This window comes from Phoenix dactylifera, chromosome 2 (genome assembly GCF_009389715.1).
Source record: "Phoenix dactylifera cultivar Barhee BC4 chromosome 2, palm_55x_up_171113_PBpolish2nd_filt_p, whole genome shotgun sequence".
Classification (NCBI taxonomy): Eukaryota; Viridiplantae; Streptophyta; class Magnoliopsida; order Arecales; family Arecaceae; genus Phoenix; species Phoenix dactylifera.
Window position 1 is genome coordinate 18881232 of NC_052393.1, and position 144179 is coordinate 19025410.

The 144179-nt window shown below is 41.3% G+C and overlaps 6 protein-coding genes and 1 pseudogene across 11 annotated transcripts; 3 read left to right on the forward strand and 4 right to left on the reverse strand.

Moving 5' to 3' along the window:
* Positions 1-3900: 3900 nt before the first annotated feature.
* Positions 3901-7772, reverse strand: LOC103715482 (pentatricopeptide repeat-containing protein At2g46050, mitochondrial). Of its 5 annotated transcripts, XM_026807835.2 has the most exons (4): positions 5560-7772; positions 5033-5177; positions 4853-4898; positions 3901-4256 (listed from the first exon to the last, which is right to left on the reverse strand). In XM_026807835.2, exon 1 carries the CDS (start codon positions 7546-7548, stop codon positions 5752-5754), a length of 1797 nt encoding a protein of 598 aa, XP_026663636.2. In that variant the 5' UTR covers positions 7549-7772; the 3' UTR covers positions 3901-4256; positions 4853-4898; positions 5033-5177; positions 5560-5751. The 5 variants fall into 5 exon arrangements, with proteins under 5 accessions (XP_026663636.2, XP_008801337.2, XP_038979531.1 ...); XM_008803115.4 differs by lacking the exon at positions 4853-4898; XM_039123603.1 differs by having other exon boundaries at positions 3901-4898.
* Positions 7773-13696: 5924 nt separating this feature from the next.
* LOC103715481 (plant UBX domain-containing protein 7-like) lies at positions 13697-14833 on the forward strand. Its single transcript, XM_026807839.2, has one exon. It carries the CDS (start codon positions 13697-13699, stop codon positions 14831-14833), a length of 1137 nt encoding a protein of 378 aa, XP_026663640.2.
* A 14471-nt stretch (positions 14834-29304) lies between these two features.
* Positions 29305-35190, forward strand: LOC103715467 (calmodulin-binding receptor-like cytoplasmic kinase 2). 2 transcript variants are annotated; one of them, XM_026807833.2, is made up of 6 exons: positions 29305-29738; positions 30437-30699; positions 30903-31071; positions 31275-31364; positions 34010-34308; positions 34576-34723. In XM_026807833.2, the coding sequence occupies exons 1-6, from the start codon at positions 29471-29473 to the stop codon at positions 34585-34587; spliced, it is 1101 nt and encodes a 366-aa protein (XP_026663634.2). In that variant the 5' UTR covers positions 29305-29470; the 3' UTR covers positions 34588-34723. The 2 variants fall into 2 exon arrangements, with proteins under 2 accessions (XP_026663634.2, XP_008801312.2); XM_008803090.4 differs by having other exon boundaries at positions 29310-29738; positions 34581-35190.
* Positions 35191-37563: 2373 nt separating this feature from the next.
* LOC103715466 lies at positions 37564-70081 on the reverse strand (annotated as a pseudogene).
* A 6550-nt stretch (positions 70082-76631) lies between these two features.
* LOC103715464 lies at positions 76632-78619 on the reverse strand. The gene is made up of 3 exons (XM_008803089.4): positions 78265-78619; positions 77588-77679; positions 76632-77413 (listed from the first exon to the last, which is right to left on the reverse strand). Exons 1-3 carry the CDS (start codon positions 78457-78459, stop codon positions 76765-76767), a joined length of 936 nt encoding a protein of 311 aa, XP_008801311.2. The 5' UTR covers positions 78460-78619; the 3' UTR covers positions 76632-76764.
* Positions 78620-83581: 4962 nt separating this feature from the next.
* LOC103715480 lies at positions 83582-86176 on the forward strand. The gene is made up of 3 exons (XM_008803113.4): positions 83582-83953; positions 84510-84613; positions 84795-86176. The coding sequence occupies exons 1-3, from the start codon at positions 83768-83770 to the stop codon at positions 85438-85440; spliced, it is 936 nt and encodes a 311-aa protein (XP_008801335.2). The 5' UTR covers positions 83582-83767; the 3' UTR covers positions 85441-86176.
* A 15259-nt stretch (positions 86177-101435) lies between these two features.
* On the reverse strand, positions 101436-115523 carry LOC103715479 (probable protein phosphatase 2C 68). Its single transcript, XM_039123605.1, has 4 exons — positions 114829-115523; positions 113843-114175; positions 113390-113495; positions 101436-101997 (listed from the first exon to the last, which is right to left on the reverse strand). The coding sequence occupies exons 1-4, from the start codon at positions 115348-115350 to the stop codon at positions 101666-101668; spliced, it is 1293 nt and encodes a 430-aa protein (XP_038979533.1). The 5' UTR covers positions 115351-115523; the 3' UTR covers positions 101436-101665.
* Positions 115524-144179: the final 28656 nt, after the last annotated feature.

The following is a 144179-nucleotide window of genomic DNA, read 5'->3' on the forward strand; positions in this document are numbered from 1 at the left end:
AGGTTGATTGCGGCGGGTGGCCGGGGCTCGACAGGGCTCTCGGTTGTGGGAGCAGAGCTATGGGCAGCATGGGCCGGTGTTTCCTACGTGAGGCGGGTGCTCGGGGCCGGGCGGGTGTTTCTTGAGGGGGACTCTTCTATTGTTATAGATTGGATCCGGGGGGCGGATAGATATGGAGATGGCCACCCACTTATTCGGGAGACCCGCAGGCTGGCTATGGCGATGGAGGAGTTTCAGGCAGTACATGTTTTCCGGGAGGCGAACAGGGCAGCAGACTGGGTCGCCTCCTATGCTGCACGGCATTCTGGGGAGTTATGTTGGTCATCCACGGCAGAACTCCCGCCTGATCTGTATCTTTTGCTTTTTTCTGATTTGGCAGGATGTACTCAAGTTAGAGCTATATGAATTGCCGTTTTAACCAAAAAAAAAAAAAAAAAAAAGAAAAGAAAAAAAGAGAAGAAGAAGATTACCCAGGGACCAGACTGGTTTCTTAAGTAGGAGGGCTATGTCCGCTTTGTATGTCATTGTTCTATGAAAGCAATGATTTATGACATGCTTTAAACAATTAAAAGATTTCCAAATTGATTGGCAACCCTCCAAAAGAAGCATTCCTTAGATAAGACAAGTTCTTAAGTGAACTAATCGTGATCCAAGGAAATTTGTACTCTAGACAAATTAACAATCACCTATTTTGCCCGAGGCAACCATTATTGTGATGGTGGTGATGTTTCCGAGCACTTCTATTATTGGACTCTACTTGTCTCATCTACAAGAGTAGGTGCTGAGAGTAGTCCGCCAAGATATATTGCTGTCTTCTCACTTCAGGATGCAAGATTCTTCTCCTTTCTTGATTTGTACGGTGAGACTTCAATTATCAGCAATCACGTGGCAAAATAGCAAGGCTCAAGTTGGATTAGATATAAATATATTTGTTGTAGTTGAAATTTAGCCTGGGAGTGGCCACATCGGAGGAATCTGAGAAGCTGCTGGCCGGGATGGAGAAAGAGAGCCACCTCCTGCGCACCGGTGTACCCACACAAAGTTTCGGCGGAGATTCCGGCAAAGACCCTCCGATGGCTAAGTTAGAGATGATCCAGAATTTTGGAAAAAGTTTCTGAGTGCTTTTCTCATGGCCTCTTATGGCTTGCCGAGGGCCTTTTTCTATCCTTTTTATAGGGTGATGATGTCGACCGTTACCTGAATCTTTGGACCGAGCTATGATCAGCTAGCCATTAGCTGGAGACGGTGTGAATCACGGAGATTAATCTCGCGGGCAGAGGATTGGGAAGATATCTTTCCGAATTTGTCCTGAGGATCTGTGAAATCTTCGACGGGATTAAGATTAACAGGGCCGAGGTCGGCTCGGCCTTTAGCAGGATCCGAGGTCGGCCTGGCTCTTAGCGGGACCGAGGTCTGGCCTGTTCGGCTCTGAGGTCTGCTCGACCGAAATTGGGTGGCTCTACGCTAGAGTAGGACGATTCATTTTGTCTCTCATCAATATTTATATTTATATTTATTTTATTTGATAAATATAAATATAGATACGAATGTAAGTGAGATGAAAAAAAATGCATATCCATATTTATTTTAGATGGATACAGATACAAATCATATACCGAGAGTATGGATATAAAACGTATTATTAAATTTTATGACCGCAAAAATAAAAATATTACTAAGCCGATGATAAATTAAGTTAATAGCATATTAGTATAATCATTTATTTTACTTAAAAGTTCACGAGTGCTTGGCAAAATTAAATAGAGTTACAAATAAAATCAGATATTTAGATACAAAGTGTATAGTTGTCTATTCATATCCAGATATTTAGATACAAAGTGTATAGTTAGTCAGATGTTTAAATTTCTGGCCCCATAGTTTTGGATACTAAAACGGAACCAGATATATAATATCCTTTCCACTTTCACCTCTAGCCGCCCAGTATTCCATACGTAAATGAATGCAAATCCCAGTTTTATTCCCAAGCAAGCCGTCTAAGCAGCATTAAATAAGCGATTTCATTAACAGAACAGAATTACAGCGAGGCATTTGATACATCATTATCGGCTATTTCCATCTCCCACCCGTAGCTCTGCAGTTCCCATCACAACGATTTTATATTATATATGAATACAACCATTCTCCAACTAGTTAATTAACCTCTCCGATGATGAAATCTGCTATATTATCAACACATAACAAACTACACATCCATGAAATTTTGATAATCTTAAACCACACAATTGTTTGGCATTATTATTGTTTTTGTGTTCTTGTTTCTCTATAAATTAGTGAAATATTACATAGAGAAGTATTTCGAAGATAAGATTTGAACAAAAATTCTGCTACTCCTTGCTTTCATTTTCACTCTTTTTGGAAGAAAAAAACAAATCCTTCCTACCAAACGCTCTGAAGATGTCTCAAACAATTTTAGAGAGGAAAAGGTTTCATGATACAAGTTCAGCCTCTTATAAAGTGCACTAGCACCTTAAAGAGACCCTGCTGCTACTCCATAATTCTTATAAACTTAAGTCAATTCTAGGCATCTTGATGGGTTGGTGATTCTCACAGAAAGCTCATAGCTTATGGGAAAACAATCGGAAGTAACACAATTAGCTTAGAAAGCGAGTGACAGTTGAGTAGTGAATCAGATTTGCTGGAGAAAAAGAGTAGTAGGAGCAAGGATTCACATCCCACTAGTACTGTCATGTCCTGCCGATTCCAGCACATTTCGCCATTACTATATGATTTTAATGAGAGAACAGTACTAAGGACGGCCCCTGGATGGTGGTACGCTCATAAACCAAGAGCCTAGCCGAGTTACCTAGCACCAACTTGGACAATTGGAACTCGCTCAAAACAGAAATGAAAAAGGAGCAATTGGGGCTCTCTTTTGTCTCCTTTTGTTTAGGCATGGGAGAGTGGAAAACAAAGGTTGCATTCGCAATCGGTTCTAGTTTTCAGTTTTCATAAAAACTAAAACTAGTTTCTATTTTTTTGAATATTAAAATTAGCAATCATTTGGATTGTATTTGGCAGCAATGGAGGTGGTGATGGTGAAAGCGATGGTGGCGACCGGCAATGTCAGGTGGCGGCGGCAGAAGGGACGGTTGGTAGCAGGTGGCGGCTGAGGGCAAGATAGTGCTGACGATTATAGCAGTTTTGGTTTTAAGAAAAAATGAAAACCATATGTTTTTAGTTTCTACAATTTTTAGAAATTGAGAAAGGATTTTCAAAAACTAAAAATAGAAAATTAGGTTGCCAAACACTATTCCTGTCTCGGTTTCTTTGTGTTTGAAATTGAAAGTTGAAAACTAGAAATTGGCAGCGATGCCAAAATAGGGATTAACAGAGAAAGAGAGGAGAGAAGGGTAGAGAAGAGAGAAAAGGGAGGAAGAATTTAAACTTTATAAAACATCATTGACTCAAAGATCCTACTAAGGACCTTAAAACATGGAAAAATTCATCAAAATTTCATTAACAATGATAAAAGTTAAAAATGAACAAAAGAAAAAAATAAAAAAATGGGGAAAAGTGGTGTCCTGATGCCGGCTTGCATCGATGGTGAGCGCATCCCATTCCTATACTGACCTGAGACTAGACTGGAATGGCACCGATATTAGGACTTGAATCCTCGAGGAGGAACGAAAAAAAGTAGCACATTTCGACAACTAATTGGTACAGAGATATATGCATAATCTTCCCCCTGCTAAACATAAATAATGAAGGGCAAAAAAATAATAAAGTGATAACACTAGTCTACTCTCGGGCAGAGGACTAGGAGGATTAAAAGCAAAAACATCTAGAAATACCCTCAACAAGAGGCGGAATAGATTTAGAAATAGAAAACTATCAACGAGTTTGGCTAGATGGGAAGCTTGCATATTAGGAGAGGTGTAATATGGAAAATGTTCGATTAAAATGCAATCAAGCGCCATGAACAAGTGTGACATGGTAGTCTGATACCATCATTTCCTTTCTGGTCATGCAGAAAGCTTTAGCTGCTCATGGAATGGAACAAGAACAAAACAACTACATACAAAAATAGATTGATAGTCTGGAAGAACAATCATCATATCAAGACAGCTAATGAGGTACATGGATGCGAGAACAGTGTAGACCTACAATTCACTTAGGGCATAGATTAAAAAGAGAATGAATTAGCATTTAGCAATCAAAAGAACAGGTTGATGCTTCTTCTAGGGAACACCATATTGCTCACGTGCTTCTGGTAGGAGGAGCTAACAAATGGTGTTCTGAGCAAAGAGAGAGACAAAAAATTTGTGAGGCAAATAGGGTTATTAAAGTCAAAACCAAAAATCTTGATAGTCTTCAAAAGCCAAGTGGGGATCATGATGATAAAATGTTGATAAATCAGGTAGAAATCATATAAAAACATATAATCTAAAGCTTCGTAAAGAAATACTTCCCATCTAGAATTAAGATAATAATCAGCATTTATTCCAACTGAAACTAGACCTTACGCGGTGAATTCTGCAGATGCATAACACCAATAATTCAAACAGATCTCAAAGAAACTAAAGTCTTTACAACAAAATATGTTGGTATATAAAATAGAACCTGAGAAGATTCATTTGAATGCATTATCCAAATAAACCAAAAATTTTCGAAGACTGTTGGTTAGATGTATAAGAAATACTTTAAATGAAAAATGTTTGGGTTAATTACATTATTTCAAAAGAACTAAAACATTCTGGGGCTTATGACAATTAAAAGTATAAAACAGTATTTAAAATGAAAAAGAAAAAATATGGACCTGACTGCAAAAGCCTCTTGAATTTCAAATGAAATTTTAATATGGATTCACCACAGTTTTGATGTTCAAACTAACCTGAACCCTATGATAGGCTCCAATGGATAAAGAAAGCGCCTAAGACCTGTACTAGTCATTGAAGAGACCTCAAAACTTCATGTCTTTTTAAAACAGGAAAAGAAAAGAGATCTTGCAATAATTCTTATTTGATTCAAAAAAGACTAGAAAATTTAATTATACAAGTTTCAAATGATTCACCTGATTTCTGGAGATATATCCAGACCAAGAGCTTTTATGTTCAAGGCTTTGAACAATTGCAAGAAAATCTGTGCAGAAGCCATGGAGTATAACATTCTTTGGCCAACTTGGTGTGCTTATGGATGGAAAACTTGTGAAACATAACCTGAAATCAAAATTAAAATATGATAAATTCTTAGTAGGGCCTTTTATTAGAAGCCATGTACTTTTAAAGAAGATGACAAAAATCTCATGCCAGCTATTTTTTTTTGAACTTTGGGTCTACAAAGTTACAGAGAAAGACTTAATATCCTGATATGAAAAAGCCAGCAAATGGTGCTGTAGCCCAGCCATTGCAGCTGTCCTCCAGGTGGAGGAGGTTTTGCCCTCAAATCCTTGAAGGTCTTTTCCCAAGTACTTGACATGAGTAATTCTTGCACCATTTCACGATTGGTGGCACTCTCACCAATATTCTCAAAAATATAACATATCAAAAAACAGTCAAATTTTATCAACACATAGAACCCCAGCCACCACCTATTTCTTACCTCAGAGAGGAGCACCGAACCAGTCTCCAATAGACGGCAATACTGAAAGTCTCAATGGATAAGGCTTAAAGACACTCCTTGAAAATTCAGGAGCAACAAGCGATGCAACCAGAAATATCCACAAAGGCATCAAACGTTGTGCTCATTATAACAATACCAACCAAGATAATTTTTATGAAAATGAAGCAATACTTAATCTCTTAACCAATCATCCATATTTATATCATATGGCATATTTCCTTCCTCCTTAATGAACTTAATGAGTCCTTCCAACATGATATAAATCTCTCGAGCTTGCGGATGTGACTTATCATTAGAGACAAATCTATGGACTCTACCACCAAACTCAGTCCAACTGCATCCTGGCACCTTGTTACCACACCAATTCCTCATCATCTTTCTCATCCTTGCTACCTCCTCCCAACATCCTACAGCAGCATAGACGTTAGACATAAGCATATAATGAACAGATTCCTCTGGCTCAATGTCAAAGAGCATCTCCGCAGCCCATTTTGCCAATGCAATGTTTCCATGGACCTTGCATGCACCAATGAAAGCTCCAAGAATATCTGCATCAGGTTCAAAGGGGATATTAAGCAAAACATCATAAGCCTCGTTTATATGACCAGCTCTCCCAAGTAGATCCACCAAACAAGTATAATGCTCTGAGCTTGGCTGAATTTGATAGTCCTTTCTCATGGAATCAAAATAGTGTAGCCCTTCTTCCACAAGTCCAGCATGACTACAAGCAGAAAGAACCCCTAGAAAGGCAATCCCATCTGGTCTTATGCCTTCATGCAACATCTTTCCAAACATATCTATAGACTCCCTAGCAAGGCCATGAAAGGCATACGAATATATTATTGAAGACCATGTAACCAAATCAGGCTTAGAGATCGAACAAAAAGATTGAAATGCATTATGGATGCAGCCACTCTTTGCATATGCCATTATAAGAGCATTTCCGATTGACAGAAAATCTTCAAACCCATCTTTCACCACGTAATCATGTATCTGGATAGCCTCATTGATTGCTGACATGTCAGCGCAAGAGCTAAGAACACTGGCAAGTGTTAGCTCGTCAGGTTTCAAGCCTCCTTGAAGCATTTGGACAAGAAGCTTCACAGCTTCTTTTCCCTCACCACATTGCCCATAACCCACAATCATGGTATTCCAGGAGACAATATTCCGATTCTCCATGACATTAAAAGCCCATCGAGCATCCTCAATGTCACCACATTTCGCATACATATCAACAAGTCCACTACCGACAACTATATCAACATCAAGAGCTAACCTTATAACAAGACCATGAACTTGTCTTCCTAAGTCAACACTATTCAAAGATCTACAAGAACTAAGCAAACTACTGAAAGTAAATTCATCACCAGCAGACCCTTCAGACCGCATCAAATCCCAGATTTCGAAAGCTTCTTCACCAAGACCATTCAAAACATAGCAAGACACCATGACATTCCACAGCACCAAATCTCTTATACGAATATCGTCAAACACCAAACGAGCTTCCGTAACAAATCCACATTTTGAGTACATATCAATGAGAGCGCTACCAACGAAAGCATCTGAACAGAATCCAAACTTTGTAATCAGACAATGCCATCGTCTTCCAATCAGGACATCGTTTAATCCGATGCAAGTGCTAAGAAGATGTACGAAAGTTCTACTATTAGGCTCTGTCGTTTCTAAGAGCTTGCAGCCAGAGAAGAATGATATATCTATCTTTTTCATCAGCTGGTCCCGGAAAACTGCACTATGACTTCCAGGACTGGTATCGACAGGTGGGGGCGCGGAACGGTAGCCCGCGAATCTTGGTACCGATCTTTTGGAAGAATTTATATGTCTCTGGGGCATTTCATCGAACAGCACGGCTGAAGAGCTGAGAGAACGAGCGGCACGGAGTTGGCCCCATAGGGTTAGGCGAGGACGGTTGGCTAGTTTTAGTTTCAGCATGAGAGTGCGCAAGGACATATGGTTCCTGTTCAGGTCCAATTTCCAAAGCCAGACCTGTCTGGCCCAGTCAAAGCGAAAGCGTTCGCGCCAGTTCCTTCCTTCGCGCCAAAGGTACAACCGCTGTCCGATAACTTCCGGTGCATCTTCCTTTCCTCGTAATTGCTTATACTCTCCGATGTACTCTCTTTAGGCATTAATAATATTTGAAACTTGCCTCTCATTCGCCTCCCCACACAAAAAGAAGAACTACAAAGGGAAAAGAAAAGAAAAAATTAGACAATGTCTGAGCGAAAAAGGGGGTTAATGTCATTTTATTATGCCTGAGTGGGTTCTGAGGATTAAAACCATAGTCCAAGATCACCTTTGACCTGCTTTTCCATTGGATGATGAATTCCAATTTCCATCCATAAACCCCCCAGCCATTAAGGGCACCTCATTTGAGTACTATATGCAGCACTATGATTTGCACCCCAAGCAATTTGGCTAAGACTATCATGAACAAATTTTTAAATTTTTGCATAGAGAATATGTCACCTAAGTACACTGTTAGTTATGAGGTGGATTCTAAGCGAAGAAAAAAACATACCTGCATTTCTGTAGCTCTAAAGACATGAAGTTAAAAGTAAGATGAGCTCGAATGTTTACTTTCGTGGCAGCAAAGATAATCCATCGTCCACCATTGAATCCTCGAAACAAGAAAAAGAGCTTAAAGAATATCATGCCCCAAACCTAGAGCGTAATAGACGTCGCACACTTGTATGGCGGACCACACAAGTATGCAAGTCTACTGATCATATCAAAGCTAAAATAAATTCTAAAAATTTATTTAATCAATAATTTATTTATTTGCCCCTTTCTACTGGCACTATATTTTCAAATGTTGTAATTTGATTTGTATTACTGTTGGTCATAAATTAATGTTGTTTAATATTGGTGTCTAACTTGTGCCCGGCCACTGCAAGAAACTTTCAGGTCGAGAGCGTCGGTAGGTTTTTGGGAGCACATGTATATATCCATGATAAACTGCAGATTTTTCAGGGCAGAGCAGAAGGCTGTGCTTGCCATTACTGAGTAAGAAACTGATATTTCCTCTTATTATACTTACTCAATCTTTGAAAAATGTTACTTTCTAATCATATTATGTCCTCTTTTATCAGATTACCTGAAGAGTCATCAAAAACTTGGAGATGGGCCTTTTTAACATTAAAGATTTGGTTAATATTGGAAGAATTGTGGGGCTGTAGGTTTAAATTTATTAATCATGTTTTACAAAGCTTGCCGTGCATTTCCTGTAAGACTACACTTTCATTTCTGTAGTTTATATGGGTCTTGCATGCATATACAAGCTTGTAATTAACTGTGCAGATGCCCTTATTGTAAGGGCTTCGCAAGGCAGTTGATGTTCTCCTTGTTCCTTACAACTATCTGTATTGATTGTAAAAAGTGCTCCTCTTTCAGGTTTCCAGTGGAGCAATGCTGTACTCATATTTGATGAAGTTCACATCCTGGGAACAAAAAGAGAAACTTATTTGGATTTAGGCTCTATCAATCATAATTTGGAGGATTTTATTTGACTTTTCAGATATTTGGCAGAAGTTCGAAAGCATTGTTCCTTGTGCAATTATAACTTGATCTTACACTTTCTGTCATCCTTTGCCTAACTTCTAGTGTTTATAATTCCCTCTGCGGTTTCATCGATTCTTGGATGCTTTGAGCTTTTAGGTCTTGAATTCTTTTTTTATGTCTTGATCATATTCTTTTTCTGATGGGTTTTCATTGAAGAAAACTGAAAGAAATGGAAGTGATGTATGGTTGGTACCTTTAACCTGGTTGATGGTGAAGAAGGGATCTTGTGCATTGCTGGTTAATGTGACGGTAGCCCCAAGGCTTGAACCAATATTTTTTTTTTTCTTTTTCTTTTTCATTCTTTTTTCATGTCATCTGCTTGCTTAGTTAGGTGAGAACTAGTCAAGAAAAAGGAAGGCAAATTTTCCAGCATAACTTCTATCCTGCTTGTGGGAGTATGGCGCAATGTCGGTAACTTTAACCATGAATGGAGGGAGGTTTCTAACCAACTAGTAGGCATAGGTTGAAGGCTGTATGGACCTTGTTCTGATGGTGGCTTGGATGTGTGACTTTGACAGCAGTGATTATCAGAAAATCTTATCAGTAGATCTTGGAGGTGGTGGTGGGAAAGGGTCAATGGATAGGAAGTAAAGATTAGGAGATTGGTAAGAAGATGTACAACAAAAATTTCAAGTTGTACAACAGGTAAAAAGCATCTCAATTGTTTATATACTGGTTATTTTAGCATCACTCCTTCCATGCTTGGTTATTTTGTTGATAAATTCATATAATCAGTTTTTGATTTACTTATCATTCTTGTTTGAATAGGAAGTGTATCATGAGTAGTACAAACTTTTTTTTTTATCTGGAAGCACTGTTTTTTCTTTGTTTAACTTGAATCTCTTAATCTTTTACATGTGAAACAGAGGATAATTTGTTATTTGAACAATTTTTATTCAGTTTTCTTGTACATCTATCTTGATTTTAATTGATTTTCTTCTCTTCTTGGGGGAAAACTCATATTGCTAAGATATAGCTTTGTTATTAATTTCTTGAAGTCTGTTCCTTATACACTCACTGCTGAAGTCATATATTAGCCTGCTTTTTTCTTCATTAACGTTTTCTTTTTTGACATAGTCTCAATGGTTGCACATAATTATTTCTTTAAGACCACTATTTGCTACATAATTTACACTGGGGAAGTGTTTCTTGAGCTGCCAAAACTATAGTTACTATCTGGTAGCATTATGCAATTTTATTGGCACTTATGATTTTTTCTCTTTTTTTTGCCTTTTACAAGGTTTCATTACAAAATTCTATTCATAATGTGGTAGAACTATGTCTAAGTTTCTTTGCTGTTGGTGTTGTAATATATCATTGGAGAGTCCCAATGGAACATGGATCATGCTTGCTCTATGCCACACCTTAGAGGCAGAGTCTTTGTAAATTTTCAACTAGTTGGAACCAAGTGGCGAGTTGGAGTAGTGGAACTAAAGAAAACACTAGTATTCCATAGAAAAATGTTGTCTACGAATCCTATCATTATTTATATAATGCACTCACAGTCGCTGAAGCTACTAATTCGCAATCTGTAGATTAGCCGCTACAGATTATATGGAATATAATTAGTTTCGGAATTTGCTTCTGAACCTTTTTTGTTTGTGGTAGTTATTATGACTATTGAATTATAGCCATTGGTTTCAAAGAAGGTGAATGTATCACCTATTCAGCCGGTTACAAGATTAACACAAGCAAGGTAAACCGAGCATCAGATTAGTGTCACTGATTTATCATCACTCTAAGGTAAAATCCATATTACAGAAAAATATCATGGAGCACCATTGCACCCACCATTTCTATTCTTTGTTAATGCCTTTTTTTTCTAAAACCCCCAAGCATGCTTTACCTCCTCCAATCTACTCCCAATCTCTGGTCTCAAAGCCTCCTTTGTTGTAGTCCTATATCAACTAATAAAAAAAGTGTCACATGGGTTTATTAGCCTAGACCAGTTTTTAACCTAAAAGCTTAAGCTTGTCGGGTCATGTAGGACCCAAACATCGGACAACGGGCTCATGGGTGGCCCCTTTCATGAGGTTGGGTGGACAACATTGTCATAGTCTCACATCGACTCTTAACTCTGACAGTGGACATTTCCTACTCTCCCTTTCTTCTTCCCCAATATCTTTATTTCTAATACATTCGAGCATAACCCACCTGAAGAGGAGTCTGATATGGGATAATGGAAATGCTACCTTAGAGGCCAGGTGGAGCAATGGGCTTACGCTACAAAACATGTCACAACTCACATAAAGAGAGGGAGCGCATGGCTTCAAGAACAATGATGTAGAGGGGAGAGACTGCAAAAAGAATATAGAGGATAATTCTAAAAAGAATTACATGGAGATGAGGAAGGTTCACAGAATCCTTGGGGCTCTTCTTCCTGATAAGCTTGTTCATCATACCGCACGGTTTCTATAAATCTTGTACATCTCACCATAGATCAGATTGTATGGGCCTACTTTTTCAACATGTCGTTCTCATTGTGCATCATAGTTCTTGCAACTTATAGTGTGTGTTGCCGCAGACAGGCCCTAGGCACCACGGCGAGAAGCGCGACGATGCTAAAGAGTTCGGTGGTCGGCTGCTAGTCTGAATTATCAAGACAGGCCTCTATAGCACAGGCTTAAAATGCTTACACTAGGACTAAAGCACCAATACCCATGACAGAGAGCGTTAAGAACCTTCAGCATGCATCATGTTGGGTTCTTATCCATATCCCAATACTTATAACTGCTATTGTTAATATCTGTCTGACCGCATTAAGAGAACCAGAATTATTCTTAATGATAGATCGACATAAGATCTTATAACAAATTTAAGAAAAATAAAAAAAAATCACATATTCTTTCTTCCTAAACTGTGAAATAATTGCAAGCAAAAATCAAGGTAAAACCACGTGCACTTTGCAATGATGTGAAAAAGCAGCCTGAGCCCTCAATCCGTCTTTCCCATCAACCATTTTTTTTGTTATTATTTTTTTAATATATTACAACAAGTATTGAATTAGGATGATCCGAACGATCGAGGAAGGTAGGATCGTAAAGTCTTCGTTCTGATCATTAAAATAGGAGAGAGAAAAATTTTGGAACCAAGGGGTTTTATTGGGAATCGTACATCTATGTGACTGTCTCTATTATAAGGTCTACTCCTTGCTACAAAGGCTATCTCTTTCCTTGAACTCCCAAACTCTTCTCCCAAGCTTTCTCTCTCTCTCTCTGAAGCTCAGGCTAACACTCTTTACATCACTTTTTCCACCGCTCCCCTCCTCACTAGTCTCCTCAGAGGCTCAGACTACTTAAAGGCTGGGGCTTAACGAAACTTTCCCACAATCCCACGAACCCGATAGGGACAACTTCTTCCGGAGTGGGCAAGATGTGGAGGGGTTATGCGGTGCAACCGCATGGGACGAAGAGACGGGCTCCCCATACTACCCCCCACATCCCACGTTCTCCCTATGAGCCATGCATGACTTAGAGGTACTTCAAAGTCTCCCGGGTCCCACGTTGCATGAGACTATGCATGGCTTGGAAACACTTCAAAGTCTCCTGTGTCCCACATTGCATGAGACCCACGCCATGCAACAAAACTCGTGCCTGACGCGGGATGGTTCGGAAAACTTCTCCGGTACGTTGTGCATAGTTCTTGAGGTGGGACCCAGGCGCGGACGCGTGATGGCTCGGAGTAGGCTTGGCAAACGCGTCCCACGCTCCTCACGTCCCACGTCCGTGCAACGATTCCCATGCGTGATGCAGGATGGCTCGAAAAAGGCTCGTCATGCATGAAACGAGCTTCCTCCTGCTTGGCGAATGCATGGGACTCGCCATCATCTTCATGTCGGGTATGGTTCTCCTCGCATGGAACTCGGAACGCGCTTCCTCCCGCTCGTCGTGTGTCGTCCTCGTGTCGTGTGGTTCCTCTCGCGTGAGACTGAGACAACCGAGACGCTCCTAAGTGCCAGAGATCGTCCTGAATCTTAGGAGGACTTCAAGAATAACAGATTTTTTTTCTAAATATACGGTACATCAATGAAGACGTATCTTGTGCAAAATCTGGGTTATTTGTTAACCCAAAACACAGAAAAAACCACGGTTGAAAGGACTTGCCAAATGAAGATAGGAATTGCTATTACTAGAAGTCGAGTTATATTAGGATATCAGAAAGGTCACCTCCCATATACAAACTAAATATAAAAGCTGAATCGAAGTAGGAATATCGATCCAATTCAAACACGGATTAAGCCCGATTCTGTCCAATCTAAAGAGGAATCAATTAGACTTCTTCCTTTTGACCCAATGCAGATACCTATTAATTTGAAGTGGGGTAGCCAATCCCGATCCAACCCTACTCGCTGCAGGTCCAATTTCGAATCCCCTTAGAATTAGGAATTGACTTAAAGTAGGAACACTGGGGAAGTTCGTCTCCTATAACATATAAAAGTTGAATCGAATAAGGAATAGCTGTTTCTAAAATAGTTATATATATGTACCCGTACCCAGCATCCTGTGGAGTTAGAATCAGAAAAACGAAACTTGATCATCCCATGGAAGACTTTCCGAGTTCCAGCGAGAAGGAAGTTTTAATTTCTTCTTTCCTGGAGATCGCCACGGGCTTCTCCTCTGACGCCGCCATCAACTATCTGCAGGCGACCAACTGGAGGCTGGAGGATGCTTTCGAGCTATTTTTCGCCGGCGGCGAGCCTGGTACTGCCTTCTCCGACGATAGAGCAAGAGATGACGGAGTTCGGCCTCCAATACCATTGAAGAGAGAGGTTTTGTATGGTCCTGCCCCTTCTCTCCTCTCTCAATGTTTTGATGCGGAATCGAGTGTCTGGAAATCGGAGGGTGGCGAATCAAACTGCAGTATTCTCGCTTCATTGTTCCGTCCACCATCTTGTCTCATATATCATGGTTCCTTCCACGACGCCAAGGTGGCGGCCAGTAGTGAAAATAGGTGGCTGCTTGTAAACCTGCAAAACATGGAGGAATTCAGTTCCCACATGCTCAACCGGGATACATGGTCGAACGAAACGATGGTGCACATGATTCAGGCGAATTTTGTCTTCTGGCAAGCGAACCACGACACTGATGGGGGGAAGAAGGTCTGCACCTACTACAAGTTGATCTCGTCACCTGCAATTCTCGTCATCGATCCCATCACCGGACAGAAGATGAGGTCATGGAGCGGCATGAGAACAGCGGATGCATTGTTAGAGGATCTGCTCCCGTTTGTGGATGGCGGTCCAAAGGAGCATCATGATGTTCTCTCTCGTAAGCAATCAGTTCACGCTACTGAGCTTGGTCTAAGAGAGGCAGCTTCCACGGAAGGTACATCCGCAGGTGATAGAATCGGTGCTGATAAAGATATTATGGAGGCTAGCATGAATGCAAAGTTGGAGTATCTCCATCTTCCCGAAGAACCCAAAGGTGAGAAGGGGGTTACTTGTAGAGTGGCCATTCGTCTCCCTGATGGACGGAGATTGCAGAGAAATTTTCTACGTAGCGATCCGATAAAGTTGCTTTGGTCATTCTGCTCCTCTGGGTTGGAGGAAGGCAACATGCGTCGGTTTCGGTTCGTGCAAACTACTTCTGGTGGATCGAATAGCCTGGAATATGAAAGTAACCTCACCTTTGAAGAAGCAGGCTTCTCAAATTCCATGATTTCAATGGTTTGGAAATGAAAAGAGATTACTTGGTTTCGGTTTTTAGGAGTGCAAAGTTCACGGTGTCTTGTTATTGTTAGTTTTGTAGGTGTGGTCTTAGTTAGAGTTATATACTACGTGGTACAAAGTGTTTTTTGAGCTGGTAATGTAGTAAAAAGTTCATGTTTTCTTTTGTTTGTTTGTTCAGTAGTTGTGGTCTTAGGACGCTACTGCTACCTAAGTACTGCTAGTTCTAGTTATTAGTGGAAGAAAAAGGTGTGTGAAAAAAGGATCCTATTGTAAAGATTACTATTATAAGCTTTTAATTTAAAAAAAAAGCTGGAATTCCCATCTTTCGATATGAAGTTATTCGGAGGTTATGATTCTTTTCGGAGGACTTGTTGATTTTTTTAATTTCTTTCTTTTTTCTGAAAAGGAAAGACTTTTGGTTGATCAAAAGGTAATAATTATCTTTTGTTTTTATTAAAAGAGCAACAATTCCTTGAAGAGGTTAGGAGGCCGCATTGTCAACATTACAGGAACATGGGAATCCTGGAGTGAGTACGCAGTGTTCGATATTTGCCCCGGTATTCATCTTTCTATTAGCTTAGCCTTTTGATCTTCATCTAGTTATTGATCTGTTATTAGTTCACTAGAGAACTAAACCCTTTATTAATGAAGCCATCAAGCTGTGGTTAGCATTTACTTAATACAATGAAGCTCGAAGAACTTTTCCAAACAATTAACATCACGTCCCCGACCTAAAATCGTGAGCTGAGGTCGCAACAACTATCCCATATTTCTAAAAAACTCTCTTCCCAAACATGTAAATCATCATCATATTATAAATCAAGCAGCGGATTAATTAATTAATTAACGAAGTCTAAAATTTAAATAATGAATAATTTGGATAGTAGATATATATTAAATTTGGAATATTGTATATAATGTTTCCTATTTTCTGAATTGTATAAATTTTTATTAATCATTTTTTTCGTTCTTTTTTCTCATATCGTTTCTTAAACTCCTTCCTCTACTCGATCACCATGCAAGCTGACCGGACTGTCTTGCAGCAAATTACACATGGCAGGGCTAGCCGGGTGTATAAAATTCGGCCGAGTTGTATACCAGTTTAGATTTGGTTCATCAGGGCCTATACCTTATGCCATGCATGGTGGTCGTTTTTGACACTTTTTTCCAAACACAAAAACTAAAAATTAAAAAAATTGACTTCCTTACTAGCTTGCTCCTTAGCCCAAAATTAGAGTTAAGTTCTTGAAATCATGCAAAAAAAGAGCATATAAATATTCGGAGGTCTGCTCAGTTTAATGCTTTCAGAAATTGGTGTTCAACCTGCAATCCACCCATGATATACCATTACCAAGCTGCTAAACTTACTATCGGTGTCTCATCTCCTTTCTTTGCCCTATTCTAAAGCCCAAGCATTGTTAACTATAATGTCAAAGGTCTGAGGCTTTTCTCTAGCATTGACAATTTATTCTGATAAAACTCATCATTCTTAAAAAAAAGGAAAATGCATTCATTGCAAGTGTGACATTCTAGTTTTATCAAATTCATTGTGCTTCATAGTGCATGAAAGCTGTTCAAAGTTGAAATCACAGATAGACAAGAGCAGTTGACAAATATTGAATGCATAAAGGTGTACCCAATCAAGGAAGTAGTCTCTGGTAGTTGTACTAAGAGACTTTGAACTAATCTCACCTTCACTAGAATATGGGGAGTTATAGAACAGAGCTAGCCCATCTGCTTATGTAGCCTACTGCTCTTCCACCCCATAGGCAAAAGAATCCACATTTTACCAATATACATCCACTGTCAATTTTAGGCTCTGATAATGGCGAACGAGCAACATTATAAGTTCTGCTTTTGTTCTTGCAGGAGAGCAATATGGTAAATAACTTAAATACAATAAGTTTCATTTCATGCCATACCAAATTTGACCCACCAAGCTAAAACACTAATGAAGCAAAGAAAAAGAAACTGAACAGGCACATGCAAAACCAAAATATTAGTAATATCTCCTTCAAATAGTTTGGTGAATACTTGGTCTTCTGCTTGCATTTGTTAGGCCTCTTCAATCTTTTTTGTTCGGTTAAGCATCTTTACTCAACATCAAAACCCTTCTCTTGGAGCTCTGATATGACCTCATTCCATAAGTGGAACCATAGCTTCTGAGCTTCCTGTTCAAATAAATTTGACTGCAATTGTTTCTGCATGTTAACAGAATCCTTGTTAGAATCTATAAATCCTTTGGGTCCAATGGTGGTGCCAATAGTGCCTGCACTTTTAATGAATTCCTCAATCGCCTCCTTGTTACCTGGGTAGGGAAACCTCCTACGCTCATACAGATGAGCCATCTCTTTCTCTTCCTGGATATAATGGGTAATTGCCTTCATAATTTGCTATATAATGAACAACGAGATCACTTCTTTTTGAAAGACACGCTATCATACTGAAACAAAAACTGGAGGCACCTGCTGTTCATAAACTCTTCTAAATATACCAATGGATCTCAGTTTTTTTTTTTTTTTTTTTGAAGAAAGCTACTCTCACAAGGAATCATAATATGATGCTCATACAAACAGGCAAAGGTTCACCTTGTATGAAAAAAGAGAGAAAGGATTATCATACTGAGTCTTCTGCATGTTCATCATAATCACATTAATGTACCAAGCTGATCATGTGCTAAAATGAACTCACAAATCAAGATGAAAGTAGTGCAACTTTTTTGTAAGATGAAACATGCATGCATCACATGCGTACATGGACATGCAGGAAAGAACATGCATCTGTGCGCGCGCGCCCACACACATATAAACTAGAAGCTGAAGGGTCAAATACAGAGAAATGTAATTAGGTATTGACAAAAGATTAAACTTTAACTCTAAATTTCTTAAAAAAAGAAAATTCAACAGATAAGCCAAGTGTTATATTTTGAGAAATTCAAAATGTGTGATATTTGATGGAGCTTAATGAAGGATAATTGAGAAATGAATGAGATCATAGATTTTCAATAGATCTCTTTTTCACTTATCCATGCCTCACTCTTACTTAAAAAGATGTCAAAAAATGAAGACCACGGATGTGGAGGTGCAGCAAGACAAGCTGAAAAGTTATTAAGAACGAAGAGTTTTTTCATTCTACGGTAGACTAGACTTAACCAAAATAGTCCTAAAGAAGCTCCCTATTTTATTATCTGTCACATCGTCCTGTTTGCCAAGGCTGAAAGCTGAAACTATTGGGACCTATCTAGAATAATAATATTATAAGGTTGACATAACCATCTGATAAACTATGATTAGTTTGAAAAAGTGGGGATCAACATGGGAATAAATTAAGAACATCAACACGTATAAATTTGATATTATTGTAAAAATAGTTAATAGAGTAGCTGTTGAAAGGAAGGTCTAATAGAGTTATCAACACTTTAGAGAAACATGTATATCAAATTATACACAATTGCAGCGTAGCATATTTAAATGCTTGGAAAAACATTTTAGGACTGGAACCAGGTTCTAGGTGCAAAAAAAAAAAAAATTGGAGAGATGCAGCAGACATACACACTGAAAGGGAGTATGTGTTCTTAAAAAATTAAAGTTATACATATAATTTCTTCTTAAAATATGTATACAAAGGAGAATGTTGCCATGTTTTGATTGGAATCTAGAGGGATGAAATTATAGCACAAGTTACTTAAATAATGTGTAATAGAACTTAGGTTTCTTTCTTTTGATTTTCCTGTGTTTCTCTTGTTGGCCTATCAGGTATAAAAAATGGTTGAAAAAAGAATAAAAAACAGCCAGATCTAATAAATTTGTGTTGGCTCTCCTTTGAAAGGATGTGGATTTCATCAGAAATGAGGATCCACAAAATTAGATGGAGAAGGCCTTCGCCTAAATAGATATTCTTTGTCAAATGATCTAAGTTGTGAAGGGAAAGATGATCCCTGCAGAAGTTCTTGATTATGACTTACATTTATCTCTTCTTCCATGTGGCTCATATGACTTACAACATTATAAGTTAGCTATTTTCATGTTGTTGATGAATGAAATCTGGACCTTGTATGAAAAGTTATTCTACCATCCTTGTATCTGTCTGAGATTAATAATTTTAACTGTTTGTTTTTTAAAATCTCATGCCATGTTCAATAAAAGATTTATGTAGGCATTTATGTGATCGTTGGTTCTCTCATACTTTCAAATCCATATGCGGCTCACTATATAATAAACTAGTTTAATTTACACATCGCCATAGAACTTTTACCATTGGTATACGGTTATGTCCAGGTTTGAGTTCAGTAATTATGCCATATATTAGTAAAAATTTCATAAAAAATTCAAAATAAATGAGGTTTGTGCTAATTTGGTTAATTCTATATTTAATTGAGATCCAAATTTTGTTCTTTTAACACATCATCATGCTTAGCTATAATTTTATCAGATGTCTCTAGAGAGACCATGATGTTTTATTCTAATATCGCCGTGTTCTGGAAATGCTCAAGCAACCACCTAATTGCCCAACATATCCTAATAATGTTCAGTGGACACCTTTCTTAGGACTTGGGCAACCTAGTGGCCACCAACTCCCCCGGCTCGGGTTCAACTGTCTTGGTTGTTTTTTTTTTTTTTTGGAAAAAAAAGGGAAGAGGGGGGGGGGGGTGAGGAGAACCTCACCAGCGTAGCAACCTCCACTGGGCCACCTCCCGACTGGAGAATGTTTGATACGGACAGACAAGTTTTACTCATATCATCTTCATCCGTGGAAAGCCCCACGTGTGAGTACGTCACACCAATACCACCTAAGCAACCGGCAAACCGGATAGCGATTCCACCAAACAAATTAGGCGGAGGGCATCCGGTCCCCACATTTAATCAACACCCGTGCATTTTGAATCTAGCCACTCCGGTGGAATCAAATCCCCGTTCCCACCGTGTTACAACCTCGGTGGTACTATCTTGGTTGCTTTAACCAGGTGTTTGAAGTGGCACATTAAGAAGGCATGCTAAACAGAGTAGCTGAAGAACCATGACGAGTGCAAATCCACAGACGATAGATGAAACCTACTAGTGGAATCCAGCAAAAAGGCAAAAACTGAAAGATAACATGTTAGATTTTTTTCCTGTCTTCTCCCCTTTCCATTCCATTCTTTTCTCCCATATGTTCCCCCCTCTTCCTGTTTCTTTTCTTTCCTCCCAAAGCCAGCAACAGTTGTGACCCCTGATACCAGTTGTAGCAAGTATCCACAACTACTGCAGGCAATGATAAGCTAATGGAGATTAGCAAGTAAAAGTAGTTGCTGCTGTAGACAGTGGTGGTGGTGGTGATGGGCAGTAGCAATGGCAGATGATATTGCTCCACCAAAAAATGAAGAACAATTATAATTTTTCAATTTTTCCTATTTCTGGAACCCTTAAAAAATCATTAGTTTTCATACTTTTGACTCTTTTTTAGGTGCCTCAATCTATAGGCACCCATCAGAACTTATATATGCCCTTCTGGCACCTATAATCTTCCTAAAAAATTAACTTTGGACATAAAATTCGCTATAATGCTAGTTATACAGTTTGCTAATTAAATTCCAAACTAAAAAAGACCCTTCTTTTTGTTTTGAAAGTAAGGGAGGTAGAGCCATCAATCGTCATGTTTTAAGATAATGGACTTATGAGAGAGACAAGAGAAAGAAGAGCAAATGGGAAGAGATGGAAGAAGCACAGAGGGAGGTAAAATAAGAATAGACTTGAGAAACAGAAGCAAAAGAAAATGAGGGAGAAAGAGGTGGGAAAGACGACAAGGTGGATCAGGGGGTTAAGCGTGGATGGCAACAGTAAAGGTAAGTTCCTGTTTGCCGCAAGCCATATGTATCCACCTCAAAGAAGTGGCTCAGGCTCTTGATCTTGGAAAGAAGATAATTAATTTGATAATTTTTAAAAGAAGGATTTAGTGTTTGATTTTTCCTTTTTCACCAAATACGCTAATTAATGAATTGAGCATATTGCCAAAGGTCCAAACTTGTCTACTTCACGATGAACCGATAACTTTTTGCCCTTGAATCTTTAGGTATCAAACAAAAAAATGGATATAGTTACAGTATAGGTACATTACGATAAGCAATAAAATGATACTCCAACATCTCATACTGAGAAAAAGAAAGTTTGTCAGACATCAATACTTTAGAAAACTATTCCATTGGCCCTTTTCTTCAAATATTAACTATATCAGATAATGATGAAAGTAAAGTCGGCGGAACCGTCCAGAACCGAACAGTTCCGATCGCTCTGAGCCCCTCATTCCGGCCAAAATCCTAATCCAAAAGAAAAAGAAATTCCTAATTTTCAAAGCCAAAACAAAAAATTTGAGAGGCAGGGATCTCAAAATCCTATCGGTTCTTTAAGAAGCCACAGAAACAACACACCAGAAGAGCCAAATCATAGTAAAGAAATACAAGAAAGCTTAAAACTATGAAATCTTGGACAAACTAGAGGCTCAGATTCACCGTTTAATCCATCAGGTTCCCATATGGCCAAAATTTTAGACTCAATCGGTTGTTTGGGTCGAGTCAAGTTCGTGCATGACCTGGCCCCAACCTGAAAAATTTTGGTCCAAGGCTGGTCTGGGTAAAAAGAAAAAAAAACTCAACCAACTTTTAGCACAAGTGTTTGGGCGAAGAGATTTTCAAAATAGTTGATCTATTGTGCCAAAGGGAAATGATTGTGGAAGCATATATTCACTCAAACATCTTAAAGTAAATGCAAAATTCAAACAGAAAATGCATAAGGTTTAAAATTTCAATGGTCTTGCACCCGCATATCCAGCAGAACAGAAGATATCTACAGTTGAACAACATTTTCTACAATTAGTCAATAGTCATGAGGTTGGCGAAGATATCCATCTGAGCGTATCAATTAAATTCAAGCCTTGTTAGATCGAGACTTTTCATAATGTGAGCACAGAAATTGCATGAACAGAAATTTGGGTAACAACGTACCGTTTCTTACAAGCTTTTCTCATAATGTGAGCACAGAAACCATTAGAAAAGTTCTAAACTAAAACCATTGTGAGAAGAACCATTTAAAAAAAAAAAAAAATCTAGCTAGAGAATGTAAGTAAATATTTTGACCACTCATGCTCTTTGACCACTCACTTGAAATATAGCTAATGATATTCTCTAGCAACAAAAAAACCTATACAAATTACATGGAGCCAACATCATGACAAAACATTCAAATTAGCCAATGCATAAAGTCTCTTATTTTTAATTCACACTGTAACCAGATCAGTTTCTGCAGGATTGACTAATAAAATAAAGCAACAATATAACTATAAGAGTTAAAAATTTCCGCACAGCTAACTCAAGTATGAGTAATGAAAATAAAATCATCAAAAACATGATACTTTAGCATAATCAGAGACACAGTCAGTTGAAATAGAAATTAAGTACTTGTGAACACCACAGATAAAGATGATCATAATATTGGTAGCTTGATGTTCTGCCATGATATGTTTATGAAGATGAGGTCAACAGTATAATACTATAGTTAATTGACCAAACCAAATAAAATCTCAAGTTGTATGTATAATAGGGTCAACGGGTCGAGTCGGGTCCAAATTCAAAAAACCCATACCTGATTCAGAATATAGAACATGTCCAAGATTTCGACCCAACATGGCCCTATTAGTCCTTAAAAACAGGCCAGATTGGGTCTAAATAGATCGGAGCATGGATCAACCCAACCCACTTGTAGCCCTACATATAGGTGTGTCTTTTATCATATTTCTCCATATGTATTTTTATTGTTTATTATTTGTTCTTTTACATTTTCAAATCCTTCAATATATTTAGGCTCACTGTATTTTGACTAAAGGGTGTAAGGCAATGCTTTGATACACTTATGCTTTGTAGCATAGTATGAGACACTTTATATTTTCTATGTATTTCTATATATTCTTTTAAATTTTTGAATCTTTAGCTAATTTATTCTCAAATAACGAGCTTTCAACTATCCTTAAAGAATTCATATCTGATATTACTAATTATAGTTGAATCTCACTAGATTTTCACTGAATATTTGTGCTTCAAGGAGAATCCAAGTAGGAATATAGGTAACAAAATTCTAAACTTACCTTACACACACATCCGTACGCTGCTTATTAAAATCTACAAGCCACTCTCAGCAACACAACAAGTCGACATCTGAATTGCACAATCTTAATTAAAATCCAATAATTCAATAAAATAATGGAACAAAGAAAATCTATAAAGCCACATAATTCTAGGAAAATCAAACCTTAGAGAAATCAAGTAGTTGTTTTTGATTGCACAAAATAGACCAGTCCTTGTAAAGTTCAAGGTTGGAACCTAGAATGCTCTAGTTGCTTTGTTTAAAAAGATTCTTTCATCTCTCTTTCTAGCAAGTTTGTTAACTGATTGAAAGTTGCATGAATATTCTTAGAACCTTTTTGGTTGGTTATCTCCAATCAACTCACATGTTAGTTTTGTCTTTTATAACTTTATATTACCTTTATCACACCAACCACAAACTTTCCTACAAGAACTTGTGCTTCCATACACAATACCCCATAATCATGATGTTTACACCAAACCGTCATTATAAGTTTCTCACGTGCAACAACATGTATGCACACACAAGCAAACGTAAATCTCATCAAATCCAATAACAAACATGGCGAATGTTTTCTTTTTGTTTGGGATACAAGTGGGGAAAATGATCCCAAAAAAAAAACTGAGCTACATTAAGCTAAACATAATCTACGTTGTATAAACTGGACTTCATAAGCGCATGCTTCTAACAAAGCCTTTAGCTTTTGGCAGGTTATGGTATTGGTTCTGATTAGGGGTGGCAAAGTATGATTCGATCCACCAACTTGACCCGTGTTCGACCTGCCATAAACAGGTTTGAGTTTGGCCTAAACAAGTTCGGGTCGTAAACAAGTTGACCTGTTTAACCTGTTTATTAATTGGGTCGGATACAGATTTTAGATGTCTGACCCGTTTAACCCGTATAACCTGATTAAGTGTTGGGCTGATAGATAAGGGCCACAACCCACAAGATAAAGCCCAGAGCCGGCCCAACTCCCCGCCTAGGCCCGATTTCACCGCCTCGGCCCAACTCCCCTCCTCAGCCCGATTTCTGCCCGATTTTCGGATTAGAGTTTGTAAAATGACGCCACCAAGCTCTATTCCTCTATTCCCTCAGTGTTCAGTGTCCCTCTCCCTCTGCTGAGTCTCCTCTCCTCCAGACCTCAAGTCCACCTCCCCATGGCTACTCTCTTCTCCTCTTCTCGCCCTTCTCCTCCTCCTCCTCCTCCTCCTCCACCCTTCCTCCTCCTCCTCCTCCAAATTGACGGCTCCGAAGAAGTCTTCTTCTAGATCCAACGACGCCAAGGTTGCCGGAGACGACCTCTCGGTGTCCTGCACCAACTGTCGGCCCTCCACCTGGGAGAAGATCTTTGTCGTCCAGCTCGACATCAACGGTCTCAAGCAACATGTCTCCTCCCTCAGCCCCTCCCCAGCCCGCCTTCTTCGCTTCCTCTTCCCCTCCCTCGCTCGCCGCAGCCCCCACTCCTCCTCCTCTGCGGCCGTCCACTCCTCCTCCTCTGCCGCCATCGACGAGTGGCGCCTCGTCGCGGCGGAGCTATCCCAAAAGCTAGTCTACGCCACCCAGAAACGCGACGAAGCCCTCCTCGGGTCCTCTCGTCTCAAGCACTCCCTTCCTGAGCTAGAGCGCAAGCTCGGCCGGCTCGAGTCCCACTGCCACGACCTGTAGGCCGCCCTCGACCGCCGCTCCTTGCCAACCCCACTCCAGACCGCCTCCCCTTTCCCGGTCAAGACCTTCCTCCGGGCCATTTCCGATGCCTGCACCGCGGTCCGCCACCTGAGCCACTCCCTCGCCGCCTAACTCCGTCCGGACCGGATGGCGGCCCTTCTCCAGCACCACGATGCTAGGGCTGCCAGCCAGTGCCGAAGAACACTAGGCGGCCTGCTCTTCTGAGGCCCTATTTCCGATTATTTTTTTGAAATTTTCTATGATTCATTTTTTCTTCTATTTGTACCCTTTTTTTTTCTTTTTTGAACACTGAAACTTGTATTAATTCTGAATATTAATAGTTTTGAACACAGATTAAATGGGTCGGGTTAGGCAAATAAGTTAAATAGATTGGGTCAGAATAAATAGGGCTAAACAGGTTAAACAGGTCGGATCGGGTTGGCCAAACAGGTTACCTGTTTATTAAATAGGTTAAACGGATCGGATCGGGTTATCTGTTTATTAAACATGGCAGATTCATATTGTAATTTCTGACCTGTTTAATATACAAGTCGAGATCAAATTTATAATTTTATGATCTGACTTGCATGTGACCCGATCCGTTTATGATCCGGCACGACCCGATTGCCATCTCTAGCTCTAATACCATTTGTAATATCCCAAGAACTCACCCAAAAAGGCTAGCCAGAAGGTATTATTTGAGTTCCTTGATCCTATATAAGTACCCAAGATCTACTCAGCGAATAATCGATGTGGAACTAAACACATACCCTCACGGATCCTCACATATTCCTCTCGTTCAAGCCCTCACGTCCTCATCAGGCTAAAGGTTCAAATCCATTCAAATCTAATCACAAACACCACGATCGGCCTATAGTCAGCCCCAATGGATCCGTGATGCAGTGCCTTTTAGTCCAGATAGGTTATAGGCTGGGTTCGATTTAATATCATTTTTCAATTTATGCATGTCGTTCTTGCGCAGGGCCATGCTAAAAATATAATGTGTTTCTTTGACTCCACGGTGCATTCAGAGAATTATTCCCTTCTTTTTATTGAAAAAAAAAAAGGATGTTCAAACAGACAACTCGTGAATTCCAATCCACATGAGCATAGTCTGAAAATGTTGCGTGAGGGTGCGCAGATGCCACATCGAAATTTCCTCGCCATGTCTTTGCTCGTGCAATTGCAGCCATTGAGATGAGTGAAAAGGCCAGCTCCATCCACCTGCTTGAATATGATTGACGTAAAAATTGGTCAAGTCTCGTGGTCTCTCCATGTTCACACCAGCTTCCCCTCCAAGGTCCATGTACACACCAGCTTCCCTCCAAGGTACGTAAACCAAAGATACTTCCAGCGAAAACAGACAACGGAGATCCATGTCCCAGAAGTCCTTGCTTGACGGTCTTCCCTTTTCTTTTTCTTTTCTATTTTTTTGTTGAAGAAAAATGTAAAAGCCATTCAAACTTCTGTTATCAAAGTCGTTCCCTGGAAACATTACCTTGCGGCCTCAAGAAACTTCACGAAGTACGACTGACTTCAAACGAGTTCTAAATTTCTGCATCACGTGCTTGTGGTTACGAGAGAGAGGGAAACAGGTGTCAGCGTCGGCCCGTTATCTGACAAACGCCAGGTAAATTCCTAGAGGGGACGTCATTGCTGGATACTGTCACGCTTTGAGATTGCATCTGCGGTGCAAAAGAATGATCTGAGACCTGTACATATAGATGATTTGAGAGATTCGGAGTATGGAAGGAGTGACATGTTTGAATTTTCTTAAAAAAATTAAATTCTATTGATCTATTGTGTTTTGTAGAAACTCTTATCAATTTACTTCAGTTGAAAGCATTTGTGTTTAAATAAACTGCTTGATCCTCATCTCAAACTTAAGAATAACCTTGCAGCATTGATGCCGCACGTAAATAGACATTGATCTATCTTTTAGTAAAAAGCTAACTCACATCAGGATGCAGAGCTTATATAGCTGTACATTGAAGATATAAAAATCCTTCAAAGTATTTATGAGATTGTTAAGTTTGTTAAATAGTTTAATAGGTCATTTACATACCACTACATGTTGTAAAAGTTTTTTATTATTTTTTAATATTTTTCTTTCTTGTAAATATTTTATAAATAATTTCTGTAAACTTTTTTTTTTTACTAAAGGCCGGGAGGCTCCCTTCTTATCAAATAATAAAAAAAAAAAAAGGTGCAGAATATGATCGAATTACCCATGTCGTGAAGAAAATTGATAACTCTTCCCACTGAACAAATTTGAAATAAAATGATAGCTGTTGCAACAAAAGGACGATGCTGTTTGATTAAGTTCACACAATAAAATAACCCTTTCAATTGGCATGCAATTCGATTCTGGTACGCATCGTTACTATTATAATGGTGATGGTTTTGTGGTTAGACCTACCTAACAGATTAGATTTCTGTTTAAATTCTTAAGATACTTGTTCTTTTTCTCCTATTGATGTGTGTGACAGAGAAATTCCTCTACTCATGATAAGGACTCATTAATTGCTACGCAATAGATCAACTACCATCAGGACTCTTCTGCAAGCAACATTCCCATCCCCATTAATATCAGTTAGTGCAGAACCTCCAGCTCTTTTATGCCAGCTCATCCTACAGAGGCGAATCATTAAATTCAAATGAACACTAGTTGGCTGGAAGGGCTTCAAATGAACACTAGCCTTCTCATATTCGTCTCCACTTGTTTCTCATATTTCAGTTTAATTTTTCTATCGTTTCAAGAAGACTTCAAAAAAGAAAACAAACTAGATCCCATTTGCCATGCACTGATCTAACATCTTCTTCTCCTCTTCGAGGTCAGCCAGAGAATGGCGAAAGAGGACTGGAATTCAGCAGACGGGCAGGAATGTTGAAGCCTCCGACGAAAGTATAAAGATAGATCGATTACACCAGCCCCCAAAAAGAAAAAAAAGGCATGGAAATGGAGAACCAAATTGGACTGACCGGTTCGTCTGGTTCTCCTGAGTTTGATTAGATTTGGACCAAATTTAAAATATCCTTTGAACCAGATTGGGTAGGCGAATGGTTCTCAGTTCAACCGGTCGAACTAGCCGGTCTGATTCAGTTTTAAAAACATTGCATCCTAAATATTAATATTATAACTTATTCTCTTATGAGGTTCCGTTGCCTACAAGGTTTTGATGTCTTGAGGTGTATCCTCCCACTTGCCAATAAAAGGACCGCACATTGCCTTTTTGACATTTCAATTTAGTCCTAATTCTTAAATAATTTATCACCAAAAGTAACCAATTTATCAAATGATAATGGAAAGCTCCAAAATAAGGGCACATATACTTTGCTTGTATTCCACAAAAGTATTACTGAAAAATATTTTTATAAAAATATATATTTTTTTTTGGTCAAAAAAAAGGAGGGGGAGGAAACCTCACCCGCATAGCAGCCTCCACTGGGGCTCCCTTTCCACCAGAAAATGTTCGATGTGGGTAGAAATTTGCTCATACCTTCTCCGACCCGTGGGTCACCCAGTAAACAATGCGAAGGCCTTAGTTCAAACCCTTACGCATAGAATAATATGCTAGCTCCCTAGAGTAATATGCTATTTAGCATGTGATTGAAGCGAATGTTTTAAGTGCTTGTTCTATACAAATAAAAAGTTTCTTGATGCTGGCTTAGAAATTTTGTAATAACCGATCTCCTTTGTGCCAAATCCTATGAGTCATAACAAGCCCCAGTGCTATGTGGTCAAAAAATTTCTCTTGGCATTACTCAATAAATATATGGAAACTATTAACAGAAGCCATAGAAACATCTGTCAAAGTAATTGCTTCATTAATTGATGACAATGCAATTTTATTCTAATTAGTTAATTAACTATTTATATGCTACTTTAGCTATCAATTGCTTCTCAATTTTTTTCTCAAAAATTTCTAAAATCTCTCTATCTCCACCACAAAATCACCCACACGTCACATTTATCATCCGATGAGTGTGTAATATTTATTTTATGAACTATAAATGATTTGTTAAACTGAAAAATCAACTGTAGAAAATGAAATTGTGAATAATTAGGTTGCCATCCAATCAAATTTTGACATGCTATTCAAGATAATTAAATTTTGAAAATGAAATTCCATTTGTTACCTGGGACCCTGGTTATGGAAGTCAACCGTTCGAATGTCAGTTTCAACAGCAACCACTGCAGCTAAACGCTCTAGAAAGTCGAACAACATTCGTGTATATCATGTTTCAGTAAGTAATAGTTAGACACATGACCGTAATTGAAGTCTCTTGGCTTAAATACCGTACAAGGCAACACTAGGATTGGAGAAGATAGGAAGTTAGGAACCTTATGACTGAAAATAACTCAATCTAGAAGCTACAATATATTTTTTGCTTTGTCATTTGAGCAGAATTTTGTTCTTTTATTATATTTTAGTTGCAAAAGATGATCTCTATGATTGATAAATAGACAGTAAAGAATAATTTGGAAATTAAAAAGTGGAGTGGAAGTTTATTGTAGAGACACCTCTAAGTATTTGCATTGTACACGAAAAATAACCTGTTGGATCTATTTACTAGAAAATAAGATAGATTCAAATCTAACGGCTAACCCACATTCAACGAAAAAGGTTGACTTCAACACATGGTTTGCTGAAGTTTCGTGGGAGTTGACATTGACTTTAGCCTCCAGCTTAAAGTCTACCGGACATGCCCGACCAGGTTAGCACAACCAATTGGCGCCGGAGCGCCCGTTAGCACCGACCGGAGCTCAGAAAGCTTCTGAGCGGCGGACGTTGAGTAGCCCCAGATATTCCCCGGCCGCCAAGCCTGACCGCCAACGGAGCCACGTCGTCTTTCCCGCGGCTCCCCGATGAGGCGTAGCCCCACGGCGGCGACCGGAGGCGGCCGGGACGCTAAAACCACCAGGAGGAGGTCCCAGGACAGCTGGGACGTCTCCCGGAGCCCTGTCTCCTTGGTATCCTCCAGCGGCTGCAAGTCGTCGTCATCGCCGTCGCGGTCAGCGACGACGTCGGGCCGGAACCCGGTCATGATTGCCGCCCGGGCGATCGGGTCGTGCTTCGTCCCACAGGCTGTGAGGTCAGAGCAAGGGGACTTCTCGGAGGACTTCACGCCTCCTTGTAAGCTTCTTTGCTCCCTTGAAGGAAATTTTGGTTTCGGGTTCGGATCGGGATGAAAGTTGTTGGTTTTTTCAGAAATTGGCTCTCCCGTTTTGCCTGCATTCTTGTTTTTATTTGGAAATACATGAGACTGTTGGGGAAAAGTAGTTGTTTTTACGTGAATAATTTTAGAAAATTGATTTTTTTAAAAAAAATTAAATGCTTATGGTTGTTGGTGTAAGCAAATAACTGCTTGTTTAGCTGAAATTTTGTTGCCGTACAATTGAAAATTTTAATTTTATAGTTTGATGTTGTGATCATGCTATAATGGCAACAGAACTGGTGCTCAAAAGAGGATTCTCGTAGGTCTAGAAGATATTAAAGGAAATAGAGTTATTGGTTCAAATCCGGGGAAAATAGGTTCTTTTGATTTTTTTCCCCCAACTTTTTTTTTTGTTTTTCTACCAAGAATATTTCAGAAAATTTGTTTTGAAATTGGAGTATTTTTCTTGTTTTGGCAGCTTGGTTCTATTGTTGTTTCTGTTATGATCTTGGAATATATGTAAAGCATATGAAGGTGATGAATTAATTGTTTTGATGCATCTAATCATTCTACTTCTGATTTTGGTGAAATTATGAGTTTGATCTGTGGGTCCGAGAGATTGGCAATAGGACTGGAAGCTTTGCATTACTTGACTTTTTTGATCGATTCTTGTTAGTCACCCCATCACGTAGTAGTTATGGAAGCTCCCATGGAAGCTCTTATACTACCGAGAGGAGGCGATCAGGCAGCAGCGTACGTAGTATGCCAAGCGATACTTCCCAGAGAAAGCCTGGAAGTATGATATTCACCATGGCGGAGATCCACAAAGTGACGAAGAATTTCTCCCCACTCCTGAAAATTGGACAAGGTGGCTCAGGGACAGTCTACAAAGGCCAACTAGATGATGGTGCACTTGTTGCAGTTAAACGTGCCAAAAAGGTTAAATGCAGTTGTTTTGGGATTCCATGGCTCTTCTTTCTTTTCGAGCAAATCTGATTATGGATTTTTGTTCTACTTTTTTCATTATCTTTATGAAATCCTGCAATAGGTTCTACCCCTCCCTTGTTGCAACTTGTGGTTATTCTTAAAATCTGTTAACTAGAAATCGAGACAGGACAGTATTGAGATTTGATTCTTTGCAGAATGTGTATGATAAGCATCTGAGCATCGAATTCCAGAATGAGATCCGGATTTTGGCACGTGTCGAGCATTTGAATCTGGTCAGGTTCTACGGGTTTTTGGAATATGAGGATGAGAGGATTATTATTGTTGAATTTGTCCCTAATGGAACTCTTCGAGAACATCTTGACTGTAAGTTTTTATTGCACAGTTTGTCTTTGTTGTTATGGTCATATTATAGGTTCCCTTCTTGCTGTTCTGATTGTCACTCAACTTTGTTGATGTTTAAAAGATTAGTATCATTGCATGAGCGTATTTCGATCAGTCTGCTGCTATTTCTTTCGATTATTTCACATTGGCCTGCTGAATGCTGACATGTGTTTCACAAATTTCAGGTGGACGTGGAAAACCTCTGGACCTCTCTGCACGGCTGGATATTGCAATTGATGTTGCTCATGCTGTCACATATCTTCATATGTATTCAGGTTTGTTTAAAGTGTTAAGATTTTTTGTTGCTCATATGAGTCTATAGTCATGAGTGAAAATGTCAGTTGGATGATAGAGAATAGTTATGCATGGTTTGAGCATGAGGAAGTGGGCCTTTTAATGATTCTCTTTTTCCTTTTGCTCTTGCTCTGCTAGAAATGCTGTGATTTACATCGAAACTTGCCTTTTGCTTCCTAAGTTGGTGTAGGAATTCCAAGTGTTCGTCATTCTCATCTCTTGTGGTTTTTATGAAGCACATTCATACTTCTTCATTTAGCCAACCTACTCTGGTTGCTACTGCAATAAACAGGGCAACCACTTTGCTTTCTTCCCCAATGCAACCACGGATAGGGGTTTCGGGTAGCAGTTCCTCCCTGTCCCCCTTCTCTGCGGTACATAATAGGCTTACACTCTAACCACTTAATAAATTTATGGATTTTTTGCATGGATACCCTTCTAAATATCAAATTTTGCATGAATATTCTTTCAAAATTAATATTTGTATGTATATCCTTGTAAAACTCTGTTATTATACAGATACTCCTAATATAACGGTTGTTTTAACAGTGTTAAAAAAATCATATTTATATTAATTAAAAATAAAATAAAAAAATTTGAAATAACGTTATTATCCTTACCCCCCCCCCGCGCCGGTTCCTTACTCTCCCCTCCCCTCCCCTAGCTTCCCTCCCCACCCCCTTCCCCCGGTGCCCGGCTTTCACCCCGCCCCCCACGTATCGGGATCCCGATCGCGGGCGTTCTCCCTGTTCTTGTGCCAGAAGAAGAAGAAGAAGAAGAAAAAGACAGGAGCTCCACACAGCTGTGCTCTGCTTCAGAATCTCTTGGGCCCAGAAGAGAGAGAGAGAGAGAGAGAGAGGACTGCTGGTTTGAGTTGGAAAGAAGGTGGCTTGTCTAAGGACCAGAAATGATGCTAAGTCGGTGGCTTTAACAGCACTGAGTTGGTGGTAATGGAAACAGAAAAAGAGAAACAAAATCAGGATAAAGGCTGCACAAAGCCACCTAAAATCCAGCAAAAGCTCAGAGAAATGAGTTTGCTTTGTGATAACAAGCAAGAGAGTCTCTTCTTTTTTTGTGTGTGTGGGTGGTGGTACTATTGGTCGTTTTTAAGTGAATTTATGGCGGGTTTTCAAGGCAGACAGGAACGAGATATGGGTTTCTTAGGAGCTTGTTAGCTTGCTCCCATGGCCTTATTATTCTCTAAAGGGATGGGAAATGCCAGCCAATGAGGAGGAAAAGCCCTAGGGGGAGTAGGGTTCAAGTGTGGAAGGATAGCAACAAGCATAGGTTCACAGAATCCAAAGGAACCTCAGCACGTCAGGATTCTCTCTCGATCTATTACACTGTGATACCTCTGGTGTCTCGGTAGCTGGCTTTTTCTTTTTCTTCCTTCTGTTTTTTGGTTTTTGTTTCTTTTAACTTTTGAAGGGAGAAAGTGAGGGAACACTCAATTAAATATGGGTCATATGACAGTTTTCTGCAATGGAATTGGATTTTGGAAGAAGGTCTGGGATTTTTTATGTCCTTCTTAGAGGGAAGCAGCGAGACACCAAGTTCCGTCCAATCAATCATCTCCACAAAAAATAGTGTGATATGAAATTTGGCTTGTAGACGGACTTAGTAGGTCATGGGTCACCTATTCTGACCGAACTTAGTTAGTAGGCCATGGGTCGCCCGGCACCTCATAATTATGATATAACTAATTAGATTTGTCTAAATTTTTATTCAAAAGCGTGGTAAAGTTTCTATTTACTTGTATATCCTTATAAAAATTTATATTTACGCGCTTATCCATTAAGAATATTTTAGTTATTTTAATTTAAAACTATTAATTTTTTAACGGCGTTCGATGGCATGGGTACATATGCAAAAATAAGAATAAAAAAGGGTAGAATAGCAAAATAAATATTTTATGAAGGTATACATGCAAATATCAATTTTGGAAGGGTATTCACGCAAAATCCTATATTTAGAAGGGTATCCATGCAAAAACCCCTAAATTTATACTTAAATGGTTTATGACAGTCCACATTTGCATACATGATTCATGCTAACATGTTATGTATTCCCAGATAAAACTTTTCTTAGTTTCCTTTTCTGGTTGACCTAGCCTAGAACCCATAAGCAAGATTTGCCATACCTGTCAGTACCATACCATACTGATATGCTGTATCGTACCGTACCAATACTTGATACACCGAGCTATACCATACCGAACCGTATACCAATAATGTAATAGGATGATACCAGTGTTGGGTCCGATACCGCGATGGCAACCTCGCCCATCAAAATGTGGTTAGCAATTACCAGGGCATCTTTTATGGGATCATGGAAGTACATGCAGGTAGGACTATATGTTGATGTGCTGCTGAAAAATCTAGGGTATTCAAGGAAGATATATGAGAAACTATCATAGTAATGAACCCTACATTTAGATGAATTCCTAGAATCATTAGATTTCCCAAAATGTTTGTTTTTGTTACTGTGGGAATCCATACTTGAATCACGAACATCCAGTTGTTTTTTTTTTTTTTTGGTTCATAGAATTTGAGAGCTTCTTTTAGATCCTTTTTTTTTAAATTAAAAAAAAATCCTGGCCTGATTTATAAAATTTGCTTGTGTGCAGATCATCCTATCATTCACAGAGATATTAAATCCTCGAACATCCTTTTAACGGATAATCTTCGTGCTAAGGTTGCTGACTTCGGGTTTTCTCGATTTGGTGCGACCGAGTCTGATGCTACCCATGTTTCAACACAAGTTAAAGGGACTGCAGGTTATCTAGATCCAGAATATCTGAGAACCTATCAACTCACTGAGAAGAGTGATGTCTTCTCATTTGGTGTATTGCTGGTGGAATTATTATCTGGGAGGCGCCCTATAGAACCAAAAAGGGAACTCAAAGAACGGATTACAGCAAAATGGGTAGATATCTGCTTCTTTCATGCAGATCTTTAACTTTCTAGTCAATGCTGAGTCCTCTGGATTAAGCTGAAAGCATACTCTGACTGAAAAAAAAGAAGGTTGAAACCAAGTTTGTTAGAACTTGCATGACAACAGCGTAGATGCTCATAAGATCTTGCATATGTGCAATGAGTTAATTTTTTCTGTTTGATTGGTATAAAATGGCTTGCTGCGGTTATGCTAACTATATTGTGAATTCTTTTTCGCCCCTACTTGTCTTTGGGAAAGTGCAGGCGATGAAGAAATTTGCAGAAGGCAATGCGATCCAGATATTGGATCCAAATCTATCACCAAACCCACCGACCAATCTCGCAGTAGAACGGATCCTTGAGCTTGTACTCCAATGCTTGGCTCCGACCAGACAGAGCAGGCCCAGCATGAGGAGGTGTGCAGAAATCTTATGGAGCATACGTAAGGACTACAGAAAGCTCTTGTTTTCAGACTCCTTCTCCCAACCATCCTATCAAAGGAATGCTTATCTAAACCAGAACAAGGAAGAGAAGAGCTGATGGGGTGAAAATTTTCATCTTGGAAGGTCTATTTACTTTGGAGAAGCTCGATTAAATTTGGGATTGCTCAGATGTGACACTGGATCGGATGTTCCTGCTATTTACTTTTGACTGGTTTCAAAATAATTTTTTTTGAGGGATTGTCATTGTACTTGTGGTACATAGGTTAGGCAATTGCATATCCTTTCTTTGTAGGAAGTTTCTGTTTGCTTTCATCGACATGGGAGGTACCATAATTCCAAAATGCTGGTTGATATGTTTTGCTTTGTGCTGTGTTACTGTAATGAGGGGCCATATGATGAAATGATAAAGCTGTATATTATTTGCACATCCAGCCTCACGTTTCTTCTTCCAATGAGGCTCCAATATGTCTTTGAAGTTCATATGAGTCTATTACAAAGGATACTCCTTCAAATAGAGAAACAAATGATCTATGACCAAATGTCTTCTGCTTTAGCTGGAAGTTACCTGGGGCTGGGTTTGAGTTGGTTTCGGCCTGATTGAGTCCGTTTCTAGCAGAATTGGATTGAAAATTTAAGTCAATTTAAAAAGATTGTGTTCGTATAAATAGTTTTCATGTGGTTGATAGACCACATATATTGTTGATATCAATTTACATGAGATGTGATTGTTAAACAATCTCACCCATAATGGCTTGTTAGTTATGTCAACTTTTGATGACAATTTATACGTGGATTGAGGAAAAAAACATAAGCTAAACACAAACCATATAAAATAGGCATTTAATGATGTCAAAATGTGGCTAATTCTTAAAAGAGTTTTTTTGCATGGATATCCTTCTAAATATTGAATTTTATATAAATATCCTTCCAAAATTGGTATTTGTATATATACCCTCGTAAAACTTTATTATTGTACAAATGTCCCTAATATAACGATTGTTCTAATGGTATTAAGAAAAATCATATTTATATTAATTAAAAATAAAATAAAATTTTAAAATTAGGTTAGTATCCCTGTCTTCTTTTTCTGCTGCTATTAGGATCGCGATCTATTTGCATGTCTATTCATTAAGGATATTTTAGTCATTTTAATTTGAAACTGTTAATTTTTTAACGTCGTTAGATAGCATGGGTACATATGCAAGAAGAAAAATAAAAATAAAAAGATAAAATAGTAAAACAAGTGTTTTACGAAGGTATTCATGCAAATATCAATTTTGAAAGGGTATTCATGTAAAATCTAATATTTAAGAGGGTATTCATGTAAAAAATTCTTCTTAGAATATATGGACAATTCATAACCTTGCGCTTCCAAGCTGCAAGGCGGACGTCGTTGGATGGTGTTTTGTTATTGTCATAAAAGATTTTGAAAGTGCCAATGTGGGACTAAAACTGCAGCAACAGCTTACCAGGAAAGGATCAAAATGGAGAATAAAATGCGGTATACTTAACATGCTTTCTCTCTATTTCTTTTTATTATTATTATTTTTAGTATTTCTTATTCTTTCTCTTAACTACTATGATTGTTATGGAGAGATCCAGAGCTTGTCCAATCCATGATAACCCTGGAGGTCGAGGATGACATTTGAGGTCAGATTGGTTTCATCTTAATTCACCTCAATTATAAAATTTCCCATCTAAATACATTTACGCCAGATAAATTCAAGCAGATTAGCAAGTCTCCCACAAAAACTGCTTCTCCCATCGCCAACTAGCACGAAGGAGCCCATACACGGTCATTGGAAGAAAATCTCGAGCTTGAATTTTGTTATTTTAGGGATTAATGAAGCATTTTACTGAGGAAATTAGCGATAAAAGTGGAGTCTCAAAAATGCAAGAAAAAGACCAGTTGTTTTTGTAGATTAGATTAGCACTTTTCTCCTTTTTATTCTTTTTGGTTGGTTTTTCACCTGCTTTGCAGGTGATGCCCCTGTTCTTGTGGCATAAGATTCTCAAATGGAAAGATTCAGGTGAGGTATCAAATAGTCCAATGAGGAATCTCCCAGTGGGAGTGATGATCTTTGTATTAAGGCCTGGCATCAAAGCCAAATGTCATGGCTTTCGATCGTCATTCAAGTCAATTTTTCATATACGGCCAATTTGTTATTTTGAGCCCTTGTTTCCTGACTCATTCCCAATCGACTCATTCTTGACTCGCTCTTATCTTAGGGTGTTAAGTCCTAATATATGTTATTGACCTTTTTTTTATTTAGCAGCTTAGGATTTTAGGGTATAAGGATAAGTTAACACTCTAGATTGCTGAAGGCTCGTAGTGGTTGCAATATAATAGCTTTACTCATCTTCTCCTCATTTGGGTGCTTGTTCTGGAGTTCTTCACTATTGAAATGAGCTGGTGGATTGCCACCTTTCCAAGATAAAAAGAAAAAAAAAACTATTATACAACGTTTAAGTATCCAGTGGTTCTTGTTTCAGGTGGCTCATCATGTAACTCTACAAGAATCCAAGTACACGCGTCGCATGCCTGCCCATAAATTCACCCAGGCCACACGCACACAACAGTCATACCTGATCACACCTAAGGCAAGTAGAACATGAACTCAAAATCTAACCTTCTACATGCATCGACGCACAGTCACATGCATATAAAATCAATGCTTTACATCCATAAACATGTGCATACGTGTGCGTGCAAGCTTGCATGCAATGTGCATAAGTAGATATATTAAATCAAGATTGCTCTGGTTTGAAAGAGGAACCATCAAATCCAGCATGACGAAGAAAAATGAGTATAAAAAAATAGGTTGAATTCAATCATTTCAAATAACTACGAACAAATTCCTACATTTACAACCAATGCTAACATTATCATGAAACCTGTATGATCTTTATATTAATCTGATTACTGCTGCATATTTTATAGGAATGACAAAGAAAACTTCCCTTTCAGACCTTTTCCACAATCACTAAAAATAGTAAGCTAAAGCAAGCAATCCCCACAAAATTTTGCTCAGATTACCCCTTCCACGCAAACTGTACATTAGTAAAAATTAAATGCTACTCCTGGTTTTTGTTCCCTTGGCACCCTGAAATGTACAATTGTTGGATGTCATGGCTTTAGATGGGATTAAACTGATCAGCTGGCTTCCTTTTACACTTGGTCTTGCCTCGTCATCATAAAATCCCCAGAAGCTGGACTACTGACAAGTTTGCAAACAAATATATTTGGCTCCACCAATATCTCTCACACCTTTCTTGACACTATATATTATTATAAATGGACAAGGCTACCAGCTCCCTTGTAAATTTCCTCATCTAGTTTTCTGTTTCCTCTGCTATGTTCTTGATGATGAGTCCTGCCGCGTAAGCTGATATCCAGGCTCTTGCTGCTCATTGCATCTCTTTGCACAAGATGAACACAAGAAGAAGAAGGAAGATGTGTATATGGTAATATGCCATAAGCTGCAGTCAAAGTATCTTTAGCAAGTAAGAACTATCTCAAGTAATCATGTTTGTATGCTAGAACATTCATCTAAATTCTGAGCTTTTCTTGGTTCTCCATCAGCATATAAGCTACATGGAAGTACCGCTGTAATAATAAGATTTCAATTGAACTGAACAGGAGTCCTATTTGACAGTTATGATATATTGAGCTGATCCAATATAACTGAACACTCAAAAGCAAGGAATAATATGACTCAAAGATTTCATACCTATGCCATATCCAGTAACTTTCATTAGTCTCCATTTTCCAGCTTGTTGCTGTCAAAGCTAAAGCAATAAAACCCAATAATACAAATCGCCAATAATATATTTTCTGCAGTTTTTTCATAAGATTCCGGAACCAACTTTTAATGTTTTGCCATCTGCAAGAAAGTCAGACTGAGTGATTCAAAAACTTCAATAGATTTAGTGTCGGCTGCTGAGATGTTAGTGTAGAATTTGTAACCAATCCTAGACCTCATACAATTACAGGGTACTGAAAGAGAAGGGCAAATACCAATGGTACCACTGGACCAGATGCTACATCAAATCACCCATCAACATAAATTATGAATTAGTTTTACTGATTTATTATTATGCAAAACTATATTCTTAACATGCAAAAAATGTAATATGTTCAGCAGTTTTATGGAAGCACACCTTTTAGGCATATTTAAATCAAATCTTGGTAGACAGTATATGGATCTGCATGCTGTCAAAAACTCTAAAGCCCATCCGAAAAATAGACCAAGAATTCCTATTGCTATAACAATGACAACATTTGCTGACCTGAAATTATGATTATAACCTTGTGTCTGAGAACCTGCAAATGGAGATGGAACCTAAATGCAAAATAATTTGTCCAGCATACAAACCAGGATGCACCCATCACAGCTAACAGAGCAGTGAGAATGAATGCACTAGTGTGGATGGCTCTTTTTGAAGCCTCATCAATGGAAGCCATATACACTAAAGTGCTCACAACAGCCATGAAAGCAAGCCAAAAGTCTAGAAGCTGAAGCCAGATACAGTTACATGTTCATCAATTAATATTTTTAGTGGGTGAATAAAAGGATGCATGGAAACATCACATAAGAATTTCATATCAGTAGGAAGCTACAGCTCCCTAAGTGGACAATGAATTATGATCAGGAAACCATTCGAATTATATTTAAGTCCTGACTAACAAAATAATTTAATATTTATCTTTTTCTTCAGAATAGTAATTTGAACAAAGTTATAATACCGATACCGAACCCCACATCATTTGTTCCATCGATATGATACAGTACCGATACTAACATACATACCAAAACTGATAGATTATGGAAAATATTGAAAAATCATCTGTATTGATCAGTATGGCCAAAAAGATACCACCAGTACACACCAATAAGGACCGGTATGTATCATTACAGCTGTTTTGGTGTCCCGACACCTATACAATGCCGGTTTTGCACCGAAACAATATGGTACTAGTCTTACCATCCCGTGTCGAGACCATGATTTTGAATGACAAATTATTCTTTTTGAAATTAAACTCCTTCCAAACCTGATCTAACCTACCAGCAAGTCAAAGGAGGTTGACCCAAACCTGATGGCAGGTTATCTTTGTTGACCTGGACACAACCCATTTACCCAGTTCAAAGGGGAATATGTAAAAAGAAAGGAAAAAAGAAGGGAAACTAATAGAAGTAGCCATGTTTAGCGGTTGACTACATGGTTGTGTTGTAGCAAGTCGGATGATGAGGTGGCAATGGGTTGGCAAGGTGGTGGTGAGGTGGCAACAATAGATTAGTGAGGTTGCGGTAAGGCCCCATGGTGGCAATGAGACTGTTGTCAGTAGGCTAATGGTGTGGGGATGGATGGTGGCTTGAATGTTGAGTGGATGGCAAAAGCAGTTTGCTCTAGATGCTACTGTTTACCTACTAGGTCTAATATACATTGTTGACCCCTTCCCTAACAACTTAAGCTTTTGAGGTCTACTGTTTAGTTAACATGGTATCAAAGCTGAAGCTCATGGGTGAAATCCCCTTTAAGCCAGTTTTCACATGAGAAGGTGTGTTAAGGCTGTAAGGATATTATTAAATTAATATTCTATTAAAGTGTCCCATACACCCAATAATACCCGATTAAATGATTATGGGTTATTACTAGTCCAATTGTATTTATGGGTAGAAGACCTATTAAAGGAGTCCTTTGGTTTTCTTGCTAGTAGAAAACCTATTAAAAGAAGTCTTTTGGTCTTCTTGATGGTGGGAGACCTATAAAAGAAATGAGACTCTAGGGTTCATACCTACAACATAATTTGTGCCTCTAATCATCATGCGACGCTCTTGAGGAACGTTGTTAGGGTGATCCTACTCTCTAAAAGCAAGAGCAGATTTTAGCCATGGATACAGGTATGTCTTTATTGTTTTATATTCCGCATTATGATTGTGATTAACATGATAATCCAAGATCTTCTTGATGTATTTTCATATTTGAAAATATAACATTTGGTATCAGAGCCATTGTCGTGGATTATTATGTTTTTCCATTAATATTAAGATCCTGCCATCAGATAAGGTTTGGAGATTATGATGGATTTATGTACTTCATTTCTGTCTACTTAGTTTTATAACCTATTATCAAAAATTTATCTTAGAATTATATAAAAATGCATGCCTTCCACATGTTTGTCAAAATGACTCATCAATATTTTCTTTGTGGATACAGTTGTTGTATTTCATATCAGTTCTAAAAATTGTGGACAAGTTTTTCACAGTTGTATATTCATACTAAGCATTCCTATAGAAGTTATTAGTGGCAAAATAAACTTCTCTGCATTTTGTTTGTCCGTGCCTCTGTTTAGTTCTCAAAATATTTTGTCCTTCAGTTCATGTTGAGGAGCATTCCTCATTTTTTTAAGTTGCTATGGTTGTTGTGCCTGTTATTATTGATACAATTAGCTGGGAATGCTGATTTATGAACTTGCAGTTTTTAGCTTCTTATGCAGGTCTGCTAATACCAAGTTCTTAGTTTTTCTGTTATGCTTTTCTTTCTTGTTGTGTAAAAGATGGGTCTGTCTATATTCTTGGAACATATTGTTCATGTGAAAAACACTATAGGCATCTATTCATGAGAATGAAGTACATTGTTGACTGCAATATACCATCTTTCAAAAAGGTGATGTCTTGGTTCATGAACGTAGTGGTGTTTCTCCCAAAACATGAAGGAATTAGATCTTGGTTTATAGACCCTCAAAGTCATTTGTTTCTTGCTTAATCAGCAATGATAAGAACATCTAACTGGTTAGATAGATGATAATATCTTTTTATATAATTTAAATAACGGTGCATCTGACTTCATCTGACATATATCCCCCAAAAAAGAAAAAAATGTGGAAATTTATTCTTATTACCTCTAGATTACCTTGTGCCCATTAGGTGTTAAATTCTTAATTGTTAATTGAATTTTATTATGGTTGGGTATGTATTTGTATGTAGAAATCTTAGTCCATTATATGTAAAATTCCATTATTGCTTGATGAATTTTATTTATTGATTGGACATGAATTGTTTGAGGTAATCTATTTGTACTAAAATCAAGTGAGAATTTGTTTGCCCAAAGGTACAAAATCTTACCTGATTTTAGATGGCAAATATTTGACATCATAATTATGAATGGATAATATTGGAGTGAACATTTGTATGTTAGGATCCTCCCGAAGGTTGGATCTTAATGATACGATTAGTTCATCCACTAATTTTAATGTTGGAAGGAACAATTTGTATGTGAAAATTTCCTACCCAAAGGAGGAAGTTTGATGATACTACTAGTTCATCCACATAATTTAAATGCCGGAGGGAACACTTGTATGTTAGGATCCTCCCAAAGGTTGGATTTTAATGATACACTAGTTCATCCATTATGATTTAAATTCTGATTATATATTTATGAGTGTCTAATTCAAAGCATTAATATGATTAAATTGAAATTCTTTGCAGTAAGTGTATCGGTCTCTTTACATTCACAAGCATCATCTGTCCCTATGCTGATTGGGAGTAACTTTTCAGAATGGGTGGAGAGGGTCAGATTCACCCTAAGAGTTCTTGACCTAGATTTATCCCTTTTGACCCCAAAACTAGCTGCTCTTTTTGAAAACAGTAGCAAAGATGAGAAAGACCATTTCAAAGCCTGGGAGAGATCAAATAAGTTGAGCCTTATGTTTTTGAGAATGACCATAGCTAGAAACATCAAACACTCACTCCCTAGTACAGAGGATGCCAAAACCTTTTTGACAAGTGTTGAGAAGAGATTTCGCTCAGCAGATAAGTCTTTAGCGGGGACCTTAATGGCTAGATTTACCACCATGAAATATAATGGGGCTAATGGAATGCAAGAGCATATCCTTGAGATGACAAATATAGCTGCCAAACTTGAAACTCTAGGAATGAAAGTAGAGGAGTCCTTTATGTTCAATTCATCCTGAACTCATTGCCACCTCAGTATGGTCCATTCCAGATGCACTACAATTCTATCAAGGATAAATGGAATATGAATGAGTTGGCTAGTATGGTGGTTCAGGAGGAGATAAGACTAAAACAACAAGGGACTTTTTCTGCTAATTTTGTGACTCAAGAAGCTGGAAAGAAAAAGCACTATTATGAAAAAGAAAAGAAACAACCACCAAAGAGAAAGGGACCTACTAAAGAAAATCAGGTTCAAGAAAAGGATGCAAATTGTCATTTCTGTAGGAAGCCTAGACACATGAAAGCTGAGTGTCCAAAACGTAAGGCTTGGTTCAAAAAGAAGGGTAAGCTTTATGCTTATGTATGTTTCGAATCAAATCTTGTAAATATTCCTACTAATACTTGGGGGTTAGATTCGGGTGCTAATGTTCATGTTTTCTTAATAATGCAGAGATTCTTTACAAGCCATACACCAAATCCAATTGAACGTTTCATCTTCATGAAAAATGAGAATAAGGATGAAGTTTTAGCTATTGGAACCTTTCGTTTAATTTTAAGTACCGGTCATTGTTTAGACCTTCATGATACTGTTTTTGTGCCTTCTGTAAGGCGTAATTTGATTTCCTTGTCAAGACTTGACATTGATGGCTATTCTTCTTCCTTTCAGATGGTTGTTTTAGTTTGTTTAAGAATGTTATTGCTATTAGTTCTAGTTTTCCTTCCAATGGCCTTCATCAAATTTGCCTTGATAATACCTTTGTTAAAAATGTTTACACCCAACACCATAAAGTTTGCATTAGAATGAAAAGGAACATGATTAATGAAAAGCCTTATGACTTGTGGCATAAAAGATTGGGGCATATCTCCAAAGAAAGGTTGCAGAGATCAGTAAAGAAAGGAATTCTTCCGATTTTGAATTTTATAGATCTCGGTATGTGGGTGGATTGCATTAAAGGAAAGCAAACCAAATATACAAAGAAAAGTGCCACAAGGAGTAAGGAGCTTCTTGAAATAATTCATACAGATATATGTGGACCTTTCTCTAAAGAATGTTTTAGTGAAGAAAAGTACTTTATCACCTTTATGGATGATTTTTCACGGTATGGATATATTTATTTGCTACATGAGAAATCTCAAGCCGCTACAGTCCTTGAGATATTTCTCACTGAGGTTGAAAGGCAGTTAGATAGAAAGGTGAAAATCATCAGATCAGATCGAGGTAGTGAGTACTATGGTAGATATGATGAATCGGATCGTAACCCTGACCCATTCGCCAAACGTCTTGAACAATGTGGCATTGTGGCACAATACACTATGCCTGGTATGCCTCAGCAGAATGGAGTTGCTAAGAGGCGTAATCGGACATTACTGGATATGGTTAGGAGTATGATAAGCAATTCTACCTTACCCAAATTATTGTGGAGTGAAGCTCTTAAGACTGTTGTGTATATCTTGAACTGTGTCCCTAGTAAATCAGTTCCAAAAACTCCTTTTGAGTTATGGACTGGAAGGGTGCCAACTGCCAAGTTTGAGACATATGCATGTCTGGGGTTGTCCAGCTGAAGCAAGGCTTTACAGTCCACATGAAAAAAATTAAAAAAGGATCCTAAAATTGTAAGCGGGCACTTTATTAGTTATCTAGAGAGATCTAAAGGGTATAGGTTTTATTGTCCCAACTATAGTCCGAGAATAGTAGAAACTGGAAATGCCAAATTCCTTGAGCTTGGTGAAGTCAGTGGGAGTAAAGAATTAAGAGATGTAATCATTGAGGAAGTGCGGGTTGATGTTCCAATACCCACTTTTTCAGAAAGCATTACGGTTCCGTGGCTTCCGCCTAATGATCTTTCTAATAATATTGTTGAACAAGTAAATAATAATCCATCTCATAATGAGAATGCCACTGATGAACAAGCTATGGAGATACCAGAACAGATAATGTTACATAGATCTCAGAGGGAACGAAGACCTGCTATTTCATCTGATTATGTAATGTATGTCCAGGAACATAAATTTGACATTGGAACAAGTAAGGATCCAGTTATGTTTTCACAAATTAAAGGAAGAAGTGATTCTGATAAATGGATTGATGCCATGAAGAAAGAGTTAAAATCTATGGCCCAAAATAAAGTCTGGGATCTTGTTGAATTGCCTGAAGGATGCAAAAGAGTCGGATGTAAATGGGTTTTCAAAAGAAAACATGACTCTAAAGGCAATGTGCAACAATATAAAGCAAGACTTGTGGCCAAAAATTTTACTCAAAAAGAAGACATTGATTATAAAGAGACTTTTTCTCCAGTATCCAAAAAGGACTCTTTCAAAATCATTATGGCATTGGTGGCTCATTTTGATTTGGAGTTGCACCAAATGGATGTGAAAACAGCCTTTTTTGAATGGAAGTTTGGATGAAGAGGTCTACATGGAGCAGCCAGAAGGCTTCTCTGGAGAGAGAAAATGTCACTTAGTCTGTAAGCTCAATAAGTCAATCTATGAACTTAAACAAGCTTCTCGACAATGGTATCTTAAGTTTCATAATACTATTATTACCTTTGGATTTAAAAAAAACATCGTTGATCGATGTATATATCTAAAGGTCAGTAGGAGCAAGTTTATTTTTCTAGTCCTGTATATTGATGGCATATTGTTGGACAGTAGTGATATGGGTCTACTATATGAGACTAAGAGTTTTCTCTCAAAGAATTTTGAAATGAAAGACATGGGTGAGGCATCTTTCGTGATTGGAATCGAAATTTTTCGAGATTGAAAACAAGGATTGTTGGGATTGTCTCAGAAAAGTTATATAGAAAGAATTCTTGAGAGATTTGGCATGAAAGATTGTTCATCTTTAGATATCACATAACGAAAGGTGATAAGTTCAGCATCTCACAATATCCCAAGACTGATTAGGAGCGGAAGGAGATGGAAAAGATTTTGTATGCGTCCGTTGTGGGAAGCTTGATATATGCGCAAACTCGTACGAGGCCAAATATCAGTTTTGCGATTGGCATGCTTGGACGTTACCAAAGTAATCCAGGAATGTCCCATTGGAAAGCTGCGAAGAGGGTACTGCGCTAATTGCAAGGAACTAAAAATTATTTGCTCACCTTTAGAAGAACTGATAAGCTAGAGATGATCGGATACTCAGACTCTGATTTTGCTGGTTGCTCAGATAGCAGGAAATCCACTTCTGGTTATGTGTTTTTGCTAGCAGGTGGAGCTATTTCCTGGAAGAGTATGAAGCAAACCATTACTGTTTCGTCTACAATTGAGGCTGAGTTTGTGGCATGCTTTGAAGCCATAGTGCATGGTTTATGACTAAGGAACTTTATCTCAGGACTTGGAGTTGTCAACTCTATAGCCAAGCCGCTGAGAATTTATTGTGATAATTCCTCTGCAGTCTTTTTCTCCAAGAACGATAAGTATTCTAATGGTGCGAATCATATGGAGCTCAAATACCTTAGTGTCAGGGAAGAAGTACAGAAACAAATGGTGTCCATAGAACACATCGACACTTCACTTATGGTTGCCGATCCTTTGATGAAAGGATTGGCAGGAAAGAAATTTAAAGAACGTGTTGACAGTATGGGTCTTATGTATTTATCCATGTTTTAAACATGTCAGTGAGCTCATTAATGTATTGGATGTTTTCTTCTGGACATACATGGATATCCAAGTATAATTGTTTCTGTTTTCTTGTTTTCCACTTATATGTACATTGAATGGTGTGGATGAAAGATGACAAAAAAAATGTCTGAAATAGACATGAATGTTAACCCAAGGCATTATGATAGTAGCCTTAAACCCCTATAAAAGATCATGTTGAATGAAGTTGCTAGTGTTGTGGTATATGGAAGGAATTTTGCTGATTGAATAACAAAGGACTGCCATGACTCGCATTGGTAGCCAATTTGACATTGATATAATAGAACTCATATGAAGTATATTAGGCTGGGAAGGTTTTCTAATGAAAAGCGTGCATGTGTATGATTTTAATGTCATAACCCATAATAGTCGTTGTTTAAAAGAAAAAGTTTTAAAGCATTACAAAGAATGTTTTATTTTGTTTTATGGGGTATGGGCCAAGTGGGAGAATGTAAGAATATTATTAAATTAATATTCTATTAAAGTGTCCCACACACCCTATAATACCTGATTAAATAATTTGGGTTATTACTAGTCCAATTGTATTTATGGGTAGAAGACCTATTAAAGGAGTCCTTTGGTTTTCTTGCTGGTAGAAAACCTATTAAAAGAGTCTTTTGATCTTCTTGATGGTGGGAGACCTATAAAAGAAATGAGACTCTAGGGTTCATACCTACAACATAATTTGTGCCTCTAACCATCGTGAGACACTCTTGAGGAACGTTGTTAGGGTGATCCTACTCGCTAAAAGCAAGAGCAGATTTTAGCCATGGATACAGGTACGTCTTTATTGTTTTATATTCCGCATTATGATTGTGATTAACATGATAATCCAAGATCTTCTTGATGTATTTTCATATTTGAAAATATAACAAAGGCTTGATATACATTGTTGATCTCTTCCCTGACAACTAAACATTTGGTGGGTCTAATGATTATTTAGCATTTTTGTAAGAGGCCACACTAAAAGCCTACAATAGTAGGAGAAGAAGAAAACAAAGGGGATGAGAGAGGAAGAGAGGAAAAGGAAAGGGAAGAGGTGGTGAGGGGAAGTTGGAAGTAGAGAACAAAGAGAAAATAGAAGAGAAACTAGATTCAAGTTTGAGAATTTAATTACTAACGTACAATTGGCTCTCCCTCTCTAAGTTTCCTTTAGAGAGAGAAGCTCTTGGAAAAGAGAAGTGCCCATGAGGTATACCTCTCTTTCCTTGTACAAGAAGTCCAAGGAAAGATTGTTTAGCATCATGAACTATTTTTGCTTTAGATTCTTCCATCAGGCTTCCATGTCATAACTTGTTATTTATGGTTCTGCCTCTGCTACAAGCCATATTGTTTATTCTTCATAGGAATTGAGGAATTGTTCGGCAAGCATAGCGTGCAAGACGCATACCGGTAGTACATGGAAGGACAGGACACACCAGGTGCCTACATCACAGGCATGATATAAACCACTTGAAATTCCACTTGAACTGAAGAGGACCAATTCAGCATATGCCTTGGAACAAATGTAATTACGCATTAGCAAAGGCCTTATTTTTTCATCTGTTTCATGCAAATCTAGCAAAATACAAAATAACAAACAACTATTTAGAGGTTAACAGTTAAAGAAAGTGCAGCACTTAAGTGAATATACAAAAGGTTGAAGTGCAAACAAAATGATGATCACTTCTTAGCTGGCTGGAAATAAAGGATATAAATGTATCAACTAGTTTATGCTCTCAACATCTACATAAACATACATTTGTTAGGATCCATGACTGTTATCAGGTGCCTTATACCTAGGGGACTGTTTATTAAATAATATAATCAGACAGATATACTGCAGAATTTGATAAGCATATTATCAATGAGGCTCCATTTACATCTCCAAGGATGGGCAAAAAGCCCAATGGCATTCACTGACCCTGACAGATCCTCCTTGTAGAATTCTAAGCTCAGAAACCGCTATGTGGAGAAACAATTACATGTTTAAGGGGAAAAAAATAAAGAGTTTCCCCTTCCATATAAGTTGCATGCTAGCATCAGTTTAGTGAGTCAGTCCACATTAGAATCCTCAAGTTAATGCTAGCATGGTATCTCTAGGACATGTCACATGTCTAATATATGCAACATAATTTGCATCGGTAGAGTGATGGTTTTCTCTTCAAATAATAATGAAGAGTTGCCTTTTACAATTCAATTGTTCCTCTCTGTCACTCTCCTAAATTTAGCTTGAGTTAAGTCATAATCAAACAATCCGTCTCTCTTAAAAGCCAAACAGGTGCTAGTTTACATTCAGATGTGTGAGCGAGTGGTAGCCATGTTTATAACTTGGTCTATGGGGTAATTACAATTTTATCCAGTGCACTGCACGAGTTGGATTTATTTGCATGATTTTAAATTTTTATGTAATCAATGCCATTAATGCACCTCTTTTCTAGAATGCTTGCTTTACTTTTTTTGTGCATTAATAGCACTGGTTAAATGACAAGATGCCCCCATACAAGTAATGCTAATTAGTGCAATTCAAAGGGCATAAAATTGTCATTTTGCAACAGGACCAAGTTACAAAACCTGATAGAAATGGAGCAATAAGTTTTCAAATCTTTCCCATACCGATCAGGGACAAGCATACGACACCCTCACGATGGTTCTGCAGGCAAACTGGCCCACACAACTCCATACACTTGCTACCAAGCATAAATTTATAATCACACATTATTTGCTTTCTGACTTGGTACTAGCCAGTACTTTGTCAGTATGGTGTCATTCTGAACACGTACGCATGAATTTTGCTTCTCCTATAATTAGATTTTGCTTCAGTACTTTTGTTTTCCATTTATCAAACTTATTATTGATTTACAATCTCGGCCTCCTATCAAAAGACGAGGAAAACCGATAATGAATTCAGCAGTTCAGCTATTGGAGTAACTTCAATCATTCCTTCCCTTTTTTTGTGTTTGTAATACCCTTTCCATCTTGAACCTCAGTAGATTTGTTTCCTTCATTTGATCTCTTGCTCCCTTCCTCTCTTCGGTCATGGCTGGACGGGAATCATCATCATGTGCACTCCCGAACTTGATCAATTTGTCCAAGAATCATAGGATCCAAGTGTCCATGATGAGAGCAACCAAATATCCACCAATATTGGACTTGGATTCAACTCTTTTCAAGAAATTTGGGTCCTCTTGCAACACCTTGTAAATTCCTCTCAATACTTAATGTCACAGTAGGCCTCCTATAAGATGGTTCACGACCCAAGAGAAATAGTCATGGATAGGAGGTAGAAGTGTCGCACATAAGAGATGACTACAGAAGAGAGTTTGACTCTTTCTCTCGCAAGTTAGCATGGCTGCATATGATAGAAAAGAACATTTTGGAGCAGCATAAACTGGAGAAGAATGCTGGGGAGGGGATACAGAGTAGCGCATTTGAGAAGAAGATGGTGTGGGCAGGACACCCCATCATGCTAGGTTTTTCATTTAGTAATAGAAGTCCTTCGGCAGAATTTTCAAGGATGCCTGATACTTAAACTGATAGCTTTGAGGCATGGAAATAAACAAATTGATATGGGAAACTTGAGATACTAAATGTGCGAGCTGGTCATTGTGTAGCTGTTCTTTGGTCACAATAATGAATGATTGCTGGCTCCACCCCTAGAGACATGCAAGGATAACAAAAGGTTTATGTATTTCTTATCATGCCCCTATGGTTTATATATTTCTTATCATGCCCCTATCAATTAATTCCATTTCCTGACAAGTTTGCCGATTAACAGTATCCATTGAAGGGAAAACATACAAAACATAGTTTGTCATACCAGTACATACTGAGACTTATTACGAAGAGCGTACAAAGTCTTAGTACGTAGAACTGACCCTGTATTAGGCATACCGACGATGTACTAGAATGCTAACGGTACGGGGTCTTGTACTAAGACGACGCACCTTGAACAAACAATATTAAATAAATACTCTAAGAAAACATAGCATAGTATTAAATGAACCTATCATTTTCCCCATGCATACTTTCTAAAATGCATTTATAATGATGCACATACAAGTTTTGATCATGATAACCACTAACCACATGTTTGACACAATTAAACCAATGGTACATCACAAATCATCTTGAAAATGCCTATCGGTACTCCATTTTTTGGAGTTTAAATGTGAAGACTTGTGTAGGTGTGTTTTTCGTTCCATAATGGTTGTACATTGAGGAGATCTTGAGTATTTATACAAGGCCAATGAACACAAAAAGAACCTTTTGAGTAGCCATTTTGGGTAAGGTCCTGGAACATTACAAATGGTATCCAAGCCAACTCAAACCACGGCTTATGTGGACTAAGGGGATATTGAAATAGAGGCTCTTCTGGGGCTAACAATCGGTTCATCATGGTATTTGTTACTGAATTTGATTGGATTTGGACTTTTAGCCTGGTGAGGATGTCAAGGCTTAAATGAGGGAGTATGTGAAGACTCATGCGGGCCTGTATTTAGTCATATATTAGTTATGTTTTGGGGAGATTTTGCTTACACATACAAGACCAATGAACATAAAAATTACTTTCTAGCTGGCCTTTTTGCATAAGGTCCTAAGTCACTACATTAAACTCACCTAATAGACTAAAATGGCGATCTCAAAACAATCTAGAATTATTCATAACAGGAAACATGCTTGAACATGCCTATTACTTTTTCAATGCAGATAGAAGCAAAAGGTACTCCAATTTTCTGAGCTTATTTCCAAGAAGATGATTAATCATTTACTTCACAAGCTCATACTTTTAATTTTACTGATATGCATCAAACAAACGAATGTACCTATGTTCAAGTGTATATTTCCAAATATATGTTGTTCTAACTCTAAGAGTGAGGTGCGGAGGGCTTTTTGGGCCTTGGCGGAGGACAAAGCCCAAGGTTGGATAGCTTCTCCCGTTCTTTTTCAGGAGGTATTGGTGTATCATCCGGAGGGCGGTCATGTTCTTCAACACGGCGTCGATGGCAGATACCTAGAAGGCAACCTACGCCACTCTCATTCCGAAGCACCAGTATGCGACGGAGCCCAGCCATTTTAGGTCGATCAGTCTTTGCACTACTCTTTACAGGAAAGTGGCGAAGATTATGGTGGGCAGGATGAAGCCGTTGCTGTCCGGCCTCATCAGCCAGAAGTAGGGGGCATTTGTGGGGAGTCACGACATTACTGACAACGCTTTAATTGCCCAGAAGATGATATGGGATCTGCAGCGTGCCCCGAACCAGCGGAGCTATATGGCAGTGAAGCTAGATATAGAGAGAGCATATAATAAAGTCCACTGGGACTTTCTCAAATTTGCACTGAAGAGCTTTGGCTTTCCCGAGATCTGGATCGGTCGGGTTCTTAGTTGTGTGCAGAGGTTGTCCTTCTCCATCCTAATCAATGGGACGCCATCGTCGTTCTTCCATTCCACCATCGAGCTACGTCAAGGTTGCCCCTTGTCCTCTTACCTACTCATTATCTGTGCTGATGTGTTATCTCGTGCCCTGCAGGCTGCGTGTCGAGAGCGAAAGATGGACGCCTACGTGTCAGCCACCGGTGCCTGACTGATCTCCTATCTCTTGTTGGCACACGACTGTCTTCTCCCAGTTAGGGCGAGGACGAGGGACGTGCTAGCCCTCAGAGGTGCCTTGGAGGACTACTGTGAGGCATCAGGTCAGAGGGTGAACCTTCTCAAGCTTACCATCTGCTTCAATCCGAAGACGAAGTTGCGGGTGAAGTGGGCTATCAGGAGTGTTGCCCAAGGTGACAACCCAAGAGGGGGGGGGGTGAATTGGGTTTTCTAAAAATTATGTTTCCTAATTTTTACTTTGAATTGAATGCAGCGGAATGATAAGATGTTATTTACTTAAGCTCTAGGCAATTACAAGTAAAGCGGTGGAAAATTAAGCTAGAGCAATTATACTATGGCTTTAGGGTGCAATTGATCTAAAATTAACTTATAGTTGTATGATCAATTTCAATCTATGTGTATGGTAAGAATGGAGTGGAAGCTAAGCAAATTCTAAACAATCACTTATAACTCTATAGAAAACAAAGCTAGAGATATTACACAATCAAGTATGAATGTAAGGCATGAAATACAAGAGATAAGGCATCACAAACACAAAGATGTATAGTGGTTCGGTGCACCCCAACACCTACATCCACTCCCCAAGACCTCTTGGAAATTTCACTATAATCCTCCAGATTACAGCCGGTTGTTTTACAAGCTCACAACCCAACTTGTTGTTTTGCGAGATCACAACGAACTCGGTCGGTTTTCACAGGCTCACCGACTAGAACCAACTAATTGTTTTCACGAGCTCATAATCCAACCCAGTTGGTTTTTCCCGGTTCACCAACTACAACCTTACACCGTTGGTTTTTCCTTTGGCTCACCAACAAACCTTAACCCCTTGATTCAATCCCTTGATTGAATCAAGTTACAAGATATTAGAACAAGAATTTAAAGCAAATACAGGCTTCTTAAATAAGCAAATATAGCAAATATAAACAAGTAGAGTAAAGAGAAGAAACCCTCAAACAAATTTGTAGATGAAGGAACTCGGCTTCTTCTTTACTTGACCCTCTTCTGATTTGGCATGAGGTAAAGGATCACTGAGGCAGCACACAGTTGGAGAGGACGCTTTGGGATTCACTTGGATGCTCTTCTTCTCTCTATTTTGCTTTGAATGGCCCTTTTGTGCTTTTGAGAGGTTTTTCTTGAAATCTCTTTAAAATCTCTTCCCTAAGTGTTCTCTCCTACTTCCATACCTTCTCCCCTAGCTCTCTTCTTGATTTTATAGCTTTAGATGGCGTGGAAACAAAAATCTAGCCGTTGGAGTCAAGAAAAAACTAGCCGTTATGCCTCCCAGCGTGTTAGAGTCGACTCGGCTAAAGTAGGAGTCGACTCGAGCACCGTAGCACTGAAAATCAACTCTCTGTTTTTTGTCTGTTTGCAGTCCTAGAGTCGACCTGCAGTCTCGGAGTCGACTCGAACACTGTAGCACTGAAAATCAACTCTCTGTTTTTTTTGTCTGTTCTCAGTCGGAGTCGACTCGTAAAGTTCCGGAGTCGACTCGAGCACTGTTCCTTGAAACTCCAGAGTGCCAGAGTTGACTCTGAACTTCCAGGAGTCGACTCGAGGACTATTCTTTTGAATCTTTCTTTGAATTTGCTCCTCCAACTTGAATCCTTTGAACTTGAAACTTGGGCCAATAAAGTGTAGCTTTCTTCCAACTTTTCTTGAGAGCTTTTGAGGCCTTCTTGTATTTTTCCAACTTTCTATGTTCCTTGCAAAACAAATTATCTTTCTTCTTGCAACACAAACATTAGTATTTATACTTCAAGGTTTTGTGATCATCAAAATCAATCTTTGGGTCATCAAGGAGGCTCCTTGGCATAAGGGAGCAGGAGGGGTCGTAGAGTTACCTGGGTGTCCTCATCACTGGAAGGAGATTATGGGTGTTGGAGTGCCTCAGCATGGTGCAGCACATCCAGGAGCGGCTTGAGAGTTGGAGAGCGGCCTCGTTATCTATGATGGCGAGGCTAACGCTGGTGAGATCGGTCTTGACCTCCATACTGATCTCGCATGTCCAACACAATCATTCCGAAGATTGTGCTGTGAGGATTGAGCGTCTTCTCCAGAGCTTCCTGTGGGGCTCATATGGTGGCGAACACAGGGTGCACTTGCTAGCATGGGAGACGGTCTGCCAGCCGACTCGAAAAGGAGGGTTGGGTGTCCAGTCCCTTCTCATCAGAAAAGAGGCGTTGATTGCTCGACATGTGGCGAAACTAGTTCTTGAGCCGCAGTACTTCTGGAGTCATGTGATGACTACCCGTTATGGATCGGTTACGGCAGGTGGGGTAGCTCAGAGTGGCCGAAGGTGCTCCTTCATTTGGCGGAAGATTTGCAGGTACATGCCCACTACCTTGGCTAACACTAAGTGGCTGATTGGTGATGGGTGTAGTGCGGATGTTGTGGAGGACTCTTGAGTGGATACTCTTCCGATGAGGTTCTGGCCGACCATGGTCAACATTGAGGCCGTGGATGGTCTGCAGGTTTGCGATCTCCTCCGTCCTAATAAGGTTAGGTGGGACACCAGCTGGATCGGCCATCTATTTGGTGAGCACCTCGTGGAGAGAGTCCAGTCACTAGCAGTTCTGGAAAGTACTGGTCTAGATGTGAGGGTTTGGAGTACGTCCTGCAGCCCCAAAGTCAGAGTGAGAGATATCTACGTCCTTCAGTGTGAGCAGCATCTGAGGTAGGATTGCATATGGATTTGGAGGTTCGGTCTTCATCCGAGAGTTGTCCTATTCCTCTGAAAGGTGATTTAGGGCCAGCTACCGACGAGATCTATGCTGAGCAGGCGTGGACTGGGCATCTAACCATACTGCCCTGGGTGCTAGGTGGAGGAGTCCGTGGATCATGTGCTGTTTTAGTGCGATCGAGCTATAAGAGTTTGGAGGCTTGTCGATATCCTGTCGGATGCTCGGTGCCAATCAGGCCTCTTCACCCAGGCGCTCAGATAGTGAGCCGCCACTCCTCAAACCTAGTATGTGGCCATCGGGGCGACTTATATTACTTACCACATTTGGCTAACAGGAACGTCTGGATTTTTAGAGAGAGTAGCCCTACACCTAAGTTCGTTGTGGAGCGGGCCCATGTGCAGGTGGTGGAGATCACCCATGCAAGTCCATCGAAGAGGCCTCTGACAACTCGGAGCATCTGAGGCTCTACATCTACTCTTGTAGTGCCACAGACGGTGTTTATCACCTGGGAGCCCCCACCTCCGAGTTTTCTCAAGACTAACTTCAACGGATGTGTGCTAGATGGTGCCAGAAGAGGTGGTGCAGTCTTTGTGATCAAAGGCCCGGACTCTAGGGTGGTTGCAGCTGGTGGGTGCCAGATCTTTGATATTTCTGTTCCTGGAACAGAGCTGAGGGCAGCTTGGGCTGGTCTGTGTCAAGCCTCGCGCGTGCTGTGGGCCAACGCAGTCCTGCTCGAAGTGACTAGGCTACAGTGATTGGTTGGATCCAGGAGTGCACCAGTAGCATGGGTGGCTGTCATCCACTACTACAGAATATTTGGGCCATGGTAGGTGGAGATGTTGTCTTCCAGGCCAAACATATCTACAGGAACACCAATGGAGCTGCGAATTGGGTGGCCTCGTATGTGGCAAATCAATCTGTAGGAGCTCTTTAGATTGGTGAGAGGGAGCTGCCTAGAGCATTCCGAAACTTATTACTTTTTGACTTTTTTTGATATATTTACACTAGAAGCGTATGAGTCATCCGTTGTAGCAAAAAAAAGAGAGAGAGAATTCAACTAATGGTAATGTGACTAATGTCAGTCTATAGATTGTGCACATATATAGTGGGTAAATCAGATATGGTTAACCAGGGCAGTACTTTTAAATAATTTTAGTTTCTCCTTCAAACATTATTTCTTAAAAGACAACCACAGTAAATTTTAAATTAAGGGAAGAATAATGTTTATCATAGAATTTCCAATATTTTACAAATCATGTAAATGGAAGTTCACACATAATTGAAGGAGCTGTCAGTAAATGGATTGTTTTTGAAGGAAATGCTACTTTTACTTCAATTACAGAACAAAGGGTTTAATTTAGAACACTAGGATACAAAATTGAATAAAGTCATTCAATGCAAAAGGACGAGCTGGGTTTCAAAAGATGGCTAGAATAAACTAAACTAGCATTCCTTTCCATACGTAATGATTGCATACTACAAGCTTGTACATTTTACTCTTCAGATTAAGTAAGCTCCAGCATTATGACAATTTCTTAAATTGTAAAACATAAATTACCATCGCTAATAATTTTTAGCGGGTGAGTGGCATAAATCAACAAATCAACTCTAAAAATGCATGCTGAAGAATGGTTGAAAAATTGACTGACATAAGAAAATTATTGTGTAAACAGGGCTCACAAAGAAACTTACCTTTTGTCGGAGGACCCAAAATGAGGGTAAGATAGCTGCTGCATTTGAAGCAACTGGAAAGATTGACTGCCACGTGTCCTAGAATTAATGGAGTAACCCATATAAAATGGCAAACCTTACTCATAATAAAATGATATCAGTCCGATACACCAGGTTCCTTCCCTGGGATACAAAATATAAAATTCAATGCTTGTACCACTCATCATTCAATGCCAAAAACATGGAACCACTGCTATTGCTTGTGCTGTTAGCATAGTAATCCCAGCTATCAGCAGATGGTAAGCCACCAAATCTGGAGTATATTTCATAATTGATTTTTGTATGTGATGTCAGCAGAATATGCACATTAGCTCCCGCCGCACCATGGGAAAATGTAGGAGGAAGTAAGCCCATCCAGATTGCTCAACAGAAGAGTTACTCAAAAGGTGCTCCAGGTAGAAATCACTGTACTCTGTGGACCCATATTCAACAATAGGTAGATAAGATGATTCAAAAGGAGAACTTCTTTTGGGAACTCTCTGCAGGAAACAAATTCTCAAAGGTCAATGCTACTTCAGCACATTCAAAGTATATCAAGATTCAAAAAGAAACCTTTCACAAAAATTAAGCTGAAGCCACCCTTTCTAGTTCTGATACACTATGCGCAGCAATTTAAAAAGCAGGTCAACTTTCATAAGAACTTAAATGTATAACGTCCAATATGATAGTATTATATAGCATATCCTTAGTATAAAAAAAAAAGCATCTAACAGTAAACAGGAACTCAGATGTCTTTTCCACAATGCAAATAAACTGCTTCACATCCAAACAGCTCATTGATATTGAAAGGGAGAATGGTAGAATGAGATTCCTATACAGGACAAATGCCCCCAACCATTTCAGTCTAATGTTGTTCAAGTAGCAAACCAGCTATGAATTTAAAAAGAAAAAGGAAAAGGTCATTACCCAATTATGGTCCCAGCAAGTCTAGGGCAAGGTCTGTCATACCGACCTGTATAACTATACTAAACTGTACGAGTACAATACTGAAGTTCGGTTCGATTTATAAGTCAAAACAACATGTATTGGTCCGAACTGAGTGAAACCGTCCCATACCACCTAGTATCGCTCGAAACAGTGGTGCATATGGTACCATGTTTCAGGCAAATGCCATGGCTAAGAGTAAGAATAATGTGCAAGAAGCCTATCCAAGAACAAGGTGTCTATCGTACCATACCGATCATATTGTACCAAACCAGTAACATTCTAGCACAATCCTAGTACCATTTTTTGCAGACTTGATCAGGTTTTTAAAGGGGTGGATTGGAAACAGACCTAACCTTTGGCATTTCTTGCACAAGGTGGTTGTCCTAGAACTTGAACTTGTGCCATTGTGCTTGTCAATCCAAGCGTTTACTTTTGCAACAAGCAACGGCCCTTACAAACAGCCTCTTCGCATACAGTGTATCTGACCCTCCCCACAACCCAGCCATGGTGAAGCCTCATGCACTAGGATACCCTTTTTGGTCATAAACTTAAGCTGTAGATACCATCTTCATATTTTCTGGTCTAAAACAAAAGATTGGTTTCTATGATTTTTTTTAAGCGTATATAAAGTCGGTCCATTTCAATAAATGCAACTACCTTCCCATTTTTTTTGACACAGCATGACTGTCGAAAGCCATACCTGAACTTTTCTATCAATCTCACTTGTATGCCAGTGATTGGAACACAACTGTGACAGTGAATGTCAAGCAATGGCATGGCATGACATGCTATCGACCGTAACCTAAATCTATCGATTTTACTTCTTGTTCTGCCTATATCTATCATACCTTCAAAGATTAATTACTATAATAGATGCATTTAGCATGCACAATGCGGTGAAATATGACTTATACAATTATAGCCTGTATGTTGTTTCCTAGTTACCTTTATGCCCTGCTATTGATCTCATTTTGCCAAGCTCCTGCCCATTTTAATGCTAATTTTCATTAAAAGTGCATGGATCATTTCTACGGAAACTGGGCCTGATTTTCATAACATTGATAGCTACAACTCCAAAATAACACAATAATACATAAAAATAAAATTGTAGCGGCTCTAGAAGAATATAAATAGTGACCAATAATTGTACCTGAAGGACACATGTCTCCCACGTACAGTTGAGTCCAGCCTTTCCACCAAGGCACTCATACACTTGCCAATGAAACGAGAAACACACACTGGCCTCTGAGTATGTTTCTTGTATCACTCCATTCACTTCCGTCTGCTTAACAGCCTCAATGGCAATGAACCAGCATCAAATTTTTGGCAACTTTACAATTAAAGGAGCCCTGCTTATATCAGCAGAATGATCATGTAAAGTCCTAAGTGGCATTGCATCGAAGCAAACATTAACACATTAGAAGCATTCCACTAGAGTTTGATGGGTTATTCATGGAAGATGTTTGATTTAGTCTGAAATCAGTAATTGTAATTTTAAACTGGGATGCTATACCCAATATATCCAAGAAGTGGAATTTTAACTCTCCCTGACGGAGACAAGATGACTCAATAGAATTGTTGCATGTGATCAAATTTTCTGCTGTTGTGAGCACACTGGTATTGGACATCACTTGTTTCTCTTCAATAGCACATCGTTCTGACAGCAAATGATAACCAGCTTTCCTATGGGCTCCAGTTCTCACCATATGATTCAAACTGCTGCTCTCGTACACTGCTAAATCTAAAAGACTCCTTGAAAGTTTGTCTGTTAAAGATTGAGTCTTTGAACAAGAAATCATATTGACTGTCTGATTGCAGTAAGGACCCCAAATTGTTGAGGTGACACATTCTTCTACAAATATGCTGGTGCTGAACACATATGCCTTGCCTCCACAAATCTGCAATGCATTTCAATTGTTTGTGCAACTCAACCATCTATGCAAAGAAGAGGATAAAAGAAACCAGAAAAGAAATATGGTAACTGATTGATGAAGATGCATAATTTTTAATTTTTCATTCGTGAGGACTCAGAAGACAAACATTAGGTATTAGACTGCAATAATTGAATGTGCCAGCAGAGAAGATATCCATTTAATGGTAATAAAAAGAGCATACCATTTTTGATTGTGTACGAGCAGGTCCCAGGCCATTGAAGAATCCAATGTACCATATGCCTGGAGATATCTGCAGAATATCTTTCTAACATGATGTCAACCACTTAACAGAGTGGCAAAAAAATGATCCAGGAATGAAGTATCTTCGTCTTTTAAGATAAATCAAAAAAGTAATAACAAGATGCATTTCTCAATCCTAATTCATTTCTTTAAAAAAAAGTCATTTGAGAAAAATTAGCCATTGTTCTTTTTTTATATAAGCCAAACAGAAATGTTGTTTTTTTTTGGTACAAAACAGAAATGTTTATAAAGCAAATTATCACATTTGAAAGAATGACAGTGCTCAATCTATTACAGAGATTAAATTAAACCAAATGCAAGCATACATAACTCATAACTTTCATTTTTTCTTGGGTTATTTTGGAAAAACATGTGGATTTACAACCTATGCATGCTTGATGCCCCGTAAAATTTATAGTATCTCTTATACCAGCAGTTGCCCATTCTCCATTCTCGATCAATGAGTTTGCCGTTTTATAGACTATTTTTTCAGCCGTGTCTGTTTGGGACTGTAACCAGCGATGCTAAATGCCAACTAGAATGAACTAAGAAACTGATGTCAGGCCAAGAAAGCTCGTTTACTTATAGTTGACTCTCTTTAATCACTTTTTAATGGTTAAAGATACTTTTATATAGACTAGATTATAGCTAAGGCTCAATCAAGGGTTTAAAATCCTAGAACTGGGGCACTACTCTGGTCCCAAGATGGTACTGAGACAGGCTAGAGAATTATTAACAACAATAATAACTGAAAAGAAAAATGAAAAACAAAATAAATTAAAAAAAAATTGAAGCTCTGAGATGCCAGGCCATCCTAAGTGTCAAGATACAATCACCCTGGACCAGGCCGACCAGGTTTGGAAAGACCTGAGGCCCCAGATGCATCCCAAGACCCACTCTCTCTCCAGTCGAGTTTGGTATGGCTGGGACAAACCGGATCCTTAATCCCGGTGCTCAAAAATTCATTATTTTGCATCTAGAGAAGGAATAATATTATTGGTCACATTTTCCACCATCATGTTTTACAATCTTATGTACCATGACCAGTTGATTAAGCAATTTATGAACATTTTCATGAATGCATATGTGGCATTTTCATTATCTGCCAACAAACTCTTCAACACCCACAATGTGCCTTGAAAATACAAGATGTAAATGGCTTATTTGGATGAAATGACAAGTTAGCCAAACAAAAGAGAAGCTAGAACAAATTGTATGTTTCGCTATTGCCCATCACCCCTGGCGCATATAATCTTTCTCTACTTGCTCAGCTTACAATGCTTACTTCTTATGAATAGGATGCTTTTACATATTTAAATGCTACAGGCAGAAACATGTTCAGACAACTCGAGTGTAAGACATTGACTAAAGCACACGCTTGTGTACAAGCAGGCATTGAGGTTTGGTGGTTATGCAAGGATTTTTAGACAGTAAATAAATTAATGAGAAAAACCTTACAAAAGGCTATTTGTCATCAAACACTTTGATTTAATATTCTTATATAAGAGTAATGAAATGGTCATAGGAAAGGAGAATTTTCTTCACAACATGTCAACCCCCTTAAGCACATTTACAAACAAGAAGCTTTCTCGCAACTATTAGAATTGGCTTCACAAACCCTACCTTGACAAATTTCCTGAGAAGTACCATGGAAAAAATTAAACAGTTCAACCATAGAATCAGGGACAGAACAAACAGAACGCTCTTCCTTCCACTTTGGTAGTTCAAGGAAAAAGAAAACCAGAGAGATAGGTAGTTTCTAATGAGCATGCTAGCAAGAGATTGAGGAATGGTTTCATGTCAATATGCATTGCAACTGATATAAAGTTGCCAAATATTATAGTAATTCCAAAATTAAACTACAGAATGGCTGCAAACCTTGAAGATATATTGACAAAAGGTTTATCATGACTTCCAGTAGAAGCAGGGGCGGCCCAATACATTTGGGGGCCTAAGGCGAATCCAATAGATGAGGCCTTTTTTTTAATAATAAAATTTTAAATAAGTATAAAATATTTTTTAAAAATGATATAAAAATAGATAGTAATCAAGTATAATATTCCAGTAAAGATACACGAATCTAATAAGAATAGATAAGAAGTCTTTTCAATTTAATATAATTTTTGAATGAAAATATAGAAAAGTAATTAACCTAAGAAAAGAGCCATGAAACTGATTAAATAACTAAGATAATGCTTAATAATACTTTTATTCTGTCAAGTAAGAGTAGAATAGGAAAAAATCATCCTATGGCACTTCATGGTCAAGATAAAGAAATTATGGGAATTATGGTAAAGCAAGAGCAGAATTTGTCCAGGCCTTTTCTATAAAAAAAAGTAGGGGCATTATGGAAAATTCACTCGATCTAATTAATAAAAATCCCATCCCACCATCTTCCTTTCAAAGTGAGTACCCTTACTTGGTGAGTACCGAAGCAGCTACTGCAGCATCACAGCACAGTAGCCATTCAACACCCACCCCCCCCCCCCTCTTCCCTCCTTTTCTCTCTCTACCCTCCAAGAAGTCCATCTCCAATCCCCCTATCTTTCTTCCCGATGGCCCAGGTGGATCAGGAGTATTGTGAGGGAAGGAAAACCAAGACCAAAACCAAAAAAGAGAAGGGATGAAAGATAAGAGTGGCTTCAGGCGGGTATCAAGCCAACCAAATCCCTCCTCTCTCTCTCTCTCTCTCTCTCTCTCTCTCTCTCTCTCTCTCCCTCTCCCCCCCTCCACCCAAAACAAAACTACTGTCCCCAACTTCCCAAATTGCTCCTCTGCAGGCCAGAAAACTCTCCACCTCCCTTCCATCAAGGGGGAAGACTCGTAGCCAGCTCCTGTTTCCGTTTTAAAAGGGGCCTTTGCTTCCTTTTGATCACGGTGCCAAAAACTTCCCCCTCTCTCTCTCAATTTCTTTTCTCCCTTCACCTCCCGGGGCCTTCCATTGGCCCGGGGCCTTAGGCGACCGCCTCGATCGCCTAAGGCTCGGGCCGGCTCTGAGTAGAAGTTTGTACCCAGAAACATAGTTATTGTTAAGAAAATTCGACAGAAGAATTCCAACAAATTGGGATCCACTTATAAGGCCATTGTCTCACAGCAACAAAATATAAATATCGAATGTCATAATTCATGGAACAATTGAGAATCAATATGAAGTCCACAGATAGGTCTCCAATGATAAAAATTTTATATCGATTAATTGAGGCAGCAACAATAACCTGTTCATTTGTCAGTATCACTGTAAGGTTTTTCTGAAATGGAATGCATAGCTCCACAGTGGAGAGATTCTGTGCACCACCAACAGATCCATTCAAGAGAAATTTGAATCTGTAACATAAAACTATTTTCCCTTAGGACTATTTTCATCATTACAGAATTACACTTCAAGATATAAAAAGAATAGGTTAGAAAACATTAAGAATTCTCCACCAAAAACATATATAAGGCAACACAGAAAACCTTGGTTTTTGGCAGAAAAATTCTGACACCTGAGATGTTATTCATTGTGAAACTGAAGCAATAATCTGACTCAAAATCATATCTGAATTAGAGTGGTTCACCAAAAGAGCCATCGGCAACATGCATATAAACTTGATCCAAGGTGGCTTTGTAATTAATGTCTAGGAAGGTGTTATACAGCTAACAAGGCAGAATTAGAATGTACAATACTAGTGTCCCTTCAAAAAATTTAAATTCAGTACTAAGAAATTACAAAAAATGTTTTCAATTGAACTGTGACATCAAAGACAAGTTCAGAAAGAAAGCATATCAAAACAAGAATGTTTCTAACAAACTAATCATTTTTTACCCCTCAATAAACTATATAGAGCCATATATTACAGGTTGAAAGCAAGAGAACACTAGCTAAAGCATGACAGCAAGTTTTAATTGAAATTCTTCTGCAAAAATGTCCAAAATGAAGTCAGGATGCCAAGTACATATAAGTTGGGTACTGGATCAGCACATACACAATTTTTTGGTACTAATCTAGCATATGATGAGCAGTAGACAGAGCACTAAATTAAATTCTCCATCTCATTCAAAATCATCTAAGGAAAAAATAGCAAAGATGTAAGAGGAGATGATGCGATGTATTGCAGAAATGATGCCATGCCAGCTCTTAGGTCGTACAGAAACTATGATGCAGATTCCAGCATCCCTGTATTGAAATGGTAATGGGACACTAGTATTTTGGCAGGATAGAAATGCAGAGTGCAATATGCTGCATCAAAAGTGATAAGTCCAGTCCACTTGCCAGACCACCATATCCCAGAAGATGACAAACTAAAATCATGCATAGATACACACACATTATACACACACGCACACACGCACATGCACACGCACACACACATTATGCAAGCATTCGAAGAATCAACAGATATAATAAATCAATAGAAATGTTAACTCAGTACCATACATGAATCTTTCAAATAAGTAACTGATAAATCTGGAATTGGTGGACTGCCCTCTTTGAAACATATCCCAGGAAGTGTACTCTTCGGAATTCGTTTCATTTGTTCCACATCCTGCGAGATTGGGTTATAAAATCATAAGCCGGAGGGTAGAAGAAACATCATGATACAAACTAAAGAACTTAATAGACAACTTCTACTCAAGCATATTTTTGAAATGTGCATTATGCAAGTCAGAGAACAATAAACAAAATTTGGAAACATGTAGTAAATGTGATTCTTCTATAAAAAACTATTGTTAATCTTCCAAGAGACAAGATACTGTAGAAAGGTGCAGTGCCAATTTCGTCCGGATCTCTTTTCCTTTTTTATTCTCATATCTTCTTTTTTCTCATGCTTTCTCCATTGTGTACAGAAAGTTGAAAGCAAGGAAACAAATGATCCTATTTCAAGACCTAGTTGTCAATATAATCTGCCTTCAGAATGAAAATTGGCTCATCAATATCTGTACAAGAGTCTTCCTGATAAAACAAATTTGGATCAGTAAACCAGCAGATCCATCTATTGCTTTTATCAAGTTGCAGTAGTAAACTTTGCAGTTCATTTCAAGCTATGACTTAAGGTCCAAAAGAAGATTGTGGAAGGTGGGCCAAAAAAATTGCATAACCTACCACTGAGGCAATAACCGATAGTACCATAGAATATGAATAATAGTAATACAAGCAACATATATGCAATATATACAATATATACATAAACTATCGCACCTTCTTATTGTTAAAATCCAACCCAAAAGTTTAAGCTAGTAGATGGATGGGCCCATGAGTATATAAGCACCACTAAGGTACTTTCCCTGTCCAATCTAGGATTAATACTACTCTTTCAACGCTTATTTAACAACATATCAGATCCACTTTACATAGCTTAAGTAGTGCGTCATTGAATTGACTGAACATAGGACTTGTTCCAATGGTATGAAGTCAGTTATTGATTAATTATAGCATATATAAAAAAAATATATGACAAGAAAGCATAGACATTACAGTTTCCCGTTATACTTTCAGATATATCATAACTAAGGCAAAAGAATTATGTGTATAAATTCTATTCATCACTCAGTAAATTAAAGAATATCAAAACTTCAAGATCAATATTTGCAATGCAAAAGATCCACATATGCAGTTTATGACTGATTTGATGCCTAATTACAACAGTTCCATGCATTTGAAAGTCATTGTAAATAACAGAAATGACCACATAGGAGTCAACCTAGTGTCACTACAATAACCAAGAATTTATGTTGCGTACCACTACTTTCCAAACTGCATCAAATGATATGTACCACATTAGCTAGCTATATGCATGACACAGCAAGTAGTCAGGTATGTAACTTTACATCATGCAGACTAGCTCATGCCAGTCCACATCTATCCACGTCGGTGCATGCCAACCCTCATGGATCAGAATAAAAAGATGCAGACTGGCATGGCACTTTTTTTATTGCTATGAACCCTAGCATGTGAACAAATACATGACTAACACTAACACTAACACTACATGACATACTACCATACTAGTCATTGACCGATATAAGCACAACATGTGGTTTTGTAGTCCTAGACATAATTAAGTAATTTGGTCCTATGGAAAACTTATGATGTAAACAACATAGAAGAACAAGCAGATCTCAAAAGTTACCAAAATAGAAGATAACTCTAACTAACTAATGAGCATACTTACAATGTCCACATCTGATGAGAAAGTCATGGCCATGGAAGAGAACCAAGGTGGCAGCTCAACTACATTAAGGTATCCATATAAGGTCAAATGAAATATTAGCACAATATCAGTGGAAATAAAAACTATGAAGATATTCATGCTGAAGAAGATAAGCCATCACCATGTGATAAGAAACATCACAAATTATTTTCTAGAGATTGTCTCCCTAATACAGAATTATTTCAAAACATTAAGTATGGTTCTCATTTTTTCCTTTTTTAAGACAACAATAGGCAACAAAATATAAGACTGGCAATCAAAACAAGTCAACAAATTCCCAAACAAAACCTAAAGGAGGATTTTACCAATGAAACAGTGTGTGGAGCAATCTAGAGAGCTCAAGAGCAGTCTAATCTCCTAAATTAACCAAGAAACTCTCCAAATGCATGTGGATTAGAAATGTGTATTGCTATGAAGAATATTTATCAAGGATTTCTGGATGGTCAATGTGAGATATGGTATGTGGGTTTCTGCACTTACTCATATACAGGTGAAAAGATCCTTGTTAGGGCTTACACGGAAAACTTTCCGACTATACATAATAATAATAATAATAAAAAGTATTTCATGTTGAAATACCCTTTGTTTTGGTGGGGTTGGGGGGATTATTTGAGGCATAATTATGTCAGAGTGCCTTTAGAAGGAACTGCATCAACATTGCATAGAAAAAAGCAGTTTCTAGAGAAGTTGCATAAGTAACGAAGCAGGCTGGTGATAATTAATGTACAGCAAAAACTGCACTAGAAAATGAACTGGAGATGAATCAGCAGATAATAAAAGCCAAGTCATTGACAAATTCCAGAGATTTCCAAGAGTATGAAGACGGACTAAGGTTTTGGAAGATTGGTTAGAGTATAATTTAGGATTAACTGGTCTGCTTACTTGAGTGTTTGAAGAATATGCAGAGGTAAAGAACATCACTACATGAGCAATTGGACATCAGAAGCTCAGTCTCCCAAAAGCAATACGGAATTAAGCTAGAAACCAATAAAAATGGTATATTAAATAAAAAAATATACTTGTTTTTGTTTCTATTAGAACTTGGAATCTCTATACCCAGAAAATTACTATATCAGTGAATCGAAACGGAACCATAAGCAACTTCTTTGGGATCACTGTTCTAACAGTAGTTAAGATAACTGAGAAACTAAGAGAATTTTCAAATTAAACTATCCAGTTACTGAGCAAGAGTAACAGTTTAGAAGATACCTGATCGTAAGCACTAATAACTTACTTTAAATCCAACCATACGAATGGATATAAGCTTACAGTGCTCTGAAGATCACGTGAACTTATTAAAAGTTAATCAGGAAAGGACATCGGCATCAGTACTAACAGCAAAGTAGAAGAGAAGGTAGTAGCAGACTTCTAAAAGACATAGACTCTAACTCAAGTTGACATAATGATGTAGATTAGAAAAACCAGCACTGCATACACTCAGTTCCAAAACAACAAATTGGCCAAGATGCCCAAGCTCTTTGGCAAAAGGAGAAGAGGGAAAAAATCACTCGTGTTCTTATCAGCACAAGCACACTGTACGCACCTTGAGCTATAAGGAATATGTAATCCCACCATATTACATACAGAAGCTATGACACCATAACAATAAGGTAAAGCAGAACAGTAATAGCTCAATTCGCAGAATTTCTAATGACAAAAATAGTAGAAAAGTAGCACAAGAATTAAATAATTTAAAAAAGGGTTAATTATGATTTCAAACACAAAAGTGCAAGGGAAAATACTATTATTGTGATTCTTGTGTCATCTATTACCATGTGAATATGCATTTGCCTCCATCAACTCTCCTATAGTGTCATTACCTTGACAATATCTCATGTCTCACCCTTCTAACCTCCGCCAGCCTCCACCACAAAAAATAAAAAATAAGAAAATAATAAATAAAAAGTTTATTAAAAAAACACATGCATAATTACACAAAATGACTCCAGATCCAAGTTAAATAAGATGGGCACTGCCTGTTTATTCAATTATCATGCAAGGAATGCATGCCAATGTTCACTATTTATTTACATGATAACCTAGTTTCTCCCATGCACCAATTTTAACATCATGTGTTTCAGCTCTCTGGTCATGTGCTTAGGATGGGGCCTATGCATTAGTGTACAGTGCACATATAGTGCATACTTCATCCAAAAATGGATATGCTGAAGACATGCAAAAGAAAAGATTGGATATGCTCGTAGAACTTTTTTACTGTGAGGCCGGATTCGAGGTCCACAAGAACAACCAAGATATTACCCCTGCAAGAATCAAGTCTGAAAAAGAGGAGTACTGCATCTTCAATTCAGGAGCCAAAAGCAACAGCATTGTGAATTAGAGGCAACAAAAATACTCTTTAGAGAAAGCGTGAGAATATGATGGCAACATAGCAGATCCACTTCTATTTACTTTTTGACTGGCCCAAAAAAAGATGGATATAAAGTGATGTTACATCCAAAATAAATCTGTTCGCTGAGTAAGTTATACATAAAACCTGGTGGACATTAACCAATGGTTGTACCTAAATTATTAAAACTAGATGCACTGGTTAACTGGAGCTATGCACTCTCAGCTGTCTTAGAAGGTAAAACTGCAAAGGTAGGGATTTGGCATAATTATATGACATAATTCCCCACAAAACTGAGGATTCAGAATCAAAAGAATAAACAGAAGCACATAATGAAGGATTATTGGTCTTTTGGCCTTGGAGTGCACCAATTAAATAATCAAAACAGAATTCAAATTGTTCCCACCACAGAACCCAAAATTTACTCCACCTGAAAATTTGGCTCATCTTCCATGTCTCACTGTAAACAACAATAACATATTTTCTTTGCATCATCAAAGAAAAATCACAAATTATATCATTTCCCTACGAACTACCATTCAATAAGATAATTATTTCTTAGTGAACTGCAAAGGTATAGCTTTCAACAAACCCACAAAACTATGCTGAAAGAGGGCTATAGCAGGATATATGCAAGTTACCCTCTAAAAGGTGCAAAAAATATTTATTTCAAAAAACAAAAAAGCAGACTAACAAAGCTAAACCACAGAAAGTATAAGAAAACAAAGAAATATAGCAATCATTTTTCTTTCCCAGACAGAAAACATGATGCATTCCCCAAAGATGAAGGGCCATTAGGTGACAGACTTTGACGGATTTCAAGTATGCCAATTGTATTAGCAACATAGAAGGCCCCAAACAGAAACCAAAACCGACTACCATCGCAGAAAACCAGAGTTCAATTTGATGTGAACCTTTAATTGATCCTCGAAAGCCAATTATTTTATCATTAAATAGCTGATAATGTTGAAAGACGCTCGAAGTTCCAATTCAGTAGATATCACGGTTTGTTTATTCCAGAAGACATCAAGCGGTGCAACTTCGACTAAATACCAAACTTGAATTCTCAAAATCGGATAAGACAGGTTAAAGAAGCAGAGAGCACCAGAAGCGTGAAAGAGTCTTGCTCAAAATTTTCTCAAAATTTGATTTTGGAATAAAATAAACCAACCTAATTATTAACCAAGAAAAGCTCTTCAGAAGAGAAAGATGCAGAGAACCAATATTAAATATTCAAACCGCTGCAAAATCCAAAAACTTTGAGCGTCTTGATTACCAATTATGGAGAAATACCCTCAAAACTTACACCCGATAAACCATAGAGATTTGTTCTTTTATCTGCAACAAACCAAACCAAGATTGCAAGAAGAAGAATCCAGAGATTTCCTAAAAACCCGTAAAAAGGGGGCCTGCCTACAACTCCAGTAATATGGCCAGAACCTGGTCTCTAACTCCACAGCACAAAGTCAAGTCCCTGAGTCCCCTGACACGCGACGCAGCCGGCTATTAGAGCTATAACAGAATCAAAATGTATACCCTCAAGCAAATTTAGAAGATCCTCAAAATTTACACCCAAAAAAGTCATCAAAATTTGATCTTTACACCCAAAACATTATCAAGAGTCAATATTTATGCCCAAAAAGTCCTCAAAATCCTGTTTTCATTTCAAACAACTCAAAACAAGATCAGAACAAGAAAAACAGGCAAAGATTTTCTCAAAGGAACCGAGAACGACCGTCCCACCTACCTCTCAAGTAAGTCCAGTCGTAGGGCCTGAGCCAGGTCTCCCTGCCCTTGTAACTCGCGAGGACGGAGCTTAGCCCCGGCGACCCCTGGCAAGCGGCGCCATCGGAGACCACGAGCAAAAGAGCACCAAAAGGCGGAGATCCGAGGAGCCCATCGACGGGAAAGGGGAGGAATTTCTCCCCCTTTTGTTCTCCTCCTTTTGGTCTCTCGGACGATTCCAAGGATGAGGAGGAAAGAAGAGAAAACATACGTGAGAGATATAGATATTCCTTTGGATTGAAACCACGTTTGGGACCATGGAGAAGGGTTCTTCACGAAGATGCATTCTAGCTAATAGTCTGGGGCGGAGTTTTACCGTTTTAGTGACCCCGCCGTTTTAACTATAGCCCTCGGCTGAAGCCTCTCCTAGCCGTTGTAACGGTCATGATAGAACGGCCCTTACCTAGGTGCTGCCGCAAAGGTATGATGTAGCAGCCAAATCACAGGATTTTTTTTTTTTTTCACTCGTGGCTGTCAAGTAATAATCCTGCGTACATTTTACTCAAAAAGATAAAAATGCTGCATGCGTGGAAATTAAGTAAATATAAAGATATGATTAGATGTAACACTTAACTATTTAATTTATTTAATTTGATTCAATCTATTATAGGCTGAGTTATATTTTTTATTTAATAAGAATAATCAAATTATTTTTGACCTATTTAATAAATAAGTCGGATTTAGTTTACAAATTTTTGATCTACCTCGTAACCGACCTGACTCGTATCTTCTCCGACCTGATACATCTTGTAGAATCCCATCCAATTGCCACCCCTAATTAGATGTCCATTTGGTTTGGTCTAGCTCTGATTCAACTTGACTTGAAGCCAACCTAAATTGGCTTTAGTTGGCATTTAGATAAAAATTAGCACCATCATTAAGCTTGTTTGGGCTCATCTGGATCTACTTTCTGTCTCAACTTAATTTTAATATAGTTGGACGGTAAATTTACTCTTGTACTACTTTTATGATACCTTAGTAGAGACCCGAAACTCATTTTGGTTTGGTTGAAATAAGTTTGTTCGCATTTGATCAAGTTAGCTCCAAATATATGAGGTTGAGTATATAATTTACCACCCCTGCTCGTTCCAAGAGTCTTAATTCTAAATACAAGCTTAAGTTAGAGATTCAAACCTATTTAAGATTGCATATGCAAAAGAATATTTTGTTTATAAAAAATTCCTATGCTTCCTACTTTGTTATTTATGGAAGTTTCAATCATAGAATAAGCTATCCTTAGGTTGTGGGTGTTATAGGTTTGTAATTTGTCAAAAACATTTTACTTGATGGAACGCATTGAAAGAATTAAAAATTCAGATTCCAATTTTAAATTTTGGGCTATATAATTAAAAAATTGAAACTTTTGATATTTTAAATAGTTAAATATAATAAAATGGGGCTTGTTGTTATAATTACCAAAGTAGTGGTAATGTTGATGGACTTACTTGAAACAACAATATTATAAAATTTTGCTTGCTTGCTTGTCGACATCGTTGAGGTTTGCAACTATAGTGTTCATCGTGGACTTCTGACCATACGGTACATCTCTCTAAATGTCATTGTGCATAGCTTTTGCCTCCATGACATTGTAGATGGAAAGGTCCGTCCATAGTTTGTGCAATCTAAATTCCATCCAACTTCATGAAAACAATCAAGCATTTTTAGGCATCATTTTTTTTTATTTTTCAAAGATTAAAATATAGTTATATTTAATATAGTCAGATTATTTTTTAAAATATAAAAACATACATAATGTTAGTAGTAGGAGTGGCAATAATGGTGGTAATGGATGGAGCATAGATAACATAGAAAGATGGTAGTGACCTTATGGTGGTATAACAGTAGTGGTAATAGCAGTAGCGAGGCCGTGAGACAATGATAAGAATAGTGGTAGTATCGACTGCGATTAAGGTGACGACTATGATAATAGTGGCCGTGATAGTGTTGATGGTGATAGATAAAAATAAAGTTTAAAATTAATAATAATAGTATCAAATATGTTTTTGTCTCGATTGTCATGATTTTTGTTTTTTTTTAAAGGTCTCACTTTTTCTTCGCCCCTCCGGGTTGGTCTTTTAGACCAGCAACTTCAGCATTAAAAATGGACGGGGGCTTTGTGGTGGATGGGGGAGAAGTGAAACCGGCATCGATAACAAATCAGAAGGCTTTGGATGGGACATCGGGCTAATTAAAAAGGTACATAAATCGACGGAAAAAGAGTAGTAGACATTCGCTAACGACAGGTCCAAATAAATCATTATGGTGGGCGCACTCAAAATCTAGGACAAAAAGTTATGCGCGTAGCAGTGGTCCTCTATGGGCCCCACAAAGACTTTTTCTAAGTTTTCGCTCCTGATTATTCAAATTTGTGTGCATTTGTAATTGCCAAACATTTATAGGCAAATGAGGGAGAACTTGCATCGTTGGCTGGCATGGACATAGTATCCAACTTATGGGTATTAATTAATATTTTTTGGGAAATAAAAATTATTTTTAATTAAGAAAAAAGTAGCTAATTCATCTGAAATAATGGAAATATTTTTAGGGATAGCAATCGGAAGTCCAGGAGGCCATCTAGTCCTTGACTGAGGATAAGACCCCGGAGCCGGATAGTTTTTCTCCAGCTTTCTTTAGAAGATATTGATTTATTGTCAGGCATGATGCGACTGTGGCTATCTAGCAGTTTTTTAGAACAGTAATGATGTCTTGGGACTAGAAGTGGATTATTATCACTCTGATCCCGAAGAAATAAGATACTACAAAGCCGAGTCACTATCGACTGATCAGTCTTTGCACTATCCTATACAAGTCCACTACGAAGATCTTAATAACTAGGTTGAGGAGCATCTTACCCAGACTCATCAGTCTTGTGCAAGGGGCTTTTGTTGGTGAACGCAACATTATCGACAATATCCTTATCGCCCATCAGTTTATATTTGACTTCCAAAGAGCTCCATGCCAAAAGAGTTGGATGGGTATCAAGCTTGACATGGAAAGGGTCTATGACAGAATGAGCTGGAGCTTTTTGACTCACTCGTTGAAGAGCTTTGAATTTCATGAGATATGGATCAAATGAAACTTGGGTTGCATTCAGGCTCCTTCCTTTGCCATTTTAGTGAATGGTACACTTCGCAGTTCTTCGAGTCTACCGTCGGATTGCACAGGGCTGCCCGCTCTCTCCCCTCATCTTCATCATTTGGGCGGACGCGGGGTCCATGGCCCAATGGTATGCTTCAGAGACTTAAGCTGTGGAGGCCTATAGGCCTATGCTGGCTTCTATTCAGATTTTGCATCTCCTTTTTGTTGATGATTGTATGCTTCTGATCCAAGCAACGAGGCATTCAGCGTAGGTGATCCGGAGGATTTTAGAGGAGTATTGTGTGGCCTCTAGGCAACGGGTCAATCTAGCCAAGTTAGCTATCTATTTCAGTCTGAGGATCAAGCCACGACTAAAAGCCTCCATCAAGGAGATCCTGGGAAGAGTGAGCAGGAGGGCACTTTGAGATATCTAGAAGTACCTATTAATGGTCGGCGCCCCGCAAAATGGAATGTTCCACCATCAAACAAAGCATTAGGCACATCCTTGAGTGTTGGCAGTCAAGCGCTCTATTTATGATGGGCAGAGTCACTCTTGTATAGTCTGTACTCATCTCGATCCCTGCCTTTGGCACCTCTGAGGATCCTGGAGCAGATATTCAGGAGTTTTTTTAGGGCAGGCGAGAGGGTAGAAGCAGCATTCACCTGCTAGTATGGAGGTGGTTTGTTAGCCGATCAATAGTGGCGGGTTGGGTGTTATCACTCCTTGACTGCGACGCATGAGATCTTTGTGGCCAGACATGCTGCTAGGTACCTCTTGGAACTTGAGAGTTTTTAGTGCACCTTGATAAGGACCAAATACGAGGCTCCTTCCCTTGTGCCCGAATTTCACACTGAGCATCATAGCTCCTTCATTTGGAGGAAAATCTATGCCCGCACACCGATGGTGCTCCTGTCGATGAGATGGACAATTGGTGATAGACAGGTTATCGATGTGTTAGATAGATAGTTGACGGAGCATCTGCTCGGCCGGTGGCCTACCATGATCAACCCTGTGAGCTTGGCTAGATGCAGAGTTTGTGATTTGATCATCCCAAAGAAGAGAAGATGGAATGAGGACTTCATTTGGCGCACCTTTAGGGAGCAGTTAGCCGAGAGAGTTTTGAAGTTACCGATCTTCATAAAGGAGACCTCGAATAGGATGGTCTGGAGGGCGACTGGAAGGTCGAAGGTAAGCACTCAAGACCTATATGACATGGTCAGCAAGAAGACAACTCGACGAATTGATGGAGGTTGGATTTGGAGGATGCGAATCCACCCTTGTACTGCCTTATTCATCTAGAAGGTGGCATGGGGATGTTTACCGATCAAGAGTGTGCTAGCTAGAAGAGGAGTGAGGATCACCACAGCCTGCAAGGGATGCCCTAATATGGAGGAGTCTGCCAACCATGTTCTTTTTTTACCCACGGGCGATCCAAATTTGGAGGAGGGCTCTGGCTTCATCGAGCATACCGTAGTTTGTCATCGACTAAGGATTTCCTAGGCCATCTGAAGGAGTCCCTACGGAGACCTAGCACTGCGGAGTAGGATATCAGATGTATCTATGTGGCCTATCATATTTGGCTTAACGGAAATGCCAGTATCTTTGAAAATAGAAGAATGCATCTAAGGACAGTAGTGGATAGAGCACTACTACATGCTTTTGAGATCACGAAGACTACTACTATGGTTTCATCTAGAATGGCTAGAAACATCTAAGACTTCCACTCCGCTTTTACAGTGCTCCGCGTTGCCTTTGTTTCTTAGGAGCCCCCACCCCTTGACTTTCTTAAGGTGAATTTTGATGGCAGTATATCTGATGGTGGAGGCAGAGGAGGAGTAGGCTTTGTGATAAGAGGTCATAACTCCAGACTAGTTATAGCCAGGGGACGACGCATCTTCGATGTGACTATCATTGAAGCAGAGCTGAGAGTTGCATGAGAAGGTCTCACTTATGTGAGGCTTGTCTTGAGTGTAGATAGCATTTATCTTAAAGAAGATTATTCCACGATGATCGAATAGATTCAAGGCCAGTACAAGAATGATGATGGACAACTGCTACTACGGGACATACACAGGCTATCGAGATGATGTGGCTCCTTTCGGACCACTCATATCTACCGGAAGACAAATAGGATTGATGATTGGGCTGCCTCCTTTGCTGCACAACATTCAAGAGGAGTCTTCTAGGAAAATTACGAGTCTGCTCCTTTTCCTCTTCATCAATTTCTTTTTCTGACTTTATTGGCCGTACTCATGCAAGATCAGTATGAGTCGCCATTGTATAAAAAAAAAAAGAAAGACAACCGAATCAAGTCGAACAAATTATAGATTTGATCGGATATAGGATAGACGAAAAATCTATCAATCCAAACCCAACCTATTTATTAATAGATCAAAAATTCAGATCAGAATATGATCATTTTTATTAAACAGATAATCTAATCTAATTTACAATTAGTCGAAACAAGTTAAATGAATTAAATAGTTAAATATTGCCATTCTTAATATCAATTTTTCCTAAATATGAAAGGCATTTTTATATAGTAAACCACAACTTTTGGTCTGCTTCATCGTATAATGTTGCTAGAAGAGATAATTAAAATGGCCATACATCAATGATCGTAGAATCTATGTATACGGATCGCTGCCACTAAGATTGATCATAAAAACATTATCCTTGATGGTTAATGTGGTTTTCTTATTTTCGGTTGAGGAGATAGTGTTGAAACAAGCAATACCTTTCGACCATGCTTCTGTATGATATTTTACACCATTATATTTTAATTATACATTACAGACCAACTATTAAGCTGTTCTTAGTTCATTATCTTCTTTGCCATGCACTATGTAGAAGTTTAAAATCTAAATCATTTTTTAGGCAATAATAAATAATGGGAAATGGGAATATGTTGATATTCTGTACTAAGAAATATTAATGTCCCACTTGGGAAGTTTAATATGAAGTTGACACCCTCTCAGTACTGGCAATGTAGGGCACAAAATATGAAGTTGAGTGCCGTGAGGAATGGGGATATATTTAATATTTTCTCTCATTATTAGCTTTTCTTATGCAAGTCCCTTTTAGAATGTACCACAATATTTCCCAAATAATTAATTAACAATTGAAACTAATATCTTTCATTGATTACGCCAGTATCTTACTGTTGTTGAATAATAGTTAGGCCAGAGAAAACTGAACATACCAAATGTTATGATTTAATTAAATATTTTGTTGAATCTGAACAAAACCTGTCCAATTATTTATTATTGTTTGGTACTCCAGATGTAGGTACAAATATTCAAAAGATCGTACCTTTCGTGCCAAAAAAATTATATTAATCTAATCTTTCGTAATGTCATCATTGAATCTCGTCTCACATAGCCCTCAAAGCCCTCATAGCCTATATAAATCTCAAAGCAATATTCGTGCGATCCATCCATGAATTCGTCCAGAAGAAGTTGAATCATTTTTTTCGCGCGCGCAAGATACAAACTCACATACAGGTGCAAGACGCGTGGCAGTGTAATCCAAATCAGAAGGGATCGAGAAGGGGCCCTAAAGATGTCGACCAGTTCAAGCTCGTCTACGAACCACTGCTTTTGTATCTATTAGCATAAGAAGAATCCAACTTTACCATTAGCCTAGATCCTTCCAAATCTTTAGCGTGGCTTAGATTCCAGTTTTAGTTATTGAATCCGGAAATTCTGGGTATCCCTCCACCATCTTGGAGTTCGAATACGCGAATCCCGGTCCCCACGAAAACTATGTTTAACTTTCAGTTGCTGTAAAACTAACTTTTTTAACTCATGCAAGATCTAATCCATAACAATTTCATCCATCTTCGGACAGCACTTGAAAAACAAATTATTACCACAGCACAGCACATGCATTAGAAGCAGACGACACTTACAGTAGGGACTTGAGAGAACGAGCCTTCACGGGCTTCCTCCCTCTCTTCCTACATTTCCTTTTCTCCATCTCGTCATCACTGTAATCCACCTCGCTGCTGCCCTTTCCTTCATCCTCCTCCTCGTTGTCTTCCTCGTCATCACCGGCGACGGCAGCGGCACGCCCATCCACAGACGCAGAAATCTCTCTGCCTTCTTCTTCTTCACTGACATCACCACCGCCGCCACCACCACCATTAATATCGCCGCTATAATCACTTCCTCTCCTCTTTCCCCTCCAAGGCCCGAACCCAGAATAGTAGTAGTAGAAGGAATTAGTACTGTCTCCAGATGCATCTGCCTTCCTCTTCCGATGTTTATCACCATCTCCAATTTCGACGTTGGCGACTTTACTGTGACTATTACTGGTATAGGAGCGCAGCTGGGCGAGGTGGTAGTGGCAGAGGGAGTGGGGGAGGTGCGCCGGTCTCTTGCAGCGCCATCCTTTGCCGTCGCTTTTCTTGCAGAGGACAGGAGTATCGGTGGTCTCCTTAGCAGCTGAATCAACCTCCCTCTCCTTCCGCTTCCTCCTCTTCGCCACCTTCTTTTTCTTCTTATTACTCTTACATTCCTTCTCATCTGCTCCCTTCTCCACCTTCATCTCCTCACTGTCATAAGAATATCCATAGAAATGCGAACACTTGGACATAAGAAGCTGCCGCTCTCATCCATTTTTATATATTTGGTGGGTTGGAGGTTTGGGTTTCGTAGCAGTAGCTCTACTGGTACTTAAAAGGAAGGGAAGAAGGTGGAATAAAGAGAGATCGGGGAAGATTGCATACCTCTTAATAACTACAGGCTTAGGTGGTTTCTCTTCAACTTTGACGCCGTTCGCCGCAATGCACCTATCGTCGTCCTCCGCGTCCTCTTCTTCCTGCCAAATGCCCAAACCCATTCGATTACCAAGAAGTACTTTCGCACGAAGCGAGATGATAAAGAGCGAAAAGAGAACGGGAAGCCATTAAAAAGATGGCCCGAGAGTGCTCTCCTAATAGGAGCAGCAAAAGCCCCATCACAGTCCCGAGACCTTCGCCTTCTTTCCGTTCTGATCGACCGATCGAGATTCCTGACCGACCGATCTAGGGTTTCCTCTTTTTTTTATCTTTTCCTTGTTCTCTCTGCCCTCGCGGCAGCCGAGAACCCTACTCCCTCACCAAATCACCATAAAAACTCCGCCTCTTCGATGCAACAAAAGGGAAAGAAAAGAAAGCAGCAGAAGCTTAATAGAAACACAGATCGTAGGGTCTCTTCTATCTAACCCTCGCTGTATTCGTTTTTAGGGCTCCGACGAGACAACCCTAAAATGGGACATGGCCAACCATTTCCATTGCCCTCCTAAAGAAAAGAAAAATAGAAAGTAACCCAGAAAAAAGCCGGCAGCGTGAAGCCTAATAGAAGCCGAAGCAAAGGAACGATGGAGAGGAGAGGGTGAGATAGATGAGGACCGTATGGATCTGACCTGCTGGTGATTGGGCACCACATCCCACGGGGAGCGGTTCAGCTGGCACAAAAGCCCGGCCGTGGCGGTGGCGGTGGCGGTGCTGGAAGCAGACTGCGACTCACACGACGGCGACAAGCAGAGCTGCGGCGGTGGCAGCGAGAAGTAGGCGGTCGTGGAGCCGAGGAGCTTCGAGGCACACTTCCTGATCCTCATCACCGGAGAACAGAGCAGCAGCGGAGGGAAAGAGAGGAACGGAGAGGGGAAAAGGTCGGGAGGAGACCTGGAGATCTCCTCGTTTGGGTGGCCGATCCTGGCAGAGAAAGAGGAGCTGATGAGAGGAGTCGTCTAGAGAAGAGAGGACGGGTTTTAGGGGTTCCTTCTTCTTTTTTGGCTCCTTATATATATATATTTATTTATTATCCTATTCGTTTTCCTTAGCTTTTCTCAATATTTATATAGCTGATGGGAACTTTGGCTGGTTCTTTGTCCGTTTACCGGAGAGCTCAAAGGATGGTAAAAGGGATACATATATAGCTGATAGGGGTGGCCGTTTTTGGAGTAACGGGTAAGTATGGAACCGAGGCCTCGGTTCCGCATGTTGTGTTCCGGTTTTATTGGGTTTTAATCACCGATCATCCATTCTGGACCATTTTAGGCAGGCCCCACATCAGACAGCCCGCGTTGCGCCTGGAAAATTACTTTTGGGGAACACCAGCTGGTGGGATTTAAAATCCAGAATTATTAAGCATAAAGAAACTAGATTATTAAGCAGTTTGTATTTATTGTTAGGTACAAACCAACTGTTACATGAACATATTAGCTCAGCTCTACTTTTTACAAGATCTAGTAGTTACATGAACATATTAGCTCAGGTCTACTTTTTAAAAGATTTAGTCCATAAATTTCTACCTCAGCGGAGGAGGACAGGGACGCAATGGACAGGGTTCGGGTTGCATCTTTCGTGCGAAAAAATGATTCACCTTCTGTGCAAGCCCATTGCGCAAAATGGTCTATAGTTTTTTCACACGAAAGATACAATGCGAATCCTGATAGATGATCAGTTTTGATGCTCTCATTAGTCTTGCCGCAAAACCAAATAGTCTCAACTCAGTTGCAGCATATTTAAAAGATTATCATGCTTGAATAATGTCCATTAATGGCATGCATCTTGAGCTAGTTGATTTGCATGTGTGGAGTGTAATTTTTAATACTCATGCATGAAACTCACCATCTAACAGGAGCAGCACATGCAACTAATTCGTTTTTTTTTTTTTAACCTTTTGTGCAAAGAATGAAAAGGGAGCCCTAGAACCACCACCGGGTTTTAATATGAGTTCAAGCTTGCCACTTCTCAACGACGAATGACTTGGCTTATACACACCTTTTGCATGTGGGTATTTTTATTTAGGCCAAAGATGAAGAGAACTAAGAGGCAAAATGAAAAAAAATCAAAACAAGTATGTTAGTTTGAGCTGGGATTCTGGGAAGATACTGCCTGCATCAGAGCTTTTCATTATCCACAAAAACACTACGCTCATTTATTAAACAGGATGATAAACTTGCCTTTCCACTTCACAGAACATCCTCTTATATCCTTTCTAATAATTTCTAACATGGTTTTCTTAAAAACTAAATCAAGTGTAAGATAAATCATCAATAAAATCCAAAATAACATCGGCCAATCATGAACCGTTTACTATTGTCATAAGAATCGCTTTAGATTATTGTGGTCGTCGTTCCTCTTAGTCATTGGATTGGCATGATTCGATCAAACTAAAATAAACTTTGCCGGAGATGCAAAGTTTTCTTGGGAAGTTCAATTATTATTGATGTTTCAGACTTTCTGTAAGCAAACTTTTCTTTGGAAGTATAGTTTTTTGTGCAGTTTTTATTGGAACCATAGAGATTAATTAATCAGGGAGACTATGAGTCCAGGTTGGTAGCGGTGGGAGAGCGGCGCACCTTCGAGACTTCCGTTCCTAAAACGGAACTCAGAGCTGAATGGAAGGAAGTCTCCTACGCGAGACGAGTTCTAGGGATGGGACGCATCATCTTGAAGGGTGACTCAGTAAAAGTGATTGAACGGATTCTACAGAAAAGGCCGAGGATGTCCGATCACCCGCTTCTAGATGACATTTGGAGGCTGCTGAGGGAGTGTGATGCCTATCAGGTTGTGCATGTGTTTCAGAAGACAAATCAAGCTGTTGATTAGGTCACTTCTTTTGGTGCTCACCATTGTAGAGAGATTCTCTGGACTCTCTTTGTATCCGTTCCTCGATCTCTGTAGAGTATTTTGTCCTTTGACTCTGATGGTAATGCTCATGCGAGACTAGTATGAGCTGCTGATGTATTAAAAAAAAAAAATCAGGAAGACTTCACAGCTTTGTTGTTAAACGTTCCACTTGCTAGAACATGCTTTTTAGAGAAAGTCTCTTGCCAAATTTTCTAGATTCAAATTTCTAATTAGACGCAAAACATGAAGTAACTAAACTCTTGGAACTAGATTTCGAAAAAGGCCTGAAAGATGCTTAGTACGATTCATAATGCCCTTGCTCTCTTCTACCTTACTATTCTAACTCATGATATATAAAGAAATAGAAGGAAGAAAGAAGAGCTCTAGATTGGTGGGAAGGGGAAAGCTTATGATACGCTTACTTTTTAGTCGGGTTGAGTCCTGCTCATTTGCCAGCTGGCATATTAAAGCTCAAAGGCTCAATCGGAGCCTTACACGTGTTCTAGTTCTAGTGGTCGATGGAAACTGGATCAACCCGTGCTGCCGGTTCCCATCTTCTTGGTTTCTTTCGCTGCCATTAACGATATCCTCATCCCCCCCTTCTTTTTCCTCATCACTAGCCTCACTCCCAGCCAACAGAAATCTCTTGGCCATCCCTGCCGCCCGCTTCAACACCTTCCTCATGGTTCTCTTCTGGTGCATGCCCTGACCTTTGCCGCCTCCTCCGCGCGCGACCTTCATCTCAATACCTTCATTGGAGACTTTGTTCTAGCCCTGCATGCCTTGACTTCCATGGCCCGTGGTGCCGATGCCTTCCCCCTCTTTTTCCTCCCCAACCTCATCCACTACCTCCCACGTAGCCAGCCCTTTCACCATATGCGGCCTACTACCTGCTTCTTCGATCTCCATACAAGAAAGTCCTTCCAAACTCATCAACAACCTCCTCATATATACCGCTCAATCACCTCCGAAAGGTCGAGGCCAAGACCTGCAGCATGATCGCCAACTCGACGAAGAGGTTCTACTAGCCGGTGGCTCTGGGGTTGGGGAAGAGTTGTGATCGGAGGAGAGGGATATCAGGACGCCATTACGATACATAGGAATCGCCATAGTTAAAGCAAAGGAAAAGGAAATATATGGGAACCGGCAACAGCGGCTGCTCGAGTCTTTTTCTGCGCAGAATTTGCACTGAAGAGTTCTGCTTTCTTGCACTTGAGTTTTTTCAGAACCATCCGATCTAAGTAAAGCGACATGGCGCGAATCTATCAGCGGATGGTCTGCACATTTCCGGGCCAGTTTATAATGGGCCGACTTGGACCAATATGTCATTTTGATTCGGTTGGTTCCTTGCCGAGAAGTATAATTCTCGATCAAGAAGAAAAGATGGCAAAGGTCTAAAGCTGTTTCTACGATAACAATCAATTAGAATCTGGTTCTTGTTCATGCTTTATCATACTTCATTTATTCTTTTACAAATCCTAGTTAGAAGATATCAGAAACGGAAATAAGAATGTTTATGAGAGAAGTAACAGGGCAGTTTAATCATCACGTTTAAACATAGGATTTTTCTTTTTCCTTTTTTTTTTTTTTTGGTTGCGGGGGTGATAATGAAAAGCTTTAGGGCTTATTTGGTTACTCTGGATCCAATATTTTTGAATAAGTTACCTTCTGACTGAAGGCAATGAGGCATCCGATATGCCTGAAATTTGAGAGCTACAGGATTTTAGCTTGCCATTGATCAACAATTCTCTCCCTGCCTTCCTTGACTTCTGGCGGGCGTTACGATGCCCATGAACAGTGGAGGCATAGCACCAACCTCACTTTACTACTGCAGGTCTGACCTTCCCTGTCACACGTTAAAACACTTCTTTTGATACATGATTTAGTGTCTACTGGTCCTCTTCATCTCTTTCCTTGACAAAATTTTCCACATGTAAAGGGTATATCCAATTTATAAAGCAACCCATCCTTCATTCAGAGGTTAAAAGCTTGAACTTGTATCCAAGTGAACCTGATTGCGACGTACGACATCAATTCCAAAAGTATTATCGCGCGTTGACGCTTTTTCTTTCTTTGTGCATGAGAAATAAAGGCGAAAAACTGAATGCATTGTTGGCTATATAGGGTGGTAGGACACTACCAGTACACGTTAATGAGATTAATTTGCTTCTGCATATCAAGTTTTATGCACAACATTATTTGGTCCACGATTGCTCATAGCGTACCTCGTAGGTTCATGCAAGACAGCTGATCCAAGATGCATGCCACGAGAAGCTGCTGCGCTTTCAAATTTTAGATCGTGCAGCCAGACTCACAAGAGACATCAAAACTGATCCATAGCCTCATTGCATGGCGAGCAATTTTGTTAGCCCTGTGAGTTAAATTGATTGCCCATTCTACACGGGGTCTAAAACTGTGCTCTTTTTTTTCTTCTAAAACTAATATTTCATACATTACGAGTACGGTTACATCTAATAGAATCACTAAACAATAGGTCTCAAAGTACCCTAGATAACTCTCTCTTCCTGGCCCATAGAGTACCTCCTGAGTGGGTTGCCACATATGCAACCACCTAGTTCTTCGCCTCGTTGGCTTCTCAGTATACATACTGAGTTTGAAAGGCCACACTATCTTGAACCATCATCCAAATGTTTCAAAGTAGGAGATGTCCCTCTCCGCCACCGCATAGGCTCCTTTAGACCCAACCAATCATGGTAATGAAGTCACCCTTCAGTATAATCGAGCTGGCCTGAAATACTCATCATCCATGATACATAGCTGTTCAAGCCGCCCACAACCTAAACATGTGTGATTGTCACGTCAACCTGCATAACATGGTTCATGTTATTGTCCAACACGAGCTGCGTGTAGCTCGCACTCAGTACTTGCTGTCCGCTGTATGGCTCTGACGTCGGGCCATAGAAATGGTTCAGAATGGATGGACAGTGATTAGACCTGGAAGGCTCGTAAGGGCGAAGATCCGTTCCATCTACTACCTAACTCTGCTCCCCAGGCAAGCCAGCTTCCAATCAGAGCTCGAAGAAAAAGAAAAGGCTTCGATATAATAAATATATATAATGGGCCAAAAGAGGAGGACTCGTATCCATAAAACCCTTCGCCCCCCATCCTCTCCGGACGACTGGACTCTCGTCAGCTCGTCTCTCTCTGCGAACATCGCCCAACCCAAACGAGAAGATCTCCAGATCTCCTCCCTCCGTTCGCTTCCCTTCTCTTCCTTGTATTCTTTTCCTCTCTCTCGCTCCAACTGTTACTTTATTTCATCCGGTGATGAGGATTAGAAAGTGCGCCTCGAAGCTGTTGGGCGCCACGATCGCCTACTTCTCGCCGCCGAAGCCCTTCGCGTCACCGGCGTGGGACTCGCAGGCTGCTTCTGCGGCGGCCGCCGGGATTCTCTGCCAGCTGAACCGCTCCCCGTGGGATCTCATACCCAATCACCAGAATGCCGTTTCCCAGGTCAGATCCATCCATCCCTCTCGTCTCTCTCCGTTATTTCTTTCTTTCATGCTTTCAGTTTCTAATAGGTTCGATTCTTGACGATGGCTTCTTGGTTCCTTTCTATTTCTCTTCTCGAGGATGGAAAATAGGTCATTCCTTCCATTTAAGGGTTTCTTTTTTTTTTCTCCTCCTTCCGAGCCCTAAAAACTGGGATCGTGAGATCGAAGTGGGTGGGGGATGATCGACCTGGGCTTTTATTAGCTTCCTTATTCATTTACTTCTATTTTCTTTCGACTTATGGCGTCGGCGAAAGTTAATTAGTGAGGGAGTTAGGGTTCATGCCTGCAGCATCGATCGAGCGCGGAGAGAATAAGAAGGAAAAAGAAAAAAACAAGAGAAGGGAATCTTTGATCGGCCGATTCATGGGTCGATCGGAAGGGGAAGGTGTTAGAACTGGGAGGGGTCTTTTGCTGCTTCTATTTGGGGCGTTCTCTAGGCCCTTGTTTTCCCTTTAATTCATCCATTACAGCTTCCTTCGGGACTTGAATGGTTTCTGGGATTTGGCATTTGGCAGCAGGAAGATGCGGATGCCGACCCCGCCGCCGACGACGATAGGGGCGCCGCCGCAAACCGCATCAAACCTGAACGGAAACCCGTCGAGCCTCCTCTTATCAAGAGGCAAGCATCCTCCTCCTATCTTCCCTCCCTCTCTCTCTCTCCCTTCCTTTTTACTGTCATTAGATCTACTGCTACCAAACCTAAACCTCCAAGGCTCCAACCCACCAAATATAATAGAGATATGGTTGCGGCGGCAAGTTAAGTTCGTCTTATACCAAGGTTATTCATGCTCTCATGGCAGTGATGTAAAGATAAAGGCGGAGGCGGAGGAGGAGGAGGAGAAGGTGAGGAAGAAAGTGAAGAGAAAAAGGGTGGAGAAAGGGAGTGATTCAACTGCTGCTACCAAGACTGGCGAGACTGCTACACCCTTGTGCAAGAAGAGCGATGGCAAGGGATGGCATTGCAAAAGACTGGCGCACCTTCCCCACTCCCTCTGCCACTACCACCTCACCCAGCTCCGCTCCTATGCCAACAATAGCAGTTATAGAAAAGTAGCCGACGGAGGCGGCGATAGACATCGGAAGAAGAAGGCGACGGCGGACGCAGCCGGAGATGGTAATAATTTCTACTACTACTACTACTACTACTATTCTGCGTTCGGGCCTTGGCGGGGAAAGAGGAGAGGAAGTAATTATAGAAGCGATAATTTTGGTGGTGGTATTACTGGTGATGTCGCTGAAGAAGGAGGAAGAGAGAATTCGGAGTCCGTGGATGGGCACGACGCTCCGGCGACCGGCGATGACGAGGAAGACAACGAGGAGGAGGTGGATGGAAAGGGCTGCTGTGGCGAGGAGGATAAGAGTGATGAGGATGAGGAGGAGAGGAATTGCAGGAAGAAGAGAGGAAGGAAGCCCGTGAAGGCCCGTTCTCTCAAATCTCTACTGTAGCATCTGCTTTCTAATGCATGTGCTTTTATCTGGAGCGTCCGCGCACGGTCTCTGGAAGTGCAGGTGTAAGTGGGGGACGTATTGGACTGGAGCTGTTGATATGTCTTAGAAAAGTAAAAGTACATACTTTAGTTTGCTATCTTTTATTACTGGTTAACATGGTATTCACATATGGTTAACATAATGTTCGCCGAACCTGGAGGGAGGCCATCACGAAGCGAACTAAATTGTGGGCAGCAGCAATTTGGTCCGGGGATTCAATGAGTAACAGTTGGAATCGAGATCCACATTAGGGACTTTGATGAAAGAGCCTAGGCAGGCTACTGGCGAATTCAGGAACCTTTCTGTCCAATTTAACCCAGCTTCAGCTTGCTTCCAAAGGACATGGTGAAGGTGGATTTTACGGCGGCCGCTTATGTGGCTAACCACATAGGTGGTACTCTATGAATTCAGGATGAGGATTTGTCTAAGACATTTCATGATGTTTTATTTTCTGATTTTATTGGGTGTGTTCGGATTTGTACAGGTTGACATGCCTGCCTAGCGCAAAAGAAAAAAGAGAAGAGAGAAAAAAAAAAAAAGACTTATTCTACATCCAGTAAAGCTGAGAGGTCATTGCCCCACTGGAACGACGCTTGTGTGCGTGTATTTTAGAGAGAGAGAGAGAGAGAGGTTTTGGTTGTGTTGGCAGGTGGGCCTTGCTAACTTGGTCATTGCATAAAAGACTTATTAGTCTTTTCTTTCTGTTTATATATATATATATATATATATATATATATATATATATATATATATATATATATATATATATATATATATATATATATATATATATATATATATATATAAGAGAGTATAAAATTTTAGGATAGAAATAACAGCGAACCTTTAAGTAGATACTTTGCATAGTCTATATGGTAGTTCCATTTCAGTTGCTTGTCAAATCATCAAAGAACTATTCTACTTGCTCACGTAAAGACCTCCGTGTTTCATACATCTTCATAGCACATGCGTTGCGTGTGCCGAAATATGGTTCCTTGGATCAACAGGACTTGAATAGCACCAGTTGTTATAGGGTACAGTTTGCTAAATAATTTGGAATTTGATTAGGATAGGAACTGGCGTTGCAATTCCTGGCGGAATACATGGCAGATTTGAGATCCATCCTTGACCTATGATCACTTTCTAATGCATCCTTGAAAACTTTATTTCATCATAGAGGGAAACAAATTTTGTACTATTCCATGTATCACCATGTGACCTAAATTGGAAATAAAGTTTGATTTTAGCAACGAACCTAATTTGAGCCCATTAACGCTCTAGGTTTATTCCGATGAGGTAAAGAACATATCATAATAATTAAACTTTAGCAGATAAGCAAGTATAATTACCACTCGCTCCTCTTATACAAATGCTTAATCAATGCCTAGAATTCCCAACCATGTGTCAACGTGTCTTAATATGACGATGCGTAAAAAATGTCAAGAAAAAGATAATACTAATTTTTATAGTATTTACAAGCTTTTGTTTTGGGTAAATTAGTACATAAGTATGTGATTTCAATGGGTGTAATCGAAGGAAAATCAAGATCCATGATCATTAGGATACGGAGGAATCTTATCTGATTCCTGAGGGATAGCACAGGGCAAGTTATGGAGGATGAAGATATTGTCAGGTGGGAGAGTCTTAGGTTCTTTAGATCGAGGTGGATGGTCACTCTTTGAGGAGGAGAGGCCCCTCTCCACCGTCGAATACTATGGTTGATGACACATAGAATTCTATCCTCATCGAACAAGTGTTCACGAAGGAGGTCTAGGAAGCATTCTAGCCATTGTTTGAGGACAAAGCACCGGTCATATTACTTCCCTCCCCTACTGTTTAGGAGATACTGGGATGTCATCTGCTATGAGATTGTTGCAGCGATCCAGCATTTTTCAGCACCAAAGTGATGGCAGACTCCTGGAAGAAGATCTATATTACTTTGATGCCAAAGTAACATGATGCCTCGGAGCTAAGCCACTCTATAATACTCGATATAAGGCTATAGCAAAGATCATGACTAGCAGGATGAAGACGGTCCTTCCAAAGGTCATCAGCCCCAAGCAGGAAGCCTTCGTTGGGGGTCGGAGTATTATATATAATGTTCTCATTACTCAGGAGTTTATGCATGATCTTCCTAGGGCCCTTTGCCACCAGAGTCTCATGGGCATCAAGTTTGACTTGGAGAGAGCGTATGATCGAGTGTGCTGGGACTACTTACATTACACTCTAGAGAGCTTTGGATTCCATGGAGTTTGGATCCGGTGGATTCTGAGTTGTGTACATACCCCATCCTTTTCCATCCTAATTAACGGCACACCGATGGCCTTCTTCCACTCCTCGGTTGGCCTTTGCCAAGGTTGTTCTTTGTCTTCCTATCTCTTCATTATATGCGCTGATGCTTTATCTCGAGCTCACCCACCCTGGGAGCACCGGGAATTGGATGCCTACATGCCCACCCTGGGAACTCGACCAATCTCGTAATTGCTTTTTGTAGATGGCTGTCTCCTACTGGGCCAGGCCTGCATGAGGAATGCAGTGGTCTTCAGAAGCATTTTAGAGGACTACTATGATGCTTTAGGCTAGAAAGTGAATCTTCATAAGTTTGCCATCTGCTTTAGCCAAAGTCAAAGCTGTAAGTGAAGCACTCAGTTAAGGACTGCCTGAGCATCAAAAAGCGGGAGGGGACATGGCGTTGCTTGGGTGTGCCTATCTCTGGGCAGAGGCTCAACTACTCGACTGTGGAGTAGCGTGTTCATGATCGCCTTGACGGTTGGCGGGTCAGGTCTCCATTAATGATGGGTAGGTTGACTTGGCTACATTTTGTCCTTAGTTCTATGCTGATCTATCTCATGTTTAGCACCATTATGCGGAGATCCTGTCTGATGAAGTTGGATCAGATGTTTTGAAGCTTCCTGTAGATTCTCATAGTGGTGGGTGTGAGGTGCACCTAGTTGCCTGGAGTATGATTTGCCATCCATTGTAAGACGACAGATTAGGTCTCTAGTCCTTGCATGTCAAGAGACAAGCCATAATAGGCCGACATGCGGTGAGGTACTTACTTGAGCTTAATAGTATTTGAAGTGCTATGATGAGGGCAAAGTATGGCCATCTATCTCTAATATACATGCTGACTACATTAGCTCATTCATCTAGAAGGAGATTACTGTATGCTTTGATGGTGATGGCTATATAAGGTGGCAGGTTGGGGATAGGCAGAGTGTGAACATTATAAGGGACACTTGGGTTTCTGACCTTCCTCTGATGCATTGGCCGATTGCATACAACACCGAGTTGGAGGCGAGCATGCGAGTTAGCGACCTACTTCTTCTAGGGGAGAGGAGGTGAAATACTATCTTGGTTGCTCAGCTATTCGGTGAGCAGTTGGCAAAGAGGGTGCAGTCTTTAGTGATCCCTAGGCACAGTGCTCCCGATGTGAGGGTATAGAGATCTACTTGCTGTACAAGGGTCAGAACTAGGAATTTGTACAACCACCTTCGAGATCACCTTGCCTATAGACATGACTTGGGGTCCATTCAAGAATAACCTTATTCATATGGAAGGTGGTTTGGAGATGGCTCCCAACTAGAGGTGTTCTCAGTAGTTGTGGAATGAGCATCCTCTCTAGTTGCCCCTATTATGAGGAGGACTCAATTGACCATGTTCTCTTTTGTTGTGAGAGAGCTATGCGAGTTTAGAGATTAGCCGATGCACTGCAGGAGCTCTTTCAGTCAGTAACACCCCCATTGATACATTCCTTTTGCACTTGAGAGGTTGCTCCAGTAGATCATCATCTAAACCTGTTGTGATCAGGGCTTTCTATGTTGCTTATCACATCTGGCTGGTCAAGAACACCCAAATTTTTTAGAGGCCACTCAGTCGATGCGATTAATCTTGCCTTAAGCTGCTAAGATTATCTACACACATGGTGATGGATAGCCTATGACAGCTTGGGACACTTGGGACTTCTTGGCAGCTTCTACAGCAAACTAGATGGTGTTTATGTCACGCCCCGAACCCGGGGCCCGGGGCGCGAGCAGACGCCGCGCACCTGCAGGGCGGACCCCGCAGGCACGCAAGGCAGATAAATCAGATCAACCATCAGTAACTAATCAAAGATAAATTCCAACTTTCAATTCAAATGTCTACATATGCAAATATCAAAGGAAAAGTCCATATCCACTAGCTAACTACATCATGACCACTCCATCCCGTAATCCCTATAATCATATATCATCACCTGCAAAAATGTAAATAGTAGGAGTGAGCTAACAGCTCAGTAGGCGACATCATGCAATAAAGTCATCATATAACATGTCATAATGCATATAAAAGCAGCTAAACTCATAAATCCAAAAATCCACACAATAATCTGTAAACCCGATCCGAGACTCAAAATAACTCAACCGCATGACTACGGCCACATCACCCAGTGACATGGTTACACCGAAGTGCCAATACAACTCTCCGAAGAGCCGCTCCACTGAGCCAACGCACCACTGTGCCGCACCCCCTGGTGCCAATCTCACGCTCCACCGAGCCGCTCCGCAGAGCAAAACGCACCCCTGTGCCGCCACTATTCTATCACCGGTGGTCACGGTGTCGGAACCAGTTCCTCAGTACAAGTCGACAGGGCCAACGTATCATCCCATTGGCGGGGTCTAGACTACAGTCACGCGGTCTTTAAAAATCAATAAATAGATTTTCCACATCGTGAATTTCCAAATCAAAGTCATGATCATGCTCCCAATAGTAAGGCACATAACAGTTTATAAAAAAAATTAAATATTTAATTCTAATTCTAACACATAATGCCAAGAATAAATTATAACATCAACATATGCAAGATACATGTTAAAATTCGACTTTAAAGCAATAAGTCACCTACCTGGGTTCGCTTAAAAGATCCCTGCCACAGATATCACGAACCCCTGATTAAACATAAATATTAATTATTTAATTAATTAAGAAACATAATTTAAACTAATTTCAACCCCTTAAACTCCTAAGTTCATAAATCCAAGAATGGGCCCCCAAGATCAAACATATACCCTAAAATCAGAATCCTTTAGACCCAAGTCAATTGTGGCCCAAAACAGATTAGGCCCAATTGAACCAAACCGGATAACAGGTTCAGATCAGATCTCAGGCCCATACCAAACCAGCCCACAAATCCAATCAGACCCAACTCAGCCCAAAAACAGGTCCCTAGCCCAACCCAAACCAGGTCTGACCAGACCAGATTAGATTAAATCTTAACAAACCAGATTACACTCAAATTAGACCAACCCAAGTCTAGACCAGATCCACAGTCAGAAGATGGTTCAATCAGATCAAAGTTCATTTGTGTCTGGTTTGTGACACCAACAGGGCACGGAAATCGATGCAAGGAAACACCCAAAGTTCATCTGTGCCTGGTTTGAGACACCAACAGGGCACAGAAAACGATGCAAGGAAAGCACCCAGCCGGAAGAAGAAGAAGAAGAAGAGGAAGAAGAAGAAGAGGAAGAAGGAGAAGAAGAAGAAGAAGAAAGAGAAGGAGGGGGGGTGGCTGGTGGCTCCGGTCGGTCCTCGGCGGCCGACCGTGGCCCTCGGCGGCGGTGCTCGGCCAGCCGCCGTCGGCCACGCCGCTGTCCCGAGCCGGGCGGAGAAAGAAGAAGGGAAGAAGAAGAGGAAGCAAGGGAGGAAGGGAGGGACCGAGGCTAGGAAGCCCGGCCTCCGTTCGCCCACCTCCGGCCGAACTGGTTTCGGCCGAATTGACCCCGACCGGCCACCGTTGGTCGGACGAATCCTACAAAAAAATCATCTCCGAAATAGGGAAGTGAAACCGAAAACATACTCTCATTCCTTTCCCCTTAAATTCATAAAAAAAATAGTAAATAAGTTATCTTCCTCACCTCCGGTTGTCGGGGAATGGATTCCCGACGGCGTTGGCGGCTCCGGCGGCACCTACGGCTCCGACGACCGTCTCTAGAAGAGGGGAAAAAAAAAAATGAGAAGGAAAAATGAAATGGAAAAGGTTTGGGGCTCTCAGAGAAGAGAGAAAGGGAGAGAGAGAGAGGGAGAGGGAAGAGGGGAAGAGGGAAGAGGGGGGTGGTGCGGAGATCTCGCTGGCCGTTCGGCCGGCGTGGTCTTCGTGGGCAAACCACGATGACCCAACTGAAGTCGGCACTCCTTGCCGACTTCAGTTCGGGTCTTCACACTCTAACCAACTAAAAAGAAATTTCGTCCTCGAAATTAAAAACATACCTCAATCCGAGAACAAGGCTGGATACTTCTCTCTCATCTCCTCCTCCAGCTCCCAGGTGGCTTCTCTCTCACTATGATTGCTCCACTGGACCTTGACATATGGGATAGTGCGTCTTCTCAAGACTTGGTCCTTCCTATCCACTATACGGACAGGCTGCTCCACATATGTAAGATCGGCGCGAAGCTGCAAAGGTGCCACATCAATCACATGATTTGGATCAGCAATATACTTCCTCAGCATGGAGACATGAAATACAGAATGAACTCCCGATAGAGCAGGTGGAAGTGCCAGTCTATAAGCAACAGATCCAACTCTCTCGAGAATCTCGAAGGGTCCCACATATCTCGGACTGAGCTTGCCTCGAACTCCAAACCGCATGATCCCTTTAGAAGGGGATACTCTGAGGAACACATGATCTCCGACCTGAAATTCCAATTCCCGCCTCCTGATATCTGCATAGCTTTTCTGTCTACTCTGAGCTGCTCGGAGTCGTTCTCTGATCAACTGAATCTTTTCCACTGTCTGCTGCACCATCTCTGGACCCAAGATCTTCCTCTCCCCCACATCATCCCAACAGATAGGCGATCTGCACTTCCTACCATATAGAGCCTCATAAGGAGCCATCTGTATGCTTGCCTGGTAACTATTATTATAAGCAAACTCTACCAGTGACAAGTGATGATCCCAAGAGCCCCTCATATCAATAGAGCAGGCTCTCAGCATATCCTCTAGAATCTGGATGGTCCTCTCAGACTGTCCATCTGTCTGTGGATGAAAGGCTGTACTGAAGCTAAGGGTGGTCCCTAAAGCTCTGTGCAAGCTGCCCCAAAAATGTGCCACAAACCGGGAATCTCTGTCTGATACAATGGATACTGGAACTCCGTGCAGCCGTACTATCTGCTCGATATATAATTCTGCCAGCTTCTCCAGTGTCATCCCAGTCTTGATTGCCAGAAAATGAGCTGTTTTGGTCAGTCTGTCTACGATCACCCAGACTGAATCATGACCTCTAAGGGTACGAGGTAGTCCTGATACGAAATCCATAGTGATATGCTCCCATTTCCACTCTGGAATCGGCAGAGGCTGTAGCATACCTGCTGGTCTCTGATGCTCAATCTTAACTTGCTGACAAGTTAAGCATTGAGATACATGCTGGGCAATCTCCCTCTTCATGTTATTCCACCAAAACACCGCTTTCAGATCCTTGTACATCTTGGTACTGCCTGGGTGCACTGTATATCCCGTACTGTGAGCTTCATCCATGATTTCCTTCTTCAGACCAGGATTATCTGGAACACAGACTCTGTTAATAAACCTCAAAGAGCCATCTTCATGTATACGGAATTCTGACTGTGTATCAGACTCGATATCCCTCTTGATCTTCTGGAGTCGAGGGTCATCAACTTGCGCTGCCTTAATTCTATCAATAAGTGTAGGCTGGACTCGCAAGTTTGCCAATTTCATAGTAGCCTCATGTAGATACACCTCTATCTCTGCTCTCCTCAGATCTTCCAGAATATCCTTCTGAGTAGTAATCAAGGCTGCAATATTCCCTGAAGATTTCCGGCTCAGTGCATCTGCTACTACATTTGCCTTTCCAGGGTGATAGTGGATAGTCAGATCATAATCTTTTAACAACTCCAGCCACCTCCTCTGTCTCATGTTCAGCTCTTTTTGAGTAAAGAGATATTTCAGGCTTTTATGATCAGTATATACCTGACATGTCTCTCCATACAAATAGTGCCTCCATATTTTCAGAGCAAATACAACTGCTGCAAGCTCGAGATCATGTGTGGGATAGTTTTCTTCATAAGGCTTGAGCTGTCTAGAGGCGTAGGCAATAACTTTTTCATTCTGCATCAGCACACAGCCCAAACCCTTCTTGGAGGCATCACTGTAAATAGTATAATCAACACCCGTGACTGGCAGAGTCAAAATAGGTGCTGACACTAGCCGGCGCTTCAATTCCTCGAAGCTCTTCTCACACTGATCTGACCACTCGAATTTCACTCCTTTGCGAGTGAGTCGAGTCAAGGGCCCAGCAATACTAGAGAAGCCTTCTACAAATCTTCTGTAATAGCCGGCTAATCCAAGGAAACTGCAGATCTCTGATACATTTGTCGGTCTGTTCCAGTCAACTACAGCTTCGATCTTCTTCGGGTCAACCATAATTCCTTCTTTAGATACCACATGTCCCAAGAACATCACCTGATCCAGCCAGAACTGACATTTCTTCAGTTTCCCATACAATTGATTCTGTCTCAAAATTTCCAAAACAATTTTCAAGTGTTGCTCATGCTCAGTATGACTCTTGGAATAGATTAAGATGTCATCAATAAACACAATTACAAATTTGTCCAAGAAAGGTTTAAATACCCTGTTCATCAGATCCATAAATGCAGCTGGAGCATTTGTCAACCCGAAAGGCATCACCAGATACTCATAATGGCCATATCTGGTGCGGAAGGCAGTCTTGGCTATATCAGACTCCTTTATCCTCAATTGATGATATCCAGATCGCAGATCAATCTTTGAAAACACCTGGGCACCCTGAAGCTGATCAAACAAGTCATCAATCCGGGGCAGGAGGTACCTGTTCTTGATAGTCACTTTATTAATTTCCCGAAAATCAATGCATAGCCTCATACTGCCGTCCTTCTTCCTCACAAATAACACTGGTGCACCCCAAGGAGAGACACTGGGTCGAATGAAACCCAGATCCAATAGCTCCTGCAACTGTTCCTTCAGTTCTTTTAGTTCAGCCGGGGCCATTCTGTAAGGAGGTCTAGATATGGGTGCCGTACCAGGGTTTAGATCAATGGCAAATTCCACCTCTCTAACTGGTGGTAAACCAGGAAGCTCATCAGGAAAAACATCAGGGTATTCCCTGACCACGGGTATGTCTTCAATTTTCTGTTCCGACTGCTCAGAATCCATGACGGCTGCCATATACACAGAGCACCCCTTCCTGAGAGACCGAATACCCTGTAAGGCTGCCACTATCTGAGGGGAGACACACCCTCCATCACCCACAAAATAAAACTCTTCAATGTCAGGGATTCGGAAAGTCACCCGCTTCGAGAAGCAGTCAATGGTAGCGTGATATATAGCTAACCAATCCATACCCAGAATTAAATTAAATTCATGTAAGTCCATGACAATAAGGTCAGCTTTCAAGTCTCTACCCTCTACAATTACTGGGCAAGACTTGCATATCAGTGAGGTGATCATCTTACCCCCAGCTGGGGTACTCACACATAATTCCCTCTCCAAGGGTGAGCAAAATATATCATGCTTATGCACATATGTAGATGAAATAAAAGAGTGTGTGGCCCCTGAGTCGAATAGTGCATATGCATAAGTAGAATGTACTAATAAGGTACCTGTCACTGCCGTGTTGGATGCCTGAGCATCCTGCTGTGTCAGTGCATATACCCGTCCCTGGGTGCGAGATCCTCCTCCCCTCTGCTGCCTGAGGACAGCTGACTGGGTAGCCTGTACTGGAGTAAAGGAAGTCTGTCGTTGAGGAGCTACAGAATTCGGTGGCCTCTGCGCAGATCTAGTACGAGGACAATTGGAAATCCTGTGACCCGGCTGACCACACCCGAAACAAACTCCAGAAACTGTCTGAGTCTGAGGGCACTCAGCTATCCGGTGGCCCTGCTGACCACACCTGAAACATGCCCCAATACCAGGCCGTGTCTGAAGACACTCAACAGCTCTATGTCCAGTCTGGCCACACTTGAAGCACATTCCTGATATCCCCCTGCGATCCGGTGCAGTCCTCCCATATGGAACTCGCTGCCCTGCTCCTGGACGGAACTGCATAGGTCGGCGCAGATGCCGCTCACCGTCAGAATCAAAGTCCCTGGTCCTCTTTGACTTCCCTTTCTGAGCATCCTGTGTCTCCTTCCAGATGATCTCCATATTTTTAGCTCTGTCAACTAGGTCATCATAATCAGTCGAGTGAACAGCAGCTAAACCCTGACGCAGGCGAGGCCTCAGTCCTTCCTCAAATCTACTCATCCTAGATTTAGGGTCTTGGACAAGAGATGGTGCAAAACGTGACAGTCGATCGAACTCAGCCTCATAATCCTCCACAGTCATACTCCCCTGAGAGAGACTCAGAAACTCCCTCTCCAACTCCCTGATACGACTGGAAGGGAAATACTTGGAGTAGAAGGCCATGCGGAATCCCGGCCAGGTCACATATCCTGCATCCTGCATCATAGTCCTCTCCACAGACTCCCACCAATGATGAGCCCGGTCCTGAAGCATATAGGTGGCAAATCTGATCTTCTCCTCCTCAGTACAACCCATGGCCCTGAAAGCCTTCTCCATCTCATCTATCCACCATTCGGCCTCTTGGGGATCGGTAGTTCCCTTGAAGGCCGGAGGAGCCAACTTCCGGAATTCTGCAATGCTCCTCCCCTGATCCGACGAGCTAGCAGAGGGATGCTGTGGATGTGGGTCCCTCTGCTGTCTGACCAGCTCAATCACCTCCCTGACCAGTTCCAATACTGGGGTCGATCCTCCCGCCTGATCCTGTTCTGGTCGGTCTAAAACTGTCGGAGCAATCTCCTCTTCCTGAACTCGCTCAGCTGGGCGAGGAGTCGCCGGATCATCTCCCATCGTCTCAATCAGATGACGAGGTGGTATACGAGTACGGCGGGGCGGCATCCTGATACAGACATAATACCACAAGTTAGGGTTAAGTCAAAAAAATCTTCCTATGAGTTTACTACCCCACTCTCATTTCCTCACATGTGTCCCTATGCTCCTAGGGTTTTCATTAGTTATTGTTTTTTTTTTTTTTTTTTTTTGTTCTGATGTCCCTAGTGATCGTTAACCTAAGCTCTGATACCAATAAATCTGTCACGCCCCGAACCCGGGGCCCGGGGCGCGAGCAGACGCCGCGCACCTGCAGGGCGGACCCCGCAGGCACGCAAGGCAGATAAATCAGATCAACCATCAGTAACTAATCAAAGATAAATTCCAACTTTCAATTCAAATGTCTACATATGCAAATATCAAAGGAAAAGTCCATATCCACTAGCTAACTACATCATGACCACTCCATCCCGTAATCCCTATAATCATATATCATCACCTGCAAAAATGTAAATAGTAGGAGTGAGCTAACAGCTCAGTAGGCGACATCATGCAATAAAGTCATCATATAACATGTCATAATGCATATAAAAGCAGCTAAACTCATAAATCCAAAAATCCACACAATAATCTGTAAACCCGATCCGAGACTCAAAATAACTCAACCGCATGACTACGGCCACATCACCCAGTGACATGGTTACACCGAAGTGCCAATACAACTCTCCGAAGAGCCGCTCCACTGAGCCAACGCACCACTGTGCCGCACCCCCTGGTGCCAATCTCACGCTCCACCGAGCCGCTCCGCAGAGCAAAACGCACCCCTGTGCCGCCACTATTCTATCACCGGTGGTCACGGTGTCGGAACCAGTTCCTCAGTACAAGTCGACAGGGCCAACGTATCATCCCATTGGCGGGGTCTAGACTACAGTCACGCGGTCTTTAAAAATCAATAAATAGATTTTCCACATCGTGAATTTCCAAATCAAAGTCATGATCATGCTCCCAATAGTAAGGCACATAACAGTTTATAAAAAAAATTAAATATTTAATTCTAATTCTAACACATAATGCCAAGAATAAATTATAACATCAACATATGCAAGATACATGTTAAAATTCGACTTTAAAGCAATAAGTCACCTACCTGGGTTCGCTTAAAAGATCCCTGCCACAGATATCACGAACCCCTGATTAAACATAAATATTAATTATTTAATTAATTAAGAAACATAATTTAAACTAATTTCAACCCCTTAAACTCCTAAGTTCATAAATCCAAGAATGGGCCCCCAAGATCAAACATATACCCTAAAATCAGAATCCTTTAGACCCAAGTCAATTGTGGCCCAAAACAGATTAGGCCCAATTGAACCAAACCGGATAACAGGTTCAGATCAGATCTCAGGCCCATACCAAACCAGCCCACAAATCCAATCAGACCCAACTCAGCCCAAAAACAGGTCCCTAGCCCAACCCAAACCAGGTCTGACCAGACCAGATTAGATTAAATCTTAACAAACCAGATTACACTCAAATTAGACCAACCCAAGTCTAGACCAGATCCACAGTCAGAAGATGGTTCAATCAGATCAAAGTTCATTTGTGTCTGGTTTGTGACACCAACAGGGCACGGAAATCGATGCAAGGAAACACCCAAAGTTCATCTGTGCCTGGTTTGAGACACCAACAGGGAACGATGCAAGGAAAGCACCCAGCCGGAAGAAGAAGAAGAGGAAGAGGAAGAAGAAGAAGAGGAAGAAGGAGAAGAAGAAGAAGAAGAAAGAGAAGGAGGGGGGGTGGCTGGTGGCTCCGGTCGGTCCTCGGCGGCCGACCGTGGCCCTCGGCGGCGGTGCTCGGCCAGCCGCCGTCGGCCACGCCGCTGTCCCGAGCCGGGCGGAGAAAGAAGAAGGGAAGAAGAAGAGGAAGCAAGGGAGGAAGGGAGGGACCGAGGCTAGGAAGCCCGGCCTCCGTTCGCCCACCTCCGGCCGAACTGGTTTCGGCCGGATTGACCCCGACCGGCCACCGTTGGTCGGACGAATCCTACAAAAAAATCATCTCCGAAATAGGGAAGTGAAACCGAAAACATACTCTCATTCCTTTCCCCTTAAATTTATAAAAAAAAATAGTAAATAAGTTATCTTCCTCACCTCCGGTTGTCGGGGAATGGATTCCCGACGGCGTTGGCGGCTCCGGCGGCACCTACGGCTCCGACGACCGTCTCTAGAAGAGGGAAAAAAAAAATGAGAAGGAAAAATGAAATGGAAAAGGTTTGGGGCTCTCAGAGAAGAGAGAAAGGGAGAGAGAGAGAGGGAGAGGGAAGAGGGGAAGAGGGAAGAGGGGGGTGGTGCGGAGATCTCGCTGGCCGTTCGGCCGGCGTGGTCTTCGTGGGCAAACCACGATGACCCAACTGAAGTCGGCACTCCTTGCCGACTTCAGTTCGGGTCTTCACAGTTTATCACTTGGAAGCCCTCACCCCCAAGTTTTCTCAAAGTGAACTTCAATATCTATGTGTTAGATGGTGACAGTAGAGGTGGAGTAGGGTTTGTAATCAGAGGCTCAGACTCTAGGCTTATTACTGCAGATGGTAGCCCTATCTTCGATATATTAGTTCCAGAAGCTGAGTTGAGGGTGGCTTGGGCGGGTATTATCGATGCTCGCTGCACAGCTGACCTCATCATCCAAGAAGGCGATTTGGCAACTATGACTGGTTGGATCTGAAGGACAATCTGAGGAAGTGGTACAAAACCTCTCTTAAAGAACAATCTGGAGGCTGGCGAGGGAGGCCACTTCCTTCTTTTCGAAGCATATCTACTGATAGGCAAATGGGGCTATAGATTGGGTGGCCTGTTGTATGGTGGAGCATTGTGGCCATATGTTGTGGACCAACTTGGCGCTGATACCCAGGCACTTCGGAACATCCTGCTTTTTGATTTTTTTTTTTTTGATATATTCATACTAGAATGGTGTGAATGGTTCGTCTTAGCAAAAAAAATGAAAGGAAAAGAAAATATAAGTCTTAAGTAGGGCTAAAATTGGGCTTGGGTTGGGCCAGCATTTGATTAGGTTTGGCCTCAGTCGAAATGATTTTGGTTGGGACCGAACTTAGAGAGCTCAATATATTTAGCCTAGTGAGCCTGCCGAAAGTGACAAAGAGACTGCCTATCCCAGACTCTCATTACCTCCTTGCCTACCGCACCCTTGCACCAACAGCTCCAGTTCTTTGGCATCGTCGTTGTTTACTTATTTTTGTGCTTTTGTTTCTCTACATATTAATGAAACACCTCATGCATATTGATGTTTGAAGATAGTGTTTGCACATAATTCCTTTTAATTCTTGCTTTTTTTTCTAAGTCTTCTTTCAAAGCAGTAAATTTTTATTACCAAAAGGTTTATAATTTTAAAGATTCTACTATAATAGGGTGGATCCAAGAGGGTCCGAGGGTATTGGGGTGGGACCATCTCCTACTCCGAGACATTTGGGCCATGTGCAGGAACGGGAAAGCCTTTCTGGCCAAGCATGTTTACAAGGAGACCAATAAGGCCACGGATTGGGTGGCTAGTCACTCAGGCGGTACTTTGTAGACGAGGGAAGAGAGCTGCCCAGGGCTTTCTGCGATATTTTATTTTCAGATTTTATTCGATGTGTCCGTACTCATGTACCATGAGGCGCCTGCTTAAGTCAAAAGAAAAAGTTTTTAAGATTTTACAAATAATTTCAAAAAGAAAAGCTTCACCAGACATTTTTTTTTTCAATCTAGTTCTTTTTTTTTCTCGGGTTTGACAATAATACATCATCGCAAAAGTAGAGAACAAGAGCAATACCAAATAATACATATCAATTCTTTTGAGAGCGTCTAGTTCTTTTGCTCAAGGAATTTGAAAGCGCGCAGGAATGCGTCACATTATAAGCATATCCAGATTCGCTGAAAGTAGCCAGTGATTTATTTATTCAAGTTGCCTAACCAGACAAACAATTAATAGTATTTGGCCAAAAGAACCATTTGATCTGACAAGCCTAATACACTAGTTCGAACTTGATTACAGACGAGCCAACTCATCGAAATGCACCCCATATTAAGTTATTTACCTAATACAAAACTAAATAATGTGAAAAAGCTGTGCCTGTACGCCATCTGACCTAGATGGTAATTGAGGAGCAATCGAGAGAGAGAGGTATTCATCTCGGCCTCGATTTATCTCGATATTGGACACCTTCCTTTATGAGATATGAAAACTATCGGCTCCAAAAATCCTGAGAGAACCAGAAGGTAATGAGCCCTCCCCCACGAGAAACTAATTTAAAATTGTGACCAGATATTCAACTGGATAAGAACCGATACTACATTTCGCCAAAATTCCAAGATAATATATATATATTATTGATCCAAAGTAATTGAATCTGGAGGAGAGACCTACCTTCGAGTTGGAACAGCATTTTTTTCTCTCTACATAATGATAGCATTGTGTATGAAACGCAGAACCGTTGTTTAGAGCTTATAATTCAAGTTAAGTTCACAAACTTCTAGAACTAACATTTCATCTTTTGTTGATATCAGCCTTAGTAATTTGAGTTAATGAAAATGATAGCTTATTTCGCTTTACCGGTGGAGTCTCCCATTTGCTCCATTTGAGTCGGATGCAAACTCACAAGGAACAGGAGACCTGCACGCTAACTGAAAGGGGGTTGTCTAATCCCCTATAATATTTCTTAAAACAAGCAATCATAAACCTTCAATTTTCTCTAAAACAAATTCTACGAAAACAGCGAAGTTTATTTTCTATAGCACTCAGTTCTTAGGTTTTATGACCTGTCAATTTTTTGCAGAAGGTTTTTCATTGAATTCTATCCAAATTCATCATAGCAAAATCTAACCACCAAGGAACTACTAAATAACTTCGTTAATGTCAAGTTCTGCACGCAATGAAAACTCTGACATGGAACCTGATAGCAACCATAAGAAATCAGGGATGCTGCCTGATAGGTCCATCACCCCCTGCGCAGGCACTAGACTGATTTTTCTGGGATGATCATCCACATCCATGTTAGCTTAGCAATTTTCGAAATCTACTACAAATTGGCAAGATAAGATACACATGCAGCCCACAGGCGAAACAGTAACTCTTTATTACTTCCCACAGAGAGTCTTTGGAAGAACAAGGGCATGCTTTATAACTTTCTGCATCAATGTTCTGCATCATTTGTGCATCTACCCTTCCACACCTTCCATTTCATCAGCTTGAGTTGTACTAGGCAGTTCATATAAGTAAATAAATAGGAAAAAAAACAACTGTTTGAATGCATCATCCAACCTTGATTTATCCTTAGCCACTTCTCAGGTCGATGACGATCGCGCTAATATTATCAGCACTCTTCCTTCCCAGTGCAAGCCTGGCTAGCAGCAATGCTGCAACAGAGCACTGTGGATCCTCTTCTTGAACACCAGGTGCGCTCACACCAGCCCCAGAATGATGTTCTGCACCCCTAACTGGATCTGCTTCCTCCAAACACCGTCGAGCAACATCGCATGCGAGATCATTAGGCAGGACATCCCATAGACCATCGCTGGCAAGGATAAGGCAACCATCGTCAGCAGTCCTCTCCACAATGCATATCTCTGGCTCAGATATCACCACAGGTTTCAGGTACCTGTCTCCTGTTCAAAAATAAGATTGTAACAAACATACATCAGTTCTCTATGGTAATTTGGAATTCAAGTTGATCAGCCTATAAACAACTACTTCTTAGTATGCCAAAGCATTGGAAATTGCAATTCACAGTAAAATGCTGCTTTTCAAAAGGGAAGACTGATGAAACACAACCTCAAGGAGATTGTCTACCAAATATTTTATAACATACCAAAATATGTTTACATGCACTTATCATCTAAATAGGGAATTCCAATTTGGATGATTAATCATTTAAAGGCATTCATACAAGGAGCTTTATCAAGCATTTTATTCGGAAAAAAAAGAGTCAAGAAGTTTATCAAATTATTGCTTTTAAAGGTGTTCACCGGCTAGGCTTTGGGTTCACAAGCAGATGGGCCACACAAGCATAGCTTAAGGAACTGATGCTGCAATAAATTTGGGCCTAAGCATGGGCTTGAGAAAATAGAAGATTTAAACTACAGCCTAAATCTGGGACTGGCCCAGCCTGCAGAAAAGCCCAATATTAGGCCCGGTTTATTCACGCCATTAAAAGCCACGTAGCCTAGTCTGGGCTCTCAAACCTAGTGGTCTTGATTCCTGCAAGCCTCTTACAAACTTCCACCTAACCAAGCCAGCTCCATTGATAACACTAGCCTCTCTTTGATAACAATATATCCAAAGTCCAGTTCATATTAATTGTAGAAAAGTTAATAAATATACTGTGTAAGTATACGCAATATAAATAAAATAGTTCGTTAATAAACAGATTTAAAAATTATAAAATTGTTGACATGTTTGCATAGGACTCTATTTGAGTTCTCTTTAAACAGGTAAGGCAGATTTAATGGCTAATCAAATGCAAAACAGATGAACTTGATTGTAACCAGCATTATCGCACACATTCTTAAGCACTGTTTTTGAAAAGGCTACTCCTATGAAACCTGATTTTTGGTGAAACTAGATTCTTGCCAAAAAAGCTTTCAGCATAAATTTGGAGACCCACATTATTGCTCAAATTATGTAATGCCGTTAGCAACTCTACAGCATAGAGTATGTATGTAGTATTATTGGGCATGCAACCTAATGACTCAAAAGAAAGATAATTACTATAAATTTGCGAGATTCAGCAGACAGAAGAGGAAAGATTTTTAAAATTGATGATTTTTAATTTATACACAATTGGAACACCTACATAATTAAAATAGAATGAGCAGGTACTTGGAAATACCTAAGTAACCAAAAAGTCCACGATGTGGATATTGAGTGAATCCATGTAACAGTATGTGAAGATTCTATGCAAGAGATAAAATAAATGAAATATAAACAGTTTCTTAAGATAACTAAAGTACCCCATGTGACCATTATTGACAATAAAGTTTATAAATAAGTTCTTATCTAAAGAAGTTTTGACCGTAACTTTTTGCCTTAGCTGAAAGCTTACAAGTACATACACATGTTATTTGTATTCTAAAACGATGAAAGCAGATACCTTATATAGAAAGTTGTTTTCAAGAACCACTGCGATTTTCTAAATATATGGTATATTAATTACATTTTCTAATTTAGAGATGGTCTAATGGAAAAATTTATTAGACAGTCCTCCAATATGGCATGCCTCTCTAGTGATTTAATTACTTCTACACTAATAATAGTCAATGAACCAATTATCCGTATTGTGACAGTGGGTTCTAGGTTATAAGTTATGAGGATTAATTTCCTCGCTTCCTAAAAATAACAAAAGCATCTACTGGCATGTACCCAATAACAAGCTTTTGCTGCAGTTCAGATAATACTTCTAATTGCACTGGATTCTTTAACAGTTTATTTCAAAGAAAAGAAAAAGTTATTCTTTTGACACTCCTTTAATTCCTAAAATATTATACCTATGCATTCAGAGAGAATATTTCAACAAAAAGATAGCCAAGCCATGCACTATTGACCAATTGTGCTGCAGGGAACTTTTTATTTTACTGAATAGCTAGATAAGTTATTCTCTTAAGAACTGTAATTTTGGACCTCTGCAAAGTTTTTATCAAAAATTATCTACATTGAATGTTTTATAAGTGTTTTACAAAAATGGAACATTATAAAAAATGAAGAACATGGGGTGCCACCCAATTTTTGCATAACATATGTAGATTTCATTCCTCCTAACAAAACATAAACTGCTCATACTAGGATCACACTGCTCAATTTCACACAGTCTTCAAGAGTCATAGCCATGATTCCAACAATGTGTTCATGATAAATTGCATTACCAAACTGCATGGGGGAGAGGGGAGGGGTTATGGAACCGCCATCCAAGTAGAGAAAAGAAGGCTTATGATAGAGTTAAATCAGACAGAAATAGAGCAAAGGTAAAATGGCAACATCTCCTCCACCTTGTCTCCAGCCAAAACAATTCTTAAGCAGTGAAAGATTATTAAACAAGCTGTGTAATGACTCTAGTCTTGCTTCCTAGTCCTTCAAAATTTTTTCTCCACCGCGGTCTAGACCAAATCTCCTTGGTTATGCAATCCTTTGGCTTTTACTTCTCCTAACTTAGAATGACATCTATAGACTCTTAATTCAAACTGAGATTTTAAAAATCCTCCTAACTAATTTTGTTATTACAAAGACTATGATTAGATGCAATAGCAAAGAACACAACTAACTATTGTGGAAACTTTAAGGACTACCAATAATTCTTAATAACTTTTCTATGTACCCTTCCAATGCAATTGGACCAACTCGACTCTGATAGCCAGTCCTTGATCATGCCTGACAAGCTTCGATGGGTGTTATATAGTACAACATGAATAGAGTGCATAACATGTTGCCCTTGTATTATCCTATATACAAGCTTGAAATTTTTGGAAGAACGAATTCCTAACTGCATACAGATGCTAGCTACAAGATCTCCTAGCCTAGTACAAAAAATTGATGTTGAATTAGAGCTAGAAACCAAATTTATGTTAGAAGAGATTCTCTTATTTATAATTTATCATCAGTAATCAACCAATGTTCCAAGTTTGCATGAGGGAGAGGCAGGCTTCCCCATTCTCTTCTATTAATTCATTGGATTGTACACCTTTTGTTGCCCGAGCACTAATCTCTGTTTCAAATCCTAATTATTGTTGTCTATACGCTTTGAATTTTCTGTTACCAAGGGAGAAAATCAAGCCGTAACTCCAATAATCTTTGTCTATCATCAAGCCACCTTGGGAACTCTTCATCATTTTCAAATAAACCCTTTGAAGGGGTCTTCATGAAGTTTAAATACAAGTTGACAAAATTTGATTAAGGCCTTAGACTAACTTTACTAATAAGATGACTCTTTTCCCAGTTCAGAACCAATGATCTTCCCGACTATCAGTGATGTTTAACTCCATGATTTTCTAGAAAAGACTTTGTGCTCAATTTCATTTAGCTCTAACTTGGAGATTCTTACATGGCCTCATAAATACCCTAAGATATATTTCAATAAAACAAAACACATTTGCACAGCCATGATACACTGCTGCCTTGTGATGAACTTTTCCTTTCAAAGATATAGCACATATCGTCCATTTGAATATTCACTGCTGCTCAACTTAATTTTAACATGCTTTTGCCTTCCATCACCACTCTAAACCCTAGGTGACTTTTAGAAGTCCACATTTTGCCATATAACCAAAATCTTGAATATTCACTACTGCTCAACTTAACTCTAACATGCTTTTGCTTTCCATCACCACTCTAAACCCTAAGTGCCTTCTAGAAGTCCAAATTTTCCCACATAACCAAAATCCCTAAGAGTCCGATACACCTAGAAAAATTCTTCAATATAAGGTTAATTTAAGATAATGTTCACATAACACCATCAGGAATCAGGAATCTTCATCCTGATACCTATGATTCTTATAACTATATCTCATTATTTTCCATCAAAAAATTCCCACCACTATAGAGCTCATTGTATCAAATGACCCCTTATATGGACACATGCAAAACATTAACTCAAGCCAAAAATTTGTGGAGAGAATTGTAGCCCTTGGATCCTAAATCTGAACCCATAACCATAATAAAAAGGAAGCCTAAAAATCTTTGTTGCACAAAAGATTTGCATGGAATTGTTGTCAAGGTCGAACAGCGAGTTGAACCAAATGAGAGATTCACTTTCATTTGCAAGCCTCCTTTCCAAATCCATGTGAGAAAGTTCTTTTTTCTCTAACAACAGAAAAACCATCAAAATTGGAAAGACTTAGGTGGAGTTAAAGGCCATCCACATCTTAAAACCCAAGTTCAACTCTAAAATTCACATACTCATCAGGAACAGTTATTGACAATTTCAAAATCCTTGTAAAATATGAAAATAATCTGCATTATTCGAAGTTTGTTAATCAAAATATATCTTTCTACCTAATAATAGTAGAAAGGAGAAATCCCACTTCCTCATCCTTCCCCATTACCATAGAAGAAGAGACTAACTCTAGTAACTATGTAAAAAAATCATGGGTGCATGGAATGGCATGGAGTTGTAGGAACCGGCCGAATTCAAACAGATGAATAAAATTAAAAAATGAAAACTCATGCCTTGCCCATGCCACACGTCCATATCCATTCAATTTCTTGGGACAATTCCAAGCCCCCCTTTTAAAAAACAGAATTGCTTAGCAGGATCCTATAGTCCACTAATTTCATAGATACCTTTCAAATGAAATATGGGATTTTGGTCCTCAATACTCTTGTGCTTCTTTTTCTGGGTTATGCTAGTTAATATTATTGAAAGGTAAATTGACGGACAAACTATATTGACTTAATAGTTATACAAAACTCGATAAAATTCTTTAGTTTGATGACTATTTGTTCATGACATTTCAATAGGATGTTATAAAAAAGGGGCAACCCAGTGCACAACGCTCCTACTACTGTACGGTCTGAAGATAGTTAGATGTATCCAGCACATGTGAAGAGGCTACATTCATGTTTTGAACCTATGACCCCTAGGTCATGATGGAGCAACTTTACTAAGGTCACAACAAATTGAAATTGAAATTGTTAATATCATGTTAAATTTAGAACTAAGTTTTTAAAATAAGCAACACTGAAATTCCTTCCCTAAATGTTTAATAATGGGTAAGATTGATGTCATCAAGGACATTTGGGTTCTTATAGGATGGCATAAAAATACATGATATAAGTCCCTAATGGGTTAATAATCAAAATATATCATTTGAAAAGGAGAGTAAGGCGATGAGGATTAACCCTATTACCAAAACTTTTCTCGTATGTATGACATGCCATATGTCATGAAGAGATTGGTGTGATCATATATTTTAAAAAACAAAAGGCATGAAATGAGTGCCCTAGCACCAGGCACTAGGTAGAAGTTTCTACGGTAGGCATTCATAGTTGCCTACCAGCACCAACAACAACTATTGCTACTAGTACTAGGTCCATGAGCAGCCACCACAATCACCATTGGTGCCAGCCCACCAATATTAGCCAAACCTCGACCCTCCCCACCAAAAAAAACTGACAAAAAAACTTTTAAGGAAAACATTGATCAAAATAAAAGAAAATACGACATAACAAGGTTGCCAACTATCAAGCACCACAACCTTGAGCAATGTAGTGCCAACTGCCAGACACTAAATTGTCATTCCTCTTTCTTCTTTCCTCAATCCCTTTATATTCTACATATTTAGAGTCAAGGCAACGAAAATTGATCAAATTACTTTAACATTATAAGCTAATGGATTGGGTTTGGAGTTATGAATATACAACTCGTTTCAATCTGACCCGAAACACAGGAAGCACCTAGGCCTTGCTTGAGGCTTCACATTCTCGCCTAAGGCACGGGCACACATCCAAGCACAAGCCCAGTGATAGGACACCCATTTGGGCTGCCCAAGGCCTGATGAGGCACTTGATCCACCTAAAGCAGCTGCTTAGTCAACCATAAAACAAAGAGTATGATTCATGAATCCGAGGTCGTTCATAATGTATTATGGTATAAAGCACCAACCCTCTTATGTCATGTGGCATGCCATTAATGCAAAGAAAAGTTTCTGGTAATATTTTGGTCCTTATAGCATTTTTCAAAATATATTTATATTATAAACAATTAATCACATCTTCAACTAAATCTACCGCTCATTCATTTCACCCTTTTGGTTTCAAATAATATGCATCTTTCTCTAAAGAAAAAAAGGAAGATAATTTCATGATATCTCATTTGGTCCTAATATCCTCCCTGCGAAGGATCGCTATGCCAGTACTGGCGCCTATATCGGTCAGCCAGTGGCATGGTTCAATATGCCCCTGTGAATTCCGTGCCAGACCGTATCGATACAGTAGATAGGGCGGGGGAGAGGGAGAACAAGAGTGAGAAAAAGAGAGAGAGGAGGGGAGAGAGAGAGATGGTGAAGCCCGGCAAAGGTCGGCGGTCCGCGGCTTGACACAGCAAAGAGGGCGGGGGAAAGGAAGAACATAAGAGAGGAAAAGAGAGAGCAAGAAAGGGAGGAAAGGCAGCTGGAGGGCTGTGGAGGCCGCAAGGAGGGGGTTCGTCGGAGCTCCTTTTTTATTTTACAAATTTTAAGCGAGTCGACAGTTTGTAGGAAATCTCAATATTGTCGAATCAAGGTCTTTAGTGTCTTATTTAGGTCTCTCTAATTTGCAACCCTTATTGGTTTTGTAAGTTAATCATTGATCCATTTCCAAAACAAACATTCCTTGACCCATTGCCACACCTAAGTACCTAACTGCCAATCATGAAAGAAATTTTAAATATAGAGCCCCTTATTACTGGAAAAGTCGTAAGAGATGACTCTTACTAGAAACCAATGTTCTCAAGTGCATATCATGGAGTCAACTATCCAATTATCATGTAAAATCCAACATAGGAATCTTTGTGAAATCTAACAAAGAACATGTCTTCAGCTTATATTATTTTTCAAATATGCATGGAAGTTATCTATAAAATGAATGGTTAGTTGGACCAATTACACTTTATCTATAAAATGTTTTATCTTATACTTGGAGATTTCATGTATAAATGCCTAAAGTAGGCATCTAATGATGATCACATTATGATTGAACAAATTGAAGTGTCAAAGAGTGTCGAGAAAAATCTTGATTAAAAGTCTCATCAATCAAAAAACAAAAAATTGAATTGACACTGTAATAGCCAGAAATGTGACACTAGTTACTAGAGCCACATGTAACACAATAATGTCATTGACCCCATAAAGTGTTATCCTAGACGCAAGTGTTGTAAATCAATTCATTTGGGTTTTTTTATTTCAACCAAGTTTTCCTTACATCTTAGGTTTCTTCTATACTTTTTCATAGTGCTTCATGCATATATTTCCAAAATTGGCAACCATGTCAAATGTTGTTTTGTTCACATCCACCCAATCCTTTAATACTGTGGATTCTCTATTTGGAAATATAGGGTGGAAATTCATTGCATCACACAACCAAGAAATCTTTTTGCTAGACATTACTGTGACATGAAATTTCATCATTCATGCCAATAGCTAGATTTTGCCACCATGATCATATTGGAAATTGTATCAACCAAATGATATGTCAAGTATCCAAAGTACGGAGTTTTTAAGTAACAAAAATAATGCCCGTCATGAATGTTCATATTAACTGTTTAAATATATAAAATTTTGTCAATCAATGTTGATAAAACCTTCCATTATCATTTGCAATTCAACATATGCATGACAGCATTAACACCTTTATATCATCTTGCAAGAACATTACATCCTTCAACATTCAAAACAACGATGCACCTAACATTGCCTCTGATGATAGTAGAAGATCCTAGCAACTTCGCCTTTATCAACCATTTGGGTTACATCTCGGATTTTCGCCCTTAAGCTTTAACAGCATTGGTTCCTAACAAGCTCAATTTATCATGCACCCAGATCAAAACTCCATTAAACATACCGTAATTCTCAACAATGAAGCTTACCTCACTTGAGCTTTTGAGCAACCATGATGCTCTTTTATCGAAGGCAATCTCGTCATGCTCTGGCACCAATAACCGTGATTGTTGCTCAACAAGCACAATCTTGGCAAAGGACCTTCGCTTAGCCTTGGTTTGGAAATGGAAGAAGTTGCATATATTCTCACCCTCAGTTGCTTCGCCCCTCTTGAGCAATCATGACGAAAGGCCCTTTTTTGTTGAAGGTAAGATCATCATTCTTCTATCCCAGTCACCATGATTTTTGCTCAACAAGCACAACCTTCGGAAAGGGCCTCAGCTTTGGTTTTGCTTGGAGATGGAAGAGATTGCACAAGTACTCGTCCTTCTCTCCTTAGCCCCAAGGTTGCATGAGCTTTAGAAATAAGGGCCAAGAGATGACCTCGAGGATGTAGATGGTATTGATGGCATCAACATCAGCAATGAAGTCGTGATTCTCAAAGAAGATAGTTTCATAAAGGCATGCAGTGAAGGAATAGACCTTGATAAGGAGTAGGGCCTCAACCTAGTGGCTTAAAGAAAAGCCATCAGAAAACTTGAAGGAGTATGCATTAAGAGCTTCATGTGCATCTTTGAGGAGTTTAAAGGGTCCATAGAAAAAACGATCAAGGCATGCGGTTTTGAAGTTGGATAAATACTGAATCCAAACCTAAATCTTGCACACTTTTCCTACAAGTAATTTTATTATGTAAGAGTTATCCTATCTCATGATCCCTATAAATAAGCTACTATATTGCTTAAGGAGACTTTATACCTTACCCCCATTTATTTGCAAAGAATTTATTAAGGCTTTCCTAGGTTGGGATATATATTACATAGATTCAAAAAGGAAAAAAAAAAGTTTTGTTGCAAAATACAAATAGGCCAATACAATAAATTTTGGAAAAAGTAGGATCTGATACAACTAATATATAACATTAACTAAATAAATGTATTTTTTCCATATATGTAAAAAAATAACGATAGAGCATAGTCTCTTATCAATAGGGATAAATTAGTCCATAATTAAATTCATAGACTATTAACCATACTCCATTTAACAATATCAGCTAAGAAACTCATACTTGACCGTTCACCACTAGAAGATCAACATTCATCCAAAACAAACAAAAGTACGAAAGAAACCTCTCCCCTTATTTCTAAGGGTCCGTTCTTTGGGGAGTAAAAAATTTGCCCAAAAATCTGCATTTTTCTGGCTAAATGTTTACTAAGCAACATTTAGACAGAAAAATAATTTACTTATGTTCTTTTATGCACTAGAAAATGGCTCTAGAATCTATTACCCATGTTTTTTTGCATTTTTACTTTCTCGGAAAAGTTTCTAAGATCTATCCATATTTTTCATAATATCCTTTGGTACATAAATATTATTATATAATATAATATAAAATAACAATAATATATAATATAATATTATATAATATATTATTGTTATAGGGTTAGCGGTATTTTAGGAACAAAATAAAAAGTTTATTTTACTAGTTAAAGGGAAAATATTTTACTCACCTCTCAGGTGGGTAAGTCTTTCTGCCCATTTTACGGATAAATGCTGCCTATAAGAAAATAACTTAGCAATGTAGACAAGCATAAGAATATGGGTAAGTTGGTTAATGGACAAGTTCACCAACTTTTCCATGATATTTACCCATCAAAGAACAGGCCCGAAAGACATGGTATCTCAAGTATACGACAAAGTACTAAAAGCCCTTTTTATAATTTCAAAAAGTAGAATACTCAATTGACTACCAAACATGTATTATATTAGTATTTAACAAGTATTGGAATCTAATACACATCCCATATAGACATAAGTAATTTTAACTATCCATGCTTTCGAGCTCGGATTCTTGTAGCTAAGGCCAATCTATTGCTCAACAATAGATGAAGGTTCTTAGTTTTTGTGTCGATTAATGTAGCAAATGGCTGCAGGAAAACATCATTTAATTGGGATTTCATGGCATTGATGGACGTGGGTGGTAGTTATTCTCTTCCCTATAAGAAAACCTCATCCTACATTTAGAGTCTAGCTAACTCTTAACATAGTTATCTAATCTCATAACTATTATATGTTGATGACCCAGACTTCTGACAACCATTTGAGAGCATAAAAATTATTGTCTAAAGTACCATGTTTGTGGACCAAAAGTAAATTATCATGCCATTGATAACAAGTTATACAAACTAGAGATACTTAAGTAGTTTAGATATCTTTAGTTCCAACAGTTGCACGGTCAAAGAATTAAGCACAATTTATGTCTAGCAAAGAAAAAAGTACTTCATAAAGCGTATACACATGAAGGTAACCAGAATTATCTATGCTTATATTGACTCATATATTTAGAAACTAGATTTAACCAAAAAAATGTTAACTTTAATGAAGTAATCTTCCAGATTAACAAAAGTAAACTGTAATATCTTTCTACTATATTACCAATTTCCAGTCAAATATGGAGTCATCAATTTTTGTTTGTTTCAATGTTTGATTCCTATTTATACAAATCAATATACACTAAGTAATAGTTTGTAACATTGTTTTAAGTGATGACCTCAGTTTGAAGTATCTTAAGCTTATCATTTGTTTCATCACTCTCCAACTTTCTAAAGATAACAACCCAAGTATTTGCCTAGAAATAGGCAAAGCATTCACAGTTAATCAGCTATAGCACTTGAATTAGAGATTGCACTAGTGGTCACACCCCTCAGGTTACCAACTAGAGGTTCTTAGTTCAATTCTTGGAAGGTGCATGCCAAAGAATCTCGACCTGGATAACTATGGCACGCATGGATCTCCCTCTCTCAAAAAATAAAATAAAATAAAATAGATGAGCCATGTCACAAGGTAATGTCTCCAATGTATGTATATATATATATATATATATATATATATATATATATATATATATATATATCACAATAAGCTCAACCATTTTGCCCAAGAACTCCTAATAACCATGAAGAACTCCTCCAGAAGGACTCTATAATTAAGAATACCGCATCCTCTCTATCTATTAAAAAAAAAAAAAAATCCACATGAGCTCTCTATTTCCATTCTCTTGCCTAAATGAACCCACAAGCTAAAACTGTTTGCTTGATCTAATAACTTTCTGCTGACATTTCTGAAGATCTGTCCCAATAATTACATTCTTATAGCCCATAAACTGATTTCTCCATGCTATTCTCTCTCTCCATAACATCAATGCAAGAAACCAGATTGACCTGCAGACCTACTACTTGCTTGTTAAGCTACAACCTGGTTTCTACCTCTGTTGTTCCATCAAATTATCATCACCCAGAAGCACTTATATCTACTGCATATGGGACATAAATATCTTAGCACATGACAAACAAAAGAGCACAGTGAACAAATGCACAGCATTGTACGTAGCAGCAGTTCTATCTATCTCTTCTAAAGGAAAAAGCCTGAGATAGAAGCATACCTAAGGCCCGTGACATTGCAAGTATTCCGTGGACGCGAGCACCGTTCAAGTAGACAACACGCCCGCCCGCTGCTTCTATTCTTGCCAGCTCGTCCGGCCGGTCAGGCTGACGGATTAATTCACAATAACAAGAACAGAACGCAACTTGATTTATTGGAAATGAAATGCCGTTTTGACCCAAAAAAAAAAAAAAAAAAGAACACAACGCCATGCGTTACCAGAGCCGCAAATAATAAAACAAATAGCACATTAAACACGACTTCTAAAGTCTAAACGGCCGCACCAACAACTACCACGTGTCGGTCGGATGGGGAATTGATTACGTAACACAATCACCTCGTCCCGATTCCCACGTACCCCCACGTGGCCGACGGTTGGAGCGTGGACGGGGGGGTTGGCATAAAGAGGAAATAGGACACGGAGATTAGGGAAATCACGGGGGAGTGCCACTACCTTCTGATCAGAGGAGAGCGGGACGGCGCGGCCCCCGCGGCTGAGCACCGCTCGCGAGTCGCCGCAGTTGGCAACGAGGAGACGGTCGCGGCTGACGATGGCGACCACCGCGGTAGACCCCACGATGCCCGACTCGGTCCCCGCCCGCTCGCACCGGCACAGAGGGTACCCCACGCTGCCGCACACGCACACCGTCAGCGCCAGCTCGTCCATCCGCCCGAAGCTCCGCGACACCGCCGTCCTCCACTGCTCCTCCCCTTCCGCCGCCGCCGCCGCCGCCGCGAGCTCTTCCGCCAGTATCACGTGCATTCGCTCCCTGCACAGGGCGGACACCTGCGTTCATAAACCCAAACACAAACATCATTCAGTAACGATCGTCTCGATCGGACGACTGGCAAATGGTCCGCGAAACGCCACGGTTGGGTTAAAACAAAAAAAAAAGAAGCTTGAAAGAGCTGGACTTAATGGCGGTGGCAGCTTTTTGGCGCAAGCCATCACGTCCAGTTGCTCCACGTACTGCGAAGCCGCTGTTCCGGTAGTTCTGATGTACGAAAAGACAATACGTGCAACAGCCAAACCAATATTTTTGTTTCAGAATAATGAATAAAATTTCATGCCAGGAAAGAGCTGAAAGTTGTTGGAATGTGCCGAATTTTCTCTCCCTAACGTGGCCATCATCGCGAAAAGAGGGAAAAACAGATAACCGTTTCAATGCCCGTCAAATAAAAAGACAAGAACAAGAAACTTTTTCCGAAATTTGAAAACACATAGCCAATTTAGATGCTTTTTCCCTCCTCCTTCAGTTTTTTTAATCAAAAGAAGAATTCAATTAGTACGGACAAAGTAAAATCATATGAATCAGAGAAAAAAACAAAATAACTGATCCCATGCGCCCCTCGTGTTTACGCAATTGTAGTTTTTTTTTTTTTTTTTTGAATTTAAGAAACGGAGAGAAGAGACGCGGCGACGGTGAAGAGACTACTTACGTGGTATCCGCCGTGGCCGTCGAAGACGGCGAAGAAGTGCAGGGTTGAACCGCCGCCGGGCGGCCGGAAGAAGCCCGGCCGCACGGAGATGGCGTCCTCCATCTCCCGCGACCGGCCGGAGAGTGAGATGGAACCAAACGCCAGCCGAGGCTCCCCCGCTGGGACCAGGCCGGAGCTCGACGCGATCGCCGGCGCTGCAGCTGCTTCGACGGGCGAAGAAGTAGTCCAAAGAGAAAAAGGCGTCGCCGAGGACGAAGGAGTAAGTGAGAGAGGCGGCGACGGAAAGTCATCGCCAGCGGGACGGCTCCGCTTCTCGCCGCCACAGTTGGCGGGATCGGAGGCGGCCGCCTCCGGCTCCCCCTCCCGCTTCCTCTCCGCCCTCCGCGACGGGCTCCCCGCCCTGGAGGGCGAGTCGCCGGCGACGGCGGCGAAGCGGCGCATCTCGATCCTGCGGCGGCGGGCCTCGCGGCATTTGGCCGGGGAGTCGCCTTCGTCGACCATCTTGACGTAGATACCCGCCATCAACAGCTGGGATCGGAGGCGAGCTCCAGCGAAGCGCGATCTACGCCATCGATCATCTCCTGCGGGGGTTGGGGTTTGGCGAAATGGGACGGGGAGGGGCCGTGGAGGGGGTTTTATAGTGGGGAATTGTTGGCCTGTTGGGGAGTTTTTTTTTGCAGAAGGAAACGGCTTGCGTTGTTGTTTTCCTCGTGGGAGAAGGGAGGGCAGGGTACTCGCCTCTGGGCAGGGCCTATAGCTGCCCGGGCTGCCCCACCCCGACCACGACGTGTCGAAGTCTTGACACGTGTACTAGGTTACGCGTCACATGGACTCTTGGAAGGCTGCTCTCGCGTGTTTCTCGTCGAATTATCGCATCGTCTCTCGCAGCTTTTCATTCTAATCTCTATTCGATTTCTCCAGATCAACCCAGGTGACAGCTCAGAATAACACGTGGACACTTTTTAGAAAAGCGAAGGTAACCTTTGTGAATGGTCAAAACTCAGGCGTTGTTTGGTTTGTAACAAGGATGCTGCGCTGGTTTGTTTAATCTTGAGCTAGGAAACTAATAGAGCATGATTAGGGGTGCAAGTTATTGATGTAGATTATTAGAAAGAACATCCAAATATGATGGTTCACTTGTAAGACTATTTGGACATCAGGATGTGAATCATATAATTTATTAATCTTGGAAACAAAATTAAGCCTTTAAATGATTTTTTTTTGAAAAAATGGAATGGAAAAGCCTTGCTGAAATTAATTGAGGACGATATTTGTACCCAAGTCATTGCTAATAATCTTTCCAAACAAAATAATTGATAAGCTTGACTAAATAGAATTGCATAGATATTCAAAAAAAAAAAGAGAATCATATATGACTTATAGGATAGTTATCAATTACATTGCATTACTAAAGAATCCACAGCCAATTACATATATTCTCTCCATGTCTGATCATCTTGATTCAACTATTAAGTCATTTATGATAATATAAATCTTTTCATTGTTAGATGCTGCTAAGAATTGAAAAACTAAAACAAAGGAACAACTATAAGTTTTCACCAAGTCATTATCATGGTGAGGAGAAAATGAAGAGGACTTTTACATTATTAACACGGTATTTTTTTACTAATAAAATTAGAACTTAGTAAGCAGCTATGGGTTTTGCATGGTTATCTTGGCTTGCATAGAGTTGAATCAATATAATGCTAACTTGAGCTAAGCTTGAACAAGATAACAACAACTTAATCTCATTTTGGGTGGATACTTGGGTACTCTAACTTATCTCAATAATAACTTAAATATATCTCATCTCGTTTTAGGTTAACCCGATCTCTTAATCCTAAAATAGAATTTAATATTTAATACGCTAAAATATGGCTCTCTTGACTAAACATGTATGTTACTTAAATCAGATAACTTCTTAAAGACTTTACCATGATTAGAACAATGTAGATATACAATCTAAGCTTTTTTAGAAACTTGCCAACTATGATCAACTAAAAAGTTTGCAAGCATACTGTTGCTGGTGGTCCAAACCGAGAACGATTGGCACTGCGGTGTGAATGGGGTTCCGTCTGAGTTGTCTTGGTTGGTGTTGGTTGCGCTCCACCTTCCGCCAAGAAACCTGCAAACAAGCCTTGCACCACCACCAGGGTGGTGATGGCCCTCCGTCGGTCAAGTCAGAGGAGATTGGAGGAGGAGGAGAGGTGATAATCGCAAGTAAGAGAGTGCTCTGGGAGATATTGCTCATCTCCCCCCCTTTCTCCCCCCAGCCGCATATATACCTGGCTGGGGGGTCTCTCAGGGGGGTTCGTTATCGTGGGGCACGATGGTGTGGCCACTGACATGGCCGTTACAGGGCGTCGTGGAGCAGCACCGGGTACGGCCACGTCAGGGCATAGTGGGGCTCCGCTTTGTACGGCTGATGCAGGAGATCGTGGAGCAGCATCGGATACAGCCGTTGCAGGGAGTAGTGGAGCAAGAGGCCGCGACGTGCCTCTGGGGAATAGCCTGTCGTTATCAAGAGATCTCCGACTCGGGGTCGGAGCGCTGGATCAAGGGGCAGCCGACTCGGGGTCGGGCTGCGGAGCCGAGGATATCCGACTCGGGGTCGGATTGCTGGATCAAAGGGCAGCCGACTCGGGGTCGGGCTGCGGAGCCGAGGACGTCCGACTCGGGGTCGGAGCGCTGGATCAAAGGGCAGCCGACTCGGGGTCGGGCTGCGGAGCCGAGGATGTCCGACTCGGGGTCGGAGCGCTGGATCAAAGGGCAGCCGACTCGGGGTCGGGCTGCGGAGCCGAGGATGTCCGACTCGGGGTCGGATTGCTGGATCAAAGGGCAGCCGTAGTCTTCCTGGGCGCGCGTGCCGGTCACGTGGGGCATGGCGGCTTATTTCCCCCGTAACAGTAGCCCCCCACTTCCGAGCCTGGAACCAGAAGGGGAACAGGTGAAGGGAGTGATGTTTCGGGATTGCCGCCGTTCCTCGGAGAGGCGCGCGCGCTTCGAGCTCCCCGCCCTTTTTATGGCGTATGGCGGTTATTGCCGACCTGGCAGTCTGAGGATTTCGGCGGACATCCTTCCTTAATGGTGTCGATTCGCCTTTGGGGCGCAAGCGACCCTTCGGCAGCCAGGCGTCCTCTGGCGTCATCGAGGCGTCACTTGCCTTTCCGCCTATTTAATCGGGGGCCTTTCCCCGTCCGTCTTCTTCTTTACAGATATTTTCAAGTTTCCCCTTTGCGCAGCTGTTGCTGCCGTCGGACTGTTCACTTGTTTCTCCTTTGGCGCTCTCGGAGCCATTCTTACCTCTTTTCCGGTGAGTTTTCCCCATTCTTCTACTTAGGGCTCTCCATACTTTCTCCTCTTATACTAGTATACTCCAGTCGCTCCGGTCTTTCCCCCCTTCCTGTCCCCGTCCTAACCGTAGGTTTATTGGCCATTAGGAATGGGCGAAGTGAGAGCAGACCAAATTAAGTCGGAGCTGGTCGCCACAGATTTAGACAGACTCGTGGCTCGGTACCACCTTCCCGAGGCCTGCAACGCCACGCTCCCGGGGCCTGAGGAGAGGATGTCCCATCCTCCTCCAGGGAAGATCGCCATCAATGAGGGCATTCTCCAGGCCGGGTTCCGCTTTCCCCCTTCGGACTTGGTCATGCAGGTGCTACGGGGTTTAAGAGTGGCACCGACGCAACTGGTGCCGAACTCGTGGCGGGCCCTGACGGTCTTCCAGGTTCTCTGCCGTATGCACGAGATCCCCGCCACCCTGAATGTTTTTTGGGAGTTCTACAGCCTGAGCGGCCACCCCCAGGACAAAGGGTGGTGGTGCTTCGCAGCGCGGTGAGGATGCGGCCTTGTCAAGGAGGCTCCTACCTCCATTCACAAATGGAAGGAGCGCTTCTTTTTTGTTGATGCAGATCCCTCTTGGGAAATCAGGGCGACCTGGGAGACCCCGATGAAGTCTCCGATCGGCCTATCGAGACTGTCAAGGGAGGAGTCCGATGGTTTGGCCGCCTTGAAGGGGTTGGTTGCCGAGGGCCAGCTCCCCCCGGTGGCCCGCCTTATTTCCGAGGATACTTTGGTGAATATCGGTCTGAGCTCGGTCTCCACCGACCGTGAGTCCGCCACCGATTCTTTCTTGACTTTTTTCCTTTTTTCGTCCCGTTCTTTCCTTTGGTTTCTCCGTCTCCGACTATCCCGTCCTTTTTGCAGAGATCGACGACGTCATGCGGTCGGTGAAGAAAAAGGCTGTTGGTAGGGCGTCCCTGCTGGAAGCAGCGCAGAGGAGGAAACGAGCTCTTCCGAGCGGGGCCCCACCGGCGAAGAAGTCCCGTAAGGAGGTGCCTCCGACGCCGACCGACGAGTCCGGGCCCACCGATCAGGGAGACGTCGTGGGCACGGACCGGCAGCTGACGCTGTATCAGCCCTCCGGTGGTAAGATTGCCGCTACTCCGGAGGTATCATCCGAGCCTGCCCGAGACGGACGGGTCGGACGTGATCGGTCCCCGACCCGGCCTTCGACTCGGTCAGCTCCTGATGACTCGAGGAGGGACGCGCCGAGGCCCCGACCGAGCGGGACCCTATCAATTCCTGGGGTGACCCCCGCCCCGAGCGCGATCGGCCGGACTCTTCCCCAGGCGATGGATAGGGGTAAGGCTGCAGAACCACCGTCCGGCTCTGGGGAGAAATCGGGGTCTGCCTTCACTACCGATGGCGCCCGAAATCTCATCGAAACAGTGCTGCTGGAGAAGGACCGTCGGCGGGTCCGGGAGTTGGAGGTCTCTGACGTTGGGGCTGCCAGCTGTGTCTGTCTCATGTCGGTGAGTGTTCTTCTGGCCGCTTTTCACCATTTATTGGCTCTGTTGTTCTCCGCCTGACTCCCTTATTTTTCCTATTTCTTAGCTCGCCCAGTACATGATCCGTCTGGAGGAGTGCTACAAGGAACAGGCGGGGCTTCTGGCGAAGGCCGAGGACCGGCTGAAAGCAGTGGAAAAGGGAGGCCAGGCTGTGGCAGGCAGGACGACCGGGGACTTCGAGGCGAGGCTCCGGGAGGCCGAAGAGCGGGCACTCGGCTTTGCTGCCCTCGAGAAGCAACTGTTGGAGGCTCAGGAGCAGCTCAAGGTTGCCTCGGGTCTCGAGGGCGAGGTCAAGAAGGCGGATGAGCGGGCCGAGAAGCAGTCCCGGAAGGCTGCCGACTACCGGGAGAGGTGGGAGAAGGCCCAGCGGTCAGCCGACAACGCCCGCAACCGAACCCGGTCTCTTGAAGCTAAGCTGGGCGAATTGGAGTCGGCCTTGGAGAAGTCCCGTGCGAGCGATCAGGAGCTTCATTCGCGCCTGACGGAGGCTGAGGCTGCTCGCATTGCTGCCGAAGCGAAGCACAAGGAGGCTCGGGCTGAGCTGCTGAGGGTCTCCACCGAGGCGGAAGGCCGGATTGTGGCGAAGGTCTTGGAGGCGAAAGCCCAGATTATGGAGCAGGCAGAGGCGGCGCTGGCCGAGAGGAGTGCGGAAATCGGGCGTCAGGCGGTAGAGGCTTATCGCCAGTCCGCCGAGTTCGCTCATGATATGTCGGAGGCAGTACAGACCTATCGTCAGTCCGACGAGTTTGTCCGTGACGCGTCGGACGCGGGGGCCGAAGCCTTTGTCTTAGGCTTCGAGGAGGGCCTGGCAAGGGTGTCGGCTAAGTACCCCGAAGTTGACCTGAGCGAGATCTCCCTTCTCGACTCCTCTCCGGCGCCATTGCCTGTTGGTTCTCCTGCTGCTTCCCTACCTCCTGCGGACGAGCCCGACGTTCCCGACCCGGGAGTTCCTCCAAGCTGACCTCTTGTACCTTTCGTTGTCTTCTTTTTTTTTTGTATACCGGCGTTTTGCCAAATTGTATGGGCCTCGGCCCTGAAACAATGAAAATTAATGCAAGTTGAATGTTTCTTCATCTCGCCTTCGTCCTTCTTTTTCTTTTAACTCTCGGTAGCGTCTTGCTGACTCCTGGCTCCCAAAATTCTTCCGGCGCTAGGCCAGGCATCCGAGGGTTAGGCCTCAGGAAACTCTTCCGGCGCTAAGCCAGGCATCCGAGGGTTAGGCCTCGGGAAATTCTTCCGGCGCTAAGCCAGGCATCCGAGGGTTAGGCCTCAGGAAATTCTTCCGGCGCTAAGCCAGGCATCCGAGGGTTAGGCCTCGGGAAATTCTTCCGGCGCTAAGCCAGGCATCCGAGGGTTAGGCCTCGGGAAATTCTTCCGGCGCTAAGCCAGGCATCCGAGGGTTAGGCCTCAGGAAATTCTTCCGGCGCTAAGCCAGGCATCCGAGGGTTAGGCCTCAGGAAATTCTTCCGACGCTAAGCCAGGCATCCGAGGGTTAGGCCCCAGGAAACTCTTCCGGCGCTAAGCCAGGCATCCGAGGGTTAGGCCTCAGGAAATTCTTCCGGCGCTAAGCCAGGCATCCGAGGGTTAGGCCTCGGGAAATTCTTCCGGCGCTAAGCCAGGCATCCGAGGGTTAGGCCTCAGGAAATTCTTCCGGCGCTAAGCCAGGCATCCGAGGGTTAGGCCTCAGGAAATTCTTCCGGCACTAAGCCAGGCATCCGAGGGTTAGGCCCCAGGAAACTCTTCCGGCGCTAAGCCAGGCATCCGAGGGTTAGGCCTCAGGAAATTCCACTCGTTGGTCGACCAAGGCTGGCGCATGCCGAGGCAACTGGTCGGGGCTTCAGGCTAGTCTGCTCCCGGGATGGTCATCGGGTTAGCCTGGCATCCGAGGGCCGAGCCTCGGGACCTTCCACTCGTTGGTCGGCCAAGGCTGGCGCAAGCCGAGGCGACCGGTCGGGGCTTCCGGCTAGTCTGCTCCCGGGATGATCATCGGGCTAGCCAGGCATCCGAGGGCCATCAAGCCTCAGGAAATTCCGCTCGTTGGTCGGCCAAGGCTGGCGCAAGCCGAGGCGACCGGTCGGGGCTTCCGGCTAGTCTGCTCCCGGGATGATCATCGGGCTAGCCAGGCATCCGAGGGCCGTCAAGCCTCAGGAAATTCCGCTCGTTGGTCGGCCAAGGCTGGCGCGAGCCGAGGCGACCGGTCGGGGCTTCAGGCTAGTCTGCTCCCGGGATGATCATCGGGTTAGCCTGGCATCCGAGGGCCGAGCCTCGGGACATTCCGCTCGTTGGTCGGCCAAGGCTGGCGCAAGCCGAGGCGACCGGTCGGGGCTTCAGGCTAGTCTGCTCCCGGGATGATCATCGGGTTAGCCTGGCATCCGAGGGCCGGGCCTCGGGACATTCCACTCGTTGGTCGGCCAAGGCTGGCGCAAGCCGAGGCGACCGGTCGGGGCTTCAGGCTAGTCTGCTCCCGGGATGATCATCGGGTTAGCCTGGCATCCGAGGGCCGAGCCTCGGGACATTCCGCTCGTTGGTCGGCCAAGGCTGGCGCAAGCCGAGGCGACCGGTCGGGGCTTCCGGCTAGTCTGCTCCCGGGATGATCATCGGGCTAGCCAGGCATCCGAGGGCCGTCAAGCCTCAGGAAATTCCGCTCGTTGGTCGGCCAAGGCTGGCGCGAGCCGAGGCGACCGGTCGGGGCTTCAGACTAGTCTGCTCCCGGGATGATCATCGGGTTAGCCTGGCATCCGAGGGCCGAGCCTCGGGACATTCCGCTCGTTGGTCGGCCAAGGCTGGCGCAAGCCGAGGCGACCGGTCGGGGCTTCAGGCTAGTCTGCTCCCGGGATGATCATCGGGTTAGCCTGGCATCCGAGGGCCGAGCCTCGGGAAATTCCGCTCGCTGGTCGTGCGCTTGTCGCTCGCTGCCCGACGGGGTTTCTCCGTGGCCAGCCGCGATCATGTTTCTCCTTTTCTCTAAGCGTTGCCTGGGGGAACACGAGAAGGGCATTAAACGCTAATTAATGCGTTACCTGGGAAATCGGATCGCCAGCTGCTGCTTGCGAGGAGTGTTAGTTGAGCGGCCGCGATACGCGGGTTCTTCGAGGAGGATACGGCCTGGGCGCGAGCGGAGATATGTGGACCTAGGGGTACATGACACCCGGATTGTCCTGCACAAAGAATGCGGTTTAAGGAGAATGACGCTTAGGAAATCGCGGGGAGATACGCCTCGGGAGCCGGAACGGCTCCGGTTTCAATGCGCCTGCATTTATTGGAGCCACCCGCATCGGAACGACCAGGGGGCCGCAGTTTGGCTATAAATACAGGTGCAGGTACGATGGAGTTTGCCAAGCCGGAGCTGTTCAGGTTGCCATGGATCGCGGACCTCCTCCTTGGCATATGACTGAAAGACTCCTGTTGAAGGAAAGGGGAGGCGCTCCCCTTGCGACTTCAGCCAACTAGCCGTTTCATCTGAGATCAACAAGGAGGGTCTTCCCGGCGGAACTCCGCTCTAGGCGTTTCATCCGGGATCACATCTCCCCTCCTTGAAGTTCAGCCTCCCGATTGAGCTCTGCACCAGACGCTCAGTCCGGGACCGCGCCTCCATATGCTCTTCCCCCTCGAATTCCTTCTCTTTCCTACCACTGGGGAGGATGGGAATATCCTTTGGAGGCGGCGTTCCCCTGGGGGCAGCGGGAGCTTCTTCTGCGGCGGCTCCTCGTCTTTTTGGTGAGGTGCTGGATGGCGCCTCCGGTTAGAAGCACCCACTTCCGGTGGGATTGCAGCTGCTTTGGGTTGAGGGTTTGGGATCCTCGGTCCTCAGCTCCACGGATTCTCCACCTCTTCTTTGCTTTCTTTACTCCCTAATTCCCCTCTGGGAATTCCTTGTAATCACACGAGCACGCCATTGTAACCAGAAATTATTGAAATGAAAAGTGTTGCACCTTTTCAAATTGTCTTTCTGGCCTTGTTGTTCTACTGGTAATACATCCGCAGGTTAGCGGAATTCCAGCCCCTTGGAATTTCTCGGCCATCTAGGGCTTCCAACTGGTAGGAGCCAGGTCGGTTTACCCAACGAACTTTATACGGGCCTTCCCAATTCGGCGCTAGCTTCCCACCTTCCGTAGGTTGAGATGCCTTAGCTCGCCTCAGCACCAGATCTCCAATTCTGAAAAGCTTCGGTCGGACTTTGGAGTTGTAATATCGGGCCACCCTCCGCTGATACATTGCCATCCGAACCTGCGCCATTTCCCTTGCTTCTTCCAAGAGATCCAGGTTCCCTCGGAGTTGCTCCGAGTTGGCCTCGGGTCGGTGTGCGGCTACCCGAGGTGAGGGAAGTCCGAGCTCTACGGGGACAACGGCTTCCGTGCCATAGGTTAGGCTGAAAGGCGTCTCCCCGGTAGGAGTCCGATGCGTGGTCCGATACGCCCAAAGGACATTCTCGAGTTCCTCGACCCAAGCTTGCCCCGTCCGTCCGATCCGCGCTTTGATACCTTGGAGGATTGTCTGATTTGTGACCTCGGCCTCGCCGTTGGTTTGGGGATGCGACACGGACGTGAACCGATGTTCGATCCCGAACTCCTCGCAGAAGTCTCGGAAATGCTTGTTATCAAACTGTCGACCGTTATCCGAGATGAGGACCCGAGGTACCCCAAATCGGACAATGATGTTCTTCTTTACGAACTTCCGGACTTGCGCCTCCGTGATGGTGGCCAGTGGCTCTGCCTCCACCCACTTGGTGAAGTAGTCGATGGCGACAATCAAAAATTTCCGCTGGGCCGAAGCGATGGGGAATGGTCCGAGGATATCCATTCCCCACTGTGCAAAGGGCCAGGGGGCGGTGATTGGCGCCAAGGGAACAGAGGGGACTCTCTGGATGTTGGCGTGGCGCTGGCAGGCGTCGCATTTCCGTACGTGATCCTTTGAGTCTTCCAATAAGGTCGGCCAATAGTAGCCTTGCCTCATGATCTTATGTGCCAGGGACCTAGCCCCCAGGTGCGATCCGCAGATGCCTTCGTGGACTTCGCTGAGGGCGTAAGCCGCTTTCGAAGGGCGGAGGCACCTTAAGAGGGGGGCGGTGAACGAGGTCCGATACAGCCTCCCTTCGTAGAGTACGTAGTGGGCGGACTTCATAACAAGTCGCCGAGCTTGATCTTCATCTTCGGGGGGGATCCCTTCGGCGAGGTAAGCTACAAGCGGGTCCATCCAAGATGGTTCCGGATCAATTGCCATTACCGCTTCAGCCTCGCCGATGTTCGGGGCATCTAGGGTCTCCAGGTATATCGCCCTTGACAAGTTGTGTGCCTCAGCGCCCACCAAGCGGGACAACCTGTCGGCCCTAGCATTTTCGCTCCTTGGGACCTGCTGAATGTCAATACTGCCGAAGTCGGGAATGAGTGCTTGCACCTTCCGGACGTAGCTCTGCATGGTCGGGCTCCGTGCCTCGAACTCCCCTCGAACCTGCCCGACCACCAGCTGGGAGTCGGTGAAGACCTTCAGACGCCGGATGCCGAGCTCCTTGGCGAGTTTGAGTCCCGTGACTAGGGCCTCGTACTCCGCCTCATTGTTGGTCACTGGAAATCCGAACCTCAGGGCATACTCGGCTATCACTCCATCGGGATTGGTAAGGACCAACCCAGCCCCTCCACCTTCAGGGTTCGACGACCCGTCAATGTGGAGCGTCCAGATCGGGAGATCGAGGCTGGGTGTTTCCGGCGGCCTAGGTTCCGCCTCCTGCACAGTGCACTCAGCGAGAAAGTCCGCGAGCACCTGGGCCTTGATGGCGGGCCGGGGCTGGTAGCGGATGTCGAACTCACCAAGTTCTACTGCCCACTTCACCAGCCGTCCCGCATTCTCAGGATTGCTGAGGATCTGCCGCAGTGGTTGATCGGTCAAAAGGGTGACAGAATGAGCCTGGAAATAGGGGCGAAGCCTCCTGGTCGCAGTCAGCAGCGCGAAGGCGATCTTTTCAGCCTTCGTGTACCGCGTCTCGGCATCCCGGAGGACTCGGCTGGTGTAGTACACGGGCTTCTGAAGTTTTGCCTCTTCCCGAACCAGTACTGCGCTGACTGCGGTTGGGGAGACCGCCAGGTAAAGGTAGAGCATCTCCCCCTCTTGCGGCTTGGACAGCAGGGGAGGAGACGCCATGTACTCCTTGAGCTGGTCGAACGCCACTTGACATTCAGCCGTCCAGAGGAAGTCTTTCGGGCGCTTCAACACCTTGAAGAACGGTTGGCAGCGTTCGGCCGATTTTGCCACAAATCGTCCGAGCGCGGCGACCCTTCCAGCGAGCTCCTGAACCTCCTTCACTTTGGTCGGAGGGGACATATCTTGGATGGCCTTGATTTTGTCCGGGTTGGCCTCGATCCCCCGCTGGTTGACAATGAAGCCGAGGAACCTCCCGGCCGAAGCACCAAAGGCGCACTTCGCTGGGTTTAGCTTCATACGAAACTTCCGCAAGGTGGCGAAGGTCTCCTCCAGATCCGCAATGTGCTGATCCGCATGGCGGCTCTTTACCAGCATATCGTCCACGTACACCTCCATGTTCCGGCCGATCTGCTCCTTGAAGATTTTATTGACGAGGCGCTGGTAAGTAGCGCCAGCGTTCTTCAGACCGAAGGGCATTACCTTGTAACAGTACATCCCCCTGTCTGTTATGAAGGCCGTTTTCTCCTCGTCCTGTGGAGCCATCATTATTTGGTTGTAGCCGGAGAAGGCGTCCATGAAAGACAGCAGCTGATATCCGGAAGTCGCGTCGACCAGTTGGTCTATTCGCGGAAGCGGAAAGCTATCCTTGGGGCACGCCTTGTTCAGGTCGGTGTAGTCGACGCACATCCTCCACTTCCCGCTCGCCTTCCGGACAAGTACGACGTTTGCCAGCCACTCGGGGTAGCTCACTTCCCTTATGAAACCTGCCTCCAAGAGTTTGTCTACCTCCTGGTCGACCACCCGGATCCGATCCGGGGCACAGTGTCTCTTCTTTTGCTTTACTGGTCGGTGGGTCGGGTCGACGTTGAGGGCGTGAGAAATGACCTCCGGGTCGATCCCAGGTACATCGGCCGCCGACCAAGCAAACACATCAGCATTGGCTCGGAGGAATTCCACTAACCGGAGCCGAGCTTCCAAGTCGAGGTTGGCACCGACCCGGACCGTGCGGTCCGGGCGGCCTTCTTCGAGGGGAACTTCGATTACGCCCTCGGCCGGCTCCCCGTGCCGCAAGGCCACTTCGTCTCTGGCGTCAAGGGACTCGATGCTTAGGGCCTCCATGGGCTTCTTCCCTTTGAGAGTTGCTAGGAAACACTGCCGTGCGGTTAGTTGGTCACCTCGGACCTCTCCAATCCCGGCCGCCGTGGGGAACCGCATGAGCAAATGGTAGGTAGAAACCACCGCGCGAAGGGCGTTCAGTCCGGGTCGTCCGAGGATAGCGTTGTAGGCCGAGGGGACACGGACGACCAAGAACCCGAGTCGCACCGTGGCTTCTGCGGGTGCAACGCCCGCAGTCACAGGCAGCTCAATGACACCTTCGGCCGAGATAGCGTCTCCAGTGAATCCTATGAGGGGGGTGGATGTTTTGTGCAACAATTGTCGGGACAAGCTCATCTTTTGGAAGGCCTCGTAATACAAAATATCAGCTGAGCTTCCACTATCCACAAGAACACGCCTTACATCATAGTTCGCCATAGTGAGAGAGATCACCATGGCGTCATCGTGGGGAGTCTGAACCCCCTTTACATCTTCATCACAAAAAGCGATTACATTTCCGACCCGCTGCCTCTTCGCGACGGCCACTCCTGATGCTTCCGCCGAGCCCCCTGCGTTCCTCACGGGCCGAGAGCAGCCCCCAGTGATGGTGTGGATCACTCCCGCAACGGGTCGATTCTGCTCCCGAGGCTCCTGAGGGGCCGGGTCGGCCGGACGCGGGTCTGCCGGGGGACGTCGGTCGTTTACATATCGACCGAGACGCCCTCGGCGAATGAGAGCCTCGATCTCGTCCCGAAGCTGGAAGCAGTCTTCGGTATCGTGGCCGTGGTCTCGGTGGTACTCACAGTACGCCCGAGAAGGCCTCCTCCCAGGGATCTTCTTCATCTGCCTCGGGACCGGGAGGTCCTCCCGCCCCTTGACCTCCATGAGGATCTGGGCCCGGGGGGCCAGGAGTGGGGTGTACCGGTTGAAGCGTCGGTGTGGAGAACGAGGGCGTGTGGCGCCGTGGTTCCTTGCTGGTGACGGGCTTCTGCGCCGGCGTTGAGGCGTCGGGCTCCTCCTCTGGGGTGCCTCTTTTCGCCTTTTCTTCCCGGGCTTTAGAGGGGCCTCGGCGGCCTCCTTGTTCCGGTGGGAGGCTGCCTCCTCGGCGTCTGCATACTGGTTTGCCCGAGATAACAGCTCCGGGAAGCTCCGCAGTAGGCGTTTGTCCAGGGAGAAGGTGAGTCTGCCCTTCCGGAAGCCACGCTTCAGGGCTGAGAGAGCCACTTCCTGGCTCAGGTTCCGGACCTCCAGTGTAGCCTTGTTGAAGCGGGTGAGATAATCCCGCAGGCTTTCTCCCTCGCTTTGCCGGACATCAAAGAGGGAGTCGGAGACCAGTCGCCGCCTGCTACTGACGGCGAAATGGCTGATGAAGAAGCGGGTGAACTGGTCGAAGGACTGGATGGAGTTAGCCTCCAGGCCGGCGAACCATGCCCTTGCCGGGCCACGGAGGGTCGCCGGGAAGGCCTTGCAGAGGAGCGGATCCGATGCTCCATGGAGGAGCATAAGAGTCCTGAAACTCTCCACGTGGTCCCGCGGGTCCGCCGCCCCGTCGTAGGGTTCGATCGCCGGCATTTTGAACCCCGGCGGGTTCGGGGTCCGTAGGATCCTCGAGGCAAGCGCCGGCTGGGAGGAGATCTCCAAGTCAGCGAAGGGATCTTTGGAGTGGCCCTTCAGGACCTGGAGTTGTCTGTGGAGATCGTCCACCCGCCGGTCCAGGGAGCGCGACCGGTGGGTGGGGACAAGGAGCGGCGCGTGGGGGACCGACTGGAGTGCGGGCCCCTCGAGGACTGGGGTGTCTGAGAACGCGCCCGGGTCCGCCTCTCGTACCCCGCACAGCTCCGATGAGAAGGTCCTGGCAGAATGGACCGCACTCGAGAATCCTCCTCGCGCCGGCGCTCCTCTCCATGGGAGAGGAAGGAGCGCGGGTTGTGAGGAAGAGGCGAGTGCTCGGGGGGCAGCGGCTCCTGAGCCCGTTGCGGCACCCGAGAGATCACACCCTGCAGATTCTGCACTGCCTCCGCGAGGGTGCGAACCTGCTGGGCTAGCTGGTCGAACTGAGCAGCTTCGACCGTCTGAATGGAAGAAGGGGCGGTGGAGTGCTGCTGAGAGTGCGTTGGGGACGCAGCAGCCTCTCGGCCGGAGGCGCGAGAGGCTCCGCGACCGGAAGCATTGGAAGCTCCACGACCACCTCGCCGTGCCATTACGATCGTTCTAAGATTCGGCCCTTCCTCTAGCGCCAACTGTTGCTGGTGGTCCAAACCGAGAACGATTGGCACTGCGGTGTGAACGGGGTTCCGTCTGAGTTGTCTTGGTTGGTGTTGGTTGCGCTCCACCTTCCGCCAAGAAACCTGCAAACAAGCCTTGCACCACCACCAGGGTGGTGATGGCCCTCCGACGGTCAAGTCAGAGGAGATTGGAGGAGGAGGAGAGGTGATAATCGCAAGTAAGAGAGTGCTCTGGGAGATATTGCTCACCTCCCCCCCTTTCTCCCCCCAGCCGCATATATACCTGGCTGGGGGGTCTCTCAGGGGGGTTCGTTATCGTGGGGCACGATGGTGTGGCCACTGACATGGCCGTTACAGGGCGTCGTGGAGCAGCACCGGGTACGGCCACGTCAGGGCATAGTGGGGCTCCGCTTTGTACGGCTGATGCAGGAGATCGTGGAGCAGCATCGGATACAGCCGTTGCAGGGAGTAGTGGAGCAGGAGGCCGCGGCGTGCCTCTGGGGAATAGCCTGTCGTTATCAAGAGATCTCCGACTCGGGGTCGGAGCGCTGGATCAAGGGGCAGCCGACTCGGGGTCGGGCTGCGGAGCCGAGGATATCCGACTCGGGGTCGGATTGCTGGATCAAAGGGCAGCCGACTCGGGGTCGGGCTGCGGAGCCGAGGACGTCCGACTCGGGGTCGGAGCGCTGGATCAAAGGGCAGCCGACTCGGGGTCGGGCTGCGGAGCCGAGGATGTCCGACTCGGGGTCGGAGCGCTGGATCAAAGGGCAGCCGACTCGGGGTCGGGCTGCGGAGCCGAGGATGTCCGACTCGGGGTCGGATTGCTGGATCAAAGGGCAGCCGTAGTCTTCCTGGGCGCGCGTGCCGGTCACGTGGGGCATGGCGGCTTATTTCCCCCGTAACACATACAAAATTTAGTCATGCTCCTTAATTAAATCAAATTAGCATTTGATAGTCCATGGATTCTAAATCACCCCTTGCTTTCTTCATCTCATATTTTAATTGCACTGGTACCCCATTTAATAAACTTCCTTGGCCTTGTATTGAAAAAGTAAGCTTTCTTTGGCCAATTAACTTATCCAAACGAGATTTCTGGAAATGCAGCTAAAGTGCGAGAATGAGAAGAAAAATAGTTGAAGGACCTAAGATCGATTTTGGTAGATCTGAAATCGGAGGGTAATGCTCACCATATTTAACCCATTTAATTTAATTCAAACCATTGTATGTCAATTTGAATTATTTGTTTAATAAAATAATTAGGTTCAATTCTGGATTTATAACTTGTTAGCTAAAAAGATCAAGTTTGGGGTGTAAGATGGATCTATTCTGTATTCGCTCTAATCTGCATCTGGTCTGACCCAATCTAACTACTATCTCTAATTGGAAGCACCAACCTCCACTAGCTCTAAGCAACAAATGAAATGATGAGCCAAACTATACTTTTTTTTGGTAAGTAGCCAAGGTATACTTTTTGATTGACAATTTGCTTAGGTAAGAGATTTTAATTAAGCATAGCATGTAGCCAGCCAGCCTTCACCTTCACCTTCACAAACCTGTTACTCTCACAGGCGGTGATCATACCCTTCGCACAAAAAGTCGCGCCGAGTTGTTCAAAGTTCAAACTTCTCGCCGAAAAGAAGCGAGAAGGCGGAAGCGCCGATCTGGGGACTCCCCGCGCCGTCGGATGCGAGACACGTGCGCAGAGATACTAGGAAAGAACACGAGCCAATAGAAATCGTCCACTCTCTGGGGCAAACGACAAAGGGCATGGGCCCCAGCGGCCTCGCCACCGCTCGCGGGATTCCGCTTTCCGGGCTCGTATGTGGCGACCTCGAGAGGGCTAGCGTAGCACGTAGATGATCTACGGTCAAGACGCTGGCATGTGTGCAGTGCACGGGACTCTTGATGCATCCCAGGTGATCGAGAGGTCGGCACGTGTCAAAGCAAGGGGCCGATGGGCTGGGGATTTGTGTCAAGGTCCTTTATTTCTTTTCCGGTTTTGTTCGGTTGGGTCGGGCGGAGGTGTTGGGGAGCTCGCGGTCCGGTGGCCGTCGGAACCGGATATGGTGGGAGGCCGTTGTGGCCTTGTGGGTGAGGGTTACCATAACTAACAGAATTGCCGGTCCAGTAATTAAAAATTAAAAAAAATCATATAACATTTTTTTTTAAAATATAGATTTTATCATTATATACGATAGGATCAAGTAATACATACTAAACAAATTAGTTATTTAGCAATATAAAAAATTTAAAAAATATATAATATTTTTTTTATTTCTAAAATATGCTTTCTATCATTACATATTATATGATCAAGTAATACAAACTAAGCAAATTAGATATTTAGTAAGCCAATACATACATGTAGGTAAATCGATATATGATTTATACAATATGTACAAGATTAGATAATATACAACAAATTAGATATTTAGCAAGTCGATACATATATATAGGTAAATCGATATACAGTTTATAGAATATGTACAAGGTTAGATAATACCCAACTAGCAAATTAGTTATCTAACAACCTAATACACACTTTCAAGCAAATTAATATACAATTTTCAGAATATCAAATGCACTAGTACACACTATATGACCGGGGATGCTTACTCGTCGACTTGTTAATATATGTTGCAAGCTTATTTAATATACATCCAGCTGCAGTGATTCAATACAGAAATTAAGATAAATTGATGCATAATTTTCGGGACATGTTTTTTATTAGTACACACTACATGGCCAGATGATACATATCAGGCAAATTAGTCATATAGCAAGCCTATACATATCTTTAAATAAATCAATACTTAGCTTTTAGAAAATAATATTCATGGGTACCAATATATAGTTTCCTATATTTGTCTGATATAAGAAATTATATATATATATATATATATATATATATATATATATATATATATATATATATATATATATATATGTTTGTATATATCGTTCAACAGATTTTATGAACTTTTAGGTATAAAATTTTAGAAAAGAGAGATTTGTCTGTGTTATAAGTACCCTTGGGTTATAAATACCCTTGGATCTCTCGCTGAAGCTCTGATTTTGATAGGTGTTCTCTGGTTGATAAAACAGTTATGTAAGGGCCCATCTAAATAAGCCGACAGCAAAATCTGACGCGTAAGATGCTGGAGTTGCGTAGGGTAGTAGCTATTAGAAGATGCTTAAGATATACCATAGTTGGTAGCAAATCGTATGACTATTCGTCTTAAGATATCTCCCTTTGCATACCTCTTCATTAGTGAAAAGACTCATGTATAGTTATAAATATATTTCATGATAGTTTAGACTGTCTCCATTATATGCTGCATCCTATAAATCTTCGCAATGTCCATCAATATGCAGTTGATACAATATGGAGCACATGAGATCCAGCAAATATGTGATCGCTGCTCTATCAAGATTTTTCTGGCGGCCTTATATTATGACCCATTATTAGTGATGACCTGCACGACATTTTCCTCTTATACTTGATCAATCACCCCTCCATTAATTTGAGGATATAAATGGTATCATGCATATGATCGGAAGCATTAACTAACTTATTAAAGAAAGTCTTCGTATCACAATATGTCAAGAAGTTGATAATGCTCTACTTGATAGGATTGGTCCAATCATCACACATCACCGTCAATCCTTATGCGGGCCACTAGCTCTTGTATGAGGCAATCCTCTTATTTAGCTCCTCATTATTGTCAACAAACTCATCATAGATGTCATTTAGTCTTGGAAGATCAACACCGAGACTGACAGCCTGTATGGAGAAAATGACAAACCTATAGTACGTATTGTCAGCCCATTCACTGGAATGTGGCTTAAGTGAAATCAGGATCCAATAGCTCGGCACATATCCTTCTTCTTATCTTCTTCAACATTGTGTCAACCCTCTATTGCTTTGAATCCTTGCTGGAGAAGGCAAGTGGATTTAAATCATGGATGATGGCTCTTAGTGGAATCTATCTAGATGACCTCTTTTTGCTACTGAAAGCATCCAGTATTGATGCAATATGACCACCACTTCTATTGACGGCCTCCTTGACTAAGGAGATCCTCCTAAACTCTGGATGTACTCTACTGCTCGCAGAACCGAAGCTCGATTCGTAGTATGATAGCCCAAATTGAGCCCTATGTCTGGCTAGCTTGTCCTACTTCTACTAATTATTTAGGCCCGTCTGAATAACAATCTGGATCTGTGCCTCCTCATTATTTGGAGCGAAAGCCTTCTTCTGAAAAACTTTCTCCTTTATTGCTCTGAAATCAACGAAGTGCTTCTTTATTAGCTGTAGAACCTCTTATGGGCATTTCCAGCATATAAATATGTCGGGGTAATCTAGCACATAGATACATAGGGTTTCTATCTTTTCAAAAAATAAATAATTATACATGATTATACTCACCAACACATATTAATTCATGATATTATATATTTGAATAATATGAAAAGCATATATGTAAATGTAAATGTATTAACTATGATGCACAAAATAGTTTTTCTCATGATCATGCAAAAACACTGCTTTTGAAAGGAGCCGAACCATAGATACTAATCTTCTCTCTCCTCATTCTTCTTCGTCAAAGTATTGATAGGAAACTCTATAGACTTCTCTTTATGTGAGAGAAAGAGAGAGACCAAACCTCTCTCTCATATATATATATATATATATATATATATATATATATATATATATATATATATATATATATATATATATATATATATATATATATATATATATATATATATATATAGTTGTTGGTTTCCTAATCCATCAATATTCTCAATCTAACTAGTGCTCTATTTTTTTCATCTTAAAGTAATTGTAACCGGAACAGGTTACTTAACTGAATAGGCTAACTCATGCCCAGTCCAAGTTTATTGAACAGAATGCAAATATACAACTTATAGACAAGTAGCTATTTAGGCCACATTAAAGGATAAACTCCAGCATTCTCCAACTACGCTCATTATAACTAATTGTAAATATCTTCTTTTTTTTAAAAAAAAAAATATTTTATTCAAAACAGAACTTCTGAATTTACTATATTTAAAATTGACTTGACGAATGTGCATTCATATTTTGGAAAATATCTCAATCAACTATATTCCATATCACACTAAATATTTAGATCAAATGAGAATCATTAATGTAGATCATAGCGGGTCATGCATCCCAATGACATACTCCCTCCATGCACCATAGCACAGGTAACTTATGAAGAGTGTAGGCTCTGACCAACCAAAATACTTATATGTGGTCCCACCATGATGTCAAATTCCCACCATGAGTTTATTTTTAGTGCTTTTATTTTTTCTTCTTCTAATCATTGTCATAGTTGCATTCTTAGCTATCTGGAAATATCATAGATTAAAATCCTAAACTCATAATGGCCAAAGGTTGGATTAGGTGAATAATGACATCATTAAATAAAAACCCTGCTGATGTACGTGGAACCTCAAGCGAAGACATGGACATATATCAATAAGTTTTTGCAAAATGCGAATCTCTTTTCAGGATGCTCATTATAAAATTTTTTTCCTTACGGAAATTTAATACTTCCCCGGTCATGGCTTGCTTTGTTAAAAGGTTCTTAAAGACACAGTTCAGTTAATACGTGTAATAGACAATTATCTAAAGGTGAGACACTCACCTTATTCACCACTACCCAACATTCTAGGTGGAGGAAAACGACAAACGAAAACCAAATCAGTTATCAGATTCGTTCTGAATGGGATAGATTTTACGCAATCCGAAGTGGATTCAGGACAGATATAGGTAATGGAAAATTCCACTCCGAACCTAATTAAGATATACGTAACCCTTCATAATTTTCCTTCCATAAAAAAAATGTATATGTAAAAAAATTAAGCTTTGTAGCTTTACTCCATCCAACCTATCCAATCTGTCTTATTTAATTCTACACGTCACGCCCCACCTTGCTCCAAGAAAAGTATTGAACAAGCGCAGATAGCAGTCTATTCGGTCCGTATCCTGCCGTTGTCATCCCTAAGACGTTTTGTGTCCCACAACTTTTTTATTTCCTCTTGACATGCACTCCTACTAGCCCCCATCAGTGCGAGATCCTTTTCCAAGGATATAATGAGCAAAAGCATATGTTAGTTTAAGCTGGCTCACCGTTTTTATTAGTGAAATATTCATTAAGGACTTGTTTAGTTTGTAGAATTTTTTTTTATTAGAATTTTTTTCTAAAAAGATAATTTTTAAAAATATAATATTTAAAAAATAGTTTTAGCATGTTTGGTTGATCATGAAAAAATGACACATCCTAAAGTAAGCATCTACTTTTCTAAAAAGTTTATATAAAATATATATTATATCCTTACTAAAGAAAAAGAACCTTACCCATGGATTTAAATAGCTTAAAAATATTTTTGAAAAAAAATCCTTAATTTTGAATCCGTACAAAAATAACTTTTTCATATCTCTTATGAGTTTTTCTTTCTTATGTCTCTCATGATTTTTTTTATATTTTTTATAGCTTTTTTCTTCACAAAATGTAGAAATTTTATTTGCATAAAAATGTTATTTTTTTATCGCTTGTCTTTAAAAACTGAGCAAGAGATATTTTTTTGTTTTTCATATAACCACACATTTCCTCCTCCCCTCTCTTTTGAACCAAACAGATCCTAAAATAGAGAAACAGAAGACTAAGACTTTGATGTCACAAGTAGCTGCAGCTTTGCAACCAATACTCGCGGACTTCCCAAGAATAACCCACTATCTAAACTAATGATGTTCCCATAAGGTGGGAGCCCTTTGGTGGACATTTGTCATGGCTACACTTCTGTCAACATGGTAGAATCTATAGGGTAGAGGGCAGGCAAACAAGTATTATATTGGCGATGCGTGCATGGAGTACATAAAAATAAAGGATTCTGCTTTGCGGTGCCCTAGCTAAACATCCTTTTCTGATTTTTTATTGAGGGCTCATACTACTTGTGAGCCACCAACTTATTTGAATAACGTAGAGCATAACTAAGTCATATTTTTATTTTGTTCAACAAGACCTCGTTGATAGTCCCTAGGTTGGACCACAGAAGATCAGTGATTGCCATTTGTCGCCTGGTCTTAACAATTCTCTTTTCGCCAACCAAGTGAACCCGTAGCTCGAAGTCCCTAAGTCCGTATATATTAAAATCTGTGTGGTCTCCTGTTTCTGAGATTATTTAAACCAATCGTGTTCAGATTTGTTATAGACCTCATGCCGAGCATGCTGGAGTTGCAAAAGATAAAAAGTTGAGGTCACAACGGTTTTATTAATGAACTAATTCAAGAGATTGAGGGGCCTTAACTTGGCAATGACCACACAACACACCTTCATGCTATTTGCTAATTGGATAAATACATGTCAATATGGATCCTCACATGCTTCCTTTATTCTAGTCCATGTATTCTCGCTAGAATAAGAGCTCCAATCCTTTCAAATTTATTCACAAGTACCATAAATTTAATTGCAGATATCATGATCAGCCCCATGATCAGTCCTAATGAGCTTGTGCTGCACCAATCCCCAAGTATGGACCATGACTTGAATCCACTTTTATATTATTTGTAATAACTCAAGATCTCATCTAAAAGGACCGGCCAAAAAGTATTAGTTGGTTCCTTGATTTTGTATGTGTATCCAAGATCTACCCAATATGTAGCCAATGTAAGGCTAAATATACATGCATGGGCCCTCGTAGTTTAGTATATCAGTAATGTAAGGTAAACTAATGTTCAAACCTATAGTAAAAGAGTTAAGAAAGGGATAATAATAGTTAAACTAACCAAGTTGCAATAGGAAGAAGGGATTTGGTAGAAAGCTAATTTTAGAGCTGGAAGTAAGCCTTAATGGAAATGATGGGTGAATAAGATCACAATACTGACAAAGCATGTATAAGATACTTGCTTATTAGAATGCTCAATGGTTTGACATTCACTAAAACCAATTGTTATATATGAGAATTAAATTGTCTAACTATATATACCATAAGCCTCTTTCACTTTGTTAAGCTCCTGAAACTATTTAATATATTCCTGCTGGTATCAAGTGGAGAATTTTCTATATTTTGAATAATTTTGACTGCTTGAATATCTGTTGAAAAAATAACATTGTCAAATTATTGAGACAAGACTTGCTGCGGCCAGCTAATTTTGATAATATTAATTCCACATGAAAGCTCTCTTCCATCAGTTCGCCTGTCGTTTTCTTTGTTTGTGCAGCTCATGGGCCTCTAATTGTACCCAATTTTTTCTTTTTAATTTTGTCTTGAGCTGCAAGAGGGTCGGTAATTTGCTTGATCTAAATCTAAGCTTAAATAAATTTGGGCCTGAAATTCCAAGCTATTAGGTCGGGTCAGGTTGAGATGATGATCCTATCATGTGTTCGACTCAGTTAAAGGGTACAAGTTGGCTTTGTTGTATATATTCAAATCCAATGAGGGCAAAAATTTGAATTTAGTTCCTATTTTTCTCATTTAATTTGAGTTTAGTTTAGGATAGACCCAAATGGAACGTGCCGCGATACCTCATATTTTATATGGACGATGGTTCAGATCCGTTCTGATATCATTTGTAACAACTTCTTACTTAAAAAACTATATGCAAGGTATTTTTTAGATTTTTTAGTTTTATATAAATACGTAAAATCTATCCAATGCATAGTTAATATGGGACTAAATATACGTTCAATCTATATAGATCCTCATACTCTTAAAGGGGCCCACTCTTTAAAATGATATTAGCATCAGGCCGGGCTGGACCGGGCAAGAAAGGTGGTGAATGGAGCCCAATTGCGCTTCGGGAGCCATACTGCGAGACTGGTTTGGCAAGTGCATGATGCATCGGAGCCGGCTGGCTCTGAAATGTTCCACGATTCGATCACGCACACAGCACATGCGACCTACTCGTAGGTTATTATGATATTATTACAAGCGCATGCAGCGCTTCTCTCGCCATTCCGGAAAGAAACTGAATGGTGCCGGAGCTCCGGTGCGGGAACTTGCAGTCTAAGGCTTCTCTCCTCCTGCTTCCGGCGCGTTCTTGGCAAGGAAAGGAGCCTCTCTCCGGTGAACTTTGGTATACGCCGACCTTTAATTCCAAAACTTCCAGTCCTTCGTTAGGTTTCTTTTTCCCTTTCTTAATATATACCTACCTCCTTCTCTCTGCCTTTTTTTTAAAAAAATAAATACATCTTAATGTAAAAGATTAGATAGCCCGATTATAATAACCTTTTATTTTTGTGGAGGTTTTGATTTCTCGAGTACATAGATGTTAGAGTCTCTATTCAGGCACTCGGTTTTTTCAGCTAGTTCTCCCCACGAAGTTTCTTCTAGGTTTTTTCATCTAGTTTCAGACCATCCTTTCAATTTTTTTTCAAAAAAGTTTAAATGCTCGATCTTTAGTTCGGCATTCCTTTACAACTTACCTTGATATCTTGGTGGCTATAATTATTTTCTTGGCTGACGGCTAGGTGTTGTGCGTCCCTCAATTGATGGATATAGTTTCGGCGCATTACTTTCAACATTAATCACCAAGGATGGCTCTTCTAGTGATGTCCGTCTGCACGACTTTATGGCTCTTCTAGCCACTGATCGACACATCGGATAGTGCATGCTTCAGCTTTAAGCAACAGCTTTTGTTCATATCTTATAATTAATATCTGTTGAACTTGGTTGGATTTCATTGGAAGATACTTTTTTTGTTGGTATCAAGATGTTATATAGCTGTAATGGCTTTTGCATAATACAAAGTGGAAAAAGGTTGGATAAGTTTGTATGTGAAATCTAGCACATGGGAATGTTAGCATTTCTTTACCCTGCCATTTCTTGTACATTTCCTTCGTCCACTGTCTCACTAGCTCCCATCAGTAGATGTTGGCCAGTGAACCATCTTGCTTGTTCAGGAAATCCGTGCTCTATTGGATTGATCACAAGCTTGGCTTGCTGCTGTGCTCGATGCACTTGGATGAAACTTCAGACTCATGACCATCAGTTTGATACGTTGTTTCATCAAAAAGCCTTTTGAACTCCAAAACTTGATGGATGCTCTCCTAAATCATGGCTTCAAGTGTTTTGAATTGGAAGGATTACGTACCTATTCACATTCTGGAGACTGAGGACATCTTTTTTGAGCAGGGTGGTGGAAATCCATCTCTTTGATGTGATAGAGAAAACAGCTGGCGTACAAGCTGTGGACTGCTCGATCTGTGACATGGTTGTTTCTTGGGTTTATATATTTGCATACATTTTTCTTGTACAGTGCTCTTAGTGAGATCTTGCTACTGTCCCCAAGCATTGAAAGGATTACTGTGGTCATCCCTGTAAAAGATTGATCTCGTAAGTATCGCTCGGCAAGTGATAAGGTGCTAGGTTGATTTATTGGCTTCAGCTTGTTTCAGTGGTAATGGCATCGACTCAAGATGGCCGTCTTCTGGCTCAGCATTGGAAGCCAGTTGCAACTTAGCCATTAAAATAAGCTTGGAGTTGATTCATTTAGTAACTACCATGCTACGCACCGGTTGGCTCAATGTATTTAAGTTGCACTCTGAAGAAAAGAAGGAAGCAACCTTATCATAATTAGAGTAGTCTCACAAACAATGTTTTGCCTACTTTTGGTTTCTACTTAGCTGCCCGTGGTTAACTCTAAAGCAAAGCCGCCAAGATAAGAATAAAAAGGGAGGTTGTTTCCTTGCTGCTCGGTTATCCTGTCACCATTCCTGAGAATTTAAAAAATGTTCATTTGAGATTGCAGAAACTAAATGAAAAAGAATGCTCTGATGCTTGATCTTGAACTCATGAAAAGTGGCCGCTCCATGGAACATTTCATCCTGCATGTCATTAATTTTTTATAATTCAATTAATAATTATTAATTTTGATATACCACAAAGCATTTTACTGACTACCATGGCCTTCTTTTTTTCTTTTTTCTTCTTCTTTATTGAACCATCATTTCGTAATCAATTAAAATAAGCACTTCTCTGCACATCTTCATCATGCAAGGATAGTGTGCAATACTCTTAAAAAGTTGATGGAAGTAGATATATATAGTATTAAGACAGGCCAATTTTGCTATAATTTTCTCATTTTTCATTACGTGACGACATAACAGGTCAAGTTGGACAAAATATTAAATTTGCAGGTCATTCCCTTCCTGTGGATCATGTCTTTTTTTAAAGATTCATATAATAGAATTCTCTTTTTAAATAAAAATTATATCAGTATGGTGCAGACATTGGATGCCTTTCCACAAACAACTCTTTGTCGCCGATTCTCTGGACTCTTTCTACCCACCAAGAATCATGAATGTCCAACTATGTACATATGTAGGGTACAGGTGGAGTCAAAAATTCATCAATTTAAATTCGATTTATTTATTAAATAAGTTAAAATTTTAAATTTGAATATGGCCTTTTTATTAAACTGGTAATCTTACCATACCCACACAACCCATTTATTAAATAGGTCAAACAGGTTAGATGGCTTTTAACGAGTTAAATGGATTTAAACAACTTAAATATTTTAATGGGTCGAGTTAAATAGGTCAGAAATAAATTATACAGGTTTTAAAAAGATTAAATATATTTTAAATAGGTTAAACGGGTCAGGTCATAATATAATCTAATTATTAAATGGATCAAATGGTTTAATTCTGAATCTAAGTTTAATAAACAAGTTTGGATAGGTTGATCTATTTACTATCCAAATTTATTTAGGTCAAATCAAAATTTATTTAAAGCAAGTTGTTTGTACGTCCGATTATAAATTGCCATCTTTAGAGAATAATTGGTGGATGTGGATGCAATAAAGGAAAGAGACAGATGGATGGATCATGATGATGCTAGCAGACAATGACCCAACCACACAGAGAGAGAGAGAGAGAGAGAGAGAGAGAGAGAGAGAGAGAGAGAGAGAGAGAGAGAGAGAGAGAGAGAGAGAGAGAGCGCGCGCTAAGTCAAAGCATCGGAATCAGAAGAACTAATAAATAAGATGATTAATAAATAATTAAACTACATGACCTTTGTGAAACTAGAGATACGGTACTAATAACCGATTTATCTTAAAAATGATAGGAAAAAGATTAACAATGCATATCAAGTTTAACCATCCTCCTGACATGCAGCTTAGATTATACACATGGATAGGCCACAATGATGGAAATGAGCTAAGATAATAACTGGATTAAATAAAAACTTCTGTTAAGATAATAACTGAATTAATTAAATAAATAATTGGACTTTTATTAAACTTGAGATACTGACCAATTTATCCCAAAGTTGAAGTTAATAGTGAAAGAGCCAACAATGCATATCAGAGTTAACAATATCCCATACTCAAATCATGCACATGGAGGGAGCATAATGATTGGAATGAGTTACGATAATCAATAGATTGATTAAAGAAATAATTGGCATGGAAGGATTTTGAACTTGAATGTACAAATTTAAGTTTTGATATAATTTTAACTAACTAATTGCTCCAAAGGAATAAAAGTCAACAATATAAATCAAGTGTAACACTAATTTATCCAAAAAGAGTCAACAATATACATCAAGCTTAAAACTAATTTATCCCAAAAGCTTAAGATGATAAGTAAAAGTTTATTAATATTATATATCAGGCTTGACATCTTACCATGTGTCGGCCGAGGCTATGGACATAGAGGGAGCACAATGATTGGAATGAGTGACGATAATAACTAGATTGATTGATATAAATAATTAGCATGAAGAGGATTAGAATTCATGAATTCCGGCAAATTTGACTTTTGATACCATTCTAATTGATTAATTGATTTCAAAAGCTTTAGCTAATAGAGAAAGGATCAACATATATATCAGGCTTAACATATTCTTTCAATTTCATGTTAATGTGGCAATGCTATTCAAGATATATAACAAATGTACATGATGATAAATGCTTCGGTTAATCTTTTCTGTTCATTTACGTCGAGGACTTATGGAAATATTGGGGCATTTTTTTAGATGTTAGAAACCTCTTGTTCTACATGCTCCCCCTCCTTTCTGTATATAATACACAGACACATATATTTTACACATATACAAAATACATACACACATATTTTACCCATATATGCAAATGCTCACATTTATGTTTGTGTATTTATAATACGTGTGTGTATGTGGGCATGTACATATGTGTAGACAATTCTTAAAGGGGTTGCTTGTTTGCATGTAGATTTTTCTAAAACATATATTATAAATATATTTTTTTGGCAAACAGGTTATATATGAAAAAAAATTGGAGACCTAGTTTCGTAAATATTAATGTTCAGTTTTCATGACTTGTCAATTTTTATGAAACAGATTTTATGAAAAATAACCAAATAATTAATATTATAAATCTCACTTATTTTCAATTCTTAAAATCTATTTGACTGAAACTCATTAGTCAAACAATCCCAAATTATAAGATAATGGGAACCTTTTCCAAAAACCAAAACTTGTTAACTCAACAAGTTGTTGAGATTGGGAAAAGAACGATGAGTTCATCTCAAGAGGAGGATCTTGAAGAAAAATGGCAATAATTCAGCAAACATATATAGCATGACAAGTGACTTGATTAAGACTAAAACTTCAATAAGATCATGCTTGTAAAAAGTAGGTGCACTTGATTAGTCCAAAAGGTAATTGAGTTACTAAAAGAGGCCTCAAATTTGCTTGATAAGTTTATCAACCTTGATATAGATTAGTCACAAGTGCAACTAACATAATTACTCACCACCATATGGACAAAGTGTCCTCTCTCAACTTGATTTTAGCCATTCACTTACTTGACAAGACAATCAGTTTAATGTGCAACCGACGTGCCTAATCTCTCGGTCCATTCCATATTTCCATCCTACTTGTTCACGAACTGGTTCGGATATTTCATTTATCTATCAACGTGAACTCTTCAGTCCATCCACAACTACGAAATATCAACTAGGATAACTCTGCATACCTCCTCCTAGAATTAATATATACATACAGATTCAGCTAAAAATGCCTAAAATTAGAACATGTAACGTGAGATATGATCCCAATACCAATTGATCACGCAATGCTCAATATTTTAGCTTTATCACCAAAGACAGAAGTACGTGTGATCCAAAATTAATGCATGGATGCTGTTGTCTTCACTTGTCAATTCGCGATAGATTGGGGGTGATGAGTATTTGCTAGACTGGCGATCGAGACTTTTTTGACATCCATAAGCAAAGTATAACACGGCAACGACGTTACGTTTCTTCCACAAAATCCGTTGACCATTTGAGAGCAAAAAGATTCTTCAATTAAAAACCACAAGTACTAGATTTTTTTTTATTTTTATTTTTGTGATGAAAACGGCAATTTATATAGCTCTAACGTGAGTACATCCTGTCAAGTCAGAAGAAAATAAAAAGTACATTAGGGGCAGGAGCTCTACTATGGACGTCCATAGGAACTCTCCGGAATGCCGTGTAATATAGGAGGCAACCCAGTCTGCTGCCCTATTCGCCTTCCGAAAAATATGTACTACCTGGTGCTCCCCCAGCTCCACAACCAGCATGTCTCATAAATAAGTGAATGGCCATCTCCATACCTGTTCGTACCCCATATCCACTCGATCACTATAGATGAGTCTCCCTCGATGTACATCCGCTTGGCGCCAAACACCCGCCTCGCATATGGCAAGTCGGATTGAGGATATTACAAAATTTTTAAAACTTGATCCATTAATACAATCATCAATAATGCAAAATGGCCCACGGGAGGAGTCTCAAGCCCCTGAAATTTCAGGGAAATATTTTAGCAAGCAAAATTACTTGTGCAGTCTTTTGCTAAAACGGAAATGTGTTATACAACCTATGTTCCAACTTTTTCTATTGCTCTTTGGCCTTGTCTTTTTGGTGTCATATATGAGCATCATGTATCAGTTGTGTAAGTAAGTTATTGGCAAGGCATTTGAATGGTTTATTAGCCAGCACTCTTATTTTTCTAACTGTGGTTATTAACAATCCAAATTCCTAAATG

Coding starts and splice junctions, on each gene's coding strand:
- LOC103715467 (XM_008803090.4), top strand. CDS start 29,471: ATGAGGCGTAGCCCCACGGCGGCGACCGGAGGCGGCCGGGACGCTAAA. Junction 30,700..30,902: donor CAGTTAAACGTGCCAAAAAG/GTTAAATGCAGT, acceptor GATTCTTTGCAG/AATGTGTATGATAAGCATCT. Junction 31,072..31,274: donor TCTTCGAGAACATCTTGACT/GTAAGTTTTTAT, acceptor CACAAATTTCAG/GTGGACGTGGAAAACCTCTG.
- LOC103715481 (XM_026807839.2), top strand. CDS start 13,697: ATGGAAGACTTTCCGAGTTCCAGCGAGAAGGAAGTTTTAATTTCTTCT.
- LOC103715480 (XM_008803113.4), top strand. CDS start 83,768: ATGAGGATTAGAAAGTGCGCCTCGAAGCTGTTGGGCGCCACGATCGCC. Junction 83,954..84,509: donor ACCAGAATGCCGTTTCCCAG/GTCAGATCCATC, acceptor GGCATTTGGCAG/CAGGAAGATGCGGATGCCGA. Junction 84,614..84,794: donor GAGCCTCCTCTTATCAAGAG/GCAAGCATCCTC, acceptor CTCTCATGGCAG/TGATGTAAAGATAAAGGCGG.
- LOC103715464 (XM_008803089.4), bottom strand. CDS start 78,459: ATGAGGATCAGGAAGTGTGCCTCGAAGCTCCTCGGCTCCACGACCGCC. Junction 77,680..78,264: donor TGGTGCCCAATCACCAGCAG/GTCAGATCCATA, acceptor GGCATTTGGCAG/GAAGAAGAGGACGCGGAGGA. Junction 77,414..77,587: donor AAGCCTGTAGTTATTAAGAG/GTATGCAATCTT, acceptor TTCTTATGACAG/TGAGGAGATGAAGGTGGAGA.
- LOC103715479 (XM_039123605.1), bottom strand. CDS start 115,350: ATGGCGGGTATCTACGTCAAGATGGTCGACGAAGGCGACTCCCCGGCC. Junction 114,176..114,828: donor ACGGCCACGGCGGATACCAC/GTAAGTAGTCTC, acceptor TTATGAACGCAG/GTGTCCGCCCTGTGCAGGGA. Junction 113,496..113,842: donor CGCTCTCCTCTGATCAGAAG/GTAGTGGCACTC, acceptor TTAATCCGTCAG/CCTGACCGGCCGGACGAGCT.
- LOC103715482 (XM_008803115.4), bottom strand. CDS start 7,548: ATGTCCTTGCGCACTCTCATGCTGAAACTAAAACTAGCCAACCGTCCT.